Raw genomic sequence first — 136988 nt, 5'->3', positions numbered from 1 at the left:
CGATTCCTCCCACCCCTCGGCAGTGCCTCCCAGCCCCCCTCCTCCCGAGACCCGTTCCCACATCTCAGCCAGCGCGCTTCCCCCCACCCCGAAGTTCTGGGGACCGAACCCAGCGGTGCTCTGCACTGAGCCACACCCCCAGCCCTTACTCATATTGAGATGGGGGCCTCGCCTGGGACTTGACCCTGCTACCTCAGCCTCCCAAGTCACTGGGAGCACGGGTACGTGCTCCTGCGCCTGGTTTGCCTGGGGTCTGAGACACAATCAGCCTTTCACCCGATTCAGACCTTCCAACGCCCCCGTCTGACTCTGCATTTGGTTCTGTTCTCTACCCAAGTCCCTGGTGCAGAGCAGAGTCGGAGGTCAGCGAGAGCTCCGCCAGGTGGTGACCACGCAGCCCCACCGTACACCCCGGGTCAGGCTGCACCTCAGCCCCTCCTCCGCCCGCAGGGCCAGCTCCTGGACTCCCTGAGCTCCATTTGAGGGTCTCCTGACTACCTAAACTGGCCGATCTGAACTAGGAGCTCTCACTCCCAGCTTGAGTGTTCAAGCCTTGCTGGAGCAGGGTGGGGGCGGGGGGCGGTCCCGTCACGTCCCATCTCTGGACTTGGGGTGGTTCACCCAGCACGTGGCAGTTCCTGGAGTGTGTGGAGCGGAATGATGTCCAGAACCAAAGCCAAGCCAGCCCTGGCCCTGCTGCTGTGCCAGGTCGGGTCCACCTGGACCCAGGCCCTGAGGGGAGGGGGCACCAGGACCCTCAGGCACCTGGGGGCGGGTGGCCTGTGCTCCGCAGTGGGATGCCAGCTCCATCCCTTAGCAGCTCTGGCTGGGCACCGTGGGCACAGCCCTCCCCCCAGTGCTGCCGAGGCACTACCCAGGTGGGGCGTTACCTGGAGCCATCGGCCTAGGCGGTTGGGGTCCTCGTAGACGGGGGCCACCTGGCTGTTGCTCTTCTCGCTCAGCTCCGTCACCGTGTTCACAAAGCCCTGCAGCTGCAGCTCTCTGCCACAGGAGAGAAGCTGGTTCTGGAAGTCCTTTGAGGCTCTGGCCCAGGGAGGGGGAGAGGGCCTCCTGCCCATGAAGCCAACAGGACCAGCCACACAGGCGGCCTAGCTCGCGGCCCACCCTGCCCAGGACCTGCCAGGGGCAGCCGCTGCCCCATGTCTGCCCCGAGGTCACACTCCACACGTGCCCTCCCACTCAGTCCACACAAAGTCTTCCCTACGGGGGCGGCACGTTTCCCCCAAGAAGCTGGGTGGTGGCCTCGATGGCCTCGAGATGGCCAGTGAGGTCGTCCTGTGTGTGGGAATTCAACCCTGGGATCTTGGCACCATCGAGCCCAGCACAAGGCTCATGGGTCCATGGCAGACACCCTTCTCTGGAGGACAGTGACGACCGAGGTTGGCCGTCTTATACACAACAGTTAGAGCATCTGCAAAGTCACAAATTCCAGCGACAAGAGGCAAGCAGGCCACCTCCCTTCATGGCATCCAGTGTGAGAAAGCCGGTTTTCAGCAGCTGTGTTGTGGTCTGGTGCACCCCCAGGCTCTGCTGGCTGTCCCTGCCCTTCCCCTTACCTGTTCTCTCCTGGATCCTGGGACCACTCACTGTCCCTATAACATCTGTCCCTTCCTTTCCTTGACAGCATTCGACAGCACCCGAAATCACGCTGCCTGGCCCCTCCCCCAGATCAGGGGGGAGGACTCCCTTGTACACTGCTGTACCCTAATCTTGGGGACGGATACCCACGGTGACCATCTGTAGGACGAGGCGTTCACATACCAGGGGTCACTCCAGCAGAGCCATCTTGCCATCTTTACCCTGCATACACAGGGGCTCTGGTTGTCAGGGTGCCAGCCAGGCAGCCCCGGGCCCTTACCTGCACAGATAGACCTCCAGGGGCATCTGGGTGCTGGGGGTGAAGATGCAGGGAGCCACCCGGAACACGACGGTGTCTTTGTATATCGGGATCTCGGGAATCAACTGCAAGACAAGACGGGGGTCCAGGTGCCGGCCTCCCCCTCCCAGTCTGACCCCTAGCTTGTCACAGGGCCCCCGCCTCCCACTTTCCCCAGGGCCCCTGCTCTACTGCCCCGCCGCGGCGCCTCCTGGGTCTTCTGCCTCCTACGTGGCCCAGCCCAGCGGCTCCCGTCTACCGGCAGCGTACCAGGTCTTGGGACTCTTCCACCAGGGAGACGGAGAAGGAAACGAGGCCCGAGAAGCTGGCAGACGGGAATTCTGTGGCTTCGACGTAGAAGGTCTCCTTCTGGAGATTCTCCAGGGGGCCCAGGGCGTGGCAGTGCCAGCCAAGCCCCAGCACCAGCTGATAGGCACAGGAGTCTTCTGAGACAGACAAGGGGTGGCCATCATTGGAGCAGCCTGGCGCTGTCACATTGAGAGCCTAGGGTACCTGCTCACTCCAGGAGGGTGGGGGGGGGCAGCAGGCTTGTCCATCCCGTTTAGGGCTTCAGGTCAGGGACAGCCCGTGTTCTTAGGACGGTTATGCACCCATGCCCTTGGGAGACCTCGGATGGGGACTCGGGTGAAGATATTCAGTTCAGGGGCAAAGACTCAGCAGGTGCACCCACACTTGGACCCAGGGATCCAACTTCAGCTAGAACATCCCCCAAAGTCCCGGGGCCTGCTGTCACGTGCACCGATAGCGCAGTCGTAAGGATCTTATCGGCAGGATACTGGGTGCAAGTGTAGGTGGCAGCTGCACCGAGGGTCAGATGGCAACGTGGGAGGGTCAGCGAGCAGCACCTCTGGGATGGGCTGCATCTCCAGGGTCCTGGTGGCCACCCACGCAAAGCCCGCTTCCTTCTAGTTTAAGGTCATTAAGAACGAAACCACAGCGGAGACCCAAAGGCAGGGGACAACAAGCCGGGGTTGCCTCCAGTCAGCTGGATGCCAACGTTTTCGTCCTCTAGCAGCAGATGACCCCGAGCCAAGGCCCCTTGGCTCCCCCACCCGACTCCTCTCGGGCTCACTGTAACCACTGTCATGGGGCAGATGTGGTCCCGTTGATGACCGTTCCCGGGTCAAGCCACTGGGTGGATCCTCTCTAGGGGATCCCAGCTGGACTTACCTTGGCCATGGTGCCCTCCTGGGGTCTCCTGCACCCCCACACCACCTGCCCTGGTCTCTGGCTCCTTCAGAGCGTGTGTTAGTGGCCGCTGGTAGGCCTGGCATCCCAGGTCAGGTGCTGCCCTGGTTCCCTGGCCTCCTGTCTGGTAGTGGCCTCCGTGCCCTTCAACAGGCCCTGCAGGTCTGCGGCAGCACCCTGCCAGCAGCCAGGTGCCATCTGGAGGCCCGGCCTCAAGCCTCCTGCTGCTGGCCTCGAGGGTGCTGGTCAGCCTGCCTATGCAGATTCCTGCTTCTAGGCTGTCCAGCTTGACCAGCACTGGGCCAGGACTCGTGGGGCAAGCTGGACAAGGCAGCCATCCCCCAGGAGCCCCACAACCCCCCGACACAGCCTCAGCCTCATGGCTGCCACAGAGCCTGCTGCAGAGTCCCCAATGCCACTGCTGCTGCAGGGCTGAGGCCTTCTCCTGCCGAGGACCTGGGTTCCCTGTGGCTGTGCCACCAGGGGGCAATTTGCTACGAGATAGGGAAATAGGGGCCACCCCTTGCCACAAAGCCCCGACGGGAGGCGTCAGTCCTGTGCCTGGCCCCCCCCCGGGGCCTTCTGTCACCTCCAGCCATTTAAGCAGAGTTGACATTCCAAGCAGGCTGGGGGGCAACTCAACGTTAGAGGGTTTGCTTAACATGCAGGGGCCCTGGGGTCCAGCCCCAGCACCGCAAAACAGACCACATGCCAAGAGTGTGACCGGTTGCTGACTGACAGGCTCATGGGTGGCCTCACCGTCCTTTGGGGCAGGTGCTCATCATCCCTCTTCAGCAGGCCCAGCAGAGCCACACTCCTGTCAGCTAGAAGCCCTTCCTGCCCTCGGCTCTTGCAGCCTGGTGCTCAGCTCCCCGTCTCCCTGTCACCCTAGATCCCAGCTGGCTTCATTCGAGCCCTTCCCCATCCCTGGCTGTCCCTCTGCCCCACCAGCCTTCAGAGCTGGATCTCGGGGCACAGGTGGACTCGGCTCCGCAGCACCCGTGCAGCACTGGTGATTGGACCATGGGTGCTCTTCCCACTGAACCACACCACCAGCCTTCCCCCACCCCCCACCTGAGATAGGGGGTCACTAAGTTGCTGAGGCTGGACTCGGACTTGCGATCCTCCTGCCTCAGCCCGAGTTGCTGGGATCACAGGTGTGCGCTATGAGGCCTGTTCTGTTGACCGCCACGGACGGCCAGGCCTGGAGCTGGGTGGGCAGCCTCTTCCCTTGGGCACATCTAGCCATTTCTCGTTCAGGGTTTCAGTTCCTTTGAAGCACAGCTCGCAGGCCATGCCACCCACCCAGTCTACCACCTCCTCGTCCTCCCAGAACCGGCTGCCACTACTGTTGCTGCCCTTGGTACTGGACACCATAGACCGGGCCATCCAGACATCTTGGTCTCTTTTTGACCTAATTTCAATGATCTTGACCTCTACCACCCGAGGTGCCCATGACAGTGGGCATAGCCCAGGCTATAAGCCACCTGCAAGACGATGTGACACCTGGTCTTTTCAGTCAGTCCACTCTCCCACCCCAGCTCCACACCTTCTCCTGCTGATGCCCACCTTCCACCCTGGCTCCCCCAGAGCCCAGGCGCCCCCCTCCTCTCCTCACTGCCAACTCCCATGCTTTCAGGTGACTTTTCTGGAAAGGGAAGTAGTGGCCCCGGCTGAGCTCACTCTAGTATCTGAGCAGCTGGAGAAGCCACTACACTGAAAAGTCTCATTTTAGGAGGGGACCAAGCCTCAGAGCAGCCTCAGCACTACCAGGCCACAGCCCCCCCCCACTTCTGCCGTTACCTCTCCTGCTCCCGAGGCCCGAGCATCACGGCTCCCGGAGTCCTCTGCTCCCAGGGGACTCCCACCCGCCCACTGTGCCGACCTCAGGGCTTCAGACGACCCTCTGAACGAGCCCCTCCCCAGTTACTCCACAACATCGCTCTCCAAGGAAAGCCCCTCCCTGGGCCATAGTCACTGCCTGCCTGCTCCCGCCTGCCCCCACCCCACCATTTTTATGTTTTGCAGTGTTGGGGACGGAACCCAGGGCCTCCCATATGCCAGGCACGGGCTCTGCCCGAGAGCTACGTCCTCAGGGTCCCTCGAGGTCACTAATGCTCTACGATTGGCTCTGGCCTCTTAGTCCAGTTGATCATTACCTTCCTCAAAGTCTGGAAGCGGGGTCCTCAGCCCTTTTTATCTCGAGATGGGGTCTGAGTTACCGAGGCTAACCTGCTGCAGAGCCAAGGCCCCTTTGCTCCCCCAGCAAAGTTGAGAACAGACGAAACCGACCCAGTAAGTCAGAACTTGTGCTTCTCCCACTAAAGCCTGAGTCACGGGAGGGGTTACAGGCATGCACCTCCACAGCCCTCCCCAGCTAGGTTCTCCAATTAGCATTTTGAGCAAGAAAAAAAAAAATAGGCAGCTCTGACCCATGTGATAAGCAGGCTACACGAGTCAGGGTCTCCCGAGTGGCCTCTACCTGGCATGGCCTCGCCATCTCCCAGCTGTCCATATTTGGAGGCCTCACAGGGCCTGTGTAGCCCCCGTGGCTGGAACCAGACCCAGACCTTCAGGTTTCTAAGGCTCACTGTAGCCAAGGCGCAAAGGGCCCCCCAGCCCGGGCTGCACTCCGGCCTGGAGCCCAGGCCCCAGGGAAGAGGTGAGGCTGTTCTCCAATGCCAGCCAGAGCTGGTCTCCTCTGAGGATGGCCAGGTCACATACCACAGGGACCCACCTGCCTGCTGAAGCTGACCGTGGCTTTAAAGGAAGGTGCATGCTGGCCCGCACCTGCAGAGCCAGAGCTCCATCTCCACCGGAGAACAGACCAACCGACCCAGTGAGCAAAGTCGGACCCAGTCGAGGGTCTCTTGCTGGAGCTGGACGTGTCCAGCAGCTAAGCCAGCAGTCCCCAGCCCCTTCTCCACAGGATGGGGCATGCTACCCGCCTCCCAGGGTGGGGACAGCGGATGGCATGTTGGTTGGGATGTGGGTGCCTCGTAGCTACCACTCTGGCTTCTTGGCCTCTGAATTCTGCAACTTTGGTACAGTGGGGTCTGGGTTAAGGATTCTGGCAGGAGTCCCGGGGGGAGATGTTCTCCACCCACTGTAAGGCGATGGCCCTCCACCAGTTTCTTCTCTCTTGGCTATGAGGATCCTGCACAGCAGGTGACGTCACCCCGTTTTACAGGTGGGACAAGTAGCTCGGGGGTGCCTAACTCATCCAGGTGTGTCAACTTGTTCTGTTGTGAACACGGCACCCGGGGAATCCCAGGGACACCAGCTGGACCAAGCAGCCCCCTGTCTGCCACTCTAGGTCTCCATCCGGCAGGGCTCTCCAGGGTCCGGGCTGGAGGCGTGTGCACGGCTCACCCCAGCACGCACAGAGCGTGGCCGAGTAAGATCCCATGCCAGACACTCACTCTGGGGCCTGTAGACCCTCGTCTTCTCCGCCTCTTCCTTGGAGGTGTGGAGGATCAGCTTGTAGTTCTTCAAGATGCAGCTGGGGCCTTGGACGGTCAGACTCATCTGTGAGAGCTTCCTTATTTCTGGACAAGAGACAAGACGAAGGTTCAGGCCAGCACCACAGGGGTGGAGAAGCGGGGTTGGGGGCTGGTGTGGAGGAGCCCTGGGGACCCGCTGCCTCCTGCCGGGCAGCAGGCCACCCGAGCCGGTACCCTGACTCTGCTGCTTGCTTCCTGCGTGGCCATCAGCAGGCCATCAACCAACCCCTGGCACACTATTAAGAACTGCATCTACCCCATGGTCCCCCAACCTGGGGAATGGGGCCCGGCATGGTCAGTCGGGCAAGGACTCGTGTCCAGCTTCCGTGTGAACTACGGTGTCCGTTTCACCTCTGATCTGGAAGCCTGGTCACAACAAGGCAGGACGAGACCCGAGACGGCCTTTGCCTCCGTCGGGCGGTGCTCGGGGCCCAGGCTCTAGGAGGCCTGTGAGCAAGAAGCTCCCACACCCCTTTGACGCCTTAAATCTTCCTGGCCACCTTGTAAGGCCAGCTGGACATCCCCGCGCCACAGACGGCTGAACAAGATCAGGGAAGTGGCATCGACACCTGTGTCCTCCCCAGGGGACCCCCGAGGCCGCCTCCTGCTCAACCCAGACTCTAGGCCCCCTGTGTTTGGTGCTGGGATGGAGCAGGCCGGACGACGCTCCCCCAGAGCCATGCCCCAGCCATGGCAAAGACCACCCAGAGCGGGGACATCAGCACAGAATCTCCATTTGTTTAGGGACAGCAGGGCCAGAGGATGATGACGGTGGCGGTCATACCGTCTGAGAACACCTTGGACTTGTCCGTGATCTGGCTCATGTTGGCGGGGCTGCAGTTCACGAGCAGGATGGCTCCCCATCCGTTGGGGCCCCAGACCCATTTTTTCTGGGAACAACAGAAATGCCAGCTCAGGAGGCCGCCTCATTAAGACCCTCTGCTTCTCAGAGGCCACTGGCCATCAGTGGGCAGGGCCAGGCCTTCCTCCAGGGTCCTGGGGACCTCTGGGGCAGTGCGAGGAAGAGCATCTGCCAGAGCAGAGAGGCAACAGGACAAGTGGACCCCGAGGGAGGGACAAGTGGACCCCGAGGGAGGGACAAGTGGACCCCGAGGGAGGGACAAGTGGACCCAGAGGGAGGCCCTAGCTAGCGACAGCTATTGGTCACAAGTCCCCTCTTTTCAGTTTCCAGGGAAGGAGGCACAGAGGCAAATGGATGGTGGCAGCTAGCCCTGGTCTAGTGGACCACGCAACCTGGCTGGGCAGCAAGCCTCAGGGTGGAAGACATTTTTTTTGGGGGGGGGCGGGTACCAGGGATTGAACTTGGGGGCACTCGACCACAGAGCCCCAGCTTGGTTTTGAACAGACTAGAAACTATCAGTTCTGACTTTGGTGGGGCCATCTGACTCTTTGTGGATGTTCAAGGTCACATAAAGTGGCCCTGGAGGCCAGACCTGGCTCAGGGGCCCTTGTCCCCACCAGCCTCACCTTAGCCTGCTTGTCACTCGGCACTTCGAGCTGTCCGTCGCGATAGATGTCCGCCTCCAGGTTCACCTCTGCAAGGCAAGGGAGGGGTCTCGGCTCAGGGCTGGTTCTGGGGCTGTCCAGCACCCCCCCCCCACAGCAGGCAGGAGCAGAAGGGTCCTCCGTGGAGGGCCGCTTCTCAGGAGCCCAAGCCCTCCCGCGTCTCCCCCGGCTCCTGGGAACTCTCAAAGCCAGCCCACCAGTCGGGGTACCTTGTCGTCCCTCTCGGCTCCTACCCAGGGGATTCCCACTTGGAAGGCACAATGGAACCTCCCTCCGCTTCTGGAAAGATCTCTTGCACTCTAACAGAGCTCGGTGCACAATCCCAGGCCCCTTGAGAACGTCAGGATCTGCTCTCACCCCGTCCCACGCTGCTGGCCACCCTGGGGCTTTACCAGCTCTGTCCCTACGTTTTGTACTCTGAAATGCTGTTTCTCCTCTGGAGCGTCAGGGCCACAAGGCAGAGGGCTTGCTGCGGCCCCGTCCTCTGCACCCTCCCCGTCCTCTGCACCCACGTGCTCGAGGACTAAATGCCTGCTCCAAACTCGACTGTCCTGGGGACACAGCATGCGGGACAGAGGCCCGTCTTCTTGGAACTTGGTGTACAGCTGGCGCAGAGCACAGACACCTCCTGAATCTGATGGTGACACGTGCCATGGGAACAGCAGGGGACAGGGACAAGGGAAGCTCAGTTTGGGGCGTCAGGGGACACTTCTAACTTTCCGAGACCAGAAGGAGGCGAGAAAAGGATCCTGTTATCTGGGGTAAAGCCATTAGAGGGAACAGGAAGTAAGTTCAAGGTGGCAAGTGCAAGGGTCAGGGACGCCAACGTGCCTACCACAGGTTGGGCAGGGGAAGAGCGAGAGGCCAGAGGGTCAGAGGTGGCGTGGGGCCCCCCACGGAGGTTTGTGGGCCCTAACAGCCTTTGATGCGAGTAGCACGGAACCATCTGGAAGCCTGGAACCGAGAGAACAGCGTCCGACATCCCCTGAAAGATGGGCCGCTCTGTCTAGATCAAGACTAGACCCAAAGAAGGGCAAGAGCGACTCGGGCGCGGAAGGGTAAGGGTTACCAAGGGCACCGGCCAGAACAGCCGGAAGTGAACACTGCGGGGTGCACTAGGAACAGGTTTGGGGAAGAGAGGAAGGAGGAAAAATCCGTTTAGTTTGGGCTCCATTAAGGCAGACACCCAAGAAGCTGTTGGCTAGATCACCTCCAAGCGGGGTTTGGGAGAAGCCAGGCTCGAGCCAGTGTGGAGAGTGGTCTGCACGCTGGAGCCCAGGGCTCTCCAGTGGTCAGCTGGAGGGTGAGGGGCTGAGCCAAGGGGCCCGAAAAGGAACGGGTAGGGGGAAGACCAGGGGTGGGGTGGCCGAGAGGGGTCAGGAGGAGGAGAAGCTGCTGTATGGACTGCAGCCACCAGCAGGGCAGAGGAAGGACCTGACCAGATGGAGCGAAGTTGTTAGTCTCACTTGGGCAGCGGTAGAGGCCTGGGTTTTGAACAGATTCAAGAAAAAGGGAGGAGAAATGAAGGACCCGTTGACGGTTCCCAAGGAGCCCAATGGTGGCGGGGCGGAGTGGCAAGTTACCAGAACCCCATCTGAGAGCGTAGAGGGAGCGTTTGCCCCTGGGCTGATGGGGACGAACACCCAGGAGGGAAGGGCACCTTCCACTTCAGTGAGGATTGCTGATGGAATGTTCTGGAACGGAGGAAGGGACCCAGTGAGACAAGACAGATCAGCTCTGGGCCGGACACATCAATGGTAGCCGGGGAAGAAAGCAGGAGCCAGACGCGAGGAGGTGGGAGGATGACACGTAGCAACTCTGGTTGCTTCTATTCTCTGGAGACTTGGTCATCCGTGAGGGAAGACAGGGGAGAGCTGACCGAGCTGGCCGAGGGGCGGCGGGAATCTGAGTGAATCCCTTCCCGACCGACCCCAGGGCATCTCACTGCGGGAGGCCCCTCTCGGCTCTGCCCACACCTGTTTTCTGGGGGTGGGCTGGGCCCGGGGCTCCCCCAGAGGAACTCACCGATGCCAGTGAGGTACAACAGAGCCGTGGCCATGGGCACCTCTTCGTTGGGATGATAGTAAGAGACCAGCACCTGGGGAGACAGCGCCCAGGAGCCATGGAGCACTGGGGACAGGAGCCGAGCCCTCTGCCAGGGACCAGACCCAGGCAAGGATTCACCCTTGGCCCAGGGCTCGGATTCTCAGCCTCCAGCACCTGGCTGTGAGCTGGCCCAGGGCCAGAGCCCCTCCAGCCGTTTCTGCACTCAGGCTCCTGTCCACCATCCAGGTGGACCCCAAACCCAGGGACAGCAGGATGAGGGGACAGCGGAGGTCCAGGCTGCCCGGCCCAGAGCCCAACACTGGGCCCCGCCCCCCAGGGTCCCTCCCGTTATGCCATGAGGTGGGCAGCAGCCAGCATTGACGGCAATGGCTCAGCTGACCACTCGAGAGGCCGCGGAGACCCTGGGCTATGGTGGGAATCAGAACTCCAGGCGTCCCGTGTCTCAGCCTCTGCTTCCAGAGGGACGTTGACACTTTAGACACCAGCCCTTTACCCCCAGCCGTGAGGCCATGCCCTGAACCAGGGACCCAACCATCAGAGCCTCGTGACCCACTCCTGTTCCCCAACGGCAGGGCCAGTCCCAAGGCCAAGCGTTTCTCTGCTGCCCACTCCTGATGGGGCAGAGTGGCCTTCAGGTGGGGTGGGCCCAGCTGGGACGCACCAGGCCTCCGGTGCTAGCCAGGAGGTGCTCGGACATTCTCCTAGGGAATGGCCTGCCCGGGCGGGGGGCATAGGTGGGCATCTGCACGGCCCAGGGTCATCACCAGAGCATCGCCCAAACTGCAGCAGGGTCTGGGCCACTTCAAGGGCCTCTCCCTAGCTCCGCACTGGGATCAGCTGGGCCCTGGGATCTTGAGGCCGTCTCCACCCAACTGAACTGGGGGTGTGGCCTGGTGTGGGGTGCTCCCCATTCCCTAGGGTGCTATCTGCCACGGGGCACCACGCCCTCCCGGGGCCCAGGCGTGTTTTATGAGGCAGGGGTGGACCTCCCCAGCAGGGAGATGGCTTGTGGGGGACAATACATGAACTTGAGCTCAAGTCCGGATCCACCCCACCCTAGTCGTGCTATTGACATCAGGTGCGCCCCCTCCGCCCGGCTTCAGTTTCCTCACCTGGAGGGCTCCCGCAGCAGCCCCCTCGGGTTCTTTGCCAGCATCAAGATCAGGTGTGCGCGGAGCGGGCGCCACCGACTTCAGGCATCAGGGCGCTCGGCTCCCAGGAGGAGAGCCCAGGGGTGGTGCAGGCCCACCCCCGGGCGCTGCCCCAGGCTCACCTTGTCCTCGTCCACGGAGGCGCTGGACGATACCATCCTCACCAGCACATGGGAGGTATCCAACAGCGACCGGCAGATCACGGCGTCCTCCTTCCCCGAAATCACTGTGCCCGCCACGTCCACCAAGACCCGCGGAGAGGCGCGGACGGTGAAGCTCTGGCAGTTCTTGGGGGCACACCTGGGGGGCCCAACGGGGCGACAGATGTTAGGATGAGAGAGACCGTCTCGGCCAAAAGGCAGCAGGAGCCCCGTGGGGCGGCCCCGGGCCCTCCTTCCTGGAGGTACTGGGCCAGGCCCTGCGCCTCAGGGCAGCGTCAGGGTCTTCTGACCCGCCCCTGTTACCCCCCTTCTCTGACGAGCAGCAGCCCAGACCCCACCGGCCCACTGACGCCCCACTGACGCCCTGGAGCTATCAAACTAGGTTTTATTTATAAGTCCCAAGGGGGAAGGACGTTTGTTTGAACCCAAGGGATCCCCAGAGGGGAAGACCCCGGGCTGGGCTGCAAGGAGCCACCTCCCACCGAGGCTCCCTCGCCTCATGGCCACCTGAAGGGACACCCAGCCACTAGCAGCCAGAGGCTGACAGGGAGGGCCTCTAGAGACCCTGAGTCCTCGCGGTGAGGCAGGACTAGACAGGGAATCCACCCCGACCCCTGCCCAGGCCACCTCAGCCCCTGCGGAGGCCTCGCTGCCTCACCTGCTGATGTCCAGGCTGATTTCCGTGCCCAGCACACAAATGGCATGGGCAGGGGTGTCCAGGGTCAGGTGGACAGTGCTCTGGAAGGCAACGGCACGGCACTCCATGCTGACCACCCTCAGCCCAGAGGTCGCAGGTGCCCGGGGTGCTGGCCCGGCCCTCCCCTGTTATGGGCTCGGGCCTCCCCGGCCCGCCCCCTTGTTAAGGGGTGGGGAGGCCTCGGAGGCTGGCCAGGTGTGACCGGTTTCTCTCCTGCCCCTTCCCCGAGGCTGAGGGCTGCCGAGGGACAGGTGGTGCGAGGCCCCTCATCACTGGGACGTGAGCAACCCGTGCCCGTGGGCGCTGCGGGCCCGGGGGGAGGCGGCTGGGTGCTGAGCCATCTGGCCTTCAGCTGGAAAAGGGGGCTGGGGGGGCTGGTGCCTGCAGGACCCAGCTGGACCCTCTGGGGCAAGGACCCAGAGGGCAGTTAGGAGCGTGGCCAGGATGGCCGCACGCTCTGGGTACTGGCTCTAGTGGGCGTCTTTCCTGGAAATTGAGAGGGGAGCCTGGTGACTTCCTGTATCGGTGCAGCTCCCGGTCATGGTGGCTGCAGACCCGACCTATCATCTAAGCGGTTTCAACTCCTGCCTGGCAGGGGTTGGGGTGGGGCACGTGTGGTGGGCAGGGCAGGGTGGGGTGGTGGTGGCCGGCCGCTGTTCATGGAGCCACAGCGGAACACTAGAGGGATTCCTATGATGCAGATTTCAACATTGCTCAAGTCGATTCTTCATGTTCTCATCAGGAAAAATGACAAACTTGTGAGGTGCCAGCAGCGTAGTCAGTTTGACTGACATTCTGTAACGTGTCCGTAGGTGAAGCATCCAGTTTGCTCCAATCAATAGATCCGTCACTTAAAGGAAGGGGTAGGGAGTCTTGCTGCTGCATGGGGAAGGTCCCCAGCTGATTTTAAAACAGGGTCCACTTTATGTCTTAAGTTTGGGATGTGCTTGTGTGTGTGTGTGCGTGTGTGTGTGAGCGAGCGTGTGCTGGGGATTGAACCGGGCCGCTGGGCTCTACCGCTGAGCCACGCCCCCAACCCCGACCTCAGCTTGATCCAGCCGAACCCTCCCCATTTCCCAGGAGGGTCCTAGCCTCCTCCCGGCCGCATCGGGCTTCTTCCTTTCCTCGCTGTCTGCTGGACGAGGTGAAATAATGGCCACAGAGACCCCACATTGTCAAGGGCCGGGGTGTAGCTCAGGGGTGGGGCGCTTGCCCAGGGTGCATGAGGCTCCGGGTTCCAGGCCCAGCCCCGAGAAAACAGAGAGCTGAGGCTGGCATGTCCACGGCCCCGCTGTGCCGGGGCACCGGGGTGGGTCGCCGACAGGCCAAAGGAGGGGCCCTGAGACAGAATGGGGGACGTGACTCGTTAGGAAAAGTGTGACAGGAGGTCAGTGCCCACTCCAGGAAGCGTTCGGTGGTGACAGGCTGACGAGGTCTCTGTCCCCCAAGGTGCTTCACTAGGCAGCACTTCCTTCCCCTCCTTCATGGTGTGGTTGTCTTTCTTTTTGGGGGCCCCAGGGAGTGAACTTGGGGCACTCGCCCACTGAGCCACATCCCCAGCCCTATTTTATTTTATTTTTTTGTATTTTATTCAGAGACAAGGTCTCTGAATAATGAGTTGCTTAGGGCCTCGCCGTTGCTGAGGCTGGCTTTGAACTCCCGATCCTCCTGCCTCAGCCTCGCAAGCTCCTGCGACTACAGGCCTGCGCCCGACGCCCGGCTGGCTCACGGTGGTTTGCTCAGTGGTGTCCGGCTGAACGAGGGACCCAGCTGCTGGCCTGCTCTCACCAGAGAGGGTCTGGACCTTAGGCTGCAGAAGCAGTGACGTCGTCAGCGTGATCTTGGGTGACCCCAAGGAGCGACTGTCCTGGCAGCTCTGCGCAGACAACAGACGCCCCCTGGCTCCCCGCGCGCCTACGAGGAAGCCGCGGCCTTCGGGATGATCCGTGTCTGCACCGTCCAGCCCGGGCTTCCCTCCCTGTTCCCTTAACTTGGATTTGGGGGAACAGATAGGAGGCCTTCGGGACACTACGATTAGGCAGAGTCTTTGCAAAGGTCACATTAAGGCTCCCGAGAGGAGAGAGGACCTGGAACCCTCGGGATGGACCCAGATGTCACCACCAATGTCCACGCAAGGGAGAGGCGAAGGCAGCTCCGACACATCAAATGTCCCCACCGAGGCAGAGACAGGAGGGCAGCAGCCCCCAGAAACTGGAAGAGGCAGGGGACAGACCCCCCCAGCCTTTGAGGAAGGCGGGGTGGCTCTGCTGCCACCTGGGTTTCCGCCCAGGGAAGCTGACTTGGGCCCCTGGGCTCTGGATCTCAGAGGGAGTCCGTCTGCGCTGTTTCAAGTCCCCTGGTCGGTGGTCACGAGTCACAGCTGCCCCGGGCACGTCCGCGTGGTCTCTGGGGAGGGCGACGGGCGTGAGGCTGGGTCAGCAGGGAGGTCTCTCTAGAGGGGAGGCGACAGAGTCAGAGCGTCCTGGAGAAGCCCCCGCCCGAGAGGCCCCGCGTCCCTGCCGTGGGCAGCAAGGCGAGAGCTGGTCGGGGACACGCCGCAGCTCAAGGAAGACGTCATTCGATGGTTCTCAGTGAGCACATCGCCCTTTGGCGGTCCCTGCTTGGAAAGCCCCTGTCACCCGGGTCGGCTGCTTGTCATTGGCTGGGGTCAGGTTTGTCTACCAGCAGCATTTGTCAGAAGTGACCCGAGTTCCACTTCACTTACGTTGGCGGATCAAGCCAGACCCAGGTCTGGTTGGCCTGGAGGCTGGGTCTGGTTGGACGCCGCAGGCCCGGCCTCTGTGCAGTCCACTTCAGGGCCCCCTCAGAGCTGTCCCCGGTGCCCAGGATCAGCCGGGGTGGTTCCCTGCTGTGTGCACCTCCCGTGACCCAAGGGCTGCTGTGCCCCCAGCCAACCTCCCCGAAGCCCCAGGAGTCTGGTGCCTGCCGAGGCCCCTTGGCCGCTCCACGACCGACACCCTCCAGGTCTGTGGTCCCTCCTGGGCCACAGGAGACACTCTGCTCCTCTACCCCAGCCTACTCTGGGCGTCCGAAGAGGCCGATCCTCTTCAGAGAGCCATGTTTTAATTCAGGTGTGGCTTATGGGGTGGTGGGGGGGTACCTGGGATTGAACTCAGGGGCACTCCACCACGGAGCCACATCCCCAGCCTTTTCAGTATTTGATTTAGAGACAGAGTCTCACTGAGTTGCTCAGCGCCTCACTAAATTGCTGAGGTTGGCTTTGAACTTGCAATCCTCTGGCTTCCGCCTCCTGAGCCTCCTGTGCCACTGCATCTGGCTTAATTCGAGTTTTGTGGATCCCCTTTTCTTGGTGGACAAAGACAGAGAGAGGCCTTTGAAGAAAACACTCATTTTTTAAAATGGTGTTCGAACACCCCAGATAACAGGATTCACCATTTTTAAGTAGACAGCTCAGAGTGTCAAGTATCTTCACATGATTGTGAAATAGATCTCAGAATTTTTTCATATGGAAAGTCTAAGACTCTATGCCCATCCAACAAGGTCCCTCTTCTCCTTCCCCTTCTGCTTTCTGTTTCTGTGAATTTGACAACTACAGATGCCTCACCTAAGTGGAATTACACAGCACTGGTCTTCTTGGGCTGACTCATTTTGCTGAACATAATATCCTCAAGTTCAATCATGTGGTAGCATGAAACAAGATTTTCTTCTTTTTTAAGGCTGCATAATATTTCAGAGTACTACATATATATCACATTTGGCTTATCTGTTCATTCAATGATGGGCACTGGGGCTGCTTCCACCCTTGGCCATGTGCATAGTGCTGCTACGAATATGGGTGTGCAAATCTCTCTCTGAGGACTTCCTTTCTATTTTTTTTTTTTTTCGTGGTGCTGGGGATTGAACCCGGGGCCTTGTGCATGCCAGGCCTGTGCTCTACCCACGGGGCTCTATCCCCGGCCATCTGCCTTTCTCTGGGTGCTGAAGATCAAGCCCAGGGACCTGCGACCACTGAAACACATCCCCAGCCCTTTTTATTTTATTTTTTTAAAATTTTGAGACAGGGTCTTGCTACGTTGCTTAAGTCCCTGTGAAGTTGAGAGGCTGGCCTTGAACTTGCAATCCTCCTGTCTCAGCCTCCTGAGTCGCTGGGATTACAGGTGGGGACCATGTGCCTGGCTATTTCTGATTTTTGGAGGAAGCTCCACACTGTTCTTGATAGCAGTTGTGATTGTTTATAGCGTGTGGTGGTTGGCTATTTGTATGTGACATTGAGAGAAATGTCTATTTAAGTCCTTTGCCCATTTAAACACGTTTTTTTTTTCAGTTGTAGATGGACACATCAGTACCTTTATTTATTATTATGTGGTGCTGAGGACGGAACCCAGGGCCTCGCAATGCAAGGCCTGTGCTCTACCACTGAGCCACAGCCCCAGGCCCAGCATTTTTTAAAATTTATTTAAATTTTTTGGTGTCAAACCTTGGACTTGGCCCAATTTAATTTCTTTTTTTTTCTTTTCTTTTTTTTTTTTTAGTCATCGAGGTGTAGGAATTCTTCCTATGTTCTATTGGCCTCTTAAGGGATATATGATTTTCAAATATTTTCTTCCCTTTTGTGAGTGGGTGTTAATTACTCCATTGGAGTCTTTTTAAAAAAAACTTTTATTTTATGTCTGGGGTACTGGGGATGGGGCTCAGGGGCCCTCGACCCCTGAGCCCCATCCCTCGCCCTATTTTGTATTTTATTTAGAGACAGGGTCTCACTGAGTCGCTTAGCGCCTCACTTTTGCTGAGGCTGGCTTTGAACTTGCGATCCTCCTGCCTCCCCAGTCGCATGGGCCACTGTGCCAGGCAACAATTTTATTTACTTATTCAATTTTTTTGGCTTGCCTTTTTAAAATATTTTTTTCAGTTGTCGATGGACCTTTGTTTTATCCGTTTATTGATACGCGGTGCTGAGAATCGAACCCAGGGCGGCTCACACGCGTGAGCTTTACCACGAGCCACGCCCCAGCCCCAGCCCGGACTCTCGAAGTCTGTCCTTCCCATCTCACGTTCGCCATGGAAACGCGGCAGCGTCTGGGTGTTTTCTGGGTTTCTCGGACTCTAGGGAGCCACACGCTGCTCTCAATTTTCAGGTTTTTATTTTCAACAGAAGAATAGAAATCCTGATGTCAAAGCTATAAAAAAACAAGACTCAAAAAAGACCACGGAGATGGGTGACAAGTTGGGCGTCCCCCACCCAGAGTGTCTGGGGCCAGAAGCGTTTCCTATTCCAGGGTCGTGTTTAGAGGCCAGAATATTGACACGGACGTAACCAGTGAAGTGTCCCTCATCCCCAAACCCGAGAGTCTCTGAGCACCGTGCTGGCACTTAGACTCCATTCCCCAGAAATCCATCGCTCCTGGTGTGTACCTGCCCGGGTCCAGGTGGCCAGTGGGACATCGGCAAACCCAGAAGAGTGGACGGGACACTGGAGCGCATGGGACCCAGCGGTGACATTCCACGCCCTCGGGTTCTTGCGTGATCTGCCACCTTTTCCCCAAAGGACACTCCAACGCGAAGGGAAATGACATTCTCAGGCCCACGGGGCTCTCAGAGTGGACCCCACCCTGCGGCGTCTCCTGAGAAACCGGAGGCCACATACTTGGCCTCTGGACCTGCTCCTCCTGCCCTTCATCCTGTTTTTTTTTAATTCCACGTTTTGTAATGAGACTCACATCCAGAGAGATGTCTTTCAGACACATTCCTCAAATGACCAAAGGAACACCCGCCTGCCAGGAGCTGCCCGTGACTGTGGGCACTGGGTTCCGGGTGCCCGTCGGCCCTCTCCCCTCCCCCGTCCCGGTTCTGCGGGAAGCTCAGGGCGACGTGAGGTTCTACGGGCTGGAACAGGCCTGGGAGCCAGGACACACGGTGACCTCGGCCTCAGCTCCTCCTGGAGGCACTTTTGAACCTGTAGCCGTCAGTTCCACCTGGCAGAGGAACGAACGAGCGAGCCATGGGCGAGCTTGGGTGTTGGCAAAGCGTGGCCGTCAAAGGGATCCCACTGGCGGCTTCTCTGAGCTGAGCTGGGGTGCTGGAGCCATCTTGGAACATGGCGAGGGGCCCAGGGTGAGGCCACGAGGCACTGCTGGGGACACTGGCCACCCCTGGGGAACCTGGCCATCCCCAACGACACGGGGTGCCACACGCAGGGGTGGGGGAGGGGACCAGCCACCCCTGGCCGAGGGTTCTTCCAGGGGAGGCCACCAGGGGAGGCCACCAGGGGAGGCCACCAGGGGAGTCTGGCAGGTGGGGAGGCTCAGGGCACCATGTGCCACCACTTGAAGGAGAAGGGCTTCCGGCGCACGTTGGTGCCGCAGTGGACCTCGCCGTGGCGCACGTGGTAGGTGTAGAAGTCGTCGATGAAGGTGCAGTGCAGCCCCAGCGGCTCCAGCAGGGCGCGCACCTCCTCCTCCAGGCAGCAGCGGCCGTTGATGAGGGGCCCGAAGGGCTTGGGGATGCCCAGGTGCTTCCCCAGCACCAGCATGTTCACCTGCGGGGGGGGGGGGGGGGCGGTCCAGGTGAGGGCCGCGCCCGTGTCCCCTCCCTCCACACTTTACAGGCGAGGAACCGAGGTCCAGACAGGGACCTAGGTGGTCTAAGGCCACCGGCCAGGCCAGGGCTGGCGCAGGGGCCTGCGGGACTCCAGGGCCGAGCTCCTAACACAACACTGTGCTGTCCTCCCTCGGCCACCGTCTGCAAACTCTGTCACCAAGGCCCAGCGCTGACACGCCCCCTGGGCCCCACCCCCTGGGGTCCTGCAGTCCGTCCCTCCCATCCGTGTCGGTGCCTGGCGCACCGTGGGGAGGCCGAGGCCTGGGAGCCCTTTCTAGCAGCATGACATCTGTCGATGGCACCGGGAGGTGGGGACTTGGGGCCCATGTGAGTGTGGGTTCCAGCGCCACTCCTCCAAAGCTGTGTCACCTTGCGTGGGTCACTTCACCTTTCTGAGCCACATCAAGCAAAGGAGCCCAAATGCGCACTGGGCCCGAGGCGGGCGCACAGTCAGCCTCCTGGGCCGCGAGCCCTGGAGAGGGCGCCTCCCTCCTGTCGGCCACGTCAGGGCCTCGGTGGCTGTCTCTCGGCCTGTGGTGCCCCCACCCCTGCCTCTCCCCAGGGGCTCTGGGAGCCTGTGCCGGCTCGGCTCGTTCCTGCTCCCCCAGGGGCCTGCCACCCGCGGCCGATCCCTTCCCTGAGACTCCTGGCCCCGTCCCCAGGGCCTGCTGCGCTCCTTCCCGCACCAGGAAGCCAGGCTGGGCCAGGCGGGAGAGGAAACCCAGGGCCAGGGCTCGGGAAAGAGGGGCTCCCCCAGCCCCAGCCCCAGCCCCCTCTAGGCCTGGGAACGTGTCCTTCCCAGCAGAACCCTCTGCAGAGCCTCCGCGCACAAAGCAGGGGCCACCAGGACCCTCAGACTTCAGCCCCTGCCTGGGCACCCAGGGCCCTGGGGAACCCAGTTTGCAAACCTCCACGAGGGACGCTGGCTCCTCCTGAACCGGGCCCCTGGCACCAGGAGACCCGGGTGCAGCCTCCGTCTGGCCCTGGGGCATCCTTTGATGAGGGGGACCACTGCCCGCCCTTCAGAAACGGGGTCCAGCCTCGCCCCGGGCGCAGCCAGAGCCCAGCCGAAGGTGCTGCTCCACCTGGGTCCCCTTCGTGGCACTGAGGAAACTGGGAGCTTGACCCTGCCCCTCCCTGACCCCTGAAGGGGACCTAGGGACCGTGGCTCTACCTCCCTCTCCCTCTCCCTCTCCTCTGCCAGCTGTGTGTCCTGGTGCCAGAGACCTCACCTCTCTGTGCCTCATCTGCAAAGCGGAGGCGAGGGCAGGTCGCAGCACTGTCCTGAGAGGCCGGGAGGGGCTCTGCGAGCTGCCCAGGGCCACGCAACCCCTGAGCCCGGGGACCCTCCGAGCCCCGCTGGCCCTCCAGCCGCCTGCTCGGCACCTGGGTTCGAGGCCACCTGCCGAGGTGCGTGTGGCGGTCCCCCCCTCACCATGTTTGGGAAGAAGGCCTCAGCCTTGGGGGTCCCTCTGGAGTTCTTCACCAGCCTGAAGAGCTGCGGCACGTCCACGATGTCCCCCTCGGCCAGCCCCAGCTCCCGCTTCAGCACCTGGCGGTTCCAGTCGATGCAGCTCTGGGGAGAGGGGAGGTGGCAGTCGGTGGGGGAGGGGAGCATGGGGCTGAGGCCCCCAGACCCAAGGCAGGGCCAGAGGGGGGGCGCGGGAAGGTGACTGGTGGACCCGGGGCTCCCTGGCATGGAGAGCCGCCAGCCAGCGCCCTCAGGGACCCCAGGGCCACGCTGCCTGGGGGGCCCCTGCCTTCTGCCTGGGGGCGGGGCAGGGCAGCTGGGGGCAGCTGGGGGCAGCTGGGGCACCGGACTCCGCACCTCCACGTAGGAGTTGTGTTCTCTCAGCTTCTTGTTGGACAGAATGTCCTTTATCTTCTGCTGCTTTTTTTCTGTCACGGAGAAAAAAGGGGGAAAAACTGAGTCAGAGGTCGACACCCCTTCTGTCTCTGGCCGCGGGGACTCAGCGTTCCCATCTGTGAAAAGGGGACAGCCACGGTCCCCCGCAGGCAGGTCCGCTCTGAGCCTGTGAGGGACGGTCTGTCACAGACACGGGGACAGCGCGGGACGGATCCCTGAGACTGTGCCTCCCACCCCCTGAGATCCCTGGTCTCCGGAGATCCCACTTAGAGAGGAGGACGCAGGCCAGGGTGTGGTCAGTGACAGATCCTGGGCCCCCAGGACCAGGCCCTGGGCGCCGTCCTCAGCACTCCAAAAACAGGAAAAAAAAGAGCCGGTTCTGCCGAGTTCTCTCAACCTCTGACCCGGCCCACGTTGGTAGGATTTATTGAAGAAATCCAGTCTCATCCTGTGCTCAGGGGCGCTGAACGTCTCAGGTCCTCGGACGCTTCTTGCTCTCTCCTGCCTCTGGGCCTTTGCACGTTCTGTTCCCGGTGGCGCATCTCCCTCCACCTCGTCCCCCTGCCAGCTCTCGCCTCCTCCAGGGAGCCCTCCCGGGGCCCCACCAGAGAGCTCCGGGGCCCTCTGCTCTGTCCACGGGCGTCCCCAGCACTAGGCACAGTGCCTGGTGTGCACAGTAGGTGCTCAGAACAGGTCTGGGCCTGGGGGTCCCTCCCGGCAGTAGAAGGCCATGTGACGGCAGCAGGGGACGGCCACTTACTCTTGACCCCTTGGAACAGCAGCAGCTCCCCGTGGCCCTCCTCCTGCTTCTCCTGGAACAGCCGGTAGCAGGACCTGGGGCTGGCCAGCAGCAGCCGGAAGCCCTGGGCGGAAACACGTGGAGGGCAGCTTGTCCCCGGCCGCCAGGCCCTCCTGCTGGGGGCTGTGGACTTGGCCCGGCTCAGTCCCTGGGCCCTACCTTCCTGTCGGGCGCAGGGACGAAGCTCAGGAACTCGTCGATGTGCCCCACGGACAGCCAGTCGGAGTACAGCGTCACGGGGGCCTGCACCCGCTGGGCGCCCAGGAAGTCCTGCAGGGTCTGGTGCACCTCCCGGCTGTCGCAGCTGCAGGGATGGAGGGTGTGAGGGGAGGGGAGTGGGGGCCTTATCATGTCCCTTCACACCTGAGGGACTTAGGAATTGTCATTCCACTTTCACGGAGGGGAAACCGAGGCACAGGGTCACTAACACGGAGCCTAGCACTGCCCGTGGGACCAGCCCAGCTGCTGGTGTGATGGGGAAGCACAGGATTCGAACCCAGTGCAGCCAAAGTTGGCAATCCCTATTAGCTGTGCAGCATGGGGGACGTGACTTCACCTCTCTGAGCTTCTCTCTTCTCCTGCAAGCCCTGTGTGAGTCAGCCCCTGGCTCTTTCTCAGTCTGTTCAGCTGCCCTGGCCTTCTGGAACACACCAAGCTCATTCCTGCCTCAGGGCCTTTGCACGCACTCTGTCAGCCACCAGGACATTCTACCCCAGGTGTCCCCACAGCCGTGTCCTTCTTGTCATCAGGACTCAGCTCCAAAGAGCCTCCTCCAGTCAGGCCTCCCTGCCACCCTCGCCCAGGCCCAGTCCTCTCTGCCCTTTCTGTTTTCTCACTTTTTGAGATTACTATTATCCGTCTCCCACAAGCACCGTGGCCGGGACCTGCCTCGTCATTCACGGCTGCGCCCCCAGCTCCTGGCACCTGACAGGGGTAAGCCGCAGAGCTGGACCGCTGTCTGGGGCTCCAACCTGTGTTCCCCGCCACCCTCCCCTCCTCTCTGGCTCCCTAAGGTTTCTCCAGCCTCTGGGCTGGGAGTGGGCAGGGGACACTTCCGCCTGCCCTTGGCTTTTCCGTGGCACCCGGGTCCTGGCCACCCGGTGTCCCTGCCCTTCTCACCTGGGGTAGCCGCTGTTCCCGATGAGAATCCTGCCCAGCGGGTACCGCTTCCCCCCGACGGTGACCGGGGGACTCACTTCCAGGTTCCCAAAGGAGTCCAGCCCAGTGATCTCCTCCGTCTGGGGCCCGCGGGTCACGTAGCCAAAGTTTGGACCCTGAGGGGAGGAGAGCCCAGAGTTAGAGGCCGTGGGGAGCGGGTCTAGGGGTGAGCCTCGTCACAGGAAGGATCCAGTCACCAGCTCCAGGTACAGAGCAGGGGCCGCTCTTCCTGGGGGATGTGGCGGGGATTTTGAATCACTCGGGGGGCAAGGAAGGGAACTGGGGTTGGCGGCATCCTGAGCCCGTGGCAGCTGCTTTGTGAGCCATCACCTGGGGGTAGTGACGAATCTGCAAACTTTCCTTTTTATCTCTATTTTGCAGAAGAAGAGACTGAGGTCAGAGTGGGGATGGGCTTCCTCTGGTCCTGTATCCAGCTGGTGAAGGAATGGAACTTGCACTATCCTGATGGGTGCCCTGGGTCCACACCGAGCTGATCCTGCTCTTGGGCTGGAACGAACTCCTCAGCATGGCTTCAGTGTCTCCACGAGGGTCCTCGTGAGAGGGCTGTTTTCTCGTCCCTTGCGGCTCCTAGGGGCCGGCTGGGCCGTGGCTCCTTCTCCATCTTCCAAGCCAGACCCTCCGGTCTCTGCCTCCCCGCCCACCCCTCCTCTCGCCCTCTCATGAGGAGTGTTGAGTTTACATGGACCCCCACCCCATTATCCAGGATTCAGGCTCCTAACTTCCTAACGTCACACACACTGGTGACGTCCCTCCTGCCACCAAAAGGCTCTGCAGATGGGGGACAGACATATGGGAGGGCCATGAGCAGTCTGTCCCACCCCCAAAGAGGCTGCAGCCCTAGCCCCACCCCGCGGCCAATCAACTGTCCGCACGGCGGGTCTCCATGATGCCACCGCAGGACCCCCCTGGTGTGTGTTTTGGGGGAGACGCGTCATCTCCTGGGGTCTTTGAGTCCATGAGTTTTAAAGCCATCATTTGCAGTTGCTCTGGTCAAGGTCCCCGTGAGCACCAGGCCACAGCCACCAGCAGCAGCCGGGTCACTTGGTCTCGCCCATGTTTTCAGCTCCTGGCTTCCAGGACACCGTGAGCTCAGGTCACCTCCTACCTCCCGGTGGCTCCTTCTCGGCCTCCTTGGCACGGGCACAGGGCCAGGCCTGTCCTGGGTCTCCTGTGTTCTCCAGTTTCACTGGCTCTTGGCTGGGTCCTGGCTCATCCCGTGAAATTCCACCCGCGAGCTGATAACGCCGGCGTTTTTATCCCCAGCGCCCGCTGCTCTCCAAACGCCTGCCGCTCGCCCCTGCCCCACGGAGGCTGAGAAGAGAGGCTGGAGTCCAAGAGCTAGGGGTTGGGAGGGGTCTCCTTCAGATGCGGAGGGAGCAGGGCTTGAGGCTGAGAGGTGAACTCCAGCCCCGGAGCAGGGAAGAACCTTCCTGGCAGAGAGACTGGCACGTGCAAAGGTCCTGAGATGAGGGAGAGGTGGCCGAGGTGAAGCACGGGAAGAGCCTGGGGGGCTGGAGCAGGCGAGGGACAGAGAGAGGCCAGCCGTGATGCTGGAGGAACGGCCGAGTCGGCAGCTGGTGGCGCCTGGACCTGGACTCTGGATCTTCTCACTCTAAGTGATTCGGGTCGGGATCTGCTTAGCCAGAGGCCCTGCAGCCCCGTCCTCAAGGCTGTCTGCAGGGGAGGCGGGAGGCCGTGTGAGGTCTGTCCGCTGGACTCCCGAGGTTCCGTTCATGACATCGAAGAACTGGCCGTGGTCACTCTCAGGGTGTCCAAGTAGGAGCCAGGGCCACGGAGGGCCACTGAGCAGGGTGGACTGAGGAGGGGCGCTGGCACAGTGGAGCTGGCTGGTGGGTGCCGATGGTCAGTGCAGGCGCGGCCAGGAGGTGAGGGCAGGTGCGGCCAGGGAGGGGAGGCGGGTGCTGACCAGACCCGGCCTCCGTTCCAAAGCCTCAGGCGTGGGAGGGGCCGCCCCTCCTGCCCTGGGGGAGTAGGAGGCTCCACTCACCCTGGCCAACCTCGTGCCCACTCCCCTTCCTCATTTTCTCTGGGTGCCGGGGCCCAGAGTGCAGGCCTGGGGTCCTCCTGGGGAAGCGGGAGGTGGGGTGGGGAAGGGCCAGCTCTCGGAGCTGGACGGGCCTGGTTTGAATCCTGACTTCTCCACTCCGAGCCTCAGTTTCTTCATCTGTAAAATGGGCCTACCGATGACCTCTCCAGAAAACGTGGACAAGTGAGTCGGTGCAGGCGAGAGCTCCGCCCCGCGTCCGACCCAGCCTCGTGCTCCATGAATGCGATCATTGTTATTATTTTTTAATTATTATTCTGTGCTGAGTGTGCACCAACCTGCCAGCTCAGTCGAGCAACAAATGACACACTGACTCATCAACACTGTCACTTCCCCTCCCACGTGTGGCAGCGTGGGCTGCTAACGTCACATCTAGGAAAACCTCCTCGGTGGGCCCCGGGAAATCAGACCCCACCCAGTGGATGGGTCCTGCCCCACCCACACTGTGAGCCAGAGCAGGTGGGTGGCCGGACCGGGCTGCCTCCAGGCAGGGTGGTCCTGAGGAGGAGCTGACCTCATGGGTGGCAAGGGCCACCAGATCGTATCATGGTAATGACAAAAATAACAGGCCCCACCTGCCGGCCTCTGCGTGGGCAGCTGGGCTCCAGCTGGGACGGGCCTGGCGGCGGGAAAGAGGCGAGGGGCAGGGGCCTCGTGGCAAGGGGCTTGGGCAGCTGTACCCCCTGCCCACCCCACGCAGGTACCATGACGCGTTGGATGGGGAAGTCCTTCAGGCCTCTGTCCCTCGGGGAGTCGAAGACCACGGGCAGCGTCTGGTGCGGGGCCTGGGTGTAGCCGATCTCCATTTCATCCTGGGGGGACAGACAGGGGCTGTGGCGCGGGGCCGGGGTCCACTCCCAGTGCCCAGATGGGCACGGAGTCTTCCTCCCGCCCTTGCCCTGGGCCTCAAGGGCCAATTCCCCTGAGGATTCTGACTGCAGAGAAGGGCGTGAGAAGCAGAGCTGGTGTCCTGTGACGGGCCCGTCACAGTGCGGAGCCCGCGGAGCCCTCTCCCTCTCGGGGTGGGCCCTGGGCTGGGGACACGGTGAAGGAGGGGCTCTGGAGTCCTCAAGGACACTGTCCTCAGGGTGCCGAGGACACATCGCTGCTGGAAATCACGGGGGACCTAACGTCGCCATGGTGGGGGGAGGGGCGCATAAAGGGTGGTGGCCAGTGGCCACAGAGGATGCGACTTGGGGAACTACAAGGAAGAGGGGGACCCTCACCGGGGGCAGCATCTGAACTGGGATTTGGTGGGCAGGCTCCGGACGTGGGGACGGGAGGGGGCGGCCCACAGAAGGCAGAGTGGCCAAGGCCAGAGGTGGGCCGGGGCAGGGGGTGCCGAAGGCCCGGCAGGGAGCAGAGAGGGGTCTGGTGTCAGGCTCAGTGCTGAGCTGACGGAGCACCCCGGAGTGTCTCCTGGCAGCGTGGGGGGCACTACCACGGAGGCCCCGAGTGCCAACGCGGTGTCCACCGCCCACAGGGGGCAGGATGGCACCAGCTAAGGGAGGCCCGAGGCGGGTTGGGAGGGTCCGGAAGGGGTTAGAGATGGGAGCCATGGAAAGTGCCGGAGGGGGGGTGGCCTGCTGGTGGCTGAGCCCAGGAAGGCCACTTGAACTGACCCAGGGCCACCTCCTGGGCTTTGCACTTTCCAGCAGGAAGGTGGCTTTTGCCTTGGTGACCCGCGGTGGTGGTCCCAGGGTGGCCCACCACCAATGTCAGATGAGCCACTGGCCTGAGCCCCCCGCCCTGTGCAAGGACTTTCTGAGGCTCCGCCCTCGCCACCCACAGGTGGCCCGAGAGGTGCTGGACACGTGGCCAGGAGCCCCTGGACACGGGGCCGCTCACCTGCATCCACTGGTCGTCCATGTTCTCTTCCTCGGGACAGACCGTCAGTTTGCACTTGGCTTTCTTGGCCAGGGCGGCCACTGCCTCCAGGAAGTCTTCGTTGTCAAAGATCCTAGGAAGGTTCCAGAAGCAGCGCGTCAGGCTCGGGATTCTGGAGGTCAGGCCTGGCGGGAGCCGGGAGGCGACACAGGGCCCTGGAGACGCTTGTGACCTGAACAGGGCCTCCCCTCTAGGGATCCACGAAGCAGGGACTAACAGGGACCCCTTCCGCAGAGGCGCAGCCCTCGGGGAGGCCGCTGCCCGAGGCCAGGCCACCTGGGCCACTCACAGCGAATGCTGCAGCGGGACCTCGGGCCCCTCCTGGCCCCCCGGGCCCCAGCGCTTGGGGCCCCTCACCTGCTCACGTACACCTCCTGGGGGGGCTGGGTGTTGGGGGTCATGATCCAGGGGGCCACGCGGAAGGCCACACTGTCCTGGAAAACCAGGGCCTCGGGGAGCTCCTGCAGGGGAGGGGACAGGAGAGGCCATCGTCACGGCAGCCGGGCCCCCACCCCTGCCCCAGCCAGGCCTCGGCCCGGGCTCCGCCTACCGGGTTGGACGTGTCCAGCAGCGAGACGCCCAGGGAGACGAGCCCCGGGAAGCTGGCGTCCGGGAAGGTGAGGCCCTCCAGGTAGAAGTCCCTGCTGTGCTGGCCGCCCGCGAGCTCCACCAGGTGACAGGGCTGCCCCGGCCCCAGTACCACCTGGAACCTGGAGGGCAGCTGGCACCCTGGCCAGGGCAGGAGGCTCAGGACCGCGTCCTCCGTCCGCAGACCCTGCTCTCCCCTGCCCCCGTCCCGGGTGCCTCCCCAGGCCCCACACCGCACCCCCACGTCTGCCTGGAGCCCCACCTTAGCAGAGAAGAGCCAACCCCCTCCCGGGACAGTGCTCCTGGGCGGGGTCCCCAGGGGCACCACAGGGGCCTGGGCCACTCTGACACGCCAGCCCTCAGTCATCTCCTGAGCCACTGCTCCGCCAGTCCCAGCTGACACTGAGGAGACAGGGTCACCGTGTCCCCCACCCCCCAGGGGGCACGTGGGGGAGGGGAGAGCAAAGGCCGTGAAGACAGGTGCTGCCTGAGCCGCTGTGACGGAGGGGCCCAGGGCTTCCCAGAGGGTGAGGCCTGGGCAGGGGCAGGAAGCTGGGGTCACCAAGCCAGTGACAGCTGGGTCACTTGGGACTGGAAGTGAAGGAGCTGGATCCAGGGGTGTCCCTGCAAGACCCCTCCCTGGCCCTCCCCCAGGAGAAGCCAATGCCAGCTCGTGCCACCCGGCCCCTCCCCATTGCCCCCTGCCCCTCCCCCCTTATCCCCCGCCCCCCCAGCAGCCCCTCCTTAGCCCTGGCACAGTCTCACCTCGGGGTCCTCACGTGCCTGGCCCGCCCTCCCCCAGCCTGACCCCACGCCCAGCTCCACCCCCGCCCTGTGGACTCGGACCCCCGTCATCTCCCCCAGCCCACTAAGACGAAAGGGACCCGGGACGAGGGTCTGCTGTGTCCACAGCTCTGTGCCCTGTGCCCAGAACTGAGCCTGTCACTCCCCGGTGGCGGCAGGAACCGGGAGGAGTTAGCGGGATGCACTGAGGGGGAGTCAGATGGCCGCTGACTCCGTACCCAAGGGGGCGTGTCTGAGAGGGAGGGAGGCCGGCTGAGGGACCACCGTGGGACAGGGGACAGACACCTCTAGGTCTCGGCGCGTGGCCTGGCAGCCATGAGGAGACAGTGTCGGTTTCCCTCTGCCCTCCCACCCCCATTCCCACCCCCACTCACAGCTTGTGGGGTGTCAGGAGCGTGGTGGGTGCCTCACCCATCCCCCAGCAACCGACCAGCCTGGGGCCAGGTGCTCATGTGAAGCCACCAAAGACAAAACTGCAGAGCCATCGAATGGCCAATGCCCAGCGGCCCTCACTTGTCACCTGCCATGATTGTGTTTGGTTCCATTTCCCACCGCCGTGTGCTCCTAGTAGCCACAGCACCCAGGCAGGCACACGGGCGCACGCCTGCAATCCCAGCAGCTCTGGAGGCCGAGGCAGGAGGATCCCAGGTTTGAGGCCAGCCTCCGCAACTTAGAGAGGCCCTAAGCAACTCAGCAAGAACTTGTCACCAAATAAAAGATAAAAAGGGCTGGGTCTGTGGCTCCGTGGTAGAGCACTTGCCTAGCATGTGTGAGGCACTGGGTTCGATCCTCAGCACCGCATAAAAAGTAAATAAAATAAAGTTCAAAATTTAAAAAGAAGGGGACTGGGGATGTGACTCAGTGGTTAAGTGACCTTGGGGTCCATCCTCAGTACCAAAAAAAAAAAAACCACAAACAAAAAAACCCCAAAACACTACAGCAACTCATCCTTATCCCAAGACAGAGATGTTCATATGGGATACAGCATCAATTAAAAAAACCAAAAACTAGCCATTGGCTCCAGGGTGACCCCTGTCTCCCCGGGGCTGAGTGCCCTCAGAGCAGCACACTCCGGGAACCGTGCTAAACCCCAGGCCCAGAAACAGCGCTCTGCCCCTGGGTGGGGCTGCGCCCTTGCTCTTAGGAGGAGCCAACAAGCACCTGCCCTGCCTGGCTCCTGCCCAGCTCCTCCCCCTCCTGCCCACCTCTCCCACGCTCCCAGCACGAGACGCGACACTTGTCTCTCGCCCGCGCCCCTCATCTGGGAGGTAGTGACGGTCTGTCTTGCGGGGAGCTGTGTCCCTGGTTCTTGGAACCTGGCACACAGTAGCTGCTCAGGAATCATTTGACAGATCTCTGCGCTCCGCTGGCGGGGGCAGGAGGGAAGCCAAGAAGGGAAGGCGAGTCAGAGGGTCAGCGCGGGCGGGAGACTCACCCGTGGCCTGAAACACCCGCACTTTGTCCATCTCGGATTTGGCCACGTGCAGCACCAGCCGGTGCTGGCTGGAGAAGTCCTTGGGGGTCTTGGTGATCAGGGTCACCAGGGACATGTCCTGCAGGTCTGGAAGGAGGATGAGGCCTAAGACCACTGTCCCAGAGGCTGATCGCCTACAAGCCACCTCCTGGTGGCACCTGGCTGCACCTCTTTCCAGCATTTAAATGACTTTTTTTTTTTTTTTTGGCTTGGGGTTGAGCTCTGGGTCTGGAGAGTTCCTCCCGCTTCGGTGCCTGCGCCCCATCAGCCCAGGAGCAGGACAGTGTCACCTCACCGTGAGCCGGTGGCGATGAGGGGGGGGAACACGTCAGGGGCTTGTCACCATGCCTGGTGCCCCAGAACTGCCCGGGTAGCAGCTGCTTTGATTATTACTATGTGCCGGACACTGAGCAGAGGCTGTCCCCCGGCCTCGGGCTACCTGCAGACAACTTGAAATGCGTCCATGTCTAGGAATCCCAGTAGCTCCCCCAGCAAGGCCCCTTAGTGCCCTTTTTCAGGGCAGGTGGGGAATGTGTCCCCCCCATAAGGACACCCCTGAGGAGTGCCTGCAGAGACCCTGTGCCTGTCCCTGTCCTAGTGTCCCTCAATCTACCCTGATGTCTGGATGCTCTGACTTCAAATCCTGAGTCTGCTACTTATTAGCTGTGTAACCTGCAGCAAGTTGCTTAACTTCTCTGTGCCTTGGTTTCTCTGTCCATTAAGTTCTGGGCTGAGCACTGAATGAGCGACTCAGAGCAGCGTGCGGCTGACAGGAGGGACCTCAGGAGCTACTCTGATACGATTTGGGGGCAATTTCATTGTGGTCGATTGGGGGTCCCAGGAGGGTAGACGTCTGTGTTGGGTGGGGCCTCTGGGAGGCCTCAGGGACTTGCGGTTGGTCCAGCTCTTCTCGGCTGCTGTGTGACCTTGGGCAGGTCACCTGCCCTCCCAGGACCTTTGTCCTCTAGCAACCGCCTCTCAGAGGCCCTTCTGAGGCTCAGGTCACGTGGACAGAGGGCTTATTCAGGACACCAGGACGCTAACTGAGGACGCCCAGGGCCGCTGGCCGCAGGGCCTTACCTTTGCTGTCAAGCACCTCCTCGTCCTCGCAGTCCATGCCTGAGGAGCTGGGGTTGTCCCTGTCACAGTTCACCAGCAGGATGGCCCCTTGTCCCCGGGGGCCCCAGGTCCAGGTCCTCTGCGGACACGGGAAGGGAAGGAGCAGGCTGAGGGCGCCCAGCAGACCCCGGCCTGGGGCAGCCCCTCCCCCTCCTCTCCTGGGCTGCCGTCCCTCCCACACGGGGCAGCTCTCGGTCCCGAGAGAGGGTCTCTGCCACCGTCAGAACGGAGCCCCCCTGAATACAGGCATCGACTTTTAAAAAGGACCCCAAAAGGGGCAGAGCCCCCGTGGCAGGAGCCCCTTCACCCCCACCCGGGAGTGACTGCGGGCCTAAGGGTGCTCCCTCTTCTCCACTCTCAACAACAAACCCACCAAGGCTCTGGGGACGGACCTGGGCCCTCAGTGCTGCCCGGCCAGAGCTCCACTGCTGACCACCACCGGCCCTTCCTCCGCTTCTGTCTGAGCCCACCAGGGGGCTCGTCCCCCACCCCCAGGGCACTCATGCACACCCCCCCAGGTTACAGATCTTCGGGGCCCGCCACACACCTGTGCCCCATCTTCCCGCAACATGGCAGGCCCCCGCAGCTGCCGCCCCCCTACCCCCCGCCCTTCCCCCCTTTCCTATTATCACCCCACGTGGGCGGCGCCGTGGGGATCTCTCCTGTCCGTCATGAAGGCCTGGGGCGGGCTTCTGACCTACCTACACATCTTTCCTCCGCTGCGTCAAAACTGGGTGGCTGTAGGTTCCAGACAAGACATGATCTGAACCCCCAACCAGGAAGAATCTGGTCTCATAAAGATATGGGGTTCATGCAAGCCAACATATCGCTGGTGGTTTTAATTTTCTCCTTTTCTGACTTCCTGAATCATGTTTCTCTTTTTTTCCCAGTTAACATGGGACACAGGACACAGACTGCCATTTCACCCTATCGCCACAAGGAGGCGCCAGAGCCCAGCGGGGCCAAAGCAGCCCTGGCGTTGGTACCTGGTTTTTGGAGGCTCTGCCCGGCTGCTTGGCCTTGCCCGGCTGCTTGGCCTTGCCCGTGCGGGTGATGTCTGCCTGCAGGGAGATTTCTAAAAACACAGGACAGAGGAGAGGGCGGGTGAGGTGCGGAGTCGGGGCTCTCAGCCTGGCCTCCATGGATGGCCTCTGCCCCAGGAGACGTCTGCTCTGAGGGGGGGAAGCCTCTCCTTCAGAGGGGACAGCCCCCATGTCCTCAGGAGGTCTGTCTGACACTCAGAGAAGAGCCGAGGCTTCTGACTGTCCTGTTGTCCTTCGGGGGCCGTGACAATGACACCAATAGGGAACTGAGACCCAGGGATTTCAGAGACAACTCCCAGGCGCCCACACGGAGCCCTGCAAGGTCACCCAGCCTGGCTCTCAAGGACTCCGGCTCGGCCCTCAGTGACCTCGGGTGACAGACACGGGCTACACGGTTCCACCTGCTCTTTATCACACACGCTGCACCAGGGACAGATCGCAGCCCCAGTCCCCTACTCTGACCAATGGCGTGGCTGAGACAGCTTGATTCTAAATCCTCCCTCCCTGTCGGAACAGAGGACCACGCTGTCCTTCCAGCAGGGTACACCCGTGTGCCCCACAGCATGATCTGTGACCGTGTCCCACCTGAGGTTGTCCCAGTGACCTGTTAAACATATGCACACCTCAGTACTAGTGCAGGGACAGGACGATACAGGCCTGAGTGTCTGGGCCTCGTCACCCCTTCACTACCCGGCTGCATGGGTGACCTTGGGCAGGTCTGTCTACCTCCTGTGCCTTGGCTTCCTCCCCTGTACAATGGGATGATGATCGTGCTGACTTTACTACACTGTTGTAAGTTGTAAATGTCCAGTCTTAGACTTGGGCGGCGCGGGAAGTGCTCTCTTGTTTAAATGTGGATTCGAGAACAAGATTCGCTGGTGAGATGAAACCGGGAGGTTTCACATGCTCTTTGTAAACTCAATGTACATTGTTTAAGATGAAGCCAAACTAAGGAAAAATGGATCTTCTTTTTCTTTAGACACAGGGTCTCTCTATGTGGCCCGAGTTGTCCTTGGACTCCTGGGCTCAAGCCATCCCGAAAATGGATTTTATTCCACAAAGAACATTGAATCAATGGGCGTAGAGATGGACCGCGGATAAGACCAAAAATGTTGAACGTGGATTGTAATGACACTTGGGGAACATGGAGACGCAGCATTATGGTCTACTTTTGTTATAAATATCCGAGGTGTCAAAAAGGTGCAGAGACTGTGCACTGAGAATCCCTGCACCCTCTTCCTAACTGGAGAAACGCGTCATTCCGATGTCATTCCAGCGCCCACCTCCCCCTCCCAGGTCCGCCCCTCTGCGGCTCCTCTGTGCTGCGCGGGAGATGGCCCTTTTGCTGGCCTATGTTTAGAACAGGCTGAGGGGTGACCTCCCAGGTGAGGTGTCCTGTAGAGGCTGTGGAGGAGCCTGGGGCCACTTACCCACCCCGGTGAGGTACAGCAGGGCCTGGACAGGTGGCGTCTTAGGGCCGTAGTACGAAATCCGAACCTGCGGGGCAGCAGCGGACCGTTAGGAACTTCTCTGTCCTTCCCCAGACGGGTCTGGACCCCTGCGTGGGCCAGCTCAGCTCACCAGTGACCTTGGTGCTAAAGAGGGTCCCACGGGAGGCCAGAAATGGAGGGGCTGGGCCTGCGGGGAAGGCCACGGGGTGGGGGTGGGGCTGCAGGAGCAGGTGCACCCGGAGCAGATCTTGAGGGGGAGTGGGGCGTGGCCGCTGGGGATGGGGCTGAAGGGGCGCTCGAAGGGGACTGTGGGTCATGAGCCCCAGAAAAAGACTCTAGCTAGCAGAAGGGAAGGACAGACTTCAGGCCACCTCCCCGCCCCGGGGGACTGGGGCGCGGGAGCTGTGGGGGTGCTGGTCTCCAGAGGGCAGGTGCTGCGGAGCTGGAGGACCACGGACTCCCTTTATCCAGGCTCAAAACCCAGGAGGGCTGGAGCCCGCGGTGCAGCGTGCGCCTAGAGGTGCGGAGACCCTGGGTTCAGCACCCGCCCCCCCACCCCCAAATAAATCTGGGGAGCACACGTCTGATTGGCCCAGCTGCCAGAGGAGGGCGGGGCATCTGGACTGACCCCCTGCAAGTGGCCGGGGAGTGCCCAAGACCAAACCCAAGGAAACCTAAGGCCGCGGCAGAGAGGCTCCTGCAGGGATGCCCAGGGGACAGTGGGCGTCCAGAGCAGTGCCTGGGCCACTGTGGCCTCACATGGGGACCTTGGCATTGACCTCTCAGCTTCGGGCTTTGCCTGCTGACCGCTGCTCCGCTGAGGCCTGTTGACTGCTCCCAGGGCTTTCCCTCTCTCCCTCCCTGGCCATGGAGGCAGGTTGGCCTACTGTCCCGGCTGCTGGGGTGCAGATGCCCGCGGCCCCTGAATCCCCAGGGTGGGCGCTCCTGTGTGCTCTCCTTTGCTCGGGAAGCAAGGAGACCTCTTTTCCCTTTTTCGCGAAGCCGTGTCCTCAGTATCGAATGGTTAGAGGACGGGCATCGGGGCCAGAACCGAGCTTTCCCCTCGGTGGCTGCCGACCAGTCATCCAAGACAGGAACGCAGGCCCGGCTGGAGGCGCCCCTTCGTGTGGGACGCCATTCTCACACGTGATCGGGTGCCTCCCGTTGAGGGTCTGAGGCACTTTGGCAAATGTCGAAGTTTTTCCCGTCCCTCTCCTGATGAGAGAGCCCATCCGTGTGGGGGTGTGCCTGACCACTGACCCCGGGGACCCAATCGCTGACCCTGACCTTGGAGTGCAGCCCCCCCTCAACCTTCATTGGATGGAATTCTCCCCTGAATCTCTGGTTCCCTAATAAAAGGCTACTCCCCGGCGTGCTCGCTCTCTCTCTCCTGCTAGCCCTGAGTAATCCTTGCTGCCCTGCTGGGCGGCTAGAGGAGCGAACCAGAGAGGGGAGCCGTCTCGGACCTAGCAATAGAATTAAGGTAATTGAGTCTTGTGTTTTTATTTCGATCTCGTCTAACTAACTTTATGCCTAGAACCTCATTAATGAAACCACTGCGCAGGCCGCGTGGTAGACCTTCGGCTTCCTGTTGCTCCCCGAAACTGGGGTTCCTGATGCCAAACCCTCTGTGCCGGCTCCCTGTCCCTCTGCACTGGTCACAAGAACTTCCTTGGCCTCCCCCACGCCTGTCTCTTCTCATTCAGTTTGCATACAGGTCACCCCTCTAGGTAGGGCTCACTGCTTTTTCCCTCTCTCAGGCTGGTATTATTATTATTTTATTTTATTTTTTTCAGACATTGAACCAGGAGCACTTTACCACGGAGCCATATCCCTTGCCCTTTTTATTTTTTGAGACAGGTTCTTGCTAAATTGCTTAGGTTCTTGCTGAGTTGCTAAGGCTGGCCTCAGATTTGCAGTCCTCCTGCCTCAGCCTCCCGAGTTGCTGGGATTACAGTGGTGTGCCACCACACCCAGCTCCCCGGCTGGTCTTTTATATCATCCTCAGCTTGACACTTCTTCCAGAAATATTTTTCCCTGAGCACATCTTCCTGGACAGATCTGTGTTCCTACAGCAGGTGACAATGCTTTGTCCCCAGGGAAGAGCCTGGTTGGCTTGTTCCCCCAGGAGTTAATGACTGTTGACACAGATCTCGGTGGGAACCCCAGAGGTTCTTGCCGGGACCATCTAGAGTCAGAGGGGGTGGCTTAGGTTGAATGGAGCCTCCCAAAAGATAGGGCCACATTCCAATTCCTGGAACCCCTGAATAGGGCCTTGTTGGGTGGGGGGAAGTCTTTGTAGAGGTGAGTAGGATAAAGACCTTGATGAGGATAGAGGTCTTGAGGAGTCAGGTTGGATCATCTAGGGAGACCTCAGTCCCCACAGCGTTTGGTTGTGGTCTGGTGCTGGGGATTGAAACCCTCAGGAGCGCCCTACCCCGAGCCACACCCCCAGCCCTTTTTACTTTTATTCTGGGGCAGGGCCTCAGTAAGTTGCTGAGTCTAGTCTTGAACCTGAGAGCCTCTTGCCCCAGCCTCCTGAGTCGCTGGATGACAAGCAGGTGCTGCTGCCCCCCAGCAGGTGGGTGCCTCTTAAGCTTTGGCTGAAGGGATGAATCTGATCCTGACCCTGCAGCCCGACACTGCTGTGTGCAGGGACACTGTGGTGGGACACCCCCCAGGAGAGGACCCCCGTGTGAGCTGCCCCGCCCCCGTCCTTCCACACCGGCACCCCGCTGTCACCCACCTTCTGGTCACCTGTGACAGCACTGGCCGCTTTCACCCTCAGGGTGACCTCCAGCTCGGGGTCCAGGGGCCACTTGGAGGAACCCGTGCGGTTCTTCTTGGTCGGAGGGCCACGGGCAACCTCCACCACCACTCCTGGGGAGGCGCTGATGCTGAAAGAGGTGCAGTCCCCCGGGGCCGAGCTGTGGAAGGGACAGGGGGACGGGACAGTGAGGAGGGGCCTGGCCCAGCAGGCCAGTAGGCGTCAGCTGCGGCAGCACCTAGCGCTCACTCTGAACCCAGGAGGAAGCATGGAGCAGCGTCAGGGGTTGACTAGAGGAAGAGGGTCCCTGGGCCTGGCCAGCTCACACTGGAACTAGGAAAACAGCGAAGACTCTCACACCCGGGTGTGTGCACGGAGCGACTGCACACCCAGAGGCTCCCTCCACACCCGCTGCTCGCGGCAGGCGCGTCCCCTTCTGGAATCGTGGCGGATCAGATGTTCCTGAGCGTCTTACTCTTACAAAGCCACCAGCTCAGGGGTGAAATAGACTTTTTAAAGCGTTGCTGAGCACACACCCCCCCTCCAAATGAGCACCCATGTGCACGCACCACGGTTCAATGGAACCAAAAGGCAGCCAAGGGAGCGGGGGTAGGTCTGCTAATACCAGACAAAATCAGCGAGCAGACCAAATCCACCCAGTTATCGACACAGAAGATCCCCGCTTAATGACCTTGGCCTCAACCCACCTAGAAGATGTTCTCAGCTCATAGGCCACCAGCCACATGACCTCAGTACCTAGAGACAGTCTCGAGGCATTCAGAAAAGTCAGAAAAGAGTAATAATCAGACTGAACATGAACTTGTAAATACTAACAATGAAATCTAGGAGATAGCGGAATAATATCTTCACCGCATTTTGAAAAAATACTGTTAACCTAGAATTTACTGTCCCCAAAAATCTTGTTTTGGGGGGTTCTGGGCACTCAACCACTGAGCCACGCCCCCAGCCCTATTTTGTGTTTTATTTAGAGACAGGGTCTCACCAAGTTGCTTGGTGCACCTCACTTTTGCTGAGGCTGGCTTTGAACTTGGGATCCTCCTGCCTCAGCCTCCCAAGCCACTGGGATGAAGGCATAAGCCACTGTGCCAAGCCCAAAAATATTTATATAAAAACATTTTCAGCTGAACAAAACCTGATATTTTAAGATCAATTTTTAAGAATTTCATGAAAGCAACTTCTAAAGGTATAGTTTACAAAGAAGGTAGCTGAGGCTGGAGGCCCGATCTGAGATGCAGGAAAGAATGGTGAACAAATAAAATGGAAAATATTCTGGTAAATTTAAACAATCATCATCTATAAAGTCATAAAAATATTCATTTTTGGGGGCTGGGGATGTGGCTCAAGCGGTAGCGCGCTCGCCTGGTACGCGTGCGACCCGGGTTCGATCCTCAGCACCACATACCAACAAAGATGTTGTGTCCGCCGAGAACTAAAAAATAAATATTAAAAATTCTTTCTCTCTCTCTCTCTCCTCTCTCACTCTCTCTTAAAAAAAAAATATTCATTTTTTTTTGTGGTATGGAGATTGAATCCAGGGGCACTCAACCACTGAGCCACGCCCCCAGCCCTATTTTGTATTTTATTTGGCGACAGGCTCTCACTAAGTTGCTTAGGGTCTTGCTAAGTTGCCGAGGCTGCCTTTGAACTTGCCATCCTCCTGCCTCAGCCTCCCCAGCCCCTGGGACTACAGGTGGGCACCGCCATGCCTGGCGGAAAATATCAAACTTGTGGGAGAAAAGGAGGCAGGATTTAAACTGAACTTGTGCCCATCCTCCTGCCTCAGCCTCCCCAGTGGCTGGAATTACAGGTGTGCGCTACTGGCTCCTGCTGGCGGGAGCACGTCTGTACGTTCTTCTGAAACAAGACATAAAACCAGTAAACACAAAGCAAAAGATGAATACATTCAGCTCGATGAAAATCAGTAATTTCTGTTTGTCGAAAGTCACCGTAAATGAAAAGACAAACGCGGTCCATGGAGAATGCGCTCCTAGCACAAAACCCACCCAGGCTCAGCGTCCAGAATCCGTAAAGCCCTTCGGCCAATCAACACGGCGGAGACAACCTGGTGGGAAAAGAAACGGCCCAAGACACAGCAGGAATCAGAGGGGCTGGAACACAAGTGGACGACAGGCGCGCAGAGGCCTCCCCTTCCCAAAGGGAAGTAAGGGGACAGGATTTATGCCACTCAGTTGGGGACAAATATGTTATAGACCACGTGGCTCAACAGGACTGTGGCGTTGACCTCTCTGCCCCATTTGGGGTTACGGACATTAGCCAACCCGACCCCCCACGCCACACCTGGGCAGACACCGGAGCAGCTCTTCCACACATGCTCCAGGAGACATGTTCCAGAAGGTTCCGAGCAGCCCTTTCTGTCGTAGTGAGCGGCACAACACAGTGCATATACCCATGGGCAGAAGAATGGCTCAGGCCTTGTAGCTGACTTCCAGCGTGTGGGAGACTCGCCAAAGGGGCACAACTCACGCCGGGACGCCCCACAGACACTTGGGATTATGTTTTCTATTTTCAGTTTTGTAAAAGTTTTCATCTCTATCTTAAAAGCCGTATGCCTTCATGATAGAGAATTAGGAAAATGCTGGAAAAGTGTGTGGCGGATGGACTTCTAAGATGGGCCCTGCGTCAGCCAGTTCTGCGTGACTATAGCAAAACAGCTGAGGCCATCACTGAAGAGGAAGAAAGGTTCGTTTCAGCTCATGGTGGCAGAGAGGCCAGCCCATCGTTGCTTGGCCCGTTGCTTTGGGCCTGTGGCAACGGGGAACATCATGGCAGGACTGTGTGGCACAGGAGGGCAGAGAGATGGGGGGGACAGGTTCCTTCAGCCCTTCAAGGACACACCCTGATGACCCGGCACCCACTAGGCTCCACCTCCTGAGGGTTCTTCCACCCCCATAGCACCACGAGCTGAGGACCACACTTCAACCCAGGGGCCCTGGGGAGACACAAGACCCAGACCCCAGGAGCCCCCCGCACGGCCCACCTCTGGTGTCCCAATCCCTGGCACCTGGGGCTGCCACCTTGCATGGGAGAGGAGACTTGCAACCCTGAGACGATGGCAGGTTGTCCTGATGGCCCAGGAGCCCTACACAGCCGCCAGGGCTCTCCAAGAGGAGGCAGGAGGGTCACAGCCTGAGGCAACGTGGTGGAGGAAGCAGAGGCCTGGGGAGGTCACTCTGGAAGTGGCCACAAGCCCCAGATGGCGGGATGTGGAAGGTGAGGCGGGGGTTCTCCCCCGCGGTCGGAGGCGGATCACGGCTCCCACGCCCCGAGGTCAGCCCTGACCCAGGCTTGGACCTGTGACTCCCAGAGCTGTCCGGTAATGAAGGAAGGCTGTTCCAAGTCACTAGGAGTGTGGCCCTGGGTGACAGTGGCCTGGGGAACCTAACGCAGCCGTCATCTTGGTCGGCCTCCCCCTCCCCCAAACCCTGCTGGCTTGGGCACCGGGAATTGGTGTCACCCGCAGGGATCCTCCAGGTGGCACCCGCTCTTGTGGGATGGTGTCACCGAGATCCCTTCACGAGGGCAGACCTGCAGCGTGGGACCTCCCTCCACGTGGCCACTAACCCCACTTCACGCTCAGCCCGCGGCCTGGTTTGCTGTCCTCCTTTTACAGATGAGGAAACCGAGGTTCAGAGAGGCCAGGCGATGGGTCCAGGCAACCTGCTGACAGGGACAGACCGGGGTCCGCTCGAGGCCCTGCAGATGCCCCTGCCACCACCTGCAGCTGTTCTTCCTCTGCGCCGGCCCCTCCTTGTCCCCTCCCTGGCCCCCTCCACAAAGCTCCTCCTCAAGACCAGGGGTCTCCAGCGTGGTCCTCGCCGACAGCACCGGCCGCTTGGCTGGGAGCTCGTTAGGGTGCAGATTCCAGGGCCCCGCGCCCTCGGGACTGCAGGTGCCAGGCACTTGGTCACATGGTCCCCGGGATCCCAGGGAGAACTCAGGGCGGGTGACCCGTGGCTTCCACGCGCCCTCCTGGTCCTCTGCTGCATGCTTGGGCCCAGCGGGTGTGATGCGTGGCTGCTGAGTTCCCTGGACCCTGAGTGCGCCCCGGGGGACAGGATGTAATGCAGGGGCAGGGGGACGGGCCCCAGGTGGGGGCCCTGCTGCTGTTTTCTTATGAGGAGGTGGAATCATTTCGAGTCGGCAGACCTGCTGCGCTGGGGAAGAGGAACGTCCAGGTCTCTTACTCAGGAGGTTGAGAGGCGAAGAACCTGGAAGTTGGGGAGCAGGGAGCGGTACAGAGGCTGGGAGTGTTCAGGTCAGCCGTCACTGGCACTCTGTGAATGGGTAATGGGGAGCCAGAGTGGGTTCTGGAGGAAGGGAGCAGCACAGTCCAAATGGTGCCCGTGGAGGCTCAGAACGGCCTCCTCTCGGAAGAGACTTGGAATCGGAGAGAGGGGACGTGAAGGGACGGTCTTGGATGTCCCTTGAGTGATTCAGGGTGAGGAAGCTCCAGGGGGGAAAGGAAAGAGGGAGGTCGAGGCCTTGGCTGGAGAGCTGTGGAGGCTGCGGCGCAGGGACAGACAGACGCGGATTCCAACCGGGTTCCGCCGCTTAGACCTCCCTGAGAGGAAGCAGGTTCCCGGGGCGGACGCCGCGGGCTGTGGAGATGGACGTGAACTCTGACCTTCACTGCTCACTCGGAGCCCAGCCCTGCGTTGACCGCCCCGTGCTGACCGCACATCGTGTCTCCGTGACCACGCTGAAGATGGTCCTTCGGTCATTTGTCCTTGGCAGGAGAAGCTGCGGCTGACCTGGGTTTGCTGGGTGCTCCTGGGGCCCGGAGCTGAAGCCCAGTGTCCCCTTGAACATTCCTGCAGCGCTGGGGGCGGGTGCTCTGGGCTGCAGTGCCCCCACCCAGCCCAGGGACAGGGACGGGCAGGGGTTGGCGAGGTCGGCGGACCACGTGGAAGGCAGGTGTCTGTGTGGGCCACCAGGTGGCAGCAGCCCCAGTGGACAGAGTTGGGGGCAGGGCAGAGCTGTGGGCAGGGAGTCACCCAGGCCCGGGGACAGGTGCAGCCCTGGAGGAACCTGAGGTCACCAGGGTAGGGGAGGAGCCCTGAGTGGGCACCGGGCACCGCTGCTGCACTTTCAGCTGAGAGGATGGAGGGGCTCCTCGCTCCCAGGGTGACAGGGACGGGGACAGTGTGGCCCACAGGTCTCCCCCGGGCCTCACTTCTTTTTGTTCCTCTGCTCCTCCCACCCCTGCTGAGTTCCCACCCTACTTGGGGTCAGGGCTGTCTGGACAAAGCAGGACCAGGGGACAGGCTGGACAGTGCCCCAGGGACCTGAGATCTGAGGCCCCGCCCTGGTGAGCGGTGACAGTGACTCACATATTTTGAGAAGCTGTGGCCACCACACACCTGCCTCCCGCCCTCTCGTTGCACAAAGATTTTGCAACAAGACTTTGCAACTGTGTGCCAGGGTGCACCGGACACTGTGGCAGGACACTGTGGTCAGTTCTTGCATTCACTCAACAAACCCTTCAGAGCACCTACTCTGTGCCAGGCACAGTCTTCCCCTAAAACACAGTTAACATGGCACGTTCAGCACCTCCGGCCACCTGCTGGGGTCCCACGATGGGCTCCCCCAGTCCTCCTTGACAAGGACACCAGTCTACATCTGTGGATCTCGAATAGCAGGTGTCCCCTGGACACAGGTGGCAGCCTTCCACCTGCTCCCAGCCTGGTCCCCAGGCCCGTATGGGCCAGGGAGTGGGATGACCAGGCTGTCACCTGAGCCTGGCTGAGCTGACTCACGGGTAGGGAGAGAGCCAGGTGGGCGTGGACAGAGTGTGCCGGCCCCTCCGCCCCACAGCGGCGAGGCCAGTCTGTCCCCCGCGGCCGGCCAGGCCTGAACTTGCACGTGCGGCTTTGTGGGCGGGCGTGTGGCCAGGCCGGTCAGCGTGGCTCTCCACGAGCTGCTGGCTGGGCCTCAGAGTCCGGGAAGCCTCCCAGGCCAGCTGGGGAGCGGCAGGGGACAACGGCCGCAAGCTGGGCCTGGCCACGGACCCTCCTGGTCTGGGCTCCACCTCTGGAGCGGGCAGAGGGCTGTGAGCTCCTGTGGGTGGGGCTGGGGCACCCGAGTGGCTGCTTCCTGGTGCAGGACAGTGACAGCAGAGGAAGGTACAGCTCAGCCTGTCCCCAGAGACGTCCCCGAGTGTCACCCACCTGACCAAAGGCCCACGAAGCCTGGGCTCCCTCTCCCGGGCTTGGTGTCCCCAGGCCTCCCAGCTGCAGGGCACCCCGGGGGGTGGGGCCCGAGGGGACATGCCACGAGTCGAGTGGGGACTCAGAGGACAATGAGAAGCCGCGCCGTTGGGCCAGGGCTCCCTCTCCCTCCGCGGCTTCCTCCGGGGGCAGGGGGGAGGCAGGACACGTGGGTCGGCCACCTGCCGGTTTACAGCGGAGCCTCCAGGCCTGTCACCACCTGCCAGTGGGAACCGGAGGATGGGACAGCGAGGCCTGCTCGGTGGCCCTGCTGGGACTCCGTGTGGGGCTGTGTCCTCTCTGGTGGCTGCTGCCCCTGTCCTCAGCTCCCAAACAAGACGCCCCGCACACATCTGGGGCCGTCCTCTGTGTGACCTTGAGAAGATCCACGGCTGAAGCTTCCCGAAGCTCCCGGAGCCCTCTGCAGAGCCAGCGCCGGGGACAAGAGCCCACACAGCGACGTCCCCTCCAGCTGTGGCCCCATCTCCTCACGATGACCAGAGGAAGGACAGTGTGCTGTCACTCAGAGGCTCCCCGGTCCCCGCAGGAAAGGCCGCCCTGAGGACACTGGATGCGCTCCTGGCCGCGTCTCTCCACCGCCCACCGGCAGGGGCTCCTGTCCCCATTTTGCAGCTCAGTAAATGCTGAGGGACAGTCACAGACTTGCCCACGCTCCTGGCTGTCCCTCGGGGGAGGTGCTGGGGAAGAGGAGAGCCACCCATCCGAGGTGGCTTCACAGTGACACCCGTCCCCCGTGCTCCGCACCACCTGGCCACGCCATCACCAGGCGTCCTGGAGTCCTCTGGAGGCGGACGGGCTCTGCCCACCGGGAGCAGTCCCAGCGCCAGGTGCCAGCCCCGCGACATGCGGAAGGGGTGAGTGCGAGCGGGGGTCAGGGGTTAGAGTCCACTCTGCGTGGCCTTCGGTGGGTGTTTTCGCTTCCCGCAGCCTTGGTTCACTCATCTGTAAAATGGGCACGTGGTCCTGTCCTGCTTGGGGTCACTGAGGTCAGAAATCAGCTGGTCGGGCGTGTGCCTCCGTGCTAAGGCCCTGGGTCATCCCGCCACCACGGGCACAGAGACCAGGAGAGAAGGCCCGGCACAGGGTAGCGGGCCCCGATGCCGCCCTGGCTCCGTCAGGGGTTGGCGTTCAGCCCAGCTGAGCGGGGCTTGGATCGTGACCGGGCACCTCCTGGGGCAGGGACAGCGGCTTCGGAACGCCGAGTGAGCGCCAAAGCTGTTTCCCCGCGGCTCTGAAGAGGCGCCCGCAGCCCTGCGCCTGCTCCTGCCCCGGCACCTTGTCTGTTGATGCTGGGGTCTCTGAGCCTGGGGACAGAGGGCACAGCTCCCGGGGAGGGGTCGAGGACGCAGAGCTGGTGAGGACGGGGTGGCTCAGAGCCTCAGGACCCCCCTCTGGTGGCCTTGGGGCTGGAACCCAGGGCCTCGCACACACCCCGAGCTGCATCCCAGCCTCGCTGTCCCCTTCTGTTAAGGGAATGACGGCTGCTGAGTGAGCCCCGGGCAGGAGGGCGATGCAGACGTCGGCCATCGTCCTGGGACCCAGGGGACCATGCCCAGCTCCGTGTCTGATGAGGGAGGAGGAGACCAGGGTATTGAGGCACCTGTGGGTGGGGGACCTGTCCCTTCTGAGAGCTGTGGGCAGTGCCTCCCCTTGACCAGCCCCGCCAGCTCCCCACGGCTCCTCGGCCCTGGGCAGAGGGCTGGCCTGGGCATGTGGGGCTGGCCCTCCACTCCCTCCACACCCCCCACCACAGCTCATTCTCGGGGGTCTCCGGGGACACCGGCCGCACTTTTCCCTTTATCCCAGGACTTCTATGTTTCTTGCCACCCCCGTGGCCCTAGGAGGTCACCTGGGCCAGGCAGTGGGTGACACACCCCAGGGTGACACACAGGTGCTCCCGTGGCCCCAACCTAAGACCACAGGTGCCCACTGGTGGGGAGGAAGCTGAGGGCCACCACAACCACAACGGTGTGCGCTACCCTGAGAGGGCACCCGCCACCCTCCTGGGTGGCCCACAGTGGACAGGCCCCCACACAGTAGGTACTCAACAGGCGTTTGTTGAATGAATGAATGACCACCAGGACTGCGCCCAGGACCTTGCTGGGTACCTTTCCACAGTGAATCCCAGTGGCCTGTCCAGGGTGGGTGTCCACCCATTTCACAGATGAGGACACTGAGGCTCAGTTGCCCAAGGCCACCCGAGAGCTCACAGCAGGCCAGTTCCTAGAGTGGTCTTCTCATGCCAGAGCCCATGTCACGGCCCAGCTGTCACAACCCCCCACCAGGGAGGCCAGTGTGGACAACAGACTGCACTGTGAGCCAGGTGTGGGTCAGGAGCTGTGTGACCTCAGGCAAGTCCAGACCCTCTCTGACACCTCTGTTTGCCCCATAATGACTCACCTGTGGTGAGGTCCCGGGAACCCAGACCCGCACACCGCACACCGCACACCCCACACCGCACACCGCACACCGCACACCGCACATCCCACACCGCACACCCCACACCCCACACCCCACACCCCACACCCCACACCCCACACCCCACACCCGCACAGGCCAAGGAGCAGCTGCTGGGCCCGGCCCCTCCCAGCTGCCCGGCGTCTCTCCAGCTGCGCCCCTGGCAGCGGCCACCAGGGCTGAAGCCCGAGCCTGGGCCAACAGCTGTCGGCAGGACCAGCCCCTGGCGCCGGCTCCCCGCCGCCCCCCATGCCCAGGAGGCTCCCGCTCACCCGCAGACGTCCAGCTGGGTGGCGGTGCCCAGCACGCACACCGCGTGGGTGGGCTGCTCTGGGGCCACGTGGACCACTGTCCCCTGCGCCATCCTCTGCCAGCTGTGGGGTCCCCTGGGCTGGCTGCCTGATGCCGTCCAGCGGAGGCCGTGAGTCAGCACCTGCGGTCTGAGGCCCCGGCTCAGCCCCGCCCCCTGCCCTCCTGGCCCTGGGGCCAGCCCTCGGCTCCCCAGAGGGGGCCACGCTGGTGTGGGTGCAGGGGGCTGTGCCAGGAAGGAGCGAGGCTCAGGAGGTGGGAGGAAGAGGGCAGCACCCAGTCCCGGGGCCCTCGCCCCCTGCCTGCCCCAGGGGCCAGGAACCTCTGCTGGGCTCGCCCCGCGAGGCCCATCAGGGAGGCCAGAGAAGGAGGAAAAGCCAGGGGATTCTAAGGCAGAGGCCACAGCTACCCGAGGACCCACCAGGTCTGGGACATGACCTGTCACCCTCCTGGTGCCGAGGGCCCCTGTCCCTGCTGTTCCCAGAGGAGCTCGGGAGCCTGTGAGGCCCGAGCTCTTATTGTCCCCTCGTTCCACCCTCGAAGCAGCTGAGGTCAGCACAATTATAGGCCCATTTTATAGAGGAAGAAACCGAGGCCCAGAGAGGTTCCCAGCTAGAAAGTGACCGAGCCTGGATTTGAACAGGAAGGTGTCTGTCTCCGGAGTAGGCGGCTCATCAGCTGCCCGCCCATGTGGCACCTGCCCGTGAGACTTCGTCACGGCTGTTTCTTACTATGACACAAGTTACATATGGACTCACAGCAACCCATTTCACAGAAGGGAAGGTGGAGGCACAGAGAGGGAAAGTGACTTGCCCCAGGAGCCCCAGCTAGTGCCGGGCAGAGCTGGGAGGGGAGAGCCGGAGCTGGTGCTGCCTGCAGGCTCCAGGAGGCGGGGCCCCGCAGGGTCTCACTGTCAGACGAGGCGTGCGGCTGCGGCCTGCCCTGCTGTGGGGACGTGTGCTCGGGTGGTCACAGCTGGGCCAGGCTCTGGGATGCGGTGGGGGGTGCACGGTCTTCAAGCTGGGGTTGGGGAGGCTGAGCTTCTGCACATTTTATTTGTTTGCTTTGACTTTGAAGCAAAGACTTTGCCTCATTAATTAGGAGTCTGGCTGAGGACCAGGCAGGCTGAGTGCCAATCCTCCTAGTGCCACCGTCCCCGGAGGTGGCTCCTAGCCCTGGAGCCTCAGAGCACAGACTCCCAGCTCTGGCAGCGCATGATCCAGGCTCCAAAGCAGCCTCTCCTGGCTCCAAGCCTCCTCCTGTTCCCAGAGGCTGCGGCCAGGCCCGACGCGTCCCTGGGACCACCTGCACACAGTAGGTCCTAATTAGTCCAGATTCTCCAGCTGGTCACATGATTAGAGCCTGGTCGAGTTTCTCATGGAAAGTGGCAGGACGGAGCCCTCGATTGTCAGAATTGGGGGCCCTCAGAGAACACCAAATCCAGTCCTCAGGCTGTAGACCGAGGCACAGAGAGGGGGTGTGAGGAGCCCAGAGTAACACAGCAAGTCAGGGGGAGCGCTGGGCCCCCCACAGTCTCAGATCTCTTGGGACAGTTTCCCTCCCTCCCTCCTCCCTCCCTCCTCCTCCTTCCCCCCTCCTCCTTCCCTCCTCCTCCTTCCCTCCTCCTTGGGCAGTTGAAGGGTTAAATCTGCTGTGAATAAGCAGCAAAGGGGACAAACACCGAAGCAGTTTTCCTAATTCAGCCAACGCTGAGGGTCGGCTGAGGCCAGCAGCTTCCTAGGCCCTGGGAACGCAGTGAAGGAGAAACACGCTCCTGCCTTCCCGGAGCCTTCTTTCTGCTGGAGAGAAACAACCAGAAAGCAATAAATAGGATAAGATATGTGTCATCTAGTGGATAAGGGCCACCTGCGATTTTAAATGGGGCGGTCAGAGAGGGTGACGTTGAGAAAGAAGGTTCTGGTTGAGGGAACAGTCAGTGCAGCTGGTGCAAAGGCCCTGAGGCTGGGACGTGCCTGGAGGGTTCAAGGAGCAAGGAGACCAGCCTGGCAGGAGTGCAGTGGGGCGGGCCTGCCAGGCACCGGGAGGTCTTCCGACTTCTACTCCAAGGCGCCACGGGCCTGTGGAGCAGAGGAGGCCTTGCAGGGACTTGTCTGAGCACGGTGACTGTGGCTGCTGTGGGAATGGAATGCAGGAGGGGGAGGAGGAGCGGAGCCAGAGCCCAGCAGGGAGCTGCTGCCCCGGGCAGGAGAGAGGCTCAGCCCCAGGTGGGGCCGCGCAGGGCGAGCAATGGTCGGGTTCTGCACATTTTGCTCCAGTTTCCTCCAGGGGAATAAGCAGGTGGACTGATCAGGAGTGTAAAGATGGCACCCGGAAGGACAGAGCTGCCCGCACTGAGCAGGGCATCTGGGGACAAAGACAGCGAATGAGGGCAGATAGGACCAGGGCTGGCGTGGTACAGTTTGCCCCTGAATCTCTCCCTGCCTCGTGGCACACGGGGGCTGCGTGCTGATCATGAGCCTCGCTCCCATGCGCTCATGTGGCCACTCCTGCGGTGCGTGCGGGACTTTGTGGATTCACCTTTGCCCCTCTGCAGCCTCTTGCGGAGTCTTTTGTTCTCTGAGACTGGTCGCGCCTTGTGTTGAAATGTCTGTCCCTCCACTAGCCCAGAGAGCAGGGCCCTTGTCTGTCTTGGCTGCGCCCCCAGCGCCCAGACTTACAGTAGCTGCTCATTAAAAACACGGTTGGTGTCCCGCATCCAGCCCAGTGCTTGACCCCCAGCGGGGGACCTTGCAGATGGCTTCTTGTGAGGAACCCTGGGCCGGTGAAGGCCAGCCTGCGGTCACTCTTGTGGAGGGCGTTAACCCTTGGAGCCCAGAGGGGACCCTTGGTGTCAGGAAGCAAACTCCCCTTCACAGGAGGACCCCAGTCCAGAGCCCCAGGGGAGCAGCTGTCTCCCTGCTGAAAGGCCATTTCCCGGAAGAAATGAGGGTGTTCTGGGTCGTCCCATCCCCTGGGGGTGTTGGGGCCCTGTGACTGGACACCTGACCTGTCCTCCCAGGGCCTGGCCTCCGGCCTGCTCAGGGGACTATGATGGATGGTGTCATTCTGAGGAGAGGAACTGGCGCAGGGGATCTCCGCCCTCTGCCTGACTTGGGGACAGGGTGCGGCCTGAGCCGCGCTGGACTCCACAGCCGCCCAGTCCCTCGGCGCCACCAGCTCCCAAGTGCCGCCCGGGGGTGCTGACCGAGGTCACGGGGCTCGGGAGGCCTCCTGAGGTCCTGCTCTCTTGAGGGGAACCTGGGGCTTTGTCAGATAGAGTCACAAGACCCCCGGGTGCCGACAGGGGGTCCCCCTGTCACCATGACCCAGGGGGGCAGCCGTGACAGCCCCGAGCTGCGGAGGTTCACGGTCACCCGCTTCCTGGGGGCTTCAGACCAGCTTTGCCAAGAGGCTCTGCACTGGGGTGGCTCTGACCGGTGCCAGGCCCCGCCCGGGGATCAGCCCCAGTCCCCGGGCGAGGCCTGGCACCGGGTTTGACTCTTCTCATTTCCAGACGAGGAAGCCGGGTCTGAGGGTCAGGGGACCGCCCAAGGAAGGAAGAAGGGAGTGGCAGTCCCTGGGTTAGCCTGACCCCTGAGCCGGAGCGTTCTGTTCCACCCTCTGGTCACACAGGTCCCTTGGCTGACGAGCTCTCTAGTCCCTGACAGCACAAACCCTCAGCCTCTCTGCCTCTCCGAGGCACGTCTAGACCCCGCAGACGGAAGGAATGAGGCAGAGTCCACCCCACCCGCCCCCTGAAGCCTGCCTCTGCAGGGCCGTGGGGGGTCTTTCCTCCCCCTGCCCCCTGCCCGCAGCACCCATCTCTGCCCTCCTCTGCAGAGTCCTTCCAGCCTCAGGAAGGATTTATGGGCCCACGGAGCCCTAACCGCCCAGCAGGCCCTGCCCTGCGACGTGCACAATAAGGGTTCTGCCCACGCAGGCGAACCCCGTAACACCCTGGTGAACATGAGTCACCGACGATGAGCGAGCCTGGGGCACAGGTGGGAGACACATCAGACTGTCGGCCTCGACGGCCTGCGACCTTCCACTCCACCATCTTCGAGACGAGAAGAGCAGATGGGGCCAGTGGTCCCGTGCTCCGGTCTGCCTCTGGCTCTAACCCACCCTGGTCCCCAGGTCCCCCTGTCCCTTCTCCAGCAGCCTGGGCTTCTCCAGGGGACCATGGCCACGAGAATGTCACCTCATGGAAGCAGGGATTTTGTGCACTCACAACTGTCCCCTCCGTGCTTAGCACAGTCCCTGGTACGGGGCAGGTGCACACCTACAGTCCTTTGCTGAAGTGAAAACATTGCTTATCTATGACGTGCCCGTAACTCCGCGCCGTCTGTTGGACTCTCCCTCCCTGGATCACTCTAACATTTCTGTGAAAACTCAGTTGGCTGCTTGTGAGTTCTCTGCTCTGTCCCACTGGTCCATGTCTGTACCTCCACCAGTTCAACACAGTCTGATTAGGGGAGCTACATAGTAAGTCTTGAAATCGAGTTGGCCAATTGCTCCCACTTTGTTCTTCTTTTTCAAAATTATTTTAACTCTTATAGTTTCTTGGCCATTCCATGTATTTGGAGGGTAATCTTGCATATATCTATAAATCATTCTGATGGGATTTTTATAGCAATCGAAATGTAATCTATACATCAGTTTGGGGAGGACTGACATCTTTATATTGTTGTCTTGCAATCCATGAACATAGTATGCCTCTCTGTGTATTTAGATTTTTTAAAAAATTTTCTTTCATCAGTCTTTTGTAACTCTCAGCATAAAAGGTCTTGTACATGTTTTGTTAAATTTATTCCAAAGTATTTCATTTTTTGTTGCTATTTTAAATTGTAAATTATAATTTTGATTTCAATTTCCAAAAGATTATTTCTAGTATACTAAAAAAAGGATTTTTGTGGGTGGGTCTTGTATCCTGTGACCTTGCTGGACTTGTTTATTAGTTATAGGAGTTTGTTGGTAGATTTCTTGGGGTTTTCTGTATGGATCATCATGTCATCTACAAATAAGGACAATTTGCTTCTTCCTTTCGGATCTATATGCCTTTTATTTCTTTTCTTGTCTTATTGCACTAGCTAGAACTTGTAGTACCGGGTTGAGTATTAGTGGTGAAAGCAGGGATCCTTGTGGTATTTCCCATGTTTTAGGGGGGAAGTATTCAGACTTTTACCACCAAGTGCATTGTCAGCGTGGGCTTTGTGTAGCTGCCCTCTAAGGATGTCCCCTCTATTCCTAATTTGCCAAGATTTTCTCTTTATTATGAATGAGTATTGCAGGTTTTCAGGTGATTTTCGACATCCATGGATATGATTAAATGATTTTTCTTCTTTAACTGATAATAGGGTAGACTACATTGGTTTTCAAGGATTGTACCAATTTCTGAATCAATTCTTCAAGAATTGCCAATTCATGTTTGTGGGGTTGTTGATGATATCTCCTTATGTTGATTTCTGTTGTCTGCATTGTCTGTGGTGATATTCTCTATTACGTCTTTTATTTTGGTCATCAGTGTCTTTTCTCTTTTTTAGTTTTGCTTGATATCTGATGTGGCCAGAGCAGGGAGCTGGGCCCTGCAGGTGTGTGGGCCTGGCGCACTCCTCCTGGCCTGTCTGGTGAGGAACAGGACTGGATCTTGGCAGCAGCGACCGCAAGGTCAAACCTGGAGCTGCGTGGGGATAACGCTGCCCCGGGACATTGTCACACGGACTTGAACCTGGGGCTGGTTTAAAATAACACTGACACCGCGCAGTCTTTGGGGTCAGGCTTGGGTGATTCTCTTCCTGGGTTTGCTGTCTGCCAGGCAAGTGCTCTCCCTCTGAGCCCCATCCCCAGCCCCCTGCCTCCCTGCTGGTCCAGCCCCCAGCACTGCCCTCCAAGGGCTGCTGTCTCTCCCTGTGGACGGAGGCGCTTTCTCCCTGAGGGCACATTTGCTCTGTCCCCCGGAGGCGCCCCATCCTCCTTCCTATCTGTACCTACCTTCCCCACTAAACCTGTCCAGGCCTTTGACGGACACGTGCTGAAATTCCTTTCTGTCACGTCCTGAGTCATGTCCCTGGGAGCTGTGTCTTCTCCCACGACAGCCGGGGCCCGACCTGCGTCTCCTCTCAGAATCCTGGCATTTGCCCCAGAGAAGGGAGGGCAAGGAAACTGCGGCTCAGAGAGGGTGAGAGACGGAACCACGTCCCCTGAGAGACCAGGGTGACAGCCCAGACCTGGCCGACTGCAGAGACAGGCCGCAGGCTTGCCTAGGTAATGGGGGGAGGGGGTAAGAGACCCCAGAGTCCCTGGTCTTTTATGCATTCAACAGACATCTGCAGAGCGACCCTCTGAGCCAGGCACCAGGGACACAGAGAGACAGCGCCCAGAGGAAATCTCTCTCTACTGTGTGCGGGTGGACAGAGACGTGCACATGGACATGGGTGTGAGGACCTGTTGGGCTCTGTCTGTGTGCAGAGAGAGACAGACAGAGACCGTCGGCTCCCGCAGGCTGCAGACCCAGGGGGTGTTGCAGGGGGAGTCCAAGGCCAGCTTCGGGGAGGCCGCCCCACCCCCACCCCCGCCCTAGACGATGTCAGTCTTTCTTCCCTTAAAGCCGTTGCCTGATTGGACAAGGCTCAGTACATATGGAGGGTCATGTGCTGGACTCAAAGTCTACAGATTTCAATGTTCGTCTCATAAAAAAATGCCCTCCCGGCAACACCCGGACTGGTGTTTGCCCAAATATCTGGGTACCGTGGCCCAGCCCCGTTGGCACAGAGGATCCACCAACAGAGACACATCAGAGAGGGGTTCTGAGCTCCTGTGGGGTCACTTCCCACGTAGCACATTAGAGGGAGCCACAGAGATGCGCTTGGCTTCTCTTTCCTTGTGGACGGGGACGCGGAGGCAGGGAGGAGCTGCCATTTACTAAGGTGATGGGCAGGTCGATGCAGAACCAGATGGCAGCCTCGCTTTCTGACCCCTGCTCATGTCCTTCATCTCCCTCGGGAGGAGTCTGGGACAGGAGTTGGAAGCGAGGGGGTTCCTCGGGAGGCGCAGGCCGCCCCACAGAGAGCGGAGGCCGTCCAGGAAGGGAGAAGTGGGTGCCCTGAGCTGTCGGGCTGGTTAGCACCTGGGGCACCTGGAGCTCAGCCCGCTGGGCAGTGCTGGAGGTGGGTGGAGCGCGGGAGCCCAGGGGCCGGGGTGTGGATACACCCACTCCCTGCGGCCATTGGTGGGAGCCACTCCTGAAGGTCCTCGTTCCCTGGTACCTTGGTCAGTGACTTTGGTGGCCCGAGAAAGCCCCAGGCACAGAATGCAAGAGCTGGAACTTGGAGGCTGGGTCTCCATGCACTGAAGAAGGAGGGGATATGGGGAGCGAGGGCAGGCACCCATGCAACCTGCTGCGGAATGAGGGGGGTCACCACCCCGTGAGAAGCAGACAGCCAGGAACGCCTACCTGAAAAAGCCACAGGAGCATCTGTATAGAGCTCAGGGGACTCAGGGACCCCTGGAGCCGGACTGGGGAAGCCACTCTGACGCTCCTGCCTTCAGTCTCCCTTGGTGACTCATCCTTCCTCTTTCCCCTTGCCCGCCCACCTGCCCTGGCCAGGAGGCAGGTGAGGCTTCATTGACACAGCTGCCCTACACCCACGTGTTCTCACGGACTCTTCCAGAAGGAGGTGGCTTGGCAGAGGCATCAGGGTCTGCTTATCAGTGTGTGGGCGTCCTGCCCTTCCCTGAGCTTCCAGCACCTGGCCCACACCGCCCGCCCCAATACCCCTCCTCTTGGGTTGCATAGTTCTCTGCTGCAGGAGGCCAGGATCTCCTCGTGGACTGGCCAGTGTGCATGGTGTTGAGTAACTTGACCCACTCACATGTGCATCCCGTGGTGCCTTCATATCAGTGTGCATCTCTTAAAATTGCAACATGTATCAAACGTTCAGAGGAGCATGTAAACATATGTGCACTTTCGGGAACAATATTAAAGTGAACACCACGTAAATGCCACCCAGCTAATGAAACTGAAAGCCTTCTGTGTCTTTGAAGATGTTTGGGCATGTCCCTGACCACTTCCCCCTGCCTTCAGAATGAACAATTATGCAAACCTTTGTGATCATCATTCTCTTGTTTGCTTTATGATTTTTACACTATTGTTTAGTTTTGCCTTTGTGTTTGTGGTCTTTACATAAAAGGAAGCACACTTTGTTCCTTGGCGTCTTGTTTCTTTTACTCAAACTGTGTTGGTGAAATTCATCCATGTTGATGTGTGGGCTATAAATTGTTCATCATCATTACTGTCTGACATCCCATCATATGAATATGAGACAATTTAGTTTTCTGTCCTACTAGAAATGGGCATTGTTTCCAGTTGTTAGATAATATGACCAGTGTTGCTAGGAATATTCCTGTGTCCTAGGGTACAACATGAGGAGTTATTTAATTCTCTAGGAGTTGAATTTATGACATAGGGTGTGGGCATTGTCAACTTTACTGGGTAGCAACAAACAGCTTTTTCAGTGGTTGTATCAATTTCATCCCCATCAGAAACGATAAGGTTCCAGTGGCCCCACACCGTCGGCAACAGCTCTACTGTATGTATGTATGCATTTTTGCCTGTCTGGTGAGCATGCTCTAGTATATCATTATGGCTTCAACTTGGACTTCCTTGATGACTAACAAGGTTGAATACCTTTTCACTGGCTTATTGGAAAACTGTGTTTCTACTTTGTGAAGGGACTAGTCAAAGTTTTGTCTCTCTCTTTTTTTTTTTTCCAGTACTAGGAATTGAATCCAGGGCCTCGCATGTGCTGGGCCAGCATTCTACCTCTGAGCTCCATCTCTCGTCTGTCTGTCTGTCTATTTATTTTGGAGTACTGGGGATTGAATCCAGGGCACTTTATCACTGAGCCACAGCTGCCGCCCTTTTTATTTTAAGGCAGAGTCTCTCTGAGTTGCCCAGGCTGATCATCAACTTGTGGTCCTCCTGCCTCAGCCTCCTGAGTAGTTGAGGTCACCGGCCTGCACCTGTACCAGGTCGGTCTTATTTTTCTATTTGATTGTTCCCTTTTTTTTCCTCGTGTTTATTGAATGGTAGGAGTTGTTTTTATATCCTAAATATTGTCTCACAAAGAGTAAAATAATAAAGGAAAAGAACAGGGGCTGGAGATGTGGCTCAAGTGGCAGAGCGCTCGCCTGGCATGCGCAGGGCACTGGGTTCAAACCTCAGCACCACATAAAAGTAAAATAAAGATATTTTTAAAATTTTTAAAAAAGAATGTACACTACATTAAAACAAAGAGTGTCTTCGAATGAAAAGATAGATTAACAGAGTAAAAATATAAGCCACAGAGTGAGAAACAGCATATTTTAGACAAGTAAGTGAAGACAGACAAGTATATAGGATTTATAGACAACTCCTATTACTCATAATAAGACGTCTGGCCCCCTGTTGTGTGTAATTGAATTATTTGTATATTTCTGTATGAGTTATGCATTATTTGGGGGGGATATTGAGGATTGAATTCAGAGGATCTCAACCACTGAGCCCCATCCCCAGACCTATTCTGTATTTTCTTGAGAGAGAGGGTCTCACTGAGTGGCTTAGTGCCTCCCTTTTGCTGAGGCTGGCTTTGAACTCTCGATCCTCCTGTCTCAGCCTCCGGAGCTGCTGGGATTACAGGTGTGCACAACCACGCCTGGCTAGTTACTCATTATCTTAATCACATAAACTTTTACAATAGGCCCTGTTACCTGGTAGAGCAAGCTTTCTCACCGTTTCTTCTTCAAGCGGGACTTAGCTATTCTCAGCTCTCCGTACGTCTATGTAAATTTTAGAATCAGCTTGTAAATGTTTCTCTCTCTCTCTCTCTCTCTCTCTCTCTCACACACACACACACACACACACACACACACACACACACACACACCCTTGCAGAGTTCTGATTGGGTTTACTTTACCTTGTGGGTCTTGAGGAGAATTGCCATCTTTTCCATATCAAGTCTTCCATCTATGAACATGGTATACCTCTGTCAATAAGATCTTCTCCATGAAGACTTTGCACATTTTTGTTAATATTTATTTGCTTTTTATTATTCACTTTTTGATGCTATTGTGTTATATTTAAAGTTTGTCATCTTCCGTTTCTTCTTGGTAGGTGGAAATAGGGTTGATTTTCGTATGTTGACTTTATAGTAATGGTCTTGCTAAACTCTCCTGTTAATTCTTGTAGTTTGGCGATCCTTTGGAACATTCTAACTATATAATAATTCCTTTCTGATATTAAAGTTCAGTGGCAAAAGAATCTTCTGTTCAATGCTGAATATAAATAACGAGAGCATTCTTGTCCTGGAAGGAAGGGTTTGAACATTTTATCACTAGTGTGATATTTGGTGCCATAGCCACACTTCTGTTATCCTTTGCTAGAAAAAGCCGATGTCGCCCTGAGCAAACCGTTCTTGTGAATCATTTAAACTAGCAGCACAAGACTGATTTACCTAAAATTTCCCTCATCTCTTTCTTCCCTTTTCCAGACTGATGCCAATCAACAGATTACTGGCTACTGAGGTTTCCTGAATCATTTCTCCTGAAGATAAAAGGAGCTTAAAACTGTTTTGCAAATGCTTGTGTGTGTGTGTGTGGGGGGGATGGCTAGGGATTGAACCTCAACCCCAAAACCTGTTTTCAGTTAAGATGGTCTTTAGGATATAAGCCCACCGTCTTCTCTGGAACACATGGCTCCAACTTGTGCTGGAGTCACTTAGCGCTTTTTGGACGGCGACTGAATGCCCTTGGGTTTGGCAACGATGTGGGTTTCTTGTAGACCTGTAGAATGACCTAGAGGGCTTTCAAAAACCCAAACCACTGCCCCTCTTCCCCAGGTTTCTGACTCAGACGATCCAGGTGGAGCCTAAGGATTTTCTCACCAGTTCCCGGGTGGTATTGATGCTGCTGGTCCAGGGACCACACTTTGAGAACCGCTCTGGTAGACAGTCTTTACTGGGTTAAAGATGTTCTTTTCTAGGCTTATTTTAAAATCACAAGTGGCAATCTTATCTGCTGTTTTTTTGTTTGTTTGTTTACAATTTATTGAGGTGTTCACATATTTTTCTTCTCTCTCTTACTCTGTTAAATTGATTTTTCTAAGGTAGAGCTGGGGCCCCATCTCACGAGGTCTGACAAGGTCAATCTCATGAGGCCACCCAATATCGTATCATTTTAGCAACTCAGTTTGCCATGGTTTTGCATAGGGATGGACGCTGTGTCCCCAGGTGGCTGTCTTGCTGCTTTGCTCGGGGCGGCGGGGGGGGGGGGTGGATCCTACCTCAGGTTAGCGGTGACACGTGGCAGTTGAGCAGCTTCGGTTTGTCCGAGTTATTATCCTGGTGTCCCCTCTTGCCGCTGGCTCCTCCACCCGCCTGTGAGCTCCTCCACCGGCAGGTTCCTCATCTGTTCCTTCTGAATCCCCAGAGTCTACGACCGAGCTGGACACACAGTAGGGCAAACTGTGTCCCTATTGTGTGCGAGGACCAAGTAGCTGCCTGCAGAGGACAGGTGAACCACTAATCCTGCAGGGGTGGAGAATAGAGGAAGGAAGTGCGTGGGCCCTGCTTCTGCCTGGCGCACTCGGGTCCTGAAATAACCCCGAAGGTGGGCGCCCCTGGCCTTGTGCAGCTGAGCAGCCCGAGGCTGAGCCGCGGGAAGTCTCTCAGGAATGTACACTGTAAGCTGCGCTAGGACCCTGCTGCTGCGCTAGGACCCTGCTGCTCCGCGGCCTCTTACAGAGGCCCACAGAGGGCGAGGTCACTTTGCACCCCAACCCCCTTTGAGAATGAGAACTGGAGGACAACTCTGGTGCCCTTTTTGCATTGGTTGCTGGGAAACTCAGCTCCAAATTCTGGGTTTGCCCACCTGCCATAGGTCGGTCCTCACGGTCACATGTTTGCTTGCTTTTTTCCCGTGGACTTTATTTCTTGGAAATCTTCCCTGCCTGAAGCCTTTTTAATCATCCATTTTCTAAATACATTCAACTCCCCTGAGGACACATCGGGAAATGGTTAAATAAGTGGAAAATACACAGATGTGGTGCTGAGCTGCCGGCACCCTCTGGCTCAGTGGCTCTCACTTCTCTGTGCCCGGCCTGCTCAGGTCCCTGCCTTCGGGAGCCCTGGGAACTGCCCGGGGCAGCGGTGACTTCCCGGAGCGAGGTTTTTCAGGTTAAGGTGACTAAGGCCGAGGTGCGGTTTCTCAGGACACTGAGACTCGTTGAAAGACCCAAGAAAGGTTCAAAGAGCACCGGGAGCTGGCTTCCATGTTGGCCTTACGCTCTTGCAAGACAGAGCTGCTTCAGAGGCGGCTCGGGGCTTCTCCTCTGATGCCCAGGGCCCAGCCGGGCTTCTCCAAGGTGCCCGCCTCTCAGGGAACTCGAGGGTGACTCTCGCCCCCCGACAGCCTGTCAGAAACAGGTCACCTCACCAACAAGGCACCGAGATGCAGGAGACAGGGCCCCCAGACCTGGGCCCCAGGATTGGGGGGCACATTTGGGGGAACAGAGAGCCCACCTCCTGCCCCTGGCCTCGTGGAAACCCGTCCACCTTGTCTTCGGTCCCGGGGAGGGGTGCTGGCACACTGCGGTGGAAACCAGGGACCCACAGGCCTCCTTTGTGCATCAAGACTCCCCAGTAGCCAGTCCTCCTAAGTGTCTAGCTGTGACTGAAAAGTTTATCATCAAGAAAAAGTGAGTGAGAGGCTCCTTGGGTGGTGTGCAGAGCAGCTGAGACTTCGGAGCCAAACACATTTGTGTTTTTAGTTTCCTGGGGCAAGTGACTTCATGGTGTGTCCTCCCCCATCTTGTAGTGGCAGTTCACGGGGTGCCAGGTACTGTGCCAAGCACTGCCCTGTGACCTCTTGCACTGCTCACAGCAACTCCCTGAGATCCATGCGATTGCTCTCCCCTTCTTACCAATAGAGGAGAGTAAAGTTCAGAGAGGTTAAGTAACTTGTCCAAGGTCACACAGCTGGCAAGCAGCAGAGCCAAGAAGCACGCCCTGGCAGTCTCTGATCTGTGCTACAGCCTTTGCCACTTGTTGCCTGGGGCACACGGAGTACGTGCTCAATAAGCATCTAATGAATTCAAGAAGAGTGTCCTCGACAGGTGGCTCCCAGTACCAACCTCCACCTGCAAGGCTCTCGCTCTTGAGCCACGGGCAGGTACAGGTTGGCAGTGCACCTGCTCCTACTTCTGCCTCGGGACCCCAGTTGCACAGTTGTTGCTTCATTGCCCACAACACAGAGACGCAGGAAAGACGGAGGGGCACTTCCCCAAATGGGGGCCGTGTGTGTGTGTGTGTGTGTGTGTGTGTGTGTGTGTGTGTCTGCTTGCACTGACAAGCCCTTGACTCATTAATCTCTCTCCAGGAAGCTACTTACTGTGGCTTTGGGCCGAGGCCACAGAGCAGAGCAGAGCATTAATGGGCGGGGGTGGGGCTGGGCGGGGTGGGGCAGCCCCGAGGATGAGGACCTCCCAATATCCAGGGGCAGAAAATGACACACGTCGGTTGTGCGCAGCAAGCTCCACTCATAAAGTGGAAGACCACGTGGCAGCGAGGCAGAAGGCGCCACGGTGACATCCCTCGGGCACGACACTCACCAGGCGGGTCAGGGAACGGCCGCGGGTGGGCCTGCGGTGGGGACCCTCCAACGCCAGGTGACGGCGCGACATCCAGAGGCAGAGTGGGGACGAGGACAGACACGAGACGCCCGAAATGCAGCAGAGTGGGGCCGGGAAAGGCCACCCACAGGACCCCGAGTCTGGAATGTTCTGTTTGCAGAGACAGGGGCTGGGGACCCTGGTGTCCCCCCACAATTCTGCCTTTGGTCACTTAGAAACATCGTAGAGACCACGGGGTCAGGAAATCCACGAGTGGCTCTGGGTGGCCTGCACCCCTCCCTGTCACCTCCTGTCTGTCCACGGCCGCTCCACACAAAGCGCACAGCTTGACACGTCACCTCAGCCGGCTCCCAGCCCACCCTCCCCCCAAACCTCACACAGAGCTGTCCTTTAAAAAGTGTGGGCCCACTTTCACCAAGTGACCGCCAAGCTCATCAAAGGGGCCACCTGCTGGCCTCTCCTGCCACCGTCCAATGGCTGCCCCAGAAGCCCTGGGTAAGTTCTAGAACACGTCCAGCCACCCCCCACCCCTGGTGTCGGCACCAGCTGATCTACGCCCTGGATCCTTCCAGTCCCTCGATTCAGTCCAAGTCGTCACCTCCCCAAAAGGCGTCCCTGAGCGCTGTCTGAGGTGGGTCCCCCGTGGCTCCCAGCACACCCGACGTGTCCTGCGGGGTGCTCACCCCCGTCCTCGATTCTCCGAACAGGAGTCAGGTGAGCGCCACGCAGGACGGGCCTCCACGGTGGCCTCCAGGACGGTCAGGACTATTTTGTCCCTCAGGCTCTCTCCCACTTCACCTGTCCCTGCTGCCCCTGTTCCTTGATTTCCAACGGTGGCCACAGTCTTCTGCCCAAAGCACAGGCCATTGTTATTTTATTTATTGTTGTTTTTAAAGGCTCTTCCAGGACCTCAGCGCCTGCCTGTGATCCCAGCCACTTGGGAGGCCGAGGCAGGAGGATCCCAAGTTTGAGGACAGCTTTGGCATCTTAGAGAGACCCTGTCTCAAAATAAAAAAATAAAAATAAAAAGGGCTGGGGGTGTAGCTCCGTGGTGGAGCACCCCTGGGTTCAATCCCCAGCACCAAGAAAATAATAAAAAACCAAAAGCCCTAGCGATCTCTTACACATGGACACAGCCCGCGCAATGACCCCGTGTGCCCACGTCACGCCCTCCTTTCATTTCTCTGCCTTCCCTGCCATCCCCACGTTGGCAATACGTGGCAGTGGGTGTGTATTTCCCTGCTCTTCTCCACGGTCACAGAGTCACAGGCTGACACACGCATGGACACGCAGGGGGCAGGGTGGCTTTGAGGCCACGCCGACCTCACGTGGCACATGCCCCTCTGCGTCTTGCCTCTCTCAACAGAGCCTCCTGGAAATCCCTCCCGCTGGGGGGAGAGTCCCCTCCATTCCTGGTAAGAGATGGTCTATCCACAGCCGAGGGGTGGCACACTGACCACACCCACCCCTCCAGACGTTTTGCCACAATGAACAGAAGTAGCTGGAGATGTGGCTGAGCCCCCGGGGGCTGGCACCTGCGGGTGCCCAGGCCTGGGGCCCTGGAATCTGCTTTCTAACACACGTTGAGGGAATCGTGTGCGCTGCCTTTAGGAACCAGGGTGCCAGCCAGTTCTTATGCCACTGGGACTTTCTGGTTGCAGAGGTACCACTGCAGCCCAAGCAGCCCCTGAGCTGCTGATCCCAGGCCGAGGGTCGGGGGAGGCACCTAAGGGAGGAAGAGGGAAGCCCAGAGGTGCCTCGGGAACAGGAGGGTCCTCGAGGTCTTGACGTCAAAGTCACCGGGCCACATGGTGCAGGATGCCCATGTCCAGGCAGAACGTCAGGGAGGGGCCTGGTCGGCTGGGTCCTCAGAGTTTCTAGGAGATTCTTCTAGCGCGTGGGGGGAGAGCCCAGGCTGCAGAGGTGGCCAGCTCTGTGACCAGCAGTGCTTTCGCTCCTCTGTGCCTCCGTGTCCTCATCTACAGAGGGAGGGCCGTAACACTAACTGCCCCTCCCTTCCTGCAGGGCGGCTGGAGGCCTCCTGAGGCCGTGGAATTGGGCAGCCTCCTGCCGAGGCCCACAGTGACTTGTTCCTCCTTCTGAAGGGAGGGTGCGCCAGGCCGTCCAGAGCTGCGGACCAGGGAGAAGGCCAGGCCCCCGCTTCCTGCACGTCCAGAGCCGCCTCCTGGCTCAGTCCCAAGCCACTGAGGCCAGCAGGATGTGGCCTGGGAGTCAGGCCCCCTTCCCTGGCCCCCACGGGTGATGTCTGGAAGGGTCTTTGGCCCTGGGGTGCGCCTACACAGACGTTGCCCAGGGAGGCCATCGTTTATTGAGCGCTTACTATGTGCCACTCTAGGTGTGCCACTAACACGTCCCTCGTGACCCGACTTAAGTTCCAGGTGAGCTCCGGGAGGCAGGCAGTCACTGTGCCCATTTCACAGAGGAGGACACTAAGGCTTGGCGGGTCGGCCAGGTGGCTTCGCGGCTGAAGGCCCTGGAAGGGACCAGGAGTATGGTCTGGGCAGCCGTCTGGGAAGGCAGAGGAGGATGGAGGTCACCTGTGTCCGCAGGTTTGGTGGGGCAGCTCCCAGGGCCACGCCAGGGGGATCCCAGGTCTCGGCCCAGCCTCACCGAGGGGGCAGGGCTGAGCAGAGCCCTGGAGGCGGGGCCCGCGGGTCGCCCCTTCTTCTGCAGAGTCCAGGAAGCTCCCTGGGAGGCCACGCGGGCTTCCAGAGGGGCCACCGTGGGGTCCGAGTCATGGAGACCAGAGACTCATTCTTATGCTCAAGGTAGCCCGTGGGGACAGAAAGCCCAGGTCATCCAACAAAGGACAAAGGTGTACAGGCAGGGTCCTGTCTCCCCACGTCGTCGCAGGCGGAGTGGGGTTTAGTCGCGCCCGAGCTCTCCGCCACGTCTCCCTGAGCCCGGGTCTCCCCCATCTCCAGTCGCTGCCTCCGTGTGACTCATTAGGCGATAAAGTCCCAAAGGCCGCTCCGTGACTGGGCTGCACGTCCCAGGCTCCTGCCCCTCACCTCAGCCTGCCTCTCCCACCTGGGAAAGTCCCCAGGATTGTCTTCAGAGCAGGACAGACTGTGACCTGTCTCCATGGGTGTGATTTTAATGACTTGTCTCTGGGCTGCGGCTTCCTGGTGTCTCTGCCGGCCACAGGGTCCTTGAAGGCCCCGCTGGCTTTTCAACCCCGTCTCCAGGGGCATCCTCTTAATTTTACAGCCTCGAAGGCTGCATTTCCTAACTTTCTGGGGTGTCTGTAAACCCCACAAGTCTGCTTGCCTGCCTCCCGCCCCGGGACGATGTCATTCCCTAGATCCTACGGGTCCTGTTCTTCTTGGGGATCCCTGACTGTCTCACCTCCAGCAGGAACCAGGCCTGCAGACACCCCGACATTGGCCCAGTGACATGAGCCCAGTGACATGAATGTGGGTGACTCGGGGCCACTGAGTTGGTGACGTGCTGGACGCTGGAGGAAGGCGATTCACGGTGTCCTCTGCCAGGTCGCAGGTGGATGGCGTTTCGGGATTTAGTCTGCCCCCCTCTCTTCTGCCGTCCAGCTGTCCCACCCACCCCAGCTGGAGCACAGGGGGACCCTAAGTCCCCTGGAGCCTGTGGGCCGGGAGGGCACGGGGTGGGACAGGCCCCTGCACCTCATCTTGTTCTCCCAACGGGAGGGACTTTCCTCGGCCTCCTCGCGGGATGGTTCCCCTGGGGGAGCGGGTGCCCTCATCCTGTCAAGACCTGGGCACGTGAGGGGCGCTGGAAGACTGAAGTACTGGGCGGCCAGGGCGGCCTTGGGAAGCCTGTGGTGTCCCCTCCTGTCACCTGCCCTGGGTTGTTTCTGCGTTTTGCTCCTCAGGAGGAAATGGGGGGCTCTGGAAGGCACAGGTGGGAGGCACCCCTCACAGGGGGCTGTCGGCTGCTGGGCACGAACTCTGGGGCTGTACTCGGGCTGGGGGCTGTTGCCCCTCAGGATGGCTAACACCCCTTCAAATTGCTCTTTTCAGATGAGAAAACCAGAAGGGACTGGTTTAAACCAGCCAACCCACCCAGGGCACCCCCACCCCCACCCCACCGCGGGTTTTAAGTGCTCAGTGTGTGAAGTCGGCTCCGGAATTGCCCCTGCGCGCCCAGGAAAGCGCTGCCTCTACCTGTGAGGGTCTCTCCAGTGAGTAAAGGCACCTCTGTCCCCAGAGTCCCTTGCCGTCTCTGCTCAGAGACACTGCTTGCTCCTCACCTGGTGACTAACAAACCTTCACTCTTGGATCTCCTGATTGTGCTTTTTGGATTTGGGGTCACCCCGGGGGAGCCCATTGGGCTAGTCACAGAGTGGGCACAACCTCTCCATGGGTGTGGGCGGGAAGGCGGGTGCTGCCAGGGCTGAGCAGGCACCAGGCTCCATGGCACTCGGGCTTCCCCAGGCGGCAGCCCCAGGGCCACCCCAGCCCCAGCCCCGCCCCTGCCCTGCCACACCCCTGCCCTGCCACGCCCCTGCCCTGCCACGCAGGCCTCCTCCCGGGGGCTCGCTCTCATCACAGCGGTCAGGGGCAGCCGCAGCCTGCTCTACAGTGACTTTACCTGCTTACCCAAATTTGGGTTTATCAGCCCCAAATTCCTGGAGGCCAGGCCAACAAGGCCTTCAGTGGCAGAAAGTCCCCGATCCTTGCTGTCCCACCCCAAGCCCAAAGGCCAAAGTTCTACCCACAGCATTTGTGTTTCTGCGGATTTATTAGCTGTGAGGAAACGCAGCGGGACGTGTACAGAACACACTCGAAGCCCAAACCAAGCCTCTCCCCACGCCCACCCGGGCCCAAGCAGCTCATCCCCAAAGCTGTCCCTCCAGAGCTGTCTGCGTGGACCCAGCCCTGCTAGTCCACCTCTCCTCAGCCTGGCAGGATGTGGGAACCCTGACCTGTGGTCAATAGAAGGCCTAGGCCAGGGCCAACTCATCAGGGGTGCCCCCTGCACAGAGAAGTCCCGGGATTAACAAAGCATCCTCATCAGGAGGTGGACCACCAGGGCCAGCCCTGTGAGCTCTGAAGGACACTTTCCATCCTCGTACCCAGGTCTTTCCCATCTCCACCAATTCCCCAGGCTACTTTTATCTCCAGAAATTCAGGTTCTGTGTGTCAGATGATGGGGGCGTGCGTATAAGTCTCACGTGACTCTACAGGCACAGAGTTCGTCACCTGGCCAGGAGCTTAGAGGGGGATGATGGTCCCACTTTGTTCTAAATGAACCCTTAGGTCCCTCTCTGCGGGGGTGGCTTTGGGCAGGATGTCTCCTGTCCTGTGTTGAGTGGTCTAAGATTGTGTCCCTGTGGGGGAGGAAACCAGGCCAAAGCAGAATCCCAGGGCCTCCCCCACTTAGGACACACAGGCCGAGATGGCTGGTGACATGTGTGGGAACTTCTAGACCCCAAAGCGAATTTCCCACCCAACAGAGGAACAGGAGGTGAGGGGACTTTTGCGGGGAGTCCCCATGGGTCATATGAGAGCCACAGAAGTGAGGGCCTTCTTGGTGAGAGGCCAAGGAGATTCATGCCTGAGAACCAAACAGGCCGCAGGCGAGGGGTGGACGCTTCTAGGGAAAGGTTTCTGAGAGGGACGGGTCACCCCCCGCCCCCGGCATTTGATCTGGAACCTGGGGGTCTCTTGATGCTCGTTGTTCGGGGGCCACCACTGCGGGGGGAGGGGAGGCTGGGGGGACGGGCTCAGGGCACCATGTGCCACCACTTGAAGGAGAAGGGCTGCCGGCGCACGTTGGTGCCGCAGTGGACCTCGCCGTGCAGCATGTGGTAGGGCGTGAAGTCGTCGATGAAGGTGCAGTGCAGCCCCAGCGGCTCCAGCAGGGCGCGCACCTGCTCCTCCAGGCAGCAGCGGCCGTTGATGAGGGGCCCGAAGGGCTTGGGGATGCCCAGGTGCTTCCCCAGCACCAGCATGTTCACCTGCGGGGGGGGGGGGGAACAGCGCTGAATCACAGCTCCGCCCCGCGGAACCCCCACCCTAACCCAGGTCGGAGCTGACCCTATGCGGGACCTAGTGGGGTGGCCATATCCAGATCTGTCCCAGGGGAGGGCAGCAAAGCCAGCACCCGGGAAGGAGAGGGAGGGCAGGAGGAGAAAGGCCCAGGCCCTCCTGGGCCCTCTGCCACGGTCCCTGCCCTCAGGTTACGCAGTGTCCTTTTGTCAAATCTCCCTCTGGCCGAGGCCGGCTGGGGAGAGCCTCTAAGCTTCCGTTTTGCCAACCCAAGAACCGGAACGTTGCCCAAGCTTCCAGGGGCACCTCGCAGGGCCACGGGAAGGAAGAGGCAAGAAGGGTAGAGCCAGAGAGGCAGGAAGGAGGTGAAGCAAAGCTGGTGAGGAAAGGCCCCCGCGGCTTTCAGGACGGTGAGTTCAGCTCCTGGGGGAAGGAGGGAGAGCAGGTGACCCAAGGGCACGCCAGCGCCACCTGGGGGCGGATAGAGCTGCAGCAGCCTCCCGCACCCTCCCTCAGGCTGCTGAACCCGGACGCAGTGGGCCCCAGGTGTGTGTTTCAGATGCAAGACTTGGAGGCCCGGGTGGGGGCAACCTCTTAGGGCTCAATGAGGCCCCTACTGGGAAGCCTTCTTGGACCCCCACTCCTACCCTTTAAACCAGGGGGCACTTGCCCTCCCCTCCCAACTGAAATAGAAATAGATCTCGGGACTTGTTTTCAGAGGTGACGAGAGTGTCCCTCTCCACGGATCAGAGTGCACGCTCCTGAGAGCGGGGCCATCTGGAACCACGTCAGGATAGACGTGGGTGTTGCACAACCATGAGCCCGAGGACGGGGACAGAATAGCCCCGAGAAGCCAGGTGCAAATATCCCTTCACTCCACCAACATCAGCGCCACCCCTCCCCCGCCCTCGAGCAGGGACCATGACGGACAGCCACCATAAACCATGGCGTCAGACCAATCTCCAGCCACCACAATCCCAAACAAGACTGTCATTAAATGTGTCCCCGCTTGGGGGACGGAGGCTTGGAGCCTCATCGTAGGAAGGCCCAGGTCCCAGGTGGTGGGCTCACCAAATCCGGGAAGAAGGCGGTGGCCTTTCTCCTCTCAGACTTGAAGAGCTGCGGAATGTCGATGATGTCGCGGTCGGCCAGCCCCAGCTCCCGCTTCAGCACCTCACGGTTCCAGTCGATGCAGCTCTGGGGGTGGGAGGGGCCGAGTTGGGGACACCTTGCCATGTGTGTTGGGGGCATACGCAGTTGAGCAAGGGCATGAGGACCGAGTGCCCACGGATCAACCGCCCACACAAACCTCACCTCTGTGCCCCTTGGTGGAGATACACCTGCTCTGTGCCCCACTGGCTAAACTGAGAGGGTTCCGGAATGTTCCATCTTTGACCCTCTTCTCTGAAATCCTCCCTCCTTAGGGATCTCATTCAGTCTCTACATTAAAACACTGACAGGTCCCAAGTTTCTATCTGCCCCTCTCTGTATAAGGTTGTCTATGTCCTGAGCTCAGACTCGCGAGGACAACAGCCCCCTTGGCATCTCTGCTCAGATGGGTCCCAAGATGGACTCTTTTTTTTTTTTTAATCTACACATGACGTTACAATGATCTTGGAAAGATGGACTCTTAATCTCTACCCCCAAGCCAGCTCCTCTGCAGAGCTCTCCAACTCCCCCTGGCTTCCCAGGCCACAAGTCTGCTGTCTTTCTCTATCTTTCCTTCCCACCTCCGTGTCCAATCCAACAGCAAGTCCTGGGGGCACTACCCGTAGAACCTGCCCCTGACCTGGCCACTTCCCACCGCCTTCACTGCTTCTGTCTGGTCTAAAGGCCAGCCCTCTGCCTGGGTGACCAAGCGGCTTGCCCACTGGTCTCTCGCCTCCTCTCCTCCTGCCCACGTGGTGGTCTCGGTGATGCTCCTTGCGGACTTCCAACCCTCCCTGTGTTTGAGGTCACACCTCTGTGGATGCTCACAGCCAATGGCTGCCTGTCTTCCTCAGGTGCAGACACTCACACCTCCCAGGAGGAAGGTGGGCACTGGAGCCCCTGTGTCTGGGCCATTCCAGCCTGGGCTGTCCTGAGCTGTGAGTCTCCGACCCCTGCTACCCAAGCCCCGCCCTTGCTGTTTATATCCACGCCCACTTTCCGCCCCGCCCCTCGACCCAAGCCCCGCCCACTTCCTCACCTCACCCCCATTCCCGAGCCCCGCCCACCTCCCCGCCCCTTGTCCCAAGCCACGCCCACTCCCCACCTGCCCTCTCCTGTCCCCAGCCCCACCCACTCTCCACCCCGCCCCTGTCCCAAGCCCCGCCCACTATCCACCCACCCTCTCCTGTCCTGAGCCTGGCCCACTTTCCACCTCATTCCCCTCCCGAGCCACGCCCACTTTCTGACCTGCCTCTTGCCCCAAGCCCCGCCCATTCCCCACCCCGCCCTCTCCTTCCCGAGCCCCGCCCACTTCCCACTCACAGCCACGCCTCTGTACCTGCACAAACTTATTAAAGCTGATGAGGTTTTCGTTGGAAAGGACCTGGTTGATGGAGATGGTCCTGACCCGCCCATTGCCTGTGGAGGGGAGAGACACAGAGGGCCACTGGCTCTGGGAGGCACACGGGCAAAGGCCAAGTTCACGGCTCTCTGACTCCTGCACACGCAAGGCCTTCTGCAAGTCCAGGACCGACCGCAGAACTTGGGGTCCCGCCGCCTCTGTTCCGTGAGCCCTAGGCTTACTGAGTCGCTGGAAGTAGGAAGGCGCCGAGTTGGAAATTTGCAACCCCCCAGGGCGCTGAGTAGCGGCTGCTCTTCCTTTGGCTGAGGGGACCTGGGTCCGTCGCTGTCCGCCCCCACCCCAGGGCCGACCTCTGTCGGCTCTCTGAGCAGTCAATCAGCGAGTTCTGGGAGTGGACACCATCAGGCCCTGGCCTGCCCTTCAGGAGGTGGCTCCCCAGAAGCCCAGCTTTCCTGCTGCCTGATGGGGTCCCATGGAGACGGCCAGACAGGTGCAGGGAGAACAGGACGACCGCTCGCAGTCCTCACTGGTCTGTGCTGCCCTGAGTCCAGAGCCCAGCGTCTCAGGAGTCTCACCCTACCAGGTACGTATTATCATCTCCACTTTACAGACGAGGAGACGAGGCTGGGGAGGCCAGATGACTCACCCAAGGTCATACAGCTGGGACTTGGGGGCTCAGTGGTCACAGGGCCTTAGGCTGGAGAGAGGGAGGAGAGGGCTCCCTCCAGCACACATACACCTGCGGTTCCTGTCCCTCCAGCCCAGGTGGAGGCAGCTGGTTCCATTGCTGCCCCAGCTCAGCTGCCCCCTCCAGCCAGTGCCTCCCCCCTCTGCGCCTCCCCTTCCTGGGGTCTGAAGGGGGCTGGCTGGAATCCTCCCAGCCCTCTGGGGATCAGGGTGGTGATGTCCACGAGCACCAAGCATGGGGTGTGGCACACCTGGGTGCCTAATACTGGTGCCACCTCTACCTCTGTGAAGCCATGACCACGCCTGTGGGTCGGCCCTGAGTATGGTGGCCGCATGGCCTGGGGTCTCCTTCCCAGCCAGGCAGTGGGGTAACTCCTGTCCACCTGATTCTGGGCCAGCTCACCGTGAACTTGGTCCCCCAGGGAAGATGAGGGGGCACTCCCCTCCCCGCCCCGCCTGGCCCGGCAGCTCTGGACTGGAGGATTTTTAAGGTTTACTTTGGGTTCACGGGAATCGAGCCGCGGTCCCTTTGGGAGTGATGGACTGGGAATTATGGGCTCCTACTTTATGGCTGGTTCCAGTGTCGTGCTGGGCACAGGGTGACGTCAGCACAGAGGCCGGGGCACTTGGGAAGGGAGGATACTTGGTAACTCTGCAGTCTCCTCTCTTGGGTAGCTTTGGTCTCGGGGTCATGTGCCTATGCAGGTGGCCATGGACCAGGAAAATCCATGATCCAATGGCAAAGGGGCTTTTGCCCTGAGACCCCTGGGACCCCAGACTTCAGGAAGGTCCCCCTGGGGATAAGGTGGTCACAGTGGGGACGGGAGGGGGTGGAGTTGGCAGACACCCTGCACGCTGGCCCAGATGGTGGCCCTGCCCCTCCAAACTCCTCCTGTGAGACACGAAAACGTGGGTTCCTCATTCAAAAAGCAGGAGAAAGGAGCCGTTCAGGGTACCAAGACCCACAGCCGCTGCTCCTCCCACCTCTCAGCCTGCCACAGGGTTTTTAATTTGTTATTTGATGTGGCACTCCTTTGAGCTTGGGACATACCTGGGACAGGGTGGACCCTCACAGCACCCAGAGGCAGAGCCCTGACTTGGTGCATGTGCCCGGCGTACAAGTGGCCAGGCAGCCCCTGAATGAGACCCGCAAATTGTGCAGCTTGGAAGGCTCCGCGCCCCTCCCCCCAGGCCCGCCACCCCACCCGGCCAACGCAGGAGCTGCAATCAGAGCGTGGGAGCCCCTCACCGGCCATGCACTGCTGCGGGCTCACCCCGGCCAAGCCCCCAGCACATGTCCCTGCAGGCAGATCCCAGGCCCAAGCTCCTGCTGGGGGAATAGGACCACAGTGTCCCTGGGCGGTGACAGAGTCAGGGAGACCTGGCAGCTGGGATCCAGAGGACAAGGGAGTGGGCAGCAGAGAGCCCACCTGGGGAGGCAGGGAGGATGGGAGGCAGAGGCTACAAGCCTTCAGCTCATGCCTGATTTACCCCTCGGACTTCACTTACAAAACACAAGTCATTAGGATCCAAGAAGGTGACACAGAACACTGAACTCCAAGTTCCAGAACCTTCTAACAGAAAGCTTGGTGCAACTGTACTGGTCACAGGCTGGCTATGTCCCCAATTTCTCCATGCCCACCCATATGGATGGTCCCCACCCTCCTGCCTCAGCTCCGCCCCAACACGGGCAGCAGTGGCTGGGGTCAGGGGTCCCGAATCTGGGGGGACAGCACTGCTTTAAAACCAGCCATCCCTCTCTGAAGCCACCGTGTCCCTTCTTTCGTGATGCAGCACCGTTACCCACCGATGACACCCTCGAACAGGAGGGACCTGCCGTGGCCCCGCTTCTTCTTCTCCTGGAAGAGCCTGAAGCAGGCGGCAGGGCTGGCCAGCAGCATGCGGAAGCCCTGTGTGCGGAGCGTGGACTGCTGAGCCCCGGCCCGGCCCGGCTCAGCCCCTGCAGCCCAGCCCCTGCCCCAGATGCCGGGAGGGGCCTGCCACCGAGTCTCACCTTCCCATCCGGGGCAGGGACAAAGCTCAGGAACTCGTCCACGTGGCCCACGGCCAGCCAGTCCACAAACAGCTCCACGGGCGGCTGCACCCGCTGGGCGTGGAGAAAGTCCCGCACCACCTGGGTGACCCGGCGGCCCCTCGACCTGGCACAGGGTTAAGAAGGCACGTAACTAAGAAAGACTCCGAGAGTTCTGCAGAACCTGACTTTACAAAAGGCCCATAAATGTGTGCATTTCATACCCCACCAGGTGCGTTCCCGATGAGGCAGACTGGGGACAGGTCAGTCACACCAGGGCAGTGACCCATCAGGCCCTGCCACCTGGGCAAATCCTCAGAACCACCCTCAGACCCTGTTCTCATAGATGGACTGCAAGTCACCAGTTTCACACCCACATTCCATCCCTCCATGGTCAGGCAGTTCTTGCTTGAGTTTAACTTAGATCTCTCTTGCTGCACCTTCACCTTCCTGGATGTCAGTGGGGAGAGAGGTGGATAGAGCATCCCCAGGGCCTTACAGTATTTTAGGTTTGTGGATTTAAATCCTGTTTATATTTCCTCTTTCTGGGGGATCATGTACTTGAGGACAGCTGGTCCCCTCTAAAGCTCGACTCTGGATTATCTACTATTTGATCCTGAGTCTGTTCTAACAGCTTTGCTGAATTGATTGGCTCAGTGTCTTGATCTGTTCCACAGCAAATAACCACTGTGGTGTCATTCCTTGTCCACCAGCTCTTCTGTGCCACGCATTCAATAACTCACAGTCTGTGAGTCTATCTGTGTCACCAGCAGGTCACTTTGCACGTCTCATACAGCCCTTGCCCCATGCTCAAGGAAAGACCCTCTGTTAGTCATTTACACTATAGTATGAAAGAGCTCTGGCTCAAATGCATTGTCTCCTGGGACAGTGGGGAAGGGAAGCCTGTCTCCTGTCACTGTTAACTGGTGGACGCTGTGGTCAGCATCATCTGTTTATTCCAGAATCAGAAGGTCCAGGCCTAGTCACCCACCCTCCCTGGGCCCACCAGGAGAATTAAGGGTCAAACTGAGCCATCTCCGAGGTCCCAGCTCTGGCTCTCAGGTGCCAACAGTGTCGGGAACAGCCCTCCCCCCCCCCCATGTAGGACTACAGTGACGTCACTCCCTGCTGGTGCCCAGGCGTGGAGTGGTCCCTGGCCCAGGCCCTGGTCACCATGCCCGCCCCAGCCTCCACCGGACGCCAGTCCCTGCCCTCTCACCCCGGCAGGTTGCCCCCGATGAGGATCCTCCCCAGGGGGTACTCCTTCCCGTTGGCCACCACCGGGGGGCTGACCTCCAGGTTCCCGAAGGAGTCCAGGCCGCTCACAGACCTGTCCCGTGGTTCCCGAGTCACGTAGCCAAAATCCTGACCCTGGCGGGAGATGGGGGTCAGGTAGGCGGGGAGGCAGGGAGGACTGGACTGACTCGGGGCTCTGAGCTCCCAGAGGACGGGTGGGCAGAGCCACCATGGCTGGGGGAGACCGAGTGACCACGGAGGGGAGACCGAGTGACCACGGGGGACAGACTGAGTGACCACGGGGGGGAGACTGAGTGACCACAGGGGACAGACTGAGTGACCACGGGGGACAGACTGAGTGACCACGGGGGACAGACTGAGTGACCACAGGGGGACAGACTGAGTGACCACAGGGGGGAGACTGAGCGACCACGGGGGACAGACTGAGCGACCACGGGGGACAGACTGAGTGACCACGGAGGGGAGACCGAGTGACCACGGGGGACAGACCGAGTGACCACGGGGGACAGACTGAGTGACCACGGAGGGGAGACTGAGTGACCACGGAGGGGAGACTGAGTGATCACAGGGGGGGAGACTGAGTGACCATGGGGGACAGACTGAGTGACCACGGGGGGACAGACTGAGTGACCACGGGGGACAGTCTGAGTGGCCACAGGGGGACAGACTGAGTGACCACGGAGGGGAGACTGAGTGACCATGGGGGACAGACTGAGTGACCACAGGGGGACAGACTGAGTGACCACGGGGGACAGACCGAGTGACCACGGGTCAGAGCCAGCAGCCAGTTCATGCAGGCCTAGGGCTGAAGCCGGGAACACAGGCCCTAGGCCAGTGCCAGCCCCTGGTCACAGGGCCCCTGAGGTGGCTCTGTGCTCCCCAGACACACCGGAGGCGGCTGCCCGGCCCCTCGCGGCCTTCCTGCCACGGCCAGCCCAGGGGCCGGGGGCTGGCTCCCTTGGGTGCCTGCGCCTGGGATCAGCAGGCTGATGCGGGCCCTCGGTGTCTCCCAGGGCCTCTCTCAGAAGGAACTTACGGACCACCAGGGGCCAGCAGAGGTCTGACCCCTGTGTGTCCAGGAGGTGGAGGGTCCCCCATTGGGATATACTTATACCAAAAAGCTCCTCCTTGCTCCTCTGAAACTCCAGCGTGACCGGGCATCTCCTGAATTGCACCTGTCCCCCGAGCCACGCCCCCCAGGGTGGCCCTCGGCTCCCAGGGCCAGCTGTGGTGACGACTCACCAGGATTCTCTTGTAAGGAAATTCCTGTAGCTCCCCGTTCCGGGGGGAGTCGAAGACCACGGGGAAGGTCTTGTGTGGCGCCTGGACGTAGCCCAGCTCCATCTCATCCTGCCAACGAGGGGACATGCCCACTGTGGACAGCCAGCAGCTCCCCACTTCCCCATGGGCACTCTGGGGAAGCCCAGTCTGGGAGGGCAGGGGTCAGGATGCCTGCTGATGGAGGAGGGGCTGGAAACTCAGAGAGGGCATGTGCTTGCTTGTGGTCACACAGCAGGGCAGAGGGAATGAGAACATAGACAGGACCTTGAGGGTGCCAGTATGGGGTCAGGCCAGGGTGGACCCAGAGAGGCTTGAGATGGACTAACAGGCCACTGGGCACAAGTCATCTCCTTTGGCCTTGGGACAGCGCCAAGGGCCCTGACAGGTGCAGATGCCTCCTCCTCTGACCTCGAGGGCCCGGTCAGTCCTGACCCCTCTGGTTCTGAAGGCCAAGGTGGCCCAGGGTCCATGATCTGCACACCCAGGCCTGTCATCCCTGGTGGCAGACTAGGAAGGTGGGGGACAGAGATGGCTGGTCATTTGCCCGAGGGCCCCAGCGGGGCAGACTGGCCTTTCCCTGCAGGTGGAGCCCTGGCCAGGCCCGCCCGGGGCCCGCTACCTGGATCCAGCGGTCATTGCGGTTCTCGGTCTGCGGGCACACGGTCAGCTTGCAGCCGGCCTTCCTGGCCAGCTCGGCCACCGCTTCCACGAAACCTGTGTTGTTCCTCACGCTGTGGACGAGCCAGGGACAGGGACTGAGAGCCAGGGCCGGCGGGCGGCTGGGAGCCTGGGGACCCGCTGCCCACACTCACCGGCACACGTACACCTCCAGGGGCGGCAGGGTGCTGGGCGTCATGATCCAGGGCGCCACGCGGAACACCACCGTGTCCGTGAAGATGGGGGCCTCCGAGAAGTCCTGCGGGGACCGCGGGGGGACAGCACAGGTCTGCCGTCTGGCGGCCGGGAGGGGGATCTCGTCTGTCCCCGGGGCCCTGACAAAGCCCGGCTTCTCCTGGCTGGAGAGGAGCCAGCAGCGCGGAGGAGAAGCCTGGGTCCCCGGAGCCCAGGTGTCCCCCCCCCCCCCGTGCCTCTGCCAAGCCCCACCTCATTGGAGCCGTCCAGCAGGGTGACGTGGAAGGACAGCAGCCCCGGGAAGCCGGCGTCAGGGAAGCTGAGGCCCTCCACGAAGAAGCGCTCTTCGTCCCCGTGGAGCCGGGGCACCTCGTAGGACACCTTGTCCTGGCCCAGCACGCACCTGTAGGCCCCGCACGAGTCCTCGGGGCCTGGGAGGAGGCGGGCGGCTGTGACCGCAGGGGCCTGGGCAGCAGGAGGCCGGGAGGGCCGCGGCCTCACCCCGACGACACACGGGACAGCCCCCGCCCGCCTCTCCCTGGTGAAGGGCGGAGGGGCTGCAGGTGTGACCCCCGGGCCTGCAAGGTCCCCGCTGTTGGCACTCTTCCCGGGACCCGGGCCTGCCCAGCTGCCAGGGCGGCCACCCGGGCGGGGCCGCAGGGACTCACCGCAGACGTGGAAGACCCGGGCCCGCCTGGCGTCGGAGCTGGAGGTGTGCAGGACCAGCCTGTGGTCCTCAAAGAGCGCTGCGGGGCCCTGGGTGCGCAGGACCATGAGGGACATGTCTTCCAGGTCTGGGGGCCACACAGAGGGCAGTGACTCAGAGAGGTGCTGGGATCCCCTGCACCTCCTGTCCCGGCCACCTCGTCCCCAGGACAGTGAGCGCCAGGACTCAGGTGTCCCAGCTGTGAAAACACTGGAAGCCACCACAAGAGCACCACGGAGCCGTGTGACAGAGTGACATGTGGTGCTACTGTGAGTCCTCATCTGCCCAGAGACGTGACATGCAGAGCCGCCAGCCCTGTGCCTGGCCTGGAGAGGGCAGAGGCCACCCGGCAGCCACACAGGTGGGCTGTGAGGCTGGGCAGGACCCTCCCCCCAGGCCTCTGCGTTCCCATCTCCAGTGGCCCCTAGAAGCATCTCATGTGGGAGCACTGGCCACCCCCACCCCAGGTTGTCCCTGCCTGGTCCCTCTGGTTGCTGTGGTCCAAGTGGACCTGGCAGAGCAGGCGCCCCTGAGTGAAGGTCAGAGGTCCGGGGTGGGGTCTGGATCAGGGGCTGGAGGGGGAAACCTTGGACCAAGCAGAGGGAGGCTGGGAGCCTCCTGGCCTCTGGGCCTCATCTCTGGGTTGGGATGGTGACACCCTCCCTCCTGATGACCAGACAAGATACATGAGAAGGGCGGGGCATACAGTAGGTACTCAAACAATGCTGCATCCTTTGGTCCCCTGGAGGAAGGGGAAAGCAGGGTGGATCATTTCCAGAGGTTCTGGAGCAACAGGAGTGCCACTGGCTCTGGGGACACCAGAGAGACATGGCGCCAGCCTGAGGTGGGTTTTGAGCAACGCCACGGTGTGCCCAGGTTGGCCACTCCGGCCCCCAGTTCTGCCACCAGAGCCCCACCTGGGGGTTGCCCAGAACCCAGGGCATCTGAGCCGTGACCTAGATGAGCAGGGGCCCAGCTGCCCAGCTCCCACCTTGTAGGCAGCCCACATGCTGGTCATAGTTGTCCTGGACATCGCTGCTGAGGTCGTCCCTGTCACAGTTCACCAGCAAGATGGCTCCATGCCCTCCTGGCCCCCAGACCCACTGCCGCTGTCGGTGAGAAAACAGAGCAGGCGACGGGCTTGACCTGGCCCGTGCCGCCCTCCGGCCCCGTGAGCTGAGGCCCCTGCCGGTCCCTGCACCCCAAAGCTGCCGAGTCCTCCCCGCCCACCAGCCTCCTGGGCCCTCCTCTGGACACCGGCTGCATTTAATGCACCACTGTGGGGTCCAGAAGTCAGTCACAGTTTCGCATTCAGCAGGTCCCTGTTCGCCCAGACGGGGTCAGCTCCTTGTGGCCGGTGCCATGTCTCCTGGCTGCCTGTCCCTGTGGTCAGGTTCTGCTAGGACAGTCGCACGGGTTATGTGCTGACTGCGGCCACTTTTACCCCACCGAGGCAGGAAGACGCCCGGCCCAGGGCCTCAAATGTCCACCATCTGACCTTTATTTTTTGAAACGTTTGCCCACCCTTGACTTCGCCCACAAATCCAGAACTTTCCTCCAACAAACGGAGGCCCAGCCCAAGGCTGGGAGCCTCGTGCCTGGTGATTTCTGGTGAAGATTTCTCTCTTGGTGAATGAAGATCCCATTCATCCCTGGTCCCTGGGCCTCAGCATCCGCTGGGAAGCAGGGGGATACCTCTAATGGCCTCTCCCCGTGACCTGGGCTTACAGCAGCTTGACACTTCACCGCCCCCCCCCCGCCCCCCGCCTGGCCCAGGTGGAGAAACCTACCTTGTCCACGAAGTTCCCGTCCTGCCCTCTCTCACGGTTCAGGTCACAATCCAGCGCGATGTCTGCAGGGGAGGCAGTGGGTGGGTCCCCACGAGGTCCCCAGGAGCCCAGAACAGATCATGACTTCTGTGTTTGTAGCCCAGTGTCAGGGCCCGTCTGGGGCTGGACAGGGGTGTGGCCTCTCCCAGCAGGCACAGCCAGAGGTGGAGGCTCTGCAGCCTCCCTCCCTGGGCTGGGTAAGAGCCCACTGGGAAGATGAGGGGCAGGGCCACAGCCACCCCCTCCAGGAAGCCCTCCTGACTGCTCCTCTCTGTATCCCCCAGCCCTCACAGTCTCGGGCACAGCCTGCACCGAGCCTGCATCACCAGGGGACACTCTTGGTTTGTGTGAAGCCATCTGTGTCGCCTCCTTGGGTTGGGACAGCGAGCCTGAACTCTGGTCAGGCTGACCAGGATGCCCATCAGCTCTGCCACCTTCCAATTGTGGGGCCTCTCGGAGCCTCTGCTTCAGCTGCGACCCACACTCTCAGACCCACATCCCAACTTGACAGTTTTCCCTAGGAATTTGGGAGATCTTGCAGCGCCAGTGAAAGTTCCAGGGGCCTGAATCAATCTTTCTGCATCTGCAAAAGTCTTCTTAGGCCAGGTCTGGTGGCTCACACCTGTAATCCCAGAGGCTCAGGAGGCTGAGGCAGGAGGATCACAAGTTCAAAGTCAGCCTCAGCAACTTAGTGAGACCCTAGGCATCTCAGCAAGACCCTGTCTCTAAATAAAATATAAAAAAGGGCTGGGGGTGTGGCTAAGAGGTTAAGTACCCCTTAATCCCGGTACCAAGAAAAACAAAATCTTAGTTCTTAAGAGAGAAGGGGTGGGGATTTCAAATGATTTTTTGGTTTTTTTTTTTGGTACCAGGGATTGAACTTGGGGGCACTCAACCACTGAGCCACATCCCCAGCCCTATTTTGTGTTTTATTTAGAGACAGACTGAATTGCTTAGTGCCTCACTGTTACTGAGGCTGGCTTTGAACTTGTGATCCTCCTGTCTCAGCCTCCTGAGTCGCTGGGATTACAGGCGTGCACCACCACACCCAGCTCAAATGATTTGCTTTTACCATATGACAAGATACTCGGGCACCAGGCCACCAGGGAATGAACCTCATAAACATAACCTGGGGCAGAAGGGGCCTAACCCAAAGGAACACGCGAGAGGTGACTCTATCCACAGAGTTCAGGCTGCAAATCCAGTCTATGTGGTCTGCTAGGAACATTCAGGTGTAAAAGCCATACAGAAACACAAGGAAATATTTATCACAAAACAGTGTTTACCTTTAGGAGAAGGAGGAAGTTGTGATCAGAGAGGGGTTGGTTGGGGGACTTCTGGGCGCTAGTTGCATTTTATTTCTTGACGTGGGAATGGCCACTCCAGTGTTTGCTTTGTAATTGTTCATTTAATGTGTGTGCACGTGTGTGTGTATACATACATATAATAAGCTTTATGAACTTTCGGCATGTTTTCCAAGGAGTTGGGGGGCAGGGTCTGGGGCACATGCCCATCCCCACTCCTAACTAAGGGAAGGCAAATTTAAGCAACCAAGGGGATGGCGACCTGTCACACTGGCACAAAGAGAAGAGGCTGAGATTGCACCTGCTAGCCAGGAGGTCCCCATGCTGTTGCAGGCACCAAATGTGGCTCAGAGTTTTTGGAAAGCTATCTGGCCACATCTATCAAAATTTAAAGATGCATCCCCTTGAGCCCAGCCGCTCTGCTTCTGCAAATGCCTCTGACACATAAAACGTGCTCAACTTTCCTGCTAATTGCTGCCATGTGCAATTTTGTAGGCTATGGTGTGAGGTAGGGCTCCAAGCTTATCTATTCCCCATACTGACCTCTGAACCCTGGGTCTGTCCCCAGGCTCTCTATTGGTTCATTAGTCTATGTACTTAACCTTGCCCAAATTTCATGCTGCCTCAAGTACTATAGCTTGGAAAATTCTTGATATCTGGTACTATGAATCCTTCCACCTTGTTCTCAAAATTGTCTTGGTAATTCTTTTTTTTTTTTTTTTTAAACTTTTTTAGTTGTAGATGGGCACAATACCTTTGTTTTATTTATTTATTTTTTAATGTGGCACTAAGGATTGAGCCCAGTGCCTCACCTGTGCTAGGCAAGCTCTCTACCACTGAGCCACAAGCCCAGCGCCTTGTCTTGGTAATTCTTGCTCTTTGTGCTTCTTATGAATTTTAGGATTAGCTTTACACATTTCTATGAAAAGGTCATTTTGAGATTTTGATGGGAACTACATTGAGTTCAGACCATCTGATTCTGTTCCAGAGTTCTCAGGTCTGTTTTGCTTATTTCGCTTTTTTTTTCTCTGTTAGAGTTTGGGTAACTTCCACTGACCTATCTTCAGGTTCACCAATTCTTTCTTCAGCTACATCCAGATTACTGAAGCATCCATCAAAGGCATTTTTCATCTCCAGGACTGATTTTTGCATTTCCTTTGACTCATAATTTTCCATTCCCTGTTGAAATCCCCCTCTGTTCCTACGTGCTGTCCACCTTTTCCACTAGAACCATTAACACAGGAATCCAAGTCACTTTCCACTCCCTGCCTGAGAGTTTCAGCATCTGAACCAGTTGCACCGAGCTCATGTATCAATCATCTCTCTGGGAGGATGCTGCCTTGGGGAACAGGAAGCCCGGATTTGGAGGGAGGGAGGTCTACTTTTAAGTGTATATTCTTGTACTGTTTGAATTTTCTGTACTTTTTTAATTTTAAAAAATACAACTGATTTTTTAAAGACATCCCTGGGTCGCTGTCATCCCTAACCACCTCCCTGCCCTTAGCCAAGACCCCTGGGCCTCGCCCGCAGCAGAGCCCCCCACTTACCAACGCAGGTGAGGTAGAGCACTGCGTAGGCCAGGGGCAGAGACTCCTGGCTGGAATGATAGGCGATCTGAACCTGGAGGGAGAGAGGGGCCGGTCAGGCTGTGGGGAGAACATGGGGGCTGGGAACCTCGGCCCCACCCAGCTCTTCCTTAGCCTGCTCCGAGTTACTCATTGTTCCGGGCCTGGCCTGGCCCGTCTGTGGGACGGAGCTCTCTGGGGGAGTCTATGGAGACCCGGGTCCCTGTCCTACCAGCGACCCCCGTGTGGTCTTGGCAAGCCCCTGCTCTTGGGCCTCAGTTTCACCATTTGTAACGAGAGGAGTTTGGACCCGGCAGGTTTAAGAACAGTAAACCCTGGACGTAGCCTGGACTTGAGCCCAGCCCCTCTGGCCTCTGCGACCCTGGCCAAGGCCCGTCCCCTCTCAGAGCTGCCTCTGTTTTCTCATCTGTAAATCGGGGACCATGTAGGTCCACCCCGGAGGATCGTAGTGTATCCTGAGGAAGTGCCCAAGAAACACCAGCTGTTGTCCTCGGCGGGCAGGTGGCCTCATGGGAGGGTCAAGTGCAGGGCTCTGGACAGCCTGGGCTCGGGTCCTGGAGCCTTCAGGGGTGAACACCTTGGAAGGTTACTGGCCTCACTTTTCCTAACAGCGGGAGAGTAATCCCCGCCCCACAGCATGGACGGTGGGGATGCTCTCGGGCTCCTCGTGCTGCCGGCTGGAGCGGCCCTGTCTCTGCTGAGCCAAGACCCTGAGGCTGGTGATGATGTGGCTGGAGGTGGAGGCACCCAAGTCCTCTCCTGCCCGCCTCTCCTCGGGCCTCCCCCAGATGTGGGCTCCACTCTCAGGCTCCGTGTTCTCAACTCAGTGGAGGGAGGAGATCTTGCCGAGGACCCCGACCCGCTCAGTCCTGAGAGCTCCTAAATCCTGCTGTGACTGATCCCCGTTGCCAGGTGGGGTCAGGAGGGGGGCGGGGGACCCTGGCCTTGGTCTGTCCTAGCAGCCATGGGGCCAAGGAGCTCAGGGTGGGGAGGCAGCCCCAGAGCCCCCCTTCTGCAGGGCACCTCCACAGGCTGCCCGGTCCTCCCGTGCTGCTCGGGGGCACCTGCCCTGCCCCTCGCTGACTCTGCTGCTCAATAGCAGGTGGGACTTCAGGGGACCCACAGCCCTTGGCCTCGGTGTCTCCATCTGCAACGTGGGTTCAGTGAGCCCTGGCCCATGCGCCCCACGGAGCTGCAGCGCGGGTGGGAGCAGAGAGGGGACTGAGGCCACCTGCCACCTGCGCTGGTCTAGTCCTCCTGCCCGTTAGCTGTGTGGCCCTGAAGAGTTGCTCTCAGTCCCTGTGAAAGGGGGACCGGCCCCTCGTGTCACCCACTGGTGTGTGGGTGGATGGCATCCGCCAACCCAAGCCTGACGTGGTCAGTCTCCATGGAGGGGCCCACGTCTCCACCCCCCCGAGTCCTGGTCCCCTTTAGCCCTCCGAGGGGTGCCAAGCTCAAAGGTCACCCATTTCTTCCATGTTTTAAATGCCCCCTGCCCCGTCCTGAAAAGGGTCAGGAAGAGAGTGTCTTTGGGGAAACTGAGGCACCTCAGGGAACTGTCACCTAGGCAGGGCGTCTCCTTGGGCAGGAGTGTCCCTCCCTCCCAGCTTGCCCTTCTTCATTCGGAGCAGCCGAGATCCCCGAGCCAACCCGCGGGCCACAGTGGGGACTGTCACACTGTCGTTCTCGAGTTGAAGAGCTGGGACTCGAACCGCAGCCTCTGGCCCCAGGGCCAGGCGCTCGCCCACACTGGGGAGAGGGGAGGTGGGCCTGTGGGTGGGTGGGTGGGTGGCGGCCTCTGCCCCTCCCCTGGGCAGGGCCCCACTCACGTGACTGTCATTGAGGTCGTTGCTGGGGGAGTTCATGACCACCACGATCTCCAGGCCCTCGTCGAAGTGCCACCGCCTGGTGTCCGCGCGCTCCCGGCTCCTCTCGAGGGTGGGACAGATGTAGACGTCCACCCCGGGGGTCCCGTACACCTCGAACATCTCTGTGCCCTCGGGGACCGACCTGGGAGAGCAGGGCCGAGGACATGCCGAGGGCAGCCCTTGTTCAGGTGCCCGCCCGCCGCCTCCAGGACCACCCTGGGCCGTGGGACCCTACAAGCAGCGTGGAGGCCCCGCCCATAAGACCCCGCCGGCTCTCAAGCTTGTGTCCACTCCCGCTCCCCTCGAGGGTGTCTCTGCCTCCAACAGAACTGCAAACGCCGCCCCAGTCAGGACCCAACTGCCTGCTCCAGGCCCACCTCTGCCCAGCGGGCTCCGGGGGCTCTGCGTCTCTAGCTTAGGAAAGATTCTCACCCCAGGTCCCCGACATGGCTCCTTAGCAGGTGATTAAGTATCCTTGGGGTCTCCCTTAGGAAGAGATTAGTTTTTGCTGAGTGTGTGTGCTGTGTGTGTGGGTGTGTGTGTGAGAGCGAGCTTACATGCAAAGTGAGCAGAATCATGCCCACCTGATGAGGGAGGGAGGTCTCCTTCAGAGAGGTCTAGCAACAAGCTGAAGTCACACAGCATCACACGGCAAAGCCAAGCATGTACTTGCCTCTTTCTGACACTGTGCCCAGGCTGTCCCACAGCACTGCCATGTCCCCTGGGAAACTTGGCCAGATTGGATCAAACAACCAGGTGTTAATTATAGGTTTAAAAGCTCCATGATGCCATTGGTCCCTGGAACGGTGGCTCCCCATTCCTGCTTGGGAACCCTGCCTGAAAACCAGCCTGTCCATCCCTTGATTATGGGGTTCCTGCTCTGCACCCCGGCACTGCGGGCTGAAGCAGGTGCATGTACCACTCTCCCAATGGCCTCAGAGCCTTAGACCCCATGAGGGAGCTGAGGATTGGCATCGCCCAGGGCAGGTGGCTGCAGGCCTGCGTCTCGGCTCAGCGGTCACCACGTAGGGAGAGGCCCCGTGGCCGACCCTGGAGGGGCCCTGGCTGCACACTGGCCCTATGGAGCTGTACCATGTAGGTCTCTCAGGAGCTCTAGGAGCTGAGTGCTGCCACTGCCTCCCATTTTACCGATGGGGAAACTGAGGGTAAGGAATCCGCCCAAGGTCATGAGGCCGGAAGGGCAGGCTGGGATCCAAACCCAGGCCACCTGGCTCCTGCAGCCACATCCTGCCCCACCAGGCTGGGTCCCAGGAACAGCAATAATCACCACACTCGGGGCCCTGCCGGCACACTTGCTGAGGACGCCCACTAAGCCTCCCCCTACATCTGCTCCTGATCCTAGCCACAGCCTCTGAAGGGGCAGTTACGCCAGTCACCCCTGGGAAACCGAGTCTCAGGCTGGGCCAATGCGTCCTGGCGTTCACACAGCTGCCCCACCCAGGCGACAGCCTCAGAGGAAAGAGCCCTTCCAGCCTCCTCCACCAAGGTGGCTCTGACTTCTCACAGTGACTTTCTATAAAGAGAAGTAAACCAGGCCCATCCGTGCTCCATCGGGCAGGCCCCACCCCCGGGACGCAGGCCCCACCCCCGGGACGCAGGCCCCACCCCCGGGACGCAGGCCCCACCCCCGGGACGCAGGCCCCACCCCCGGGACGCAGGCCCCACCCCCGGGACGCAGGCCCCACCCCCGGGACGCAGGCCCCACCCCCGGGACGCAGGCCCCACCCCCGGGACGCAGGCCCCACCCCCGGGACGCAGGCCCCACCCCCGGGACGCAGGCCCCACCCCCGGGACGCAGGCCCCACCCCCGGGACGCAGGCCCCACCCCCGGGACGCAGGCCCCACCCCCGGGACGCAGGCCCCACCCCCGGGACGCAGGCCCCACCCCCGGGACGCAGGCCCCACCCCCGGGACGCAGGCCCCACCCCCGGGACGCAGGCCCCACCCCCGGGACGCAGGCCCCACCCCCGGGACGCAGGCCCCACCCCCAGGGCGGGGGTGATGCCCTGCTTCTCCTTCCATGCGCAGGGCTGCGAGATTCAGCAAGTGCAAACACAGACTGCCCCCTGAACTTGAATTTCAGATAAACAACAAATAATTGTCTTAGTATAAGTGTGGCCTATGTAGGTTTGGAGACATGTTTATACTAAAAATTGTCCATTGTTTATCTGGAGTTCCAACTTCTGTCACTTCTGGGGCTGGTGGTGCCGTCTGGCTGCTTTGCCCTGGGTGGGTGGGCCAGCCTCTGTCAGGGGACGTGGAGGAGCCGGGTAGAGAGTTTGGAGTCACAGAGAGATGGGGACAAAAAGGCATGGAGTGAGGCACAGGGGACAGCGTTTGCCCAGCACACAAGAGGCCCTGGGTTCCTTCCCCAGTGCTGCAAAAAAAAAAAAAAAAAAAAAAAAAAAAAAAAATACTATTGGAGATGGAGAGTCAGAGACAGAGTCAGGAAGACAGACGGGGAGACAGACCCAGGAACATGTCAGCATCCCGGGGACTCAGCTTTTTTATGGAACTCCTGACCCCAAGCTGTCCCTGGGGCCGGGGGCTCATGAGCTAGGGCTTAGTACCTTGACAGTCTGAAAAGCCCCCAATGCCCAGGCCCCCGGGTCTGGGGTACTTCAGCCCAGCTTCCCAACACCTTCCTGGGCTGTCCCCTGGGAGGCGAAGGATCCCCAGATCCCAGTGAAGCTGGAGGCATCCCTTCCCGGGAGGGGCCCCAGGACAGTGGCCCAAGAGGGCCTACAACATCACGCAGGAGGCGAACAGGCTGCCTCTGAGGCTGGGGAAAGGAGGGGCCCAGAAGAGAGGAGGCGGCGGCTCCCGACCAGGCTGGCTCCCAGGGGACTCCCAAGTGACTCCCACTTGGCCAGGCTCAAGTGTGACAATTGTCAGGAAAGGCTCAGAACCACCCTCCCGGGCGGGGAAGTCACAATGAGAGTAAGCAGGGCGCAGGAAACAGGTGGACGGAAGGAGGGGCGAGGCTGGGCACCGGGAAAGGCTGGTAGAGGAGCCCGCTCGGAGGTCCCGAGGTCTCCGTCCTGCAGCCTCAGGTCAGGGGCAGACAGACTCAGGCTGCGACGGGTTGGTCTCTGCTTCATCCCTATGTAACAGGGAGCCAGCGATGGTTCTTGGTCAGGCGAGGAAGCTGAGCCCGACCCTGGGGGAGGCAGTCTGGGTTTGGACCCCAGCCCTGGGGGACTCAGGCGGACAGCCTGGCTCAGTGCCTGTGTCTCTGGTGGGCTTGGGGCGCTGGGGAGATGGAAGGAGCCCCGGGTGCAAAAAGCACCTTGGATGAGTGAAGGTCATGGCCTCATTTCACTGCCAGGGAATCTGAAGCCCAGAAGTGACCAGAAGGCACCTTCCAGAGGCCCGGCCCTGAGCTCACGCCCCATCCTGGACGCTGTGCATTGGAACCGTCACGTGGTGGCTGCCAGGAGGGGACCCCACGTCAGGTACAGGAGGAGCTGGATTTCCCATCCTGGAGGACAAGGGAAGCCTGCAAGCCTCCCTGGACACAGCTCTCCCTCAGGCCAGGCCTGAGCTGCCACGTGTGGCCGAGTCCTGCCGTAGACAGTGCTCCTGGCCCAGCCGAGGCCGTCCAGCCGAGGATCATCCAAAGCCCGTCCAGCCCTGAGGATGGTGAAGGCAGCAGGCCACCAGCAGCCCTGTTGTGTCACGGATGCTGAACCAGGGCTACAATGTGCCAGGCCCCAACAAGCCGGCAGAGCGGGTCCCCCTAAAGGTGGCTGACCTCTGACCCACCTTAGGGAAAAGCAGATTGGTGGCAGCAGCAGCAGCAGGGCTGCAGGTGGCTCGAAGCCAGGCTGTCACTGGACACCGTTCCGATGCTTGCTGAGGGAGCGCGGGGCTCAGGGTGCACTGCCCCAGATAGGCTGGACCTTGGTCCCCCAGGGCAGATTCAGGCAGCTCAGCACAAGGCCACCCTCCTGAAGCGACCACCAGCTCTTCCTATCTCTCCCTTTCCCTGTGACAACCATGAGGTGACAGTGGGTGCAGGGAGCTCCCACAGCTGCATGGCGTGTGCACTATCATCCCCACTTTGCAGATGAGGAAACTGAGGCTCAGAGATGGCAGGTGATTTGCTCAAAGCCACACAGTGGATAAGTGACAGAGCCATAGAGTCAGCCAGCTCTATGGTCACCACAAACCCAAACCCGTCCTCTCCCTTCATGGGCTCAGGACCTCAGCTTCTAGAACAAAACCAAACACTTCAGGAGCTGGGAAACTCAGGGGAAAGTCCCTGTGGTTGAACAGAAAAAGATGGACAAGATGTCAAGTAAGATCCCCCGCCCGCAGGATGGCAGATTCCAGTGGGCTCTGCATCTCTCCCCAGTCAGCAAGGGTCCCAGGTCCCCTCCCCAGGCCAGCCTCACAGCAGAACCAGGTCCAGGAAACCTCTGTCCTCCTGATCCCATGCCCTGCACCCTGCCCCACTCTGCCCTGGGAAATGGTGGCCACACCAGGACTTCTCCCACGGCCCGAGCAGTTGAGAAGGTGGAAGACGCGCCTGCTCAGGGCCCAGCTCCAGATCAGTGCTCTTGCCTCAAACGTCCAGAGTGGACAGAGCCTGTCAGGTCCAGGATGGGGCTCAGAGGCCCCCGAGAGCAGAGCGCAGAACCCCCTGCTCAATGCCAACCCTTCAGGTGCCCCGGGAAACGGAGGCCCAGGGAGCCGCAGGAAGTCATGCAAGATGACGCAGCCGAGCGGACAGAACTGGGACCCAATCTCAGGGCTTCTGGTCTGAGACCATCAAGGACCACTTCGGAGGGACAGAGGCGGGGACAGTGCGGTACACCGCGGGGCGCAGGGGGCGTGGCGGCAGGGTACGCGCTTCTCTACCCTGCGCTGTGTTCCGCAGGCCCGTCATGAGACCCCGAGGAAGCTCGAGAAGCCGAATTTTTGCACCAGATGAGACTGTCACCAGAGAAAGCCTAAATAAACCCTCGGCTTCGCCTGTTCTTGCCGACTGAGTCGCTAGTACTGGAAGCCACACAGCTGGGCAGCAGGTCGTTAGTTTCCAATGTCACACCTCTGACGCGTGGGTTACGACACTAACCGTTGTCTAGGTTACTCCTCGGGGACCTGAAGGCTATTTTTGCCAAAAATCGGAGTCTTCACTGGGGTCCGCAGCTGCCTGACGGCACCTGGAGGGGAGCTCTGTCTTCATGCGACATCTGTCCCTTGGCTGCCTTCACTTTGGGGTCAGATTCCACTGGGTTCTGCAGGCACTGTGTCACCGCCCCCTGGGGCTGGTGTCTGTCCCTGAGCTCCTCCAGCAGCCACAGCAGCCTGAGCCCCCGAACCCTCAGGCCTGTCCTGGGACCTGGATGGAGCCAGAGGCCAGGATGTGGGCACAGGATGGTGGTGTCAGCCTCAAGGGTACAGGCGGACAGTGACCTTGGCCATCTGGTGCAAGAAGAATCCCTTCTGGAACCATGTCGCTGACCAGGGACCAGACCCTAGCCCGCCTCAGCAGGTCAGTCAAAGCCTCCTCTCCCTTGGTGCAGGGCCAGCCTGGCCCTGGATCAGTGCTGCCCCCTCCGCTGAAGCCCACATAAAGTCCCGCGGTACCTTCCTGCTGGCTAGATGTTGTTCCTCCTGTCACCGAGTCCCAGGTCCTTACTCCCCTCTCAGTTCCATTAGGCACGTTTTAGGTGACAGGAGCTGAGGGTGCTTCCCAGTGAGGGTGGTGGTTCTCAACCCTGGCCGCACACTCATCCCTAATGAGGGCTGAGAAGAGCCTTCGATGCTGGGCCCCTGGCGGGAGGGAGCCGGGCTTTCCCATGCACAGGGGAACCAGGGCCTCGCCATGGGCCCCGCCACAGGCCCAGCAACGTTGTTTTTTTTTTTCCTGGTAGCTCAGGGCGCTTTACAACCACCATCCTTTACCATCATGGTCCTCATTTCTTATTTTGAGACAGGACCCCACTGAGGTGCCCGGGCTGCCCTTGAACTTGCAGTCCCCCTGACTCAGGCTCTTGAGACTGGGATCACAGGTGCGCGCCCCTGCATCCGGCCCAGCAGTTTGTTTTTAAGGTCCCCGGTGATTCGAACACACAGCCAGGGTGGAGCAACTCTGCTGGAGAAGAGGAGGCTGACGGGCCTGGTCCCCAGAAGACACCTGCTAATGGAGGAGGGGTCCTCCCCCCAAAGGCGGCAGCCTACTTCCTGCTCAGGACCCACGAGATGTGGCTCAATGGGGGACTCCCTGCCTTCTGGCTTTTCTTAGTGCTGCTTCTTGGGGTCTTTCCAAGGTGAGCAAGGTGTATACCCCCAGGTCAGGTTGCCCTTCTTGTCAGCCTCTGGGCTGGCATCCTGAAGGAGTTCAGGGACATCTGGTAGCCCCGGGACTGCTGTGTGTGCCGGGCCCTCTGCAGCCCTGCAGGTTGGACCCGACAGCTTGGGGTCTCTGAGAACACCCGGGGCTCCAGGGCCCTCGGAGCCAGGTACGGAGGGTCCCCAAGCCCCCCAGGTCCCCCAGGTGAGTCTCTGCACCTCTGTGACTCAGTTTCCCTGTCACCAATATTCTGAGCCATTTGGTTGGGCGACGTGGCTTTGAGCTTCACCTCTGCCCCTAACTTACTCTCAGTCCCTTCCTGCTCTGGCCTCAGTTTCTCCATCCAGAAAACGAAGGGTGCCTGGGACCCCAGAGGCCCCTCAGACCAGCCCGAGGACCAACTGCTCTCCAAGAAAGATCCCGAAGGTGACCAGCTCCAGGGCCCTTCAGCCCCGCGAGCAGCGGCAACCGGACAGACTCCAAGAAGCACTTCCTGTGCTCCAGGAGTGCCCGGTGGGAATGCGTCCAGCCACCGACCACCCGAGTGGCTCTGGGCCCTGGGGCGACTCCACCGAGTCTCCTGGGATTTCGATGTTGCTGGTGAGACCCCTCCCCCTCCAGGACTCGAGTCTGAGGACCCCGTCTCAACCCGAAGCTGCAGCCTTGAGAAAGTGCCAGGAGAAGAGCGGCCAGCTGGCTTCGGCCCTTGAGAGCTGGGCGGAAGCCCTGGTTGTGCCTCCCAGGGTAGGACGGGTTGGGCCACTGTCCCTCTGAGCTGCCTCCCTGCATCTGTGAAAGGGAGCCTGGATGTCTCCTTCCAGTTGCCCTGAGGGGTGAGCCAGCCGCCCTCTGGGCGCAGGCTGTGTTTTCTCCCCTCCCTTTCCAGGTCCCAGGACTCACTGCTCAGGAGCCAGGCCTGAGCCAGCTGCAACTCCTGGGGAGGCGGAGGACAGGGTGCATGGGGGACAGCGAGGCCCAGTGCCCGTCCTTCAAGGCTCCTCTTCCAAGAAGCCCTCCCTGACTGCCCAGCCTCTTTTCTCCATTCCTCCTTCCCCCATGCGGCTCAGTGCTGTTCCAGAGCCACCTGGTGCCGCACCCAGGCTCAGGACAGAGCCCTGAAACCATGACAATGTAGTGATAGTGCGACAGTCACCTCAGTCCAGTGTCCCCCAGAGGTTGGGCACTAACCACTCCCCACTCAGCCTTCCTGCCCACTCTATGTAGTAAAGGCCAAACCGCTGGGTCCCCTCCTGGCTCTGCCACTCACTGGCTCCGTGACCCGTTCCCTCATCATAAGAAGGGGGTGACGATCATGCCACCTGTGGGTGGCCCTGAGAGGGTAGAACACAGAGCCTGCGCCACGACTGGGCCTGGGGCCCGCTCACCCCTCGGGCGACTGGAAGGAGCTGTTAAGCCTCCCTCCATGGGCGGCCTGAGAACTTGCTGGAGTGTGTGAAGCGCTCGGCCTCCGTCTCCAGGCTGATAATGGAACGCAGAGGCTCTGCGGGGACAAAGGACCTTTCCAAGACCAGACCGCAGGGATGTCTCGGACCAGGGCTGAGTCACCACACCTCACGCCCTTCCCCCCCAAGAGTGCCCAGGCTGAGCTCCCAGGCCCGTCAAACCCTCAGAGCTACCCCGGTGGCTCCCCTTCCAAGACAGGAGTCCTCTCTGCGGCCCCTGCAGGAAGCCGGTCAGCCTCCCAGAACCCCCAGGGCCGGAGGTGTAGGAGGAAGCCCGCTGGGTGCCGCTGGCTGAGCGCTGCGGGGTCCCCAGCCCCTGGCATGCACCAGCCCCCAAGGAAACACTGATGGACGTGGGAGAGAGCCAACCAGAAGCTCCACCGTCCCCGGGTGGGCGGGGCACTGCAATTTAAGGATCGCCCACCCCCACCCGGTGGCTGTCCCCCACACGGCTCTCTGTGACTCCTCAGCATGGCCCATCTCGCTCAGGCTGCCCCAAGACCAGTGGCCTCTGCCTCCTCCAGGTTTCCTGGCACAGGTCAAATTGAAGACACCTCTGCCCGACGGGCACACGGCAGCTGGGGCAGTGAGTCACCCCCGTGGGCACGCAGCCCTGGGGCAGACAGTGGCGCCAGGCAGCAGGGATCTCGCCCCCCTCACCTTCCTCCTGGCCCCAGGAGCCACTGATTCCTCTTCCCACCCTCACGCCCCCACCCCTCAACCAGGATTTAGCTCCTGGCGGCCAGCTGCCCACCCCATGACCGGCTTCTCACCCTCGACATCCAACACTTTGGGACCATCTTGGCTTCCCACTAAATTCACTTGGATCTTTAAATTCTTAAGTCTGGGACACTGGTTCTCAAAGAGTGGGTGATTTTAACCAGGCATGGTGGTCACACCTGTAATCCCAGCTACTCAGGAGGCTGAGGCAGAAGGATCACAAATTTGAGGCCAGCCTGGACAACTTAGTGAGACCCTGCCTCAAAATAAAAAAAATAAAAATAAAAATGGCTGGGGATGTGGCTCAGTGGTAAAGCACCCCGGGTTCAATCCCCAGTACCAAAGAAAAGAAACAACAGGTCATTTCACGCCCTAGGACCATTTGATAATATCTGGAGACATTCTGGTTGTCACAAGTAAGGTGGGGTGTCACTGGCCTCCAGAGGAAGGCCAAGGATACTGCTCAATATCATACAAGGCACAGGACCCCCCATGAGGACGAGGTGGACAGAAACCTGGCCTAAGGGGAGGCTGGGAGGCAGAAACGGTCACAGGGATCCACACCCTGCCCACCACAGGCATGCTGACTGCCTGTCCCCAGCTCAGCCTCAGAAACGAGACTCCTCAGAAGCCTAAGGAGCTGGCTCCTGGGTGCTCCCTAGAGCCCAGCTCCTAAACCCCTACCTGGACCCTCCTTTCCTTCCTGGGAGAGAGAAACCACAAGTCATGAGGTGCTAGACTGGCATGCAGTTGGGGCCTAATGAATGGGCGTTGAATGGCTGGAGGAAACCAGAACTGAAATCCCTCAAGTGTCAGGACAGCTGAGCAAGCCTGTGACAGGCTCCAAACCCTGGCTTTGCCACTTGTTACTGTGTGGCTTGAGCAAATGTTTCACCTTCTCTGGGCTTTTGCTTGTCAGCCAAGATGATGCTCACAATGAGCCTAGACCACAGGCTCTTCATCAGGGTGGAATTGCTGAGTTTAGCGCAAGAGTTGAACTCAAAGGGCCTGGTCAGCTCCAGAACACTGCCTGGAGCCGACAGGTGCCGTGGAGGTAGACACAGTCTTTAAAACACTGTTCCATGCTGCGTTCTCAGCCTCAAAAGCTAGGGGGTTATTGGCAAGGACACGCCTCTTTCTATCCGTGTGCCTGAGACAGACCCCCAGCCCCATCTACAGGATCTCTGGATGGGGAAAGTGCCCGGCAGCCTCCAAGTCCCCAGCAGCCTCCAAGTCCCCAGACCCAGCTCAGCCACTACCAGTCTCTTCTACTGAGCCTCAGCCTCCTGCAGTTGGAGTCCCCTGCTGGAACCTGAGCAAGCTTCCCTTATTGGCTGCTATTCCAAGGCCAAGTCTGAGGAGTGGACAGCCAGGCCAGGCGGAAGCCTAGAGGAAGTTCTTCACAGCCCCTGGAGAGGAAGACCTATGGGGTCAGAGCCAAGGACGCACAAACCCCTGGCCGTCGGGTCTTACCCATAAATGTCTATGACGGTCTCCACACCGGCCACGCACACGGCACTGGTGGGATGCTCCAGGGACACGCGCACAATCCTCTGCAGTGACATGCTGGCCTTGGACTGGGCTTAGACCACCAAACCCAGCTCTGCCCCAGAGGCCCTTTGGGATGTGGTTTAAATGTCCCCGGCCCCGCCCTTCCAGCTCAGGGTGCATGCTCATTGGTTCTGGTCCTGGAAGCCCAGCCTCTTTCCAGAGGCAAGCGCTCTCGATTGGCTGGAAGGAACCCAGTATTTGCATATGAACCTGTTGCTTCCACCTGGGAGTTAATTCCTGGCTCAGAGGGGAGCAAGTCCCCACAAGTACCGGCCAGGGCATTGGGTTGTGGGGGGCAGGGGAGGAGGACGGGCAGAAATGTGAGGTCTCCCTCTTGGCCCTGGCTCACCCCCGCACCCCTTTCTCTGCATTTTCAGAAATAAGGTTTAGGGGGGAGCTGCTCTACCCTGCTGGGGAAGCTGGTGGAAGTGCGGCTCTAGGTCCCCTGCAGCCCCAGGCAGGAGGTCAGCTGCAGCGCCACGGGGACCTTTTACAAGCCTCCCAAAGCATTTTGATGGTCTTGAGGAGGAAGCGCCGGCGTCTTTCATAAGAGCTTGGGTTTTGAGGCAGGAATGTTTCAGCCCTGCCTCGCCGCTTCCGGGCTGGATGACCTTGGACAAGCCTCACTTTTTCCATCTGAGAAATGGTTGTCATGAGGCTGAAATGGGCCAATGCTGATAGAGCTCTCTGGGGACCCAGGCGCTATCTTATTACTGTTGTTAATATTAGATGCCCAAACCCCTGAAAGGGACAAGTGATGAGAATGAAAATCCTCTCCCACCAACGGGAGCTCGGAATGTCAGAGCAAGAAGCCGGTGTGTCAGATGCGGAAGCCGAGGCCAGAGGGACACTGGGGCTCCTGGAACAGCAGGAGCAAGGGCCCTGGGAAGAGGGATCTTGGTCCAGATCCAGATCTAGGCTCCCGTCAAGTGGCCTTGGGTCTCCTCTCTCGCGGCCTCAGTTTCCTCATCTGCAGAAAATGCAGCTAATCACCATCCTGGCAGAGATAATGGCGGGGACCCGCCCTGCCTGGCGGAGGCTCTGAAGGTGCTGAATAGAGGTTTCCGTGCTCCTCCCTGGTGCTGCTGGCCGTCGGAGGCAGGGTGGGGACAAGGACCGCTGCCCAGAGTCCTCACTGGGACGTTTGCATCAGTCCAGGATCTCAGCTGGGCCCTCAGGCTGTTGCCTCTATATCCCAGTTTCTGCAAGGGTGTTCTTACCAGGACAGCCACGGGCCCCTGGGCCCAGTGACAACTCACTTTATTTATCTGTAAAATGATAAGTTGGTGGCCAACTCAGCTCTGAAAGAAGAACGAAGAGTTTGGAAAGACGCCCCAGACGGTCTCCCTCACCTGCCTCTGAGCACAGTCAGGGAACAGCTAGAGAACCTGGTGGCCTCCCCCAGGGTGCTGGCCCATTGTGCTTGGGCACAGGAGCTGCCCAGAGCCCCATGTCTCCCTCTGGAAGCAGGGCCACTCCTTCATCTCTCCCCAGCTTCCAAAAGCACGTCTGGGGTTCGTTCAGACTTAAGTGCCCATGACTGATGGGCCCCAAGCTAAAATAAAATTAGTGAGTGAGCGAGCACCCAAGGGTGCATCAGAGGCAGCAGCAGGCGCGGAAGTTGAGAGGGGTGATATTTTCAGGCTCCTGACATGAAACTGCTAAGGCGGGGCTTTGTGGTGCCCTGTGCCCGGGTGGCAGCCCTGTGGGGAATCTCCCCTTCTGCTGACAGGGTCAGCCCGCCCAGCTGTCTTCAGCATCCCTGACAGATGGAGGAGGTGGCCCAGGCACGGAGAGAGGAAGAGGTGGGACCCACCCTGGGGACCCACCCTCCGCCAACAGCCATCTCAGCAGGGCAGGTGCCCAGCGTCCTGCTGAACCAGCCGCCTGCCTGGTGCTCCCTCACCTGATGCAGGTGCTGACCCTGCGGCCAGCAGAGGCTGAGCCAGGAGCCGGCGGCAGGGTGGCCTCCCGGACGCAGGCTCCCCACCCACACAACCCATCCTCCCCAGCCCAGAAATCAGGCCAAGGAGGCAGCCGGGTCACGAGATGCACGTTGACATTTTTATTGATCCGAGAGGTGACAGGCCACCAGAGCGTTCTTAGACCAGACGCCAGGACCCCCAGAGCCCTGGCAGCGACTCCAGAGCCCCACACTCCGCGCGGCTCCCGAGGCTCACCTCCCTGGGCTCCTCCCTCCTCCCTCCCTCCAGGGCTCTTTCCCAGGGACTCCTGACCCGGCCTCACACCCTCAGCCCTGAAGAGCTGCCCGTTCCTTCCTGGCTCAGCCTCAGCTGGTCACCATCACAGAAGAGCGTGCTCCGGTAGGAGCGGCAGTTTGCAGATGGGGCTCCACGGAACCTTCTGGAAGGGGAGGATCCAGGTTCCCACCCACCCACCCAGCCACGGCAGCTCCAGGTGCCTTTGTTCCCAAGGAGCTCCAGGCCACAAGAGCCATGTGGCAGAAGTCCAGGCTCATAGCCCCTGGTCTCACGGCCGGTGGGGGCTGGAGGGCAGGCTGCCAGCTCCCTCCCACCCAGCCCGCCCAGCCTGCCCCCACACGCCTGTGACCTCACCAGGACTATTAGCCTCATATGGTGTCTTGGTCCTTCCTCCTGCCACAGGGGCTTACTCACTGGCAAAACCCAAGGCACATGCAGGGTCCCTGGTCACTGAGGGAGAGCGGGCGAGCCTTCCCCTCCCACTGCCCGCAGAGCGAAGGGGAATAATTAAGTCTATTAAAGGAAATTAAGCCGCACCCTCAGAGATAACCTCATGGTCCCCCACCCCCTGCCACATCTGGAACACCCAACTGCCTTCAGATTCAGAGCCCAAAATCCAAAGCCCAGGAGCCCCAGGCCCCGGGCCCGAGATGGCCGCCCAGCCTCTTCTGCCACTCTGGCCTCAACCCTCCTGCCCAGGCCTTCTTCACTGGCCTCCCCAGGCCTCACTTTGCCTTCCAGCACTTTGCAGCCGGAAGCAGCCTGCTCTCCTAATTAAAGGCTCTCGGCACAGTAACGAGCACCTTCTGAGGTCGGAGTTGGGCATTAAAGAGTTTCTGTGGCTGGCTTTTGTTATTATTGTTGTTTGTTTGTTTGTTTCACAGGCCCTGGCCACTGGGTTTTCCGGTCCCTGTCTGCCTACGTACACCTGCGGGGCGCTGGGGATCTCAGCCTGGGTCCCCTTGGGAAAGAGGACACTTTGGACCTCCCTTCCTGGTCTTGCATGAGCCAGAGGAGGCTCACAACCAGGGTCCTGGGGGCAGCGCCTGGGACATGTGGGCACAAAGCCACTCTGGTGCCCCACTCTGGCGTCCGAGTAGAGGGGAGCACTCCGAGTGGCCGCCCGCCGAGGCCATCGCAGCTCTTCTCCAGCATGCTGAGGCTGCCCGCCTTCTCCAGAACCTCTGGGGGGCGTGGCAGGGGGCTGGTGGGTCTCTCCGGGGCCAGGAAGGGTGCTGTCCGCCCCTGCAGCTCCTGCCGCGGTGGCCAGCACGCTGGCAGGGCTGGGGGGCGGCGCAGAGGCTCCTCAGGGGACGCAGCGCTGCCTGGTCCCTATCCTCACCCTGGTGGCGTCCCCCCAGGAAGGCTGAGAGGGCCGCGGGGCGGGCTCAGGGCACCACGTGCCACCACTTGAAGGGGAAGGGCTTCCGGCGCACGTTGGTGCCGCAGTGGACCTCGCCGAGCAGCTTGTGGTAGGACAGGAAGTCGTCCACGAAGACGCAGTGCAGCCCCAGCGGCTCCAGCAGGGCGCGCACCTCCTCCTCCAGGCAGCAGCGGCCGTTGATGACCGGCCCGTAGGGCTTGGGGATGCCCAGGTACTGGCCCAGGACCACCATGTTCACCTGCAGGAGAGAGGGCAAGAGCGAGGCTGGGCGGCTGTGGAGGCTCCACGTGGGCCTCGAGCTCTGGCTGCTGCCACCCACGCCCAGGGCTGCTGCTCCTGGACGGCATTCCCGGGCGCCAGGGCTGGGGACTGCCCGAGGACCTCTGCGGAGGCCCAGAAGAAACGGAAGGCGGTTGGAGGGGAGCGCCCACAGTGCCCAGGGCTGTTGGCAGCGTACACGGTAAACGTGGCCATCGGTCACCCCTTCCTTCAAAACTGTCCTCCGTCTTTAAGAAACTGTCACATTAGTGTCCCTTGTTCTTGTTAGAACAAGAGATTTTGCTGTCATCTGCCAGAAACAAACACAAAGCCACACGCCCGCGGGGTCTCAGCCCTCATGGTGGGTGTGTTTGTGCAGTCGACAGTGGGCCCTGCGGTCCTTGGCAGCCTCGCGCGTTGTTACGTTCACTGAGCATCTTCTCTGTGCCCGATGTATCGCCGCTACATCTCACGGCCTCCCTCTGAGGCTCAGAGAGATTAGGAAACACAATCCAGGCCACACAGCCAGAGAACAGGGAGACTAAACCTTGAACTTGAACTCGTACCAGAACTCATGCCAGAATGGGGTCTCCTGTGCAGCTAAGGAATTGGGGGAAGGGGCTGGGAGCCCTCGGGGACACGGAGTTGATCTGCAGTGGCACCTCTGCTTCCCTTGGCTGTAGACCTGGCCTGGGGTCCTGATGTGGGGAAGCGAAGCCTCCCTGGTGCTAGATCATGGCCGCTGCTCAGGGGACATCTCAGCCCTGCACGGATGGCAAAGGGGATCCTGGACTCGCCCCTGAGTGTTGGGTGGGCTGCCCTGGACCCTGGGCCCTCACACTCCATGCCCCTCCCCCCAGGTCTGCCCTGTAGGGCCATGTGCATGGGGTCAGTCCCGTGGCCTTGGTCCTGAACTGCCTCAGTGACCTCTGATGGGCCAGGAGGTGATGGGGTGGGGTGAGGCAGGCAGGGGACAGAGGACAGCTCGGGCTCCCAGCTTCAACCAAGCAGAGCCCGAGGGTTCCTTAGAGCTTCACGGAGGAGAAGGCGCAGCTACTCCCCACTGGGGCTGTGTCAGGGAACAGTAAGTCACATTCATACTCTGTTCTCCGTCCCCAGGAGCCACATTTCCGTGTCTCCTGGTCACCTATGGCTCAGTGGCTACTGTCTGGCACCATGTACCCAGAGCATTGTGATCGGCATAGAAGGTTCCAGAAGACAGCAGTGCCTTCAAGCACTGGGCCTCAAGGAGGGGGATTTGGGGTTGTCGCGACCAAGGGGTGCTGACTAGCATCAAGTGGGCAGAGGCCAGGATGCCCCTGAACCTGCCCCTGAGCCCGGGGTGCACCACCACAAAGCCTGCAGCAGCCCAGTCGGAGGGAGAGACCCAGCCCCGGAGGTCTTGGCCTCAGAGTGAGGTCAGGAGCCCCCTGGGGCCTCCCCACCTGCCTCCCATCTGCACCCGGCCTGGGATTCACTTCCATCCCTTGTCCCACGAGGGGGTCTCGAGCTGACCCTGCCATGTGAGAGGAGGGTCTACCTCCACCCCGGGCCCACGTCCTCTCCCAGGTAATGGGCACTCTGGCCAGGCCTGCCCGATAGCATCGCTCAGCTCCTGCCTGGTGACACACAGGTGAGATCACACCTGCTTATCTGCTCGTCAGCTGCCCAGGGAATGAGTGCCAGGAGAGGCCACCACCTGCCCCGCCTGCCAGCTTGGGAGCCCACCGGGGAGCCACCAGCAGGGGTCCAGGGTGGAGGGAGGCTGGAGACAGACCCCGGAGCACCCCCTGGGGAAACAGATGATCCAGGGTGGGGGCTGTCCTGGCCTCTGCCCACAGGTGCCAACAGCACCCCCACGTCCACCTGTGACCCTGGGACACGCAACCAGCTTGGAGGGACCTCAGGGTGCAGCCCGCGGGCCCTGCCCAGTGGCCGCCTGTCCTCCCGCCCCAGCGCCCTGCAGGCCGGGGGACCCTCACCATGTCGGGGAAGAAGGCCTCGGCGCGGGTGCCCTGCAGGGAGAAGAGCTGCGGGATGTCCACGATGTCCGCCTCGGCCAGGCCCAGCTCCCGCTTCAGCACCTCGCGGTTCCAGTCGATGCACCTCTGGGGGGACAGGCCGCCAGGACACGAGGGTCACTGCCCAGGGCCACCCAGCGCCACAGCCGCACGCAGCTCCGTGGGGCCCCGCGGACATTGCTGCCCAGTGACGGGGACCCCAGGGTGCACAAGGCCTGCCTGAGGTCATGGAGCTGGGGTCTGGACCTGGACCACGTCCTTGTCACATTAGCACCGTCTCCTGCCTGTGCTCAGCCTCAGCAGGTGAGGGGAGAGTGAGGCCACCTCCAGGGAGGGCCAGCAGCCCCCGCCCCCCGCCCCCGTGCCCAGCACAGCCCTGCGCCAGCCCCTGCCAGGCCCTGTGCCCTGCGCAGTGGGCACTACCCAGGGCAAGCCCTGCCCGGCCTGAGCCCTGGCCCTGCTTTCTGCACAGGTCCTCGGGCTCCCACCCACAGGACCCCACGGCTCCCACGCCTCAGGCCCCAGACGCCTCGCCTCCGAGCCCCATCTGCTGCCAGGAAGTAGGTCACTTCCCTAGCGGGCACGACTGTGTCCCCGGAGCTCCTCCTCCCTCCTGGGGCTCTCCCCCCGCCACCCTGTCCCTGCAGCCCCAGGACTCGCAGAGGCCCAGCCCCCACCCCGGGGCCCACGGGGCAGCTCTCCTGGAGGAGGTGCCGTCACCGTCACCTGTACGTAGAGGCTGTCACTCCTGAGGCGTTTGTCGGCCAGCAGGTCATTGATGCTCCTCTGGGCCTGGTCTTTTAACCCTGCGAGGCAATGACTGGCCTCAGGGGCTCCTGGGCCCACAGGCCAGGGTGCCCCCACCCAGCACCAGGGCCAGCAGCAGGTGCAGGAGGCCGGGAACCCCGGGGGCCAGCGGGGGTGGCAGGAGGACCCTTGGAAGGCCCTCGGGTCGCAGGGCCTGTAATTACAGGCGGCTGCCCTCACGGACTGCCCACCACGCTCTGGGGGAGCCGTGAAGGTGAGATTAATATTAATTTAATATCAATATGTAAACCCCCCGGGGAGGGGGGAATCACCACCCCCAAGGAAGAGAAGAGGAAACTGAGGCACCGAGGGGCTCAGAGCTCACCCCTGGCTGATCCCACAGCTGGCCCACGGCCCCAGGGCTGGTGACAAAAGGGCAGTGTCCCCAAGAGGTGACAGGAGCCACAGCACACTCACCCTCAAACTGGGCCGCCTCCCCATGGCCCTGGTCTCTCTTCTCTTGGAACAGTCTGAGGCAGGCGCTGGGGCTGGCCAGGAGCAGCCGGAAGCCCTGGGCGGAGGGCAGGGGCTCAGGTGCAGGGGACCCTCGCCCAGACCGGCCCAGCATGGGGGCCAGGCCGTGCATGGGGCTCCCCGCTCGTCTCCGTCCCTTCCACAGCCACCAAGGCAGCCTGCAAGGCCACAGCTCTCCGGCCGGCTCCCCCACCCCGGGCCTCCACCTGCTGCTCTGGGGCCGAGTCCAGGCGGCTCCCCCAGGGACAGAGGTGGATCAGCACGCTCCTCCTGCTCCCAGGCCTCCCGCCACAGCCTCTCCCTGGGCTGGAACCACCCACCATCCCTGGGAGCCTGCCCTCCCCCCTCTGCAAGGCGGAGGAGCTCAGAGGTTAAGGTGGTCACCAGGGCCCACATCAGACTGAGTGAGCTGGGGTAGGTCCGGCCCCTTGGAGCCCCAGTTCCCTTACCTGTAAAACGGGGGCAATAGTAAGAGCACCTGACTCCCGGGCTTGCCAGAGGGCCACGTGCATTACAGTGTGTGGCGTATTTGGCACATAGTAGGGGCTCAGTAAGCTCCACCAACTAGGATCAGTGCACTCCTGGCTCTTGGCTGAGGGTTTGGCTCTGAACGCACACTCGGTGTGAGAACGAGTGCGGGCAGTGAGCAGGTGAGTGCCCGAGGCTCTCGCCTCCTCCAGGAAGCCACCCCTGATTAACACCACCTAACAGAGGCTGCCCTGGCCCGGAGCTCACTCTAGACACAGGGATGAGCTGGTTCCAGGTGGCTTTGCCCTGGGGCATCCCTGGGGTCAGGCAGGAGCAGAAGGGTCTCAGGGGAGGGGGTGGGACACACCTTTTGGTCGGAGGTGGGCACGAAGCTCAGGAACTCGTCCACGTGGCCCACGGAGAGCCAGTCGGAGTACAGTTGCACGGGCGCCTGCACCTGCTGGGCCCACAGGAAGTCGCGCACCACCTTGGCCATGCGCCGCCCGACGGACCTGCCCGGGAGGGACACGGGCAGTCACCCAACGAACATCATCCAGGGTGCCTGTCCCCCCATACCTTCCTCAAGACCAGGAATGTGTCCCTTGGCTCAAAGGAGTCACCGCAGAGAGCTCCATCTAGTAAAGGAATGGAGACCCCATCCACAGCCCAGACTCAGAGAGGTTGACCTCCTACTCAGGGGACACACAGCTTTTACTCAAAACATGACCAGATCTGATAAGCCCCTCCCTCAGCCCCAGGTTCCCAATGTGCAGGCCTGGGTGGCCCGGGCTTCGATTCCGCAGGGGTGGTACGGGGGGCCAGGTCTGATGCCCACCACGCCTCACAGTCTTGGAGGATGTGGCTCAGGAATGTGGGGTTTTGATGACCATCTGACTCTTGGGTGCTCCAGAGCTTGGGAACCACTGCCTGGCCAGCCAGGGGCTTAGAGAAGGGGACGGTGGAGCCGGGCAGCACCCCCTGCTGTGGGAGATGATTCTGTGCATGGAGGGACCCTGGTGTCCCCACTTCACAAACCAGCAGCCGAAGTTAGGCGCGCCTGTTACCCCCGGGACATCGCGTCGTCCTGGCCACACACACACACACACACACACACACGTCCCATCTATTTGGATACTTTTTTCAATTTGCTTTCTACGTCCTACCCTTGCTCGTCTAGCTGAAGGTCACATCGTGGACAAGCTCCCAGGCCTGCACCCAACGGTGGCTCGACCCCAGACAAAGAGCAGAAGCCAGCCCTGCGCCCTCCACTGGCCAGCTACTCCCTGTGACCCGTCCTCCTCAGTCCAGCGACAGGGACTCCTGTTGACCCAGCCCTGGGAGGCATCAGACTTTGCCTCTGAGTCACCGTCAAAGCCGCCACCAGGGGGCGGAATTGCTTAAAGAATGCTCTGAGCGCAGGGCAGCGGGTGGAGAGCTCGGGGGCTGCAGGACTCCACCGGCTCCACTTTACAGATGAAGAAGCCGAGGCTCGGGAACACGGAGTTCTGCGGGTTTGCTCACAAACCCTCGTCACGGTCCTGCGCTACTTCTCCGTTAGGTGGGCTCCTGGCCTGCCTCTTCCTGCCAAGAGTGAACTTGGGCAGGCTCGATGCCGAGGCCCGAAGCCAGGGCAGGGACAGGGCAGCGGCCCCAGCTGCTAGCCTTTGGTCTGGGAGCCACGAGGAGCTGGTTCTGACTGGACCGTGAACATGCTGTGGGACCCTAGACAGGATGAGCCTCGGGGTCCCATTTGCCCACCAAGGGTCTTGTTCTTGACCTTTAACCGCTCATGGGGTGGGGCACGGCCACACTGGACGCCCAGCCGGCACCCCTCCCTGTGCCCGGAAGCTCCAGGGTCCTGGCTCTGCTGGCTGGCGAGGGAGGCTGGCGAGGGAGGCTGGTGAGGGAGGCTGGCGAGGGAGGCTGGCCGGGTGGGCAGGGAGGGTGTATGTGGGTGGCAGTGTGACAGAGACGCGTAGGGACACAGGCCAGAGAGGGGGACACAGTCCTGGACTCCTCCGGAGAGCCTCCCCTTCCTGATCCTGTGTTCGCTGAGTCCTTCGGCCCTGACACTGGGTCCCCAGGCTGCTGAGGCAGGGACAGCGTCGTGAGGCCTCGGAGCCCAGGGCTGTGGCCGACGACTCTCCCTGAGTGGGGCCTGGCTGAGCCCTGCCTGGGGCGGACCAGTCCATCCCTGCCCTGCAGTCCACCACTGCCTCCACTGCTGCCTCCCTAACTCTGGCCTCCAGGTCCCGGTGGGAGGTCCCTCTACCCCGTGGCGCCCTCTGCTCAGCTCGGCTCCGGCTCCAGGACTCATCCACGCGGCCGCTGCCCCAGACGTCCCTCTCTGGTCCCTCGGGGTGTGGTCAGCCTCAGTCGCCTACAGACCCTCGAGGGCTGCTTCCTTGCCCAGCCTCTGCCCTGAGCATGGGAATTGTGGATTCTTGCACAAAGGGGGTCACTGGACGTGCTGGTCTGTAAGATGGGGACAGTGACGTCCCGGCAGATGGGGCTGTGTGTGTGGGGGGGTGACCTGGGCAGACCTTATGTGAGTATGTGGCCAGGGACTTCCAACCCCAGACCATCGCTGGGGGATGGGGGGGACAGCCAGGGACACCCCAGCACTCACGAGGTGTTAGGGGAGGGTCTGTCCCCAGGGACGCTGACCAGGTAGCTGGAAGGGGTCACTGGGCTCTGAGGCGTGGAGGAGGAGCACAGCGTTGGTTTGAAGTGCGTCCCTGGGCCCCTCCCTAGTGCCCTCAGCCCAGCCTGGCATCAGCCATCGTTTTAAGTGGATTAAGTGAGCACCTACACGGGCCTGGCACCACGGCAAGCCCCGGGCAGCGGACAGACCCCACCGCGAGGCTGGCGAGTGGTAAGGCCAGGACTCGCACCCAAGCCCCTCGGATCCCAAGGCCACAGCAAGACCATCTGGAGGCCACAGCAAGACCATCTGGAGGCCTCTCAGCCCCAGGAGTGGGCAGGGTCCAGCGGGCACAGACAGTGTGAGTCACGGCAGGCTGAGCACCTGGCCCCTGCCACCCTCAGGCCCCGCCCCCAGCCTGACTCAGGGCCAGAGACCCTCCCACACCTGGTCCAGGGCCCTGGGGCCACAGGGTGAGGCTGTGTGGCCTTCTCTGCTCTGCCTGCCTCCTCTGGGCCTGGCAGAGGCCAGCCAGGGCTCGGGGTCCAGGTGGACCTCACCCAGGCTCCATGCCATCCCCACAGATGGGACAGGGGCCCCTGGGCTGGTGGCGGGCACAGTCTCTGGGCAGAAGCAGGGAACCCCAGGCACCCCCTTGGCTCACTGCAGGTGGGGTGCAGGCCCATGTGGCCCGACGTCACAGACGTGGTCACCTGCCGAGCACTAAGCCCTGCTGACCTTGTTCCTGCCCCATCCCAGCTCTCCAGGGTGGGCCTGCCCTGTCACTGGTCCCTGGTATCCTGGCTCACCACTCACCTGCAGTCACCTGCCCTGGGCACGGGTGACCTTGGGCCCTTCTGGGGCCAGGACGGCAGCTGTAATGGCTCCCAGAGGGGGAAGTCAACGGGTCCCTTCCCCTGCCTCAGAGCCCCGCCCCGGCTCATCCACTGATCCCAGAGAAGCTGGAAACCCGTCTTGTTTCGAGACAAGACAGGGGACACTTTACGGGGGACACTTAGGGGCCCACGACTCAGGCGGCCCAGCTACCGCGGCCCGCGCTGCTTCCCCCCGAGGTTCCATGGGGACACCAGGCCTCGGAGCGGGCCCAGGAGGGACGTCAAGGCCACCTCTCAGACCGAGGCACGGGGCTGGCGACTGGGGGCTCGGTGGCGAGGCGCCCTGTCCCTCCCCCTCCCCCAACGCTGGCCTCTCACTTGGGGAAGCGGTCGCCAACGAGGATCCGGCCCAGGGGGTACTCCCGGCCGCCCACCGCGACGGGAGGGCTGACGTCCAGGTTGCCGAAGGAATCCAGGCCCGAGGGGCCGCCATACAGGATCTCCCGGGTCACGTATCCAAAGTCGGGACCCTGGGGCAGGACAAGCAAGACCCCGCCCAGCAGGAGGGACCCGTTAGGACAGGAGGCCGGGCAGCGGGGAAGGAGGCCGGGCAGTGGGGAAGGAGGACGGCCCTTCTCCCTGGACCTTCTCACCACGGAAGGTCCCCCCACCCTGACAAGCCCTGCTCCACAGCACTGCGCCACCAAAGCCGGCCACCAAGGGCCACCAAAGTCACCAGGTGTCTGAGAACGGAGCAGCACGTGTCCTAAGAGTCACAGATCAAAGGCCAGGAGGGTCCCGGAGACAAGGAAGAAGATATCAGAACCGTCAGGGCGCCGGGGAGGGTGCCGCCTGGGGACCCGCGCTCCGCACGTGACACCAGGAAGAGGAAAGGCTGAAAGCCCTCAATGTCCCCGTCACACAGGGAGAACAGCCCATGAGTCCCAAGGAAAGTCGAGGTCACCAGAGAGGAGAGGGGAGGACAGGAGGCCCTGCATCTGCAGGACCCGGGCGGCCCCCCTCACGCCCACACGCTGTCCCTGGTGGACGCACTCACCCTGAACGGGCTCCTCGTCACTGGCCCTGGGCGGGGTGCGGGTGTCCCTGCTCTGTGCACCCACGGGCTCTGGGACTTTCTCCTGACGGCTCCCACCCGGGCCAGCACTGTCCCAGCAGCAGGCAGAGACAGGGGACCCCCTCAAAAGGCCGTGGAGCCCGGGGACGGCCGGAGTGCCGGGGCCGCAGAGGCAGGAGGCGGCCTGTCTGGTCTTGTCTACTGAGGCCACCCCTGACTCACCGCACGGCCTTGGGCGAGGTCCCTAACCTCCCTGAGCCCCAGTTCCCTCATCTATCAAGACGGACCACATAACAGGACTTATTAATGGCCCGAGTGCATTAACTGAGTGGCCCCTGGCACGCTAGGAAACAGTGCCTGGAACTCAATACACGATGGCAGGTGCTACTGCTGCCTCCTGTGCACAAAAGGTAGCCTAGGGCCTGGCGTGCGACAGGGGTTCAGAAGACACCTGAAGACAGACCCCAGCTCTTCAGAGCATGGTCCTCGAGGATTCACCAGGGTGCTTGCTCTCCAAAACCCAGTCTGGTCTCCCCAGGGCCGCTCACTCTGTTGATTCACCCGCCAAATAAGCTCCTTACCCAGAAGGACTTTGGTGTTCTACTCCTCCCAGGTCCCAGGATGGGGACGGGGACAGCCCGGCTGGTTCCCTGTTCCAAGCCTCCCGGGGACCCCAGGTTGCTGACAGCCCCCCTTCTGCCCCCGTCTCCCCAGCCTCCGTCCCCAGGGCCACACAAGACCTGAGCAGGGTCTCCCCTGGGAGGCGCCCCCCGGGTCCCCGCTGGGCCACCCACCAGGATCTTCTTGGGGAAGTCCCGCAGGCCCCTGTCCCGGGGAGAGTCCAAGACCACGGGGAAGGACTTGTGAGGGGCCTCCACGTAGCCAAACTCCATCTCGTCCTGGGGCGGGGGGAAGGCTCGGTGAGTCCTGGGACAGGGCAGCCCAGGCGGACCTGGGGCGGGACGGGCAGCAGGAGGGGGCGGGGGCAGGCGCTGGCCGGGCACACAGGCCGTACCCCCCGGGGCCCGGCCCCCAGGGGGATGGAGGCCCTTCCTGCAGGCGACCCCTGCCCACCTGGATCCAGCGGTCATTCCGATTGTCCACCCGCGGGCAGATGACCAGCTTGCAGTTGGCTTTGGAGGCCAGGTGGGCCATGTCGTCCAGAAACTTCTTATTTGAGCCGTGAGCGTCCATCACACTGCCAGGGCCAGGGAGAGGGGGCGTCACAGTGACCGTGACCACGGCCTGGAGCCCTCAAGTCCCTGCGGGGGAGCTTCGGACTTGACCCCTGTCCCGGGGGGGGGGCTGGGGCCATGGCAGAGGTGGGTGACGTCCCGGGTCGCGTCAGTGGCCGGCACCTGAACCAGCACAGGTGGTGGGGGGCCCGTGACAGTGGCCCTGGCAGTGTCACAGGTCAGGGTAGAAGTGGGAGGCACCTGGCCCCCACCCTGCTCACACACAGGCCTGGCCCAGGGGTCAGAGGGAGGCCCCCAGGAACACCTGTGCGCACCTGGGCCAGGTGGGCAGAGCAATCCTGCTTGGCCACACCCTCCCCGGCCCTGGGTCTGCGTCCAGCTCGGGTGTGTCCTCTCCCCTGCTCCCACCCCAGGGCCCAGGGCTGCAGGCCCACCCTTCACCAAGGGCCAGCCCAGACTCAGGGCTGGCAGAAGGACCCGGGCCCCTGGGGGGTCCCTGGAGGCTGGGACTGATGTCCTGGGTGGGCCCGGGAGTTGCCCACGTCAGAGGGGCCAGGGCTCCGTGGCCTCCAGCAGGACCCGGACCCGCTGCCCACACTAAGCCCCAAACAGGACAAGGTGGGCAGGGACGCTGTGGTCCCTACAGCCGACAGCCCGAGGCCGCCTGGCCGTCCTGTGCCCAGCTGTCCTGCGGCTGACCTCCAGGACCCGTCCAGGTGGCGGGCAGCTGAGCTGGGGACCCACCTGCACACGTAGAGCTCCAGAGGGGGCTGGGTGTTGGGGGTCATGATCCAGGGGGCCACGCGGAAGGCCACGGTGTCTGTGAAGAGGGGCTCCTCCGGCAGGGTCTGGGGGAGAGGAGGACTCAGCAGCCCGCAGGGAGCCGGACCCCAGGACCCCGAGACGCCACGCCCCCGCCCACCCCGCCGTCCGCACCCCTGTGTCCATCAGGCTGACGCTGAGGGAGACCAGGCCCGGGAACTCGGCGTCGGGGAAGGCCAGGCCCTCCACGTAGAACGGGACCTGCCGCTGCCCCGGCTGCCGCTCCACCTCGTGGGACCTGCGCTGCGGCCCCAGCACCTGCTGGTAGTCGGAGAGCGGATCCCCACCTGGAGGAGAGCGGAGCCAGGGCCGGGGTGAGTCTGAGCAAAGCGGGCTGCAGCCAGAAGGCAGGACGTCGTCCACCCCTGAGGCCGCACCGCAGGCTCCTCCAGGACCCAGGAGGAAGCCAGGCACAGGCCCTTCCCGACCGGTCAGTCCCCGGGGACAGAGCAGACCGGCGGCCGCCCAGGGCTCCGGGGGGGAAGGGGACGAGAGGGGGAGGAGGTGAAGCCACCTGGTGGCCGTGGTCAGCGGGGGTTGCTGGAGGTGTCCCCTGGCTGGCTCTGCTCACAGCAGGGCTTTGCCGCGCCCTGGTCTGGGCTCAGAGCTCCTGACCCCCCTCCCCTCCCCCTCCTCAGTCACCAGGGTCCTTTGGGGCCCAGGTTCCCGGTCAGGGGGGAGAGGAGGGCGAGGGGCAGCGGTTATAAAGCAGGGGTGGGGCGGGGGTCGGGGGGGTGTGCATTTTTGGCAAGGGCCCTGCCTCTGAGCCTCACCCCAGCCCCTAGGGAATGGGGACAGGGCCCAGCTGGCTGGCCCCCACCCCTGCCCTGCCCACCTGGACACAGCCCAGAGGCAGCCAGGTTCTGTCCGGTGGGGACAGGCGGGACCTGGGCCAGGAGGCCAGGGCTGGGGTCCCTGCTCCCCGCCGCTGGCCCATGAGGGTGGACAGTGCACCTGGGCCTCAGTCTCCCTCTCTGTGAAGTGGGCACATGCTGGCTGGTCCCCTCCCGGTGGCAAGGAGGGGACCCAGCCACCACTCACCCTGCGCGCAGAAGACCCGCAGCCGCCTGGCGTCCGGCCAGGGGGCCTTCAGGACCAGCCTGTGGCTGCGGAAGACCTCGTCGGGGCCGTCGCAGCTGAGCACCATGGGGGACATGTCCTGCAGGTCTGGGGAGAGTGGCCCCTTGAGGAGGCCCTTCCCACCCCCAAGGCCCCTCCCACCCCTGCCAATTCCTGCCACTCACCCTCCAGGGACATCAGCCGGCTGTTCTGCAGGTCAGGCCCCACGGAGTTGTCACTGTCCTTGTCACAGTTAACCAGCAGGATGGCCCCGTGGCCCTCAGGGCCCCAGCGCCAGGTTTTCTGAGGCAAAACAGGAAGGTCAGTGGGAAGCAGGAGGCTCCAGAGAGGACTCCCACGTGGCCCGGGCTGGCTGGTGAGCTCGGAGAATTTGTCCCCTGGGTTTGCTCAAAGATTTAAGGAGGGACCTTAGACTCGGGACTAGTGTACTTGGTGAGGCCTCACCTTGTGCAGTGAACAACCTGAGCAACCATACACGGCGACTTTGCCCAGCTACGACATTGGAGGAGCAAGGCTGACGTGGCCAAGCCCAGAAATGGTCCTCAGAGCTGGCTGGGCTTCATCCCTACCTGGGGGCCAGGCTGCCCACCTTGAACTTGACTTCACAGGGCCACTGCCAGCCTATACAGCACTCCTTGGCACAGTTGTCCACCTCTCATGGTAGATACCACCATGCACATGATTTGCATTATACTCCCACCTACCACCTAAACCAAGCACCCTTGTGCAGTGAGCAACCTGCACAGCCTCCCACGACGGCCCTGCACTACCTCGTCCACCAAGCCCTGTGTTCCTGGCTGCCTCTCTGGGCTGCTGTTCCTTCCACCCCTCCCAGGACAGCTTCCAGCTACTTCCTGTGGTGTGATGCTCGGAGCCCACCCCATTGTCCTCTTCACCCTCCCTGGTCCAACTGGGCTGGCTACCAGGGACCCCCTACCAGGAGGAGGTCATTCAGTCACTCGTCAACGTGTCACCGAGCACCCGCCCTGCGTGGGGCCCAGATGCAGCTCCCGAATTAGAAAAGGCAGCAAGGGAGACCGTGTCCAGCAGTCACACGGGAAGACGCTGACGTGCTCCCATGCCCATGAGCCATCCCTGGGGGGCTCCCTCGCTGCCCGAGGCCCCGGGCCCCGGGAATCCATCTCCCTGTGGAAGGAGGGCCCCGTCCACCCGAGACCGGCCAGCCCCGGGTCCTGGGGTAGCCGGGCGGGCCTCACCTTGTCACGGCCGCTTCTCCTGACCTTGCCGACGCGGTCAGTGTCGACGTCCAGGGAAACGTCTGGGAAGGGTGGACAGGGCCCTGTCTTCACTCTCGTGAGGCCCAGATTGGCCAGCCCCCTCCCAGGTCAGGAAGGACCAGCAAGCCCAGCCCTGGGACTGTCCCCTACTCTCGGGAGGCCCTGTGGTTCTGGCCCAGGGTGACACTCGAGTCACCTGCTGGTCTGTGTGTGCTGAGTGGATCCTGTGGGTGGCCCTGGGCTCACAGGCCACATGCCGGTGGCCTCTAACGCTGGCAGCCGGGGACTCAGAGTGGGCTGCCCTGGCTCTGGGTGAAGGGGCCGTGTGGCCTCAGGGCCTGGCTGGGGACCCTGGTGACCCCTCGGGGCCTGTGTGGGCTCCAGGTGAAGGAGGCCTCCGTGGCTCGGGCCCTTGGTCTCTGGACAGAAGTTTCTAGACCCCGTGGCCCTGAGTTTGGCCGGGTGTCCACCCCGGGGTTCCAGAGTGGGCAGAGGGGTCAGTCCTTCCTCTGAGGCGGGGGAAGCCGGCCGAGGGCCCCTCAGGACCCTGGCACAGCCGGCCGTCGGCGGTCGGCCGGGTGGCACTTACCCACGCAGGTGAGGAGCAGCACGCTGCGGCCCAGGGCCTCGCCCCCCTCCGCCCCGAAGTAGGCCACCGTCACCTGCGGAGCAGAGTCCGCCCTCAGCCACCCGCAGAGCCACCTGCAGAGGCCGCGGCGCAGACAGGGGACAGCCCTGCCCAGCACAGGGCCGGCACAGGAAGCCCAGGGCCGCGGGGTCCGAGGGTCCCAGGCGCTGGCTGGGCGTAGAGCCGCCGTCTGGGCTGGGAAACCGGGGGATGGAGGGGCAGGAGACGGACAAGGGAAGGGCGCGTGGCCTCTCGAAGCCACCTCAGTGCAGGGGACCACGACCACGGCCCCAGGCCAGGGGCCACCTGAGCTGCAGACCCCGCAGCCGAGTCCTGCTCAGGCGTCTCCGTGACACAGCAGGGTCCCAGCCCTGTCCCCGTCAGCCCTGGGCCTGGCTTCTGCCTGCGGGGGAGGGGCTGTGGCCGGGGGGGGGGGCAGGCGGTCAGTGGGGGCTCAGGCGGTTCTGCTGCGCAGGGAGGGGGGCTGCAGGGTCTGTGTGCGGGGGTGATGGGGGTCCCGAGTGGAGGTGACAGGCAGGCGGGGGCTCCCGGGGGGCCCACAGGGCCCAGCTGCGTGGCTGGGGGGGCTCCAGGTTTGGTGGCCGTGGAGTTGCATCAGGGACACGTGCGGTGACGTGGATGGCGCTGTGGGCAGCTCTTCCCCGGGTGGGGTGGGGCGAGGCGAGGTGGGCTCAGCCCTCACTCCAAGGACATGGCCTCTTACCTTGAGGTCATTGAAGTCCTTACTGGCTTTGTCTGTAGAAACAATGACCTCCACACTGGTGTCCAGGGGCCAGGGCGCCTTGCCCGCAGGCTCTGTCACCCGAGTGGAATCGTAGGCCACAAAGATATCCAACTTGGAGCTCCCAGAGACGTCGAAGTTCTTGGTGCCCTTGGGCACATCACTGCAGAGGAGGGAGAGCGGATGAGGCCCAGGGACCCAGGAGGGTGGACACGGGGCGGGGGGGTTGTGGCTGCCAGGGAGCCCAACCCCTCATAGCTGGTCTAGGGACCACTCCCACCCAGCCCTCAAGGCCCACTTTGCCCTGGCCACCCAGCCTGCCTGTAGGTCCCTAAAGACGCCAGGCTGGGCTGCCTCAGGACCTTTGCACTGGCCGTTTTCTCGAGGTACAATGTTCTTCCCCAGATACCCACCAGGCTCCTTCTCTCAAACTTCAGGGCCCTGCGAGGACGTCACCACTCCATTTAATGCTGCACCTTCCCCACCCTCTTCCCCACTGTTCCGTCCCCTCACCCTGCTGGGATCCCTGGTCCTGCCTGGCTAGGGTCCATCTCCACGGCTAGCTCAGCTGCATCCTGGGAACGCAGGCCTGGCACCATAGTAGGTGCTCAGTAAACCTCTTAACACATGAGTGGGCGCTCACTTTCCCAGACCCCACAGGGGGTTCTGGGGACAGGGCACTTGATCCACCCAGGACCCGGTGCCACTTCTCTCCAGCCACCTAGACCCCCGAGCCCTGGGGCACCAGAGTACCGCCAGCCCCCTCAGCACAGCGGGTTGGGAGCGACCTTCCTGGCCCTCAGCTTTGGGGAGGAGAGTGCCCCGTACTCAGGCCACAGGACACGGAGAGTCGAGCCAGCGGGGCCTCGGGGGGGCAGCTTGTCCTTCCTCACCGCACACAAGAGAGCTGGGCTCCTCTGCCAGGCTCCAGGAGGCCCTGGGCCCCGGGGGCCACCAGGAGGGAAGGTCATTCCCTCACGTCCACGGCAGAGCTGAAGCCTCAAGGCCACCCCCAAAGCCCGGTCCCCCTAGAGACGTCCACTTAAGCATCAAGATGCCTCTGGAGGGTCCTTTTACTTACGCCTCCACCCTTCCCGGACCCCAAGAACCCACCCCAAATCACATCCTCCCCCAGCCCTGCCACGGTCACTCTGTCCCAGCTGCCCCCGTTGACCATGGTGACAAGAGTCACAGGTCCTACATCACAAGTCCCGCTGTGGCGGCTCACAGGGCCGCTTCCCGGCAGAGACGGAGTGCAGGATCGGCTCCCCAGGCCCAGGTGGGTCCCCATGGCTGCCGGACGCCCGTCGGTGGCCCGGCCCTTCCTGTGTGTCCACCCGTCCCCACGGGGACCCCAAGTCTCAGGTCTCGTGCTCATCCACGCGCAACCACGTCTTTCGGTCTCACGACAGGGTCACCTTGGACAGTCCCCGGGGCCTTCACCCGACAGCCCGGCCACCTTGTCCCCACGGCCGCTCCTCCAGGCCCCTCGGCCCCGGGCCCCGGTGGGCAGGGTGCTTCCCACCTCCCTGTCCCCTCCCAGATGGCTTCTTTCCCCCGTCCGTAGCCCCCTGTGCAAATTGAAACCTTAGGTGCCACCACCTATCCTACTGTCACTCTGCCCTGGTCCCTGAGGGGGCGGCTCATGCCCCTGTCCCCAGCCTGCCCTCTCCTGGCCACGTGGACAGCACTCCCCAGCCTGGCTGCCCAGTCCTGTGACCTCTGCTGTCCCCCTCCGACCTCGCTGCCCCATGGGTGAACCCCACACTCTGTCGTCACCCAGAACAGCAGGCGCTGCCGGTGTCCTGCTGTGACTGCCACCTGCGGCACCAACCCCCCCAGGGCTCCGCGCACTGGGACTGCGGCCGAGCCTCCCAATTCTCCCCCTCCCTCCCTGCCCGGTCCCTCTGCCCTTCACTGCCTCTGTCCCTCGCCCGTGGTGGTCACTCCCTGCTCTGGTCCCAAGGCCCTGGCCCCTCGCTCCTCTGCCACTCGAGCCGCAGTGGACCAGCGCCCGCCGGCACCGCGCCCGCGCCCACATGGCCCCCAGACTCCGACCCTTAACCTCCAGGGACAGGTGACCGCTGGCAGTCCTGCCACCTTTCTGGAGACGCTTTCTGCTGAGTCCTAGGAACACGGGCCACCCCTCCCCTCCCTCCCGAAGCCCTGCCACCTCGTCACCCAGCACACCTGCCCCTGAGCTCACGTCCCCACTGCCCTCCTGAACAAGGGACAAATGGCCTGGCATCCTGCCCAAGACCTGGCCTCCGTGGGTGAGGGCCCCAAGGTCACGGTCCCTTCTCCCTCCCCACGTCCTGCACAGCCACGGCTGCCAACGTCCCCATCCTAAAACCCGACTCCGCCCCCCCCCCCCCCCCCGCACTGGCCCGTCCTTTCTTGGGAAAATTCAGGAGCTGGGTGCCCTGGCAGCCCCCACTGCCTCCGAACCTACCCACTCGCCTCCCTGACCCCCCACCAGGACTGCGGTGCCACCAAGTCCAGGGTCCCTGGTCGTCTTCTGCTTGCTGACCTTGGTCCCAATGACCATGTGTTCTTGAAACACATCCCCATCATCCAGCTGCAGGACGCAGCTCTGCTTGCTCTCCCATGACCCTGCCTGGCCTCGGCGTCCCCGGCTGCCCTGTCCCACTGCCCCTCCCTGCTGACCCCTGCAGCAGCACTGGCTGGGGAGGGCTTCTTACGCAGACACACGCATTTACACAGATTGGCTGAGATGAAGTATGCACAGGTGCACAGGTCTGAAGGCCACACGCACGTCACTCTTTCTCGTCAAATGTGCGAGGCTCCACGAAGCTTCCTGTCACCGCACACAAGCTGCGTGGGCGGTTTAGACCACGATTTGACAAACGTGCTGCTCCCCAACCTGCTGGTCCCAGTAAATTCACTGTCGCTGAATCTGAAGTGCGACCTGATCGCGGGCTGATATTTTTGTTTCGAAGGTGCCTGGCGAGTGTCGCTCATTCATCAACAAGAGTCACTTCCTTGCTGAATCAGACGGCATTGGGGACAGCTGCTGGGGTTTCTGTCCCCCCCAGCATGATGGTGGGACACACTCCTAAGTTTCGGCTTCGTCGTTAGCCTCTGTCCCTTCCTTACATTTAGACGATGTCACGAAGCTGGCCTTTTCCATGGTGTGAATAATCGGAGAGGCCCCGCTCCACGTCCTCTGCTCCGTACCCTTCACCTTGGAGTTTCCAAGAGACACAATTGCGCTCAACTGTGCCCGCCACCAAAGGCTCCGGGTGGAGAGCAGGGAATCCTTAGTTGCTGGGAATCTTCAGAGCTCATCGCCTTTGTCCTCAGATGCAAACGGTCCCCTACTTCCTTAGGAGGGCTCAGCGTAGAAGTTCTGACTTTTCCATGATGCAGACGCACACCCACCCGGCGGTGGCTCTGGGTAGAGTATTCAGCAAACCCCACTCGATGCCCAGCCTTTGTGTAAAACAGGCTGCGGGAGGCCTGGCTTTGCCGGAGCAGGGTATTTTTAAGTTTTGATGGGTTTATTTTCAACTTTGGATGGGTTTACTGGGGTGTGGCCCTCTGACTCCGAACCTTTCGCCCAGCCCGTGTCCCTGCAAGCCTCCTTCCCTCCCAGCTCCCCGCTCCTCCTGGAGGCTGCCGAGGCTGCAGTGCTCTCTGATGGAACATTCTGCTCTCAGCTCCCTGCAGGACGCCCAGTGCCTCACTCCCCTCAGAAAGGTCCTCCCGGCCACCTTTTGCGAGCTCCCTGTCCCCGCTTATCCCACGGCCCTGGTCACCTGACATGACGCCCCTGCTCACCTCCCCCCAGAAAGCTGCCAACTCTGTGGTTGGTCTCTCCGAGACACGACTGTCCCCCAGCATCTGGCTCAGTGCCTGGCCTGGGCGGGCGCCCGGTGATGGCATCACGTATGAACAAGTCGCTGTCAGGCCCACCTGGGGGCCGCGAGGGCTGCCTTGGGGTCGGAACGCACCGGCCCCAGAGCCCTGTGCCACATGTCCCCAGAGCAAAAGTGGGCAGGCAGGAGCCTAGGCCAGCTTGGGGACACCTGCTCCACCCAGGGACTCTGCCACCCCACAGCCCTTCCCAGAACACAGCTCCTGGGAGCAATCCCGGCTTTGGGCAAAATTGACTTCTATGAATAACAGCCTCGGCCACAGGAAGCCTTATGTGGAGACTTGGTAGGAAATTAATAATAATAATAATAATATGCATGTGCCCTGGGAGGGAGGGGGGCTGTGCCCTGGAGGCCCCGACCTGCCCCCTCCCTCCCCAGACCTCGCACTAGCTCCTGCGGCAGCTGGACTCTCTGGGGCTGGCCCCCGCTCTCCTGCAGGTGCCAGGTGAACAGGGTGGGGCCTGGGGAGAAGCCTTCGCCCTTCGGCAGGAGGCACTGATGGGCAGCGGGTGACCGTGGCTTCTCCAAGGGCCTCTGGGAGGGGCCTGTTCAAGACCCGCCCCACCTGCGCACCGTCGCCCCTCCCCGCGGTGTCCGAGAGGTCCAGGTCACTGCAGGTGGGAGAGGACGGTGGGTGTCCCCGGGAGCGGGTGGAGGGCTGGGGCTCCTCGCTGGTGACCAGGGGTGGTTACCGCAGGTGTCGCTGTGCAGCCTTGGAGTCTCATGGCCTCGTCCCCCCTCCGGTCCCCACCCTGGCTTCAGAGACAGGGCTCCCAGGTTCCCGGGGTGTGGGCGTGGCCACGGATTGAGTGACAGGCAGGTGGGGCTGGGGATGCGCCGCACAGTGGGATCTGCCCCCCCCCCCGCCCCTGCTGTTGGCCGTCCCTCCTGCCACCACTCCACCCCCACGGCTTCCCTGTGCGGGTGTCTCATGGTGCAGCCCCCAGATCAGGTCCTGATGAGGTGACGCTGTGGATCTGAAAGTGCCCCTTTCAGGAAAGGGACCTCGAGCATCACCATCCGCTACCCTTCCCCATGGCTGCCCAGACGGGGTCCCCAGGGGGCGGGGCCATCTTTTGCTTCTCCCAGACCCACTTGAGATGCCACCTCTTCCCCAGAGCATGGCGTGGGCTCTGGGGCGTGGCCTCAGGTCTGGCCCCTGAAATGCTGGGGTCCTCGATTTCTCTCCTCTGTGACATTGACATGATGCAAAGGGCCACTCCCAGGGCAGCCGGGGGGGGGGAAGGGGGGGGGAGCCGCGCCGCAGACCTGCATCTGCAGCGTCACCCCTATGGGTCTGGTGCTGTCCTCGGCCACGGTGACTCTTCTGGGAGCCCCTGCCGCCCGCCCACTCCAGCCACAACTCCTGTCCTCTCCCCTTCCACAGCCTGGAAGCAGATCATCCTGGTGACCCTTAGCAGGCCATCTGTGCCACCCAGGGCAGTGTTGACTCACCCTGCCATGTCCCCGTGCCCAGAGCAGGGCCTGTCACACCAGGTTCAAGGAGAGGTGGCTACGGGGAGAATGGAGTCAGTTCTTAGGAACCTCAAAAAAGGAGGCGCGAGGGTGGGGCGGGGAGCAGAAGCTGGGCGTAATCCCCGGCCCTGCCAGCTTGCTGGGGCAAGGCGTGTGCCCGCTCACAGGTCACGGCATGGGTGGGTGCTTCCCTGTACTGCTGGGGCGGGAAGGAGCCTGAATTTTCAAGCACCCACTCTGTACATTTGGCTTTCAGTACCCACGGTCTGGGCCAGGCCTCCCAACAGTCCTCCTGGGGCGGTACTGTCTCCATCTAACCAATGAAGACATTTTCTCAGAGAGGTTAAGTAACTTTCCTCTGGCCACACAGCTGGCTAAGAGAGCAGGGAGCGGCAGGTCTGTCTCCTGTTGTGAGCTGTCCTGGCCCATATTAAAATGAGCCTGTGTGCCCGGAACATGCCCGGGTCAAGCTAGAGGGAGGAGACAGGCCCGGGGGACAGAGGAAGGAAGCAGGAAAGGTTGAATCTGCGAAGCACAGGTTCCTCGAAGTGGAGACCTATGGCAGGATGGGGCCCCAGAGCTAGGTCCCCACCCACAGACCTGACCCTTGCAGGGACAAAGGTCAGTGCAGGCTAGGAGGATGACCCTGGTGACCTTCTGGTCCCTGCCTGTCCTGGGCATACACGTTAAGTCCAAAGACCTGGGAGGTCATCCCGGCCAGTCCCCTGCCCAGGGCAGGACTCTGTGCTTGGACGTCTCCCATGACCGACGCTCACCCCCTCGCCCCTCGGCCTTGGCAGTGAGGTCATTAGAAAGCGCTTCCTCTTCCCGGCGGCAGCCTTCCTTCCAGAAGCTCCGGCCTCTGGGGCTCTGGAGGTCACTCCTGATCTGGTCACCCAGGGAGTTGACCATCCCGTCTCCAGGGGAGGAAACCGCAGGCCGGAGAAGCCCCCAGGCCAACCCTGAAGCCTGGACATCTCCAGCCCTGGGGCAGTAGCTTGGGGGGACTGAGGGGCCATGTGTCCTCAGAGGTGCCCGAGCGCCAGGCTGGGAAGTGGCAGGAGGGGCAAGGGGCAGAGTCCAATGGCAGCTGCAGACTGGGCCACAAGACTGGTGGCTCTCCAGCCCACAGAGCCCACAACTGCCAGTCCCCAGAGCTGGTCAGGCCCCACAGACTCAGGTCCCCAAAGTCAGCACCTCGGGGCACATGGAGCGCCATCAGGGCGTGGGGACTGTCCCCACACACTCTCCTGAGCACCTTCCACGCATCAGGCATCACAGAGGGCACCAGGGACACAATGTGACCACTGGCCCGGCCCCCTAGGGCGGTCCCTCACAGTCCAGAGGGTCCTTCCCCTGCGCTCCACCCCCAGGTGCCGCCAGCTGAGCGGGTGTGGCCATTCCGCCCCAGTGTGCAGAGGCGCAGACAGCGGTCCCAGAGGGTGACTGATGGTGGCAGAGCCAGGATTCGACCCCAGTGCTCCCCAAAGCTCCTCTTCTGCCGGCCCCCATTTCCCCCCAACACTCGCCCAGCCACGGAGACCAGATACTGAGGTCTCTTGGGGTTGAGCTCACGGAGTCTGGAGTCAGGCAGACCTGGGTTCCAATCCCAGCCCTGGCATTTGTGCGCTGTGTGACTCTAGACAAGTCTCTCAACCTCTCTGCATCTGTTTCTTTGTCTGCACCAAAGGGGATCGTGGTCATTCCTGCCTCCTGGGCTTGCTGAGGTTTAGTTGAGATACTGCGGTGTACACTTCAGACAGGGCTGCTGCCCACGGCCATCACCTAGGCAGACCTAGGGAAGGGAGCCACAGGGCCTGCACCTCCCTTCTCTCCTACCTGGCCAAGAAAACACCGTCAGTGTGCGACCCAGGAAGCCAGCGTCCTGAGGTGGTCTTACTCCCCGAGGGAGAAGGCAGCGACCCGCAGGAAGGCAGAAGCCCAGGAGAGCCGGCCGGGGCAGGTGCCTCGGGCAAAGAGCATGGGCCTTGGTCCTTCCCCTTGGGGAGGTGTGCGGGCCGCAATGGGAGGTGCAGCTCTGCCCTTGCCCATCTGGGGCTGGCCAGGGGCACAGGGGTCAGGAAGGCAGCCCCACGCCGACGTGTCTTCTCAAAGCCTGGCGCACACGGGCGGGGCTGACCTCTCCTGCCCTGAGATAGCGATCACTGCGGGTGCCTCACGCCCTGTCATTGCCCAGGACGGGGCCCACCCAGGGATCCCAGGAGGGCCAGGCCAACAGGACTTCCCTGAGCGGAGCCTGGCCTGCCCAGGCATGGAGACAGGAAGGGGCAGCTGTTTGTGCCTCACTGGGCAGGGGCTAGGGGGCCACAGCATCCTGAGAGAGCGGGCCCTGGATCGTGGGGCGCTTTCCCCTGCCCTGGGTACGTCTGTGCTCTGGGCATGATAAATGCCTCATCTGCAAACAGGAAAAATCAAGTTGCCAACTTCAGAGCACAGACAGAGGAGAAGTCACCCCCAGCCTGGGAAATAGGCCCAGAGAGGCCAAGTGATTGGCTCGGGTTCACACAGCCTGCCAAGACCAGACTGACCCTAGCTGGCGGTCACGACCAAAGCTGTCCTGTTGTCAGAGGTCACTGAAATGGCTGTCAGAGGCCTGACCCCCGCAGCCCTTCCTCCTCAGAAGCCCAGTCAGCGTGGTGCCCCTGGCCTGGCCCGTGGCTGGGGCTCCCCTCTGAGCCTCCTCAGCTGGGCACGGACTTGCCAGTTCCTTCCACCCTCGTCCCCCGACCAAGGGCCAGGACCACTGGGCAGAGCCGGCGGCCGCCTGAGGAGCAGGGGGAGCGCAGGGGGAGGAGAGCAGCTGGGAGACTGCGGAAGTGACCCCACGAGCAGAGAAGCGCCCTGCGTCCCCTGAACCCGGAACCTTCCAGGGTCCCCTGGCTCAGGACAGGAGAGGTCCAGGACCTGCCGGGCCCTGGGTACATCCTCGTGAACCCTCAACCCTCACCTCTGAACATCCCTTCCAAACAAGGTGTCCTTCCTGCCACGGCCACGCAGCTCCGGAGCGAGGAGAAGGGCGTCCCCGCCCAGCGCCCGCAGCCTGTCAGTCACCGGGACCAGTGTCGGCCAACCCTGTCATTACCTCACGAGGACTCCAATCACGCCTCCTGTCCCTCTGTGGAGTCACAGTCACTCAGCGTCAACAACAGGGGCATATGACACCGCAGCCTCCACCAGCCTCCTGCTCCAGGGAACCCCAGGAAATGCGCCTGTGGGGGGCTGGTCGGGAAGGCCCGTGGCCTCCTCCCCCTAGAGAAGCCCACCCCTGCTGACCTCAGGGGTCTATTTTGCTTTGGGGCTTTTGCAGGGGCGAGGCCGACGCAGGAAGAGAATCCCCTGCCCGTCAGCCTCTCCCTCCCCAAGCATGTGAGTCTCCCCAGGACCTGTTCTGGCTTCTGGACAAACAGGGAGGACCATGATGGACCCCCCAGTGGAGTCTCCAAGATGCCCACCCATTCCTAACAGGTGTGAGCCTCTGAGGGCCACTTAAGGTCCCCAGGCAAGAATAGGGACAGCCAGAGCAATTTGGCCAGATCCAGGGATCAGGGTGGTGAGCTAGCCCCCTGGAGTATAGGGTCAGAGTGGTGAGCTGGTCTCCTTGCAGGAGGGGGTCAGGGTGGTGAGCTAGCCCACTGTGTTGAGGGGGTGGTCAGGGTGGTGAGCTAGCCCACTGAAGGGAGGGGTCAAGTGGTGAGCTAGCCTGCTGGAGTGTAGGGGTCAGTGGAGATAGTCTGCTGGGACATTGGGGTCAGGGTGGTGAGCTAGCCCACTGTGTTGAGAGAGAGGTGGTCAGGGTGGTGAGCTAGCCCACTGTGTTGAGGGGGGTGGTCAGGGTGGTGAGCTAGCCCACTGTGTTGAGGGGGGTGGTCAGGGTGGTGAGCTAGCCCACTGTGTTGAGGGGGGTGGTCAGGGTGGCAAGCTAGCCCCCTGGAGTATAGGGTCAGAGTGGTGAGCTGGTCTCCTTGCAGGAGAGGGTCAGGGTGGTGAGCTAGCCCACTGTGTTGAGAGAGGGGTGGTCAGGATGGTGAGCTAGACCACTGTGTTGAGGGGGGTGGTCAGGGTGGTGAGCTAGCCCACTGAAGGGAGGGGTCAAGTGGTGAGCTAGCCTGCTGGGGTGTGGGGTTAGGATGGTGAGCTAGCCCACTGAGATGTCGGGGTCAGTGCGGTAGCCGGCTGGGACACTGGGGTCAGGGTAGTGAGCTAGCCCACTGAGATGCTGGGGTCAGGGCCTCGCCTGCTGGGGCAAGGGGCGGGTCTGCAGCCTCTGCTGAGCCAGGGGAATCCTAAGGGCTCTGGGCTGGGCTACCCCAGGGCACACAATTACCCCAAACACAAACATTTCTCCAAATTGCTGCCCGCGCAGCCCCTGGGGAATTCATCACTTCCGGTGATGTCACCCTGCACGCCCTTCTCCTGGAGGGCCCAGACCCCGGGGGCTCAGGTGACCAGCACGCCTCCTCTTGGGGGCTTCCCCCTCTGAGTACCAAGGCCAGTTGGAAACCCCTCGTTTGACCCCAGCTGGCACCGGGCACCCAGCGAGGGGACGGGGAAGCCCAAGTTCACCCCCCACCAGCAAGTGCAGCCTGGCGCCCGCCCAGCTCCTCTTGAGCCCGCCCCCTCCCCACAGGCTGCAGACCTCATGGCAGGGGGCCCCTCCCCAGGGCTGCAGAGGGGACTCCTGTGCTCTGACTGAGACTCCCAGCAGCCGGGGCCTCGTCACCGTCGCGCTCGGTGAAGGTTCCAAAGGCTGCCGGGCAGAGACTCCCTGTGCTCACTTCAGGACCCGGTTCCAGCTCTGGAGGGTGCTGGGGGCTGGGTGCTCCCTGGGGAGTTCACAGACAGCATGCCCTGTGCCACCACACACGCCCAGAGCTGTCCCCTCCCCTCCCGCCTCCGAGGAGTGATGGGAAGAACAGACGCGGAGGAGGAGCCCCCAGAGCCCTCAGAGCATGACCCCTCCCCGCCAGGGCACCCGCCACGCCAGGGCCCCGTGTGTGCCTGGTCTCATCTATCCCCCCCAGATCCATGAAGGTCCCTGTTTCCCCCTTTGCCAAGTGCAGAAACAGGCTCAGAGACGCGCAGCAGCTTGCCCAAGGTCACACAGCCCCGAATAACCAGAGCCAGCATGAGAAGCTGTCTGTCCACCTCTGGGATCTAAGGGCTTTATCTCCCTGTGGAATAGCAGGGGGGACCCAGCTTATCTTGCGGGGCTCAGGAGTGAAGCCCAGAGAGGGCTAGTGCCTTGGAAGTAAGTCGGCCAGCAGAACCGGGACCAGAGCTCAGCCCTGCCGGCTTCCTGTCAAGTGCTTCTGGCCTGAGTCAGAAGCAGGACAAGGACCTAAGGAAATAGCCGTGCCCCAGATGGGGACAGGGCCAGGAATCAGGAAGGCGGGAGCCCAAGGACTCCTTCTCCGTCTCCGTGTTCAAGTGGGATTGTCAGGGGAATCGGAGGCTGCCTAGCTGTCCACCTGGGCTTCTGCTAAATGGCAGATGCTTGTCGTGCAAGCGTGACCCACTCAGATGATAAAACAATTATCTGGGACTATGGGTGTAGCTCAGCGTAGGGCACTTGCTTAGCATGAACGAGGCCCTCGGGTACATCCCCAGCACCACACACACACACAAAGTGTATATGTAATATATATATGTCTCTGTGTGTGTGTGTGTGTGTGAGAGAGAGAGAGAGAGAGAGAGAGCGCGAGAGAGAGAGAGAGAGAGAGAGCTGAACTCAAGTTGAACTGGGCATCTATTTACTTATTCACTAAATCTGGCAGCCCTAAGAGAACAGGAGGAAACGGGATCTCCACTGGCCGCACAGACCAGGGTCACCAGCGCCTCCCCATCGAGGCCCCAGCAGAAACCTCAGGGTCTGGCCTCCAGGGCTCCTGGCTCTCCCCCAGCCCTGTCACGGGGGCCTAGGCCACTGCCTGAGAGAGGGAGGGGGAAGGCTTCTGGGGCAGAGGCTCCCCTGAGGCCAGACGGCAGCTGGACGCAGCATTCACTCACCACACAGGGCAGCAAGGACCGAGACCCAGAGGACTATGGTGACAGTCCCCAGTCCTGCTAGAGGGGAACTCTCACCCAGGACCCCCAGATCCAGCCCCTCTCGTCCAGCAGGGATGGAGCCCATAGTCAGTCTGCCAGTCCCCCAGAGGGCACCAGGTCCAGCTCCCTCAGTGACCAGGTGGGGAAACTGAGGCTGAGCCGGGTCCTGAGTCCCCTTCTGGGCAGAGCCAAGACGGGGAGGATCTAGGCCAACAGGAGAAGCCGAGGATGCAACTTTCCCCTCAGATGTCATCATGGCCTCCATCATCACCACCGACACGGTCACCACCCCACCATCAACCCCACCATCATCCCCACCTTCATCCCCACCATCACCACCACCATCGTCCCCACCATCGTCCCCACCATCATCACCATCTCCACTGTCACCATCCCCACCATCACCATCTCACCATCATCCCAATCAGATCATCCCCACCATCAACCCCACCATCACCACCATCACTCTCCCACCACCATCAGCATCACCACCACCACCATCACATCATCCCCACCATCAACCCCACCATCATCTCCACCATCCCCACCATCTCCATCCCCACCATCACCATCACCACCATCATCTCCACCATCATCTTCATCCCCACCACCATCACCATCTCTACCATCTTCATCCCCACCATCACCACCACCATCGTCCCCACCATCGTCCCCACCATCATCACCATCTCCACTGTCACCATCCCCACCATCACCATCTCACCATCATCCCAATCAGATCATCCCCACCGTCACCCTCTCCACCGTCTTCACCATCTCCACCGTCCCCACCATCACTACCACCTCTACCGCCATCATCCCCATCCCTCCCTCACCCCCTCCCCGACGCCTCTCCCACCATCCTCTCATGGCAAGCCCAGGACCCGGGCGGTGCTCCAGGCTCACGCTGCTTATATTAAGTCATTGATTGTCTTCTAACCACTCCCTCCTGATCCCAGTCACCTCGTCGCCCCTGGCTGGCCTCCAAGGACCAAACTGCCGCTCACACCCCTCACTGAGCACAGAAGAGGAGTCGGCAAGGAACTGAGGGAGGCCAGGGGAGGTCCAGCTCGCTCGCTTCTCGAGCTGGAGCAACAATTCCCTCTGATGTTCCCCACGAGTCCGTCCTCCCCCACGTCAGAGCCCAGAGCCCTGACCCTGGAGCCTGGCCCTGGGGCTCGCAGCTGCGTCCCCTCCCGGGGCCCAGGAGCCAAAGCCTGACTGCACACAGCCAGACCCCGGCCCTCCTCCCGGGCTGCGCAGCCAACTCCGCCCTCCCTGCTGTCAGAACAGCCTCCCGCACCCTCCAACGGGCCCGGCTTATTTGCCAGGAAGCCACCCCATTGCCTTGGGGCCCCCCATTCAAGCCCAGCCCTCTGCAGCCAGGTGGGCACCTGCCGGCTCTCACCTGTGGATGTCCACCAGCGTCTCGACTCCCGCCACACACACAGCGGAAGTGGGCTTCTTCAGGGACAGCTTCACCACTCTCTGCGGGGCCATCCTGTCCCCTGCTCCCAGCCTCCAAGGTCAGCTCGGGCACAGGGCACCCCAGCTCCCCGGCTCCTCTCCTGGGCACTTGGCCACCAGGAAGGAGTGTGAGTTCTGACAGGTTGGCCCTCTCCTCCTCCCTTTTAATTTCACCCTGCGACCTGGTTAGCCGACCTGAGCCCAGTCCCCACCTCCCGGCTCCCCGCCCAGCCTCCTCATTCACAGGCTGTCAATCAAGGGGACCAGGGACAAGGCACCCGAGGCCTCTCTGAGAGACGGAAAGTGGGGTTTCTCTGGGGTCCCTTGGTGGATCTGACTCAGCTGCCAACAGGAGACTCTGAGCTCTGGAGTTACCCCCGCCCTCCAGCCTTGCCCCGACCCCCGTTTTCTGGTGCCTGAAACCACACACAATGACGTCATCGTTTCTGAGGACTGACTATGCACCAGAGCCACCCTGGGGGGTTGCAGATTGATCTCACACACGCAGAGAGCAGGGGCCGTATACAGCACAGCGGGGCAGATGCCCCGGTGCAGATTCGAGCTCAGGCCACCAACGATGGGCACGGAGACCACGGGCCTGGATTTCTTGGGCCTCTTTGTGGCTCAGTTTCCTCCTGGGTGAGGACAGCCAGGAGGACGGGGTCTGTCCCTCTGGTTTGGTGAGGAGACGTGAGCTTCCATTGAGATGTTTAGCACAGCGCCCAGGAGACAGACGTCCCCGCTCGACAGGGAATAGCATCCTGCCTGCAGGTCACAGTGCCAGTCAGGGGCAGAGCCATAATTCGCACCCAGGTCTGCCTGAATCCCTGCACGATACGCCCCCAGGCTGGCTTGGACGTGGACGTGAGAGAAAGAGCCTCAGGCAGACCTGAGGAACCAGAACGATGGTGCCGTCATCAGAGATGGGCCAGGCTGGGCGCGGGCAAGGCGGGCAGGGCGTGTGGCCATTCTGTGCTGGACTTGTAAACGTGAGAGACCCCTGAGACCTCGGAATGGAGATGGGGACCTGCCGGTGGCATGTCTGTTTCTAACTCACTTCAGCTGGCCACTGTGCGACCTGGAGAACAGAGGGCACACCCACGAGAAGGCCCCCATCCACAGCTTGGTGGGGGCAGCCAAGACGGAGAGGGAGGGGAGCAACCCGTCTGAAGGGGCTCCAGGGGCGCCCAGACCCCGCCCCCGGGACCCCGGCTGGTTAGGGAGGCAGGACGTGAGCAAGTGCATTCGCATTTACTGGGTCACTTTTGATCCTGAAGACTTTCTGGAATGATCTTACTGCCAACACTCCTGACTGCAAACGTTGTCAGTCTGCAAAAGCTCATTACGTCCAACGTCCCCAACCTCTGGAGACGGAAAGCAGCCAGTCAGATCTCCAGGGACGGCTCTTCCCCGCCCTCCCCAAGCCCACAGGAGCAAGACCTGGACCATTTTGTTTAATGACGTTAATTCACATAAACGTGTCCATTCCATATGGACGGTGACGGGGATGTAAAAGGGGCACCTAAGAGCACGCGGTGTGTTCGCATTAGAGAAGACAGACGGGTGGGTGATGGGTGGTGGGCACAGGGAGGGATGAACATGCCCTCCCAGGAACGCACCGTCTGATCTTCGCGGCAAGGCCAGTGACAAGGACCCATCGAGCCTGGAACCCCGAGTTCAGACGAAGCACAGCACAGACAGGCCCGGCGGGCAGGGCAGGGGCCCAGGCCGGTCACCGTCCTTCAAAGCAATGTCCTTAGGGCGGAGGGGAAAGGCAGGGGGCTCCTGGCAGAGGGCTTGGCAGGGAGGCCGAGCAGAGGGTGGGCTTCACAGGGGAGTCAAGGGTCCCGGGGGGTCTGCGCCCGGGCTGTCTGGACCCTCGGTGGGCTGGTGTGGGCAAGGCCCCTGGGGGAGCCGGGTCAGGTGCTTCGTCCCCTGTTTCCGGGTGTAGTTTGGGTGGTTGTTCAACATTTTTACTCTGGCGGCGGGGGAAAAGGGCTCCCTTGGCCACCAGCTTCCTCCTGGTGGCCTCCCGTCCACCCCGCCCCCCCCGCCCTTCCTCTTTCCTGCAGCCCCGAGAGCATTTCCTTGGAGACAGGGTGACCTGCCCAGGCCCCTGCCCTGCCCGCAGCCCGCAGAGACACGTCCCGTGCACACATCCTGTGGTCTCTTTGAACTCGGGATTCCAGGCTGGAGGGTCAGAGGGGGAGGAGCGGGGGTGGGGGGCCCATGACATCACTGCCCCCTCCCCTCTGGCCGTGGGGCCTTCCCCTGGGAGGGCCTGTTCCACGCAGGGGACAGGCCAGCCAGCTGCCCGGTGACTGTGGAACTCTGAATGACCCCCGGACACCCCTGGGACCACCCCGGGAAGCAGTGGCAGGGGTGCTGGGCGCTGGGCTGTGACCCCAGGCCTCGTCCCCTCCCCCAGCAGTGTCTGAGCACCCACCTTTGTTCTTGGCCCTGGAGACACAACAGTGAAGCCACCAGCCGAGCCCTGCCCTCGTGGGGCACTCGGAGTAGCAAGAAAAGCAGGAAGTAAACCCGCAGGTGAGGGACCCTGACGTCCGGGGACCAAGGTCCAGAGGGAGGGAGGCTGCGAGTGGGCCAGGGGGTGGCAGAGGAGCCCTCCCCAAGAAAGGACACGGAGCCCAGGCCTTGGCCGTCCAGGGCTCTTCCAATCTCAGCGTCCCCGCCATCGGGGTTTCCTAAGACCCTCCAAGGTCAGGCAGATGGTGGAGCGTGGAGCTGCCAGGAGATGCACCAGGGGTGGGCGGTGACTGCGCCGCAGCCTGGTCCAACCAGACGTCGGTACCCCTTAAAGACTGTGGATGCTGGGAGCCAACCTGGCCCCAAAATCCCGAGTTGGAGGCCTCGGCTCCATCAGAGCATGGAAACTGGACGCCTCAGGCCTCGTGAGCAGTCAGAGTGGTTCATCATGACTGACTCCAGCCGTGGCCTCCTTGAGGCTAGGGGCCTCCACCTAACACACACACACACACACACACACACACACACACACACAGCCTGTGCCTCCGTTTACCTAGGACAGTGTGGAAAGGGGAGGGGGACCAGCAGAGCCCTGGCCTCTGGACTCCTTGCCCTGTGGCCATTCTCCACTCCTGGGACCCAGCAGTCCTCCAGCTTCAGGCTGGGAGGGCCCCAGCGGTCCCCGGACCAGGCCCTTTATTTTCATCTGGATAAATCACAGCCCAGAGAAGAGCGTCGCCTGCCCAAGGTGGCCCAGCGAAGCCTCAGGAAGCCGAGTCTGCGTCCAGAGTGTCCGTTCGCTCATTCATTCAACAAACACCGACCAGGCGCCCGCACGCAGGCTGCTCCGACCACAGAGCTCAGCACCTGTGGGCATGCCCACGTCCTCGGCTTCTACCCCTCCAGATTCTCCTCGGGTAAACCGCCAACCCCTGGGCCCTCGGCACCCAAGGCAGGGTCCTGGACCTCCTGGTGGGTTGGCCAGGGGCCTCAGGGGCTGATGGGAAAGAGCAGGTGCCTCAGTTCCCCAGGGCCGTGGCCTGGGCCCACTCTGTAATGGCGGGAAGTCTACACAGTCCACCTCGAGCCCGAGCCGGGCCCTGGCCTTGCTGGGCAGTGTGGGCCCGCAGGAATCCCCAACTCCGTCCCTGGGTCTGGGGACACCTGAGTCTCCACGTGGCCGCATCAGCAGGGCTAATGACACATTGGCAGGGCAGGGCTGGGCACTGCACAGGCCCCGGGTGAGCAGGCACGTGGACTCCGCCCAGGAGGGCTTATGATCAGGCCAGTCACCCACAGGTGGCCAACTCAGCAGCCACCAGGCACATCACCTCCCTGCCCTCGCCTGGCCTCCCCCTCTGCCTGGGCCACCAGAGCCAGAGACCCCAGCCAGAGAGCCAGGCAGCCTCTGCAGCCTCCCCCTCCCCACACCCCAACCCAGGTCACTCCCCCGGCCCGTCTGCTCCACCTCCCAAGTGTCCCTCCCCAGCCCAGCCCTGCCTCTGCCACCACTGGGTCCCACCATCTCTCTGGCCTCCAGGCTGGCTCGCTGTGCTCCACCCAGCACGCAGGGCGACCTCTCTGAACCCAGACTGCTCCTGTCACTCCCCAGCTGAAAGGCCTCCCTGGCTCCCTGCGGCTCCCTGGGGTGGCAGCGAGGGACAGCAGAGGCCCTGGAGCTCCCAGGGTGTGCCCATCGGGCTTGGCGGCACCTGAGGCTCCAGGCAGGTCCCTGGGCACAGGACCCTGGGCAAGCGGCTGACCTTCTCCAGGGCGCGCGGCTGACCTTCTCCAGGGCGCCTGATCGTCTGAACCTCAGTCTCCTTATTTGTAAAACGCGGATAAAGTAGAAATGAACATACATAGGTTAGAAAGTCCCTGGCACAGAGCTGACCCTCGAGAAATGAAGCCCAGGCCACCCAGGGCCCCAAGGCCAAGCCCTGACCACCCCCCACCCAGTGCCTGACCCCTTCGGCCACCCCTGCTGCTGCTGGGGGCTTGCTCCTGACGTGGGGGTCTCTGAATCTCTGCCCACCCCCCCACCTGCTCTCACCTTCCCTCCGCCCCCAGCCCGCATACAGAGACCCAGAACTTCTGCTTCTCTGTGGGCCTCCATCCCACGTCCTAATAAAAATGACTGATCTCCTGTAGAATATGCCTTCGAGAAGTTGTTGTTGTTGTTTTCCTGAGTAAGGAAATCAAGTCAAAGAATGAAGAAAGAAGACACAGGTGTAGAGACCCTGTCTGATGGGTAGCTATGAGTTCCCTAGACACCCAGGAAAAAAGGGAAGTGCTCACAAAGTAAGATTAAGCCAGTCGAGAGAGAGGCCCAGGGAGATCCACCGTCTGCTGCCTCCTGGGGGGATTAGTAAATAGGGCAAATGTGGGGTCCTGAACTGTGGGGTCCACAGCACCCTGAGCGTTGGGTCCAGCCCAGTCCCAGGTTTATTTGGGGTGGGGCGTCTATGGATGACGGGGAGCCGAGGTCTCCTCCCTCTGCTGGCCCTTCCTGAAGCTGCCAGACAGAGACCCAGTCTCTTCCAACATCAGCCCACCTGGGTAGAGTGGAGCACCATCGGTCCTCAGCCCTGGCCCAGCACCTTCTGCTGACCCTGTCAGGGCCGGCACATCATCCTAGAAAGGGTCAGGGGCAGTACCACTGCTGGGCATCACCGAATGCCGGGCTTTACATCTCAGGAGGACCTTCCGTCCACCTGCCTCCTTGAACAGAGGGACAGAGAGGGTGTGTGACTCCCCTAGAACACACAGCCAGGTAGAGACAGACTTGGCCCCAGAGTTAGAAACCTAGATCCTCGGGCCTCAGGTCCCAGTCCCTCGATCCCTGGCCGACTCCACCTGGGTCTGGCCAGTCCTGAGGTCCTCAGCCCCTGTGCTGGTTAGACGTCGTGCCCCAAGACCCCAGGGCCCCGTGTGCAGAAGGACTCTCCCTTTCCCCAGGTCCCTCGCTCATTTATTCAACCAAGACTCCTTGGCCACCAGCCTTGGGCCAGGCACAGAGCTGATGAGCTGGAGCTGGCAGAGCTGGCCTTATCGAGAGCTCTGCTTGGGGGACGTGGAGGGTGGACACATGTCACCAGGAAGTTTCACAAGAGCCATAATAACAAGGAATGTGCTGAGACCCAGGACGCACACGCGGAGGGAGGGAGGTGGCCATGGAGCCGGCCTCCATGGAGCAAGCACAGAGCCGGGTGTCCGCTAGGTCCTGCAGGCACCCGCTGCCGTCCTGGCCAACGCCCGGAGCCAGGGCGGTGTGGGGACGCAATCTAATCTCAGAGAGTTTCAGCAACATGTCCAAGGTCCCCCGCTGGCGAGGACAGAGGCAGAGCCACACCCCAGCTCGTGGGCTCCAGAGCTGGTGTTTGCAGGGCTGCGTCCCCCCACCCCCCCACCCTGGTCCCATAGGACGCAGCCCGGGAGCCGTGGGGCACTTGGATGCAGGTGGCCACATTCAAGACCTGCCACAGAGAGGACCCTGATAGCCAAGACAGGGGACAGGTGCCCTCCCGGAAAAACCAGAGGAGGAAGCTCTGGAGACGGTCTGCATCCTGGGGCGTCACCTTGGAAACAGATAAAGAGGAGAAGCCACTCAGGCCTGAGCAGAGGGGACCGGAAGGGCACGGTCCCTGGAGGCCTCAGAGCACAGGTCGAGGGGACAGGCCACTCTTGCTCTACCTCCCGCTGGCTGGGCGGCCATGGGGAGCTTCCTCACCACCACCACCTGGGGCTGCCCGGGCCAATCTGCCCATGGAATTGCTATGAGCACCTACTGCATACATGGTCCAGGTGCTGGGGCTACACCACGTCCCTCCTCAACACGTCCAAGCCCAGCAGGGCCCCAGGGCCCCGGGCACGTGGGCCACCTCCTCCAGGAGGCCCTCTGGATGGCGCCAGCCCCCAGAGCGGATGTTCTGTTCTCTAGGGGCCCTGCGGCTCCCCTGGGAAGGTGCCCTTGCCCCCTGACCCTGGTCAGGACAGGGGTGGTCCAGCTGCACCCTGAAGAGCATGAAGCTGGTTGAAGTGAAAACACACCCAGACTCCAGGTGGCACGAGAGCCCCCGCCATGTCCCATGGCTGGCCAGGAAGCCCCCAGCCCCCAGGAAGGGGTGACAGAGCTCTGGTTGTCCCCTCTGTGTCCCCAAACCTGGAGTTTGGCTGGTGGCCTCAGGGAGCCAGTGTCACCTGCAAGTGGAGCTCCTGCCTTGTCCCCTGCCCCAGCCAGAGGGGCTACCAGGGGACAGACAGGGAGAGGAGGGGACAGATGGACTGTGAGACAGAGGGCAGGACAGACATGGGGGAGCCATGCCTTGAGGGACAGCGGGGGCCCAGCCACGAGGCAGCCCAGGACCCAGGGACACCCAGGAGCTGGCCAGCACGGTCCCCTCGGCTTCCTGCTGCCCCAGGCCACCTCTGCCCCAGGGCAGGGCCAACACTGTGAGAGGCACCGATCCACACTCGACCCCTGACCCCACGCTCCCAGGTGGGGGTCTGATGAAGAGACCAAGGCTGGAGCCAACGGGGACCCCATCCCCGAAACCAGATCCACCGTCGCCAGCTGGAGGCCAGCTCCCGGGCACCTCGCTGGCTCCAGAGGAAACAGGAATCTCATCAGGAGCTGGCAAGGCGGCTCCAGGTCTTATCAGATGGCCGTGGCCGACACCCTGCAGGCTGGCCACCCACCTGGCCACCTCCTGCTCTCGTCTGGAAGGGCAGCCCTGGGACTGCCCAACCCACGCTCTCCCAGAACCAGGTCCCGGCTGGTACCCTCTGGGCCTCCCACCCCTCCCATCTGGACTCCCGTAGAGACCTGACCAGAGGGAGAGTGGCCATCTGTACTCCCCCAACTGTGACATCCGCAAAGTGTGTCCTCGGCCTCCCCAAACTGTCCCCTGCCCCCTGGAGGAAGGGAGGGGACCAACATGCTGACCTGCCACCAGTGGCAGCCCTGAGCACTGTCTCGGGTCACCGTGTCTCCTGCGTCCCCCACGTCCCCAACGGCTCAGAGAGGAGACGATGCAGGACCCCTGCCAGGGTCACAGGGGTGACCTGGGACAATCCTCCTCCCCAAGCCCTGCTCCTGCTGCTCTCAGGCTCCCTGGAGACTGTCCCGTCCACTGTGGCCACCAGCCCTGCAGCCAGCTCTCTGTGCTGGCTCTGTGCCGGGGATACAGGGGCTGGGAAGAGGGGACCGTCCAGGCTCGGGACCGGGGACATGTCGGGCCCTCCCAGGCCTCTGCCTCCAGTCTGCACGGTGTGGGTGGAGGCTCCCCTCGTGAGCACCTGTGCCATCGGGGCAGGTCCCCGTGCCACCTTTGGGGTCCTACTGCCTCCTCACTGATGTCAGGTGTCCAGAGCCTTCGGGGACAGCCTGTGGGCTGGGAGGAAGTGCTGTCACCTGCCTGGCCCTCCTGACCCTGGAAGGCAGAGGGTTGGGGCCAGAGCGCAGGGGCCACCACAGCGAGCTGCCACCAGGGCGGCAGGAGTCCCCAGGAGGGAGAGGCCGGCAGCTCCCCGACGGCAAGTGTGAGGAGAGGAGCCAGCAGCCTCCTGGGGTGGCACTGGGTGGCAGTCCGAGGGAGGAACGGGGTCCAGGCCCCGGGCCAAGCGTGTCCCTTGCCTCCTGTGGCCCCTGAGTCCCTGGGGCTGGGCCCGCCCTGCTCCAAGCTGCTCAGGGTGCCCCTCCCCAATGAGCTACAGAATGTCAGAGCCAGAGGGACCTCAGTGACATGTGAGCCACTGGGTCGGAGCACTGAGGGGCTAAGACCAAGGCTGGGGCACACGGAGAGCTAGCAATGGCCCCGACTCCCACTCCCTGTCCTCTGGACCCTCCCACTGCCCGGTGTCTGCCAAGGCAGCCGCTGTCCCTGCGCTGACTGGCCGGGGATTTCCCCCGGGGCCTGGGCCTGGCCTCCATGCACGATGTCCCATCTGGCCCCAGCCTGGCCCCTGAGTCCCCCCGAGGGTCTGCAGCCCGAGGGGTGGCAAGGGGAGTCTTGCTGGGCCCGACCTGAAGCACTCCCTAGGGCAGTGAGCATTCTAACCGGAGCCCCCACAGCCCCACCTCGGCCTCCAGCCTCCAGCCTCCAGCCTCCAGCCTCCAGCCTTCAGCCTCCCGGGGCTCCACCGCACCCACCTCCACTGAGCTCCAGGAAGCAGGATCCAGGCCCAAGGACTCCACTGTGCTCAGCCTCCACTCCCAAACCAGGGGGAACCTCAGGGGGAGAACTGTGCACGAGCACACGTTCAGCCCAGGAGTGTTGCGGAGTCAGGGAAACTTCTAGAAGCAGCGCTCACTGCAAGGGATTTAAAGATCCACCCCAGAAAAGACGGACACCGTGCTTTCCGTCATCCTTGGGTGCTAGAAGGTGCCTTCAGAGCACTTCTGTGGAGTAAATCACGGTAGCCTGGCTGGGGGTCGCCGCTTCACAACCATCTCATTTCTCCCTCATTCTGAAAGCCTGTCCCCCGGACCAGAGGCCAGCTCTCTGCGAAAACAGGGGCCACATCATGTGCATCTGGGGGACCCCCTCCTTGCCACTCGGGGCCTCTCCTCTGCTTCCGATGCTCCTGGAGTGGGCTGGGGAACAGAGGGAGGGGACTCCCGTTCAGAAGGGAAGCGGCTCAGGAGTCATGTGTCTGCAGAGGACCCACGTCCAGAGCTTATGAGGATGGAGAAGCGGCGGGGGGCTCCTGATTTTATTGATGATTTTGGTGCAGAGACCGAACCTAGGCCCTGGCTCAGCACTTGCTCCACCACCAAGCTACGCCCCCAGCCCCCTTCTGTTTTTTTTTTTGGGGGGGGGATTGGGTGCTACTGGGGATTGAACTCGGGGCACTCGACCACTGAGCCCCATCCCCAGCACCATTTGGTGGTTTATTTAGAGACAGAGTCTCACTGAGTTGCTTAGCGCCTCTCCATTGCTGAGGCTGGCTTTGAACCCGCCATCCTCCTGCCCCAGCCTCCCGAGCTGCTGGGATGACAGCCATGCACCACCACACCCGGCCCCTTCTGATTTTTTTAATGAGCAGAAAAACTGAGCAGACACCTCATTCCTAATTTTAAAAAGATGTTCTTATTCCAGATCGCCAGCAAACACGCAAAGACGCACAGCTCCCTTGGTCACCAGGAAAATGCCAATGAAACCCGGAGGGGATCCAACACACTCCCACCAGACGGCCAAAGTCAAAAGCCCGACGTTGACCAGGATGAGAAGGAGCTAGAACCCTCGAGTGGGGACGTCCTTGACCTTGACCTGGGTGCTGGCTACACCGACAGGCGCACGTTTCACTGTGTGGGAGACTTAAGAAACCAATGTTCCCCCCCAGAATGAACAAACTGGGACCAGGTTGGAAACCAGGGGACATGTCAGTGACCATGTGCTCATGCAGCAGGGCGTGAAGTCAAAGAAGCTTCTGGAAGCAGTAGCTCACTGCTAGAGGTTTAAAGACTCAGGTTTTGATTTTCAAATTAAATCAATCCCTTGTCTTCATGTACCAGGCAGGAGGCTGGGGTCTGGGAGCAACTTGAGCTTTGGAGCTGTGATCTGGATATCGGACCCTCAAAAAGCCTTCAGCAGCATCCGCCTGACGACCTGAGAACAAGATGTGTTTTAGAATGTTGAAACAAGACAGGCAAGGTGGCCCGCACCGTAGTCCCACTACTCAGGAGGCTGAGGCAGGAGGATCGCTGGAGACCAGGGGTTCGAGACCAGCCTGAGCAACATAGCAAGACTCTGCCTTAAAAAAAAAAAAGTTGAGACCACCGAGCCTGTGTCAGGTAGGGCCACCGCCAGTCCATGAGGCACCTTTGCGCAAAGGTGAGGGGAACACGCTTCTTCTTGGGAACTGACAGAACCCACGGGAAGGCACAAGTCTTGGCAAGAGAAGCTCGGAGGGGAAGTCAGCCCCGACGCCTCCTCAGATGTCTGTGAGCAGTGAACAACCTGCTCGACCGTTCACAGCCGCCCTGCGTGGTGGAGTGGGAGTCAAAATTCACACCGCAGAGATTTTAAGCAAGAGCCCCCGGGGGATTCCCTGCTCACAGCCAACTTCCTGGCGGCAACCCTGGGCCTCTCCTGTATCCACTTGTGCCCTTGAAGCGGGGGATTTGGAAAGTCTCCTGTAAAGTGCCCTGGAGCTTGCAGACCCAGAGAAGAGAGAGAGGGGGGGCGGGAGAAGGGGATGGGAGGTAGGAGAAGGCCCAGAGGAGCAGGAAAGCTCGCAGGTAGGCCCTGACCTGCCCCTGGGCTGTGTGGGCTCAGTGCTCACAGAAGAGCTCTCCCCCAGGACGAAGCAGCCCCCTAGGAGGACAAGCTGGGCCTCCCCAAGAGGCTCTAGGGGGAGGGAGGAGCAATGGACCGGGACCCATGAGCGCAGGGTTCCAGGTCCAAGGCCCCGCGGACTGGCCTGGCCACCTTGGGCTCCCTCTCTGGTCCAGCCTTGCCTCTGCGCACCGAGGGGATTGGGTCGCTGCTGCCCCGAGGCCTCCCCCTGGACTCAGTGAGGCCCAGCGAGGCCCCAGCCCCAGCCCCCTCCCCGGCCCTTCCCGGCAGCAGCCCGGCGCCCCCAGCCTCAGCTCCCTGCGGCGCCCACGGTGAGCCCTGGGCTGAGCTGAGCCGGGCACCACCTGCCCCGCCCCGGCCCGACCCGGCCAGCCTGACCCTGGCCCGGGATCGAGGTGCAGCGTGGTCTGGGGCGGCCCCCGGGTGCCCGGCCACCGCTGTCTTAGCGCAGGTCTGCCCCTGCCTGGCCCTCAGTCCCCGAGTGAGACCCGGCCGAGGTCCCAAGCGCCAGCCCCACACAAGCATCAGGCCACCGAGAAGCCTCCTGGTGCTGGCTCGAAGGTGTCCCCAGTCTGAGGGGCTCAGCCATGCTCCGTGGGACCCAGGCTGAGCAGACGGCCGCCTGCCCCCAGGGCCTCCTCCCTGGAGGCGAAGACCCAGCCCCTGACCCTGGGAGACACAGGTCCTCAGGGAGCCAGTCTGCCTCTGGGGACACGGCCTCCTGTGAAGGCCAAGGCCGCCGCACGGCGGGCACAGCCAGCGCGGGCCCAGGCTTCCCTGCCCACGCGTGGGGGCCTCCCCGGGCCCTGGCTGTGGCCGGGGGAGGAGATCAGAGAGAGGACAGAGGGCTGGCGGGGAGGTGGCCGCCCCGAGGACTGAGGGCCTCTCTGGACAGCAGGTTGGCTGCTGGCAAGTCCCCCACGTGCCATGCCGTCTGCTGTCGCCTCGTCACCGTCCAGGAGCGGGGCAGGAGGCGGCAGTGACTCAGGGGGCAGATTTCCACACCCGCCGGGAGGCTGGGCCGCTGGGCACTCCGCCCTGTGTCCCCCAGACGGCCTGTCTCAGGCTGCCCGAGCGGCTTTGAGGGAGGCCTGCGCCCGCCAGGTTTATGGCCTGGTTTATGGGTCTGGCCTGGAAGCCTGGGGCACGGTTTCTTCAAGAGCCAACAAACAGCCACTGAAGTGCGGCTCAGAGCCCAGCTTCCCTGGAAGTCACGGCTGGGAGGGGGCTGGAGTGCCCAGGGATCAGAAAGGACCTTCAGGATGAGTTGGCCTAACCCCTGCCTTTTATAGAAGGGAATGGAGGACCAGAGAAGGTCAGTGACTGACCCGTGGTCACACAGCAGTTACCAGCAACAGAGCTGGAAGCTGACCCTGCTCCGTGGGTCCAGGGTCGGGGCTCTCACCAGCACTGGAGCCATTGGGGCAGTTCTGGACCCCAATCTGTCCTTGCAGGGACAGCTCAGGGGGCCAGAAAGAGCTGTTTGGGGCATTTGGGGACTGCCTTTTACAGTGCTCCAGGCTCGAATCAGCCCCGGAGCATCATCTCAGGAGGCCGACCCAGAACCTGGCCAGAGGACCCGGCCAAAGTGGGCTTCAGGGGACACAGAGGGCCACGTCACCCCTCCTCCCTGCCCCCCACCAACCACCGAGACCCCCTGAGACAGCTGAGCTGCTCAGACTGGGGAGGAGAGGGACTTACCGTGTATCAAGCGCCCAGTGCGCCAGCCCCGGGAGAGCTCCTCCAGGTGGCCCTTGTCACCTCGCTGAGTCTCCCCAGTCACAGGGCAGTATGAGCCAGCGGTTCAAAGATGCTGAGACCGTTGCCTGCGGGTCACGTGGTCCCGTGCGGGCAGCCGAGCACTTCGGAAGCCTTCGCTGTGTTTCTCCGCTGTCCCCACAGCCGCACTCCAGAAGGGCCCGGGGCGCCTGCCTCCCCCAGGGAGCACCTAGCCACCTTGATTCCTCCGCCTCTGCCCTCCTCCTGCAGGGCCAGGCTCTGCCCGTGGCCCCGCGTTGGCCTTCCCTGACTGCAGCCCAGGTGTGGGACTCCCTAAGGTCCCCGAGAAAGAGGAGGCAAACACAGGCACAGGTGGCCTTGGAGTGTCCAGCCAACGGAGCTTCCCCAGGCCGGTTCAGGGTTCAGGAAGAGCCCGAGGGCTCAGCGGAAGAGGATTCATGGTCAGAATGAAGCTTGCACCGTTCCCAGGCTGGGATGGGAGTGCAGGGGTGTGGACTCTGCCATGTCCTGCTGTGTGACCTTAGGTGTGTTGCTGGCCCTCTCTGAGCCCGCATCACCAGAAGCTGGCCACTGTCACCCCGTGGTGCATGAGCCTACATGTGCCCCGTGAGGCCCAGAGGTTCAGGCAGGGCCCTTCCTCTGCACGGAGGGAAGAGGGCAGGGAGCTGAGCAGACCCCGGGCTGTGCCTCTGAGGTGGGGCTCTGCCTGGGGCACTCTGACTGCCACAGCATCAGGGACTCCCCCGAGGGAGAGGGGAGCTTGCCGGGGAGTCCCCGAGGGCTGGGCCGTGGACTCAGTTGCTCTGTGACACAGCTCCCTGGGTCTCCGTGGCTTGTGTGGGAACTCAGCCGCGTGCGGGAGCCGGCCCCGGAGGGCCAACTGCGCCCCTGTACCCAGCTGCCTGCCCAGCCATGGCCCACCGCGGCTTCAGACTGGCCAGAGGGAAAGGGCACCCTGTGGGGACGTGCACCCCACAGGAGCTGATCGCCGACGGACGGGGGCAGTGTTTCTGGGTGTGCTGGGTTGGCTCAGAAAGGCCACTTGTGGATCATCCACAGGGACACGACTGGCCAGAGATCATTCTAAAAATTTGTCCCTTTCATCTAAGTTCTCAGATGCGTGGGCCTGTATCTGCTTTTAATTTAAACTTAGCTTTAGCAGCTAAAGAATTAAAAAAAGACATAACCCGGACTTCATCAAAATTGGAAATGTTTGTGCTCCAAAGGGCGAGACCAAGAAAGTGAGGTGACTCCTCCCAGGGAGGGGGACGGGAAGGGGGAGAGCATTTACCAATTGTCTCTCTGAAAAGGGCCTGAGAGTTAGAATATGCAAAGAGCCCCGACAACTCAACAATAGAGAGGCCACCGATGGCGGATGGACTGCAGACCTGAACAGGCCTTTCTCCAAGACACACGAGTGGCCGGCAGGTCCGTGAAGAAGGGCTCAATGCCATCCGCGAGGAGGGAGGTGCCCGCTCCTGCCCGCTGGGTGGCCGCCATGGAAAGGATGGAGTGGTGGCCTTGGCGGGACGCTAGGAGCCACCTACGTGGCGGGTGGGGATGTAAAATGGTGCGGCCACTTTGGAAAGTGTCACTGCAGCTTCCGTGTGGCTGCAAAGTCCTTCTGCCTCCTGGGAGGGAAGAGGAGGGACAGAGGGGCTTCCTTCTGGGAGGCTGCGCCCACTTTTCTGGACACAAGAGCCACAAGGTGGCCTCCCCAAAATGATTGACGGGCTGAGTGCCCCCCCTTGGGGTCCCTCAAGGCGCCTAGCTCCCTGCCGTGTGTCTGCGCTGTCCTTCCGTCCTCTGTGTCTTCCTCTTCCTCCCCCGGAACCTGGATCCTCATCCTCCTGATCCTTTCCAAGAGCCGAGTGTGGGGTTTGGTCTGATCTCCCCTCATCCCACTCTGGGCTGGCTCTCTCTCTTCTCTGCTGTCTGCTCCGGCTCCTGGAGAGCGGGGGCTCCCCGCACTCATTCTCACCCTCTGCTTGTCCACCAGGCCGTCCCTGGCCTTGCGATTTGTTCTAGAACCATGTTAGCCGACTGGGCAGCTTTCCTCTGCCGACTTTTTATCGTGGCTCAGCTCATAATTTCTGATCAAGGTCTCCTGTGACCCGTGAGTTATTTCGGGGACAGCTTTCTGAATTTCCAGATGAATGGGGCTTTAAATGGGGCCTTTCGGAGTTAATTGCGTTAGAGTCAGAGGCTGTGGTCTGGATCAGACCATTTATTTCCATTTTGTTGAGACTTGCTTCTGCCAATACCCGCATCAGTCAGTTTTCCTACGTGTCCACGAGCCTGAGTAAACGAGGCTTCCTGAGATGGACACGGGCTGTCTATACGGAGACTGGAGAGAGCGTGTTATTTGTGTGCATCATCCTTTATTTTTTAATTATTGAGACATATTAAACATCTCCTAATACTAATGGATTTGTCCAGTTCTCATAGTGAAATCAATTTTAGCTTCCCATTGAGACAACCGTGGCTTCCTAAAATGATTTGAAGAGGAACCGCTCCTGTTGTGTTTTCTGGGAGGGATTGCATGAAATTGGTTTCAACTCTTAATGATTTGGTAGGATCCTCCAGTGTTTGATAGGAAACCATTCGGGCCAGGAGATTTCTTTTTCAGAAGTTTTAAAGTTATGAATTCAACTTCTTAATACTTACAGAGCTCTTTAAATGATCTATATCATATTAGCTGGTTTTTTTGTTTGTTTGTTTGTTTGCTTTTTGTGTTTCTTGAGAAAGTTATCCATTGCATTTAAATTGTCAAATGCATATAAAATTGCAGTATTCCCTTATGATTATTTTAATGTTTGCTGGGTCTTTATTGATACACTCAGTTTGATTCCTGATACTGGGAATTTGTATCTTCTCTCTTTTTCACTTGACAATTCTTTGTAAAATATTTGTTCATTTTATTGTTCTTTTCAAAAAATCAGGATTTTTGTTTCGTTGATTTTTCTCTATCGTTTTTCTGTTTCAATTTCTTTGATTTTGGCTCCTATTTTTATTATCATCTTCTCTCTGGTTGCTTTGGGTTTATTTTGCTCTTCTTTTTCTGCTCTCATGAAGTGGAAGCTTACATTATTGATCTGAAACTTCTCTTTTCTGATGTAAGAAGTCAGTGCTATAGATTTTCCTTTCAGTGCTCCCTTTGTTGAG

General features: G+C 61.1%; 4 protein-coding genes across 4 annotated transcripts in view; all 4 read right to left on the bottom strand.

Moving 5' to 3' along the window:
* Window positions 1-12779, bottom strand: part of Padi6 (peptidyl arginine deiminase 6) — a 17580-nt gene extending 4801 nt beyond the window's left edge. Inside the window, exons 1-10 of the mRNA XM_077791378.1 lie at window positions 12667-12779; window positions 12174-12290; window positions 11477-11654; window positions 10162-10234; window positions 8098-8165; window positions 7394-7499; window positions 6523-6654; window positions 2168-2340; window positions 1880-1983; window positions 891-1002 (exon numbers count right to left, since the gene is read on the bottom strand). Coding sequence (XP_077647504.1) covers window positions 891-1002; window positions 1880-1983; window positions 2168-2340; window positions 6523-6654; window positions 7394-7499; window positions 8098-8165; window positions 10162-10234; window positions 11477-11654; window positions 12174-12290; window positions 12667-12779 — 1176 coding nt within the window. The remainder of the gene's footprint in view (window positions 1-890; window positions 1003-1879; window positions 1984-2167; window positions 2341-6522; window positions 6655-7393; window positions 7500-8097; window positions 8166-10161; window positions 10235-11476; window positions 11655-12173; window positions 12291-12666) is intronic.
* Window positions 12780-18495: 5716 nt separating this feature from the next.
* On the bottom strand, window positions 18496-44924 carry Padi4 (peptidyl arginine deiminase 4). The gene is made up of 16 exons (XM_026400842.2): window positions 44833-44924; window positions 35814-35994; window positions 33047-33113; window positions 31560-31648; window positions 30535-30652; window positions 29416-29541; window positions 27139-27317; window positions 26946-27049; window positions 26550-26661; window positions 25406-25513; window positions 22577-22731; window positions 21617-21761; window positions 21419-21521; window positions 20620-20690; window positions 20227-20367; window positions 18496-18729 (listed from the first exon to the last, which is right to left on the bottom strand). The coding sequence occupies exons 1-16, from the start codon at window positions 44922-44924 to the stop codon at window positions 18496-18498; spliced, it is 2025 nt and encodes a 674-aa protein (XP_026256627.2).
* A 19334-nt stretch (window positions 44925-64258) lies between these two features.
* On the bottom strand, window positions 64259-90507 carry Padi3 (peptidyl arginine deiminase 3). Its single transcript, XM_026400824.2, has 16 exons — window positions 90416-90507; window positions 80399-80579; window positions 78531-78603; window positions 75641-75702; window positions 74842-74959; window positions 73813-73938; window positions 73397-73575; window positions 73105-73208; window positions 72912-73023; window positions 72254-72361; window positions 70974-71125; window positions 69737-69881; window positions 69530-69632; window positions 67012-67091; window positions 65595-65720; window positions 64259-64492 (listed from the first exon to the last, which is right to left on the bottom strand). Exons 1-16 carry the CDS (start codon window positions 90505-90507, stop codon window positions 64259-64261), a joined length of 1995 nt encoding a protein of 664 aa, XP_026256609.2.
* A 3596-nt stretch (window positions 90508-94103) lies between these two features.
* Window positions 94104-121329, bottom strand: Padi1 (peptidyl arginine deiminase 1). Its single transcript, XM_026400826.2, has 16 exons — window positions 121238-121329; window positions 108371-108551; window positions 107608-107680; window positions 106998-107059; window positions 105945-106062; window positions 105742-105867; window positions 104815-104987; window positions 104623-104726; window positions 103757-103880; window positions 103477-103581; window positions 101986-102137; window positions 98495-98639; window positions 97603-97696; window positions 97105-97184; window positions 96340-96465; window positions 94104-94337 (listed from the first exon to the last, which is right to left on the bottom strand). The coding sequence occupies exons 1-16, from the start codon at window positions 121327-121329 to the stop codon at window positions 94104-94106; spliced, it is 1989 nt and encodes a 662-aa protein (XP_026256611.2).
* Between the last annotated feature and the right edge of the window lie 15659 nt (window positions 121330-136988).

Source organism: Urocitellus parryii, chromosome 11, assembly GCF_045843805.1.
Source record: "Urocitellus parryii isolate mUroPar1 chromosome 11, mUroPar1.hap1, whole genome shotgun sequence".
Lineage (NCBI taxonomy): Eukaryota > Metazoa > Chordata > Mammalia > Rodentia > Sciuridae > Urocitellus > Urocitellus parryii.
Note: the sequence above shows the minus strand (reverse complement) of the source record. Positions and strands in the feature narration are given on the sequence as shown.

Bases quoted from the DNA above. Each gene is read 5' to 3' on its own strand.
- Padi4 (XM_026400842.2), bottom strand. From the start codon at position 44,924: ATGGCGCAGGGGACAGTGGTCCACGTGGCCCCAGAGCAGCCCACCCAC. The intron at 27,318-29,415 runs GTGAGTCTCCCG...TGCCCTGGCCAG, and splicing joins GCGGGTGTTTCAGGCCACGG to GGTGCCAGCTGCCCTCCAGG. The intron at 18,730-20,226 runs GTGAGGGGGGGA...CCCCCCCCGCAG, and splicing joins AGGCCTTCTTCCCAAACATG to GTGAACATGCTGGTGCTGGG.
- Padi3 (XM_026400824.2), bottom strand. From the start codon at position 90,507: ATGTCACTGCAGAGGATTGTGCGCGTGTCCCTGGAGCATCCCACCAGT. The intron at 75,703-78,530 runs GTAAGTGGGGGG...CCTCCCCTGCAG, and splicing joins GCTCTACCTCACCTGCGTTG to ACATCGCGCTGGATTGTGAC. The intron at 73,576-73,812 runs GTGAGTCCCTGC...GCCTCCTCCCAG, and splicing joins CCGGGTCTTCCACGTCTGCG to GCCCCGAGGACTCGTGCGGG.
- Padi1 (XM_026400826.2), bottom strand. From the start codon at position 121,329: ATGGCCCCGCAGAGAGTGGTGAAGCTGTCCCTGAAGAAGCCCACTTCC. The intron at 105,868-105,944 runs GTGAGTGGCAGG...CACTCTCCCCAG, and splicing joins CCGGCTGATGTCCCTGGAGG to ACCTGCAGGACATGTCCCCC. The intron at 97,185-97,602 runs GTGAGTGTGCTG...ATTGCCTCGCAG, and splicing joins GGAGGCGGCCCAGTTTGAGG to GGTTAAAAGACCAGGCCCAG.